The 124,290-nt window shown below is 41.6% G+C and overlaps 1 protein-coding gene across 3 annotated transcripts; it reads left to right on the plus strand.

The window, feature by feature from the left end:
- The first annotated feature begins 5,625 nt into the window (after window positions 1-5,625).
- Window positions 5,626-104,902, plus strand: LOC126272738 (solute carrier family 52, riboflavin transporter, member 3-B-like). Of its 3 annotated transcripts, none has more exons than XM_049975794.1 (3): window positions 5,626-5,729; window positions 95,868-97,152; window positions 104,549-104,902. In XM_049975794.1, the coding sequence occupies exons 1-3, from the start codon at window positions 5,674-5,676 to the stop codon at window positions 104,741-104,743; spliced, it is 1,536 nt and encodes a 511-aa protein (XP_049831751.1). In that variant the 5' UTR covers window positions 5,626-5,673; the 3' UTR covers window positions 104,744-104,902. The 3 variants fall into 3 exon arrangements, with proteins under 3 accessions (XP_049831751.1, XP_049831752.1, XP_049831753.1); XM_049975795.1 differs by lacking the exon at window positions 5,626-5,729 and adding an exon at window positions 94,523-94,605; XM_049975796.1 differs by lacking the exon at window positions 5,626-5,729 and adding an exon at window positions 94,636-94,722.
- The last annotated feature ends 19,388 nt before the right edge of the window (window positions 104,903-124,290 follow it).

The raw sequence follows: 124,290 nt of genomic DNA on the forward strand, positions 1-124,290 counted from the left end.
AAAAGCTTATCGCTTACTACATTTTCGATGATCATGCAGCCAAAGTTCAGCATCAGTAAGGACGTTCCACTTTAATGCTTCTTCACTGCTAACTCTATTCGCCACACATTTTGCAGACAGTATCCACATACATCTGCGTATACCGGCAAAATAATATTTTTGTACGACGCATAGTTTACGATACATGACGTCATAAACTTTGAAATCCAGAAAGACTAGATTTGCCTGTAACAGACCGAAAATTATCCAGATTACACTCAGTGTTTCATAATGAGAGCACTTAGTGACTTCTAGCAAACAATAAAAATAAAATCAGACCCTTTCTAACTTCCTGTCGCTTCCACGCTTAACATCAAATATCTAACACATTAAATTATTTGTAAAGTAATCAGACGTGTTAACACAACAGCTGATTCCTCAAACTGGGGGGCTATCAAGCAAGGGGTCCCACAGGGTTCGGTCTTAGGTCCTTTACTGTTCTTGATATACATTAATGACTTACCATTCCATATTGATGAAGATGCAAAGTTAGTTCTTCTTGCTGATGATACAAGTATAGTAATAACATCCAAAAACCAAGAACTAAGTGATGTAATTGTAAATGATGTTTTTCACAAAATTATTAAGTGGTTCTCAGCAAACGGACTCTCTTTAAATTTTGATAAAACACAGTATATACAGTTCCGTACAGTAAATGGCACAACTCCAGTAATAAATATAGACTTTGAACAGAAGTCTGTAGCTAAGGCAGAATTTTCAAAATTTTTAGGTGTGTCCATTGATGAGAGGTTAAACTGGAAGCAACACATTGATGGTCTGCTGAAACGTCTGAGTTCGGCTACGTATGCTATTAGGGTTATTGCAAATTTTGGTGATAAGAATCTCAGTAAATTAGCTTACTATGGCTACTTTCATTCACTGCTTTCGTATGGTATCATATTCTGGGGTAATTCATCGTTGAGTAGAAAAGTATTCATTGCTCAAAAACGTGTAATCAGAATAATTGCTGAAGCCCACCCACGGTCATCTTGCAAACATCTATTTAAGGATCTAGGGATCCTCACAGTAACCTCACAGTATATATATTCACTTATGAAATTTGTTGTTAATAATCCAGCCCAGTTCAAAAGTAATAACAGTGTGCATATCTATAACACCAGGAGAAACGATGATCTTCACTATTCAGGGTTAAATCTGACTTTGGCACAGAAGGCCACAAAAGTCTTTGGTCACCTACCAAACAGCATCAAAAGGCTGACAGATAGTCAACCAACATTTAAAAATAAATTAAAAGAATTTCTAGATGACAACTCCTACTCATTGGCTGAATTTTTAGATATAAATTAAGGGAGGGAAAAAAACTAACTTAACCATTAGTGTCATGCAATATTTTGTGTAATGTAATATCTTGTACAGACATCTTTCATTAACCTGACACGTTCCACATCATTACGAAGTGTCGTATTCATGATCTAAGGAACAAGTATTAATCTAATCTAATCTAATCTTTAAAACTGTTTCATCTATGAGTGTTCTATCCTTCAAGAATCGAGGTTGGAGGGTTTGCTGGTTTAAACTACGAGCCTGTTGAATTAGATATCGTTCTTAGAATTTATTGATGTGTGATGTGCACCCACAAGAAAACAATCGTCTAATATTTTTTTAGCGTTTCATTTGTAATCTAATTCCTTCAGCGTCACCTGACGCAATTCGACTACAAAAATGGCTCTAAGCCCTATGGGACTTAACATCTGAGGTCATCAGTCCCCTACAACTTAGAACTACTTAAACCTTACTAACCTAAGGACATCACGCGCATCCTTGCCCGAGGCAGGATTCGAACCTGCGACCGTAGCGGTCGCGCGGTTCCAGGCTGAAGCGTCTAGAACCGCTCGGCCACATCGGCTGGCAATTCGACTACATCCCATTACTCTTGTTCATCTTATAATCTCTTTTCAGGTCACTATACAGGGTACTTCATTATTCCTACTACAGGCTTCTTGACGTTGAAGAGAGTACTGAGTAAATAATGTTTTGATAAGGACCCATGACTGGAAATGTACCGTTTGTTTGGGTATAAATTAAGTTTTAAGACCGGATCACTTTCAATTCTCCCGCTTGTTGCTTCACTACTCCGAAGATGTTACTCATGTTGGCAGCTGTTCTCGATTCGAATTCCGAAATATTTACTTCGTCTTCTTTTGTGAATGCATTTCGGAAGGCTTTGTTTAGTAACTATACTTTGGCAGCGCTGTCTTCGATAGTATCTCCATTGCATTCATTTGATTCTTCAGTTTCTCCCGACGTATTTGTTGCTTGAACAGTCCACGGGTATACTGCTGGTTCATAGTGTCCGTTGGACACTATGAACCGGCAGTCTACCCGTGGAGTGTTCGACCAAGGCGTTGATTGTTTCTTGTCGCTAACATACTTTACATGAGACCAGAATCTCTTGGGATTTACTGCCAGGTTTCGAGACAAAGTGTCGTTGTGGAAACTGTTATAAGCATCTCGCACTGAAGTCCGCGCTAAAATATCGCCAATCTTGGGGATTTTGCGTCTGTTTAAATTTGTCATGTTTGTTTCCCAAGGAGGATCAGCTCCGTCGATTGTTAATTTATTTGGTATCAATCTCTCAATTGCGCCAATGCTATTTCCTTGAACTTAAGCCACATCTGGTCTACACTTCTATTATTGATTTGAAATGAGAGGAGATTTTCTCTCAGGAAGGCGTCAAGTGAATTTGTATCTGCTTTTTTTTTAATAGGTATATTTTTCGCTTATTTTTCGAGGATTTGGAGATTACAATATTCAGTCTCGCTACGACAACCCTGTGTTCACTAATCCCTATATCCGTTTTGATGCTCGTTATTAACTCAGGATTATTTGTTAGTAAGAGGTTAAGTGTGGTTTAACAACCGTTCACTATTCGCGTGGGCTCTTGAACTAACTGCTCGAAATAATTTTCAAACAATGCGTCTAGCACTATTTCGGATGATATTTTATGCGTACCTCCGTAATTAAACATTAAACATGTATTTTCGCCAACGTATCGAGGGTAAATTAAAATCACCTCTAACAAAATTCCAGTGTCACTGACAAACCTAAAAAGAATTTATGTCTTCTCGCTGATCAATTCCTTTTCCAAATTTCTCCTTACTTTCCTTAGTAATCGCTCTATGTACAGAATGTACAACACCGGGGATAGGCTACAACCCCGTCTCTCACTCTTCTCAATTACTGTATACCTTTGTCCTTCGAGTGTTAGAACTGCTGTCTGGACACTTTACAACTTGTAGATAACCTCCCGCTCCGTGGAAATAGGACTGGAAGGAAACAAGACACAAAAGCAACAAACAGTTCACCCGAAGGTTCCCTATTCCAAGAAATGACATACAAATTCAGTGCCTAGGCAGCTCTCCTCTCTCACACCAAGACTTAAATTTTACCACGGGAAAATCCGTTAATTCCCTCATAGCCCGTGCATCATATAGACATCTTTCTGACCTTGTGAGGGAGAAAAGGACAAAGATCACATTTTCTTTGGGTGCCTCAGACTACATAGAAGTAGTACAAACTTTTTACTCGATTTTGCAAAGCTTGGTCATCCATTATCAACCTGTATGAGGGCTTTGTTAGCTGCACAGGACCCTAGAGTTTCCACGCAATGTATAGATTCACTGTGGGCTGCAGGCATCCAGATCTAACGTATCATTCACAACAGACTGCACAAAAGTGTTCTATAACATTTTATTATACAAAGAATATACGGTATTACTCCATCTGTAACTATACAGAAAGGTCAGAAATAGTCTGAAAAGGTTATAAGGGCTTTGCAGAGTAGGTTGTGCGGAGAAATGACTACTAAGAAAAACATTCGATATGTTGCATCGTTTTCGGGTTAATTGGCAATGAAGTTAACCAATCAGGCTGTTGAGCACGTAATTCACTCGTTCTCATCGTGTAGATGACAGCGCACGAGACTGCTCAAACTCTGACTCGGGTTCGATCCTTACTACTGTTCCATACCCAGCTTGTGTATCGTCCTCTTGTTCGCTTTTAGGAAATCAAACGAAGGACACATTTAGCGACAGGATCTCTGGAGGGCCACTTGAATTTCCGCGCACAACTGCCTTACTGGCTAATTCCAGTGTTAATTAACTCGGAAACGGCGCAAGGTATTGAACTTTTTTCTTAACTGTCATTTCTCAGCACAGCCTTCCCTGCAACATCCTCAGAAGTTTTTCAGACTGTTTCTGATCACCCTGTCTATGTTCTCTCTGCATCGTGTGTGGGTGCGTGCAAACAAACAAACATTCTAACAGTAATCAACTATCAATACATGTATGTAAGTATGAGCCGGTATTCGGTTTAACCTAAAGGGCACTAAATTCAATCAATTCAGGTTTCCAAACAGGGTATTCCAGTCAACAATATCAAAAGATTCTTCTCAAAATCTGCAACTGCTGTAAACGTTGGTCCGCCTTTCTTCAGGATATCACCTTGGACAGGGATACTCAAACGTTTCCTTTGGCAGAACACTTTGAGAGTCCTGGTACTTTGACGGAACACTTTATTTTGAAGATTAAAAAATTTTAATAAATTGCAGTCACGTGTTTTATTCAGTGATTACTTCAATTTCAAATCAAAACTAGTAACATAAAAATTAATAAAAAAATTCTTAAAAAATAATTAGTATCGTAAAAATGCCGTGGAGAAAATGCCATGTTATTAATAGTGTTTCACGGAGCACTTATTCACTTCCTGCGGCATACAGTTTGGGAAACCCTGATCTAAGGCATGAATGCACAGACCGCGGCCCGTCACCTATCGTTCTTGTACTATTTTTTCTTTACTCATCTTTCACTTCTTCCCGCAAATGAAAGAGTGGGCCATTGTAGAATTTGGCTGTTATGAGCCCAGTTAAACTGGAATTGGGGTATGGGGATCCCAGCTCGGAATAACATCTAATCTCGCGGCATGTTATTTTTAAGCTTACCGCAGCTCTTGCATAGTCACAGTGAGAAATCAGAGGCTCGCAGTCCTACGAAGTCTGGACACCCCTGACCTATGGTAAGTCAAAGGGCCAGTACTGCATCGCATGTTCCTTCATTTCTCCTAAACCCTAAAAGATCTCTTGCTAAATTGATTTCTACCATTCATTCCATATTTGCGTAGATTGCGCGTTATTGTCGCTGTTATACCATTTCTCGGAAAGTTTGTACACAATTCCTCGAGTTTTAGAAGCTCTGACTGTAACATAGTGAACTGTAAAAGTCAGAGATCATGCGTCATTCTGAACCATTAGAATCTGAGATCACTTACCATTCTGGCATTGTAATACTTTCTTATCGTCAAGTACATAGTCTGCGAGATAAATGTGGATCACGGATTTTGGCATAACCCTACAAACCAATCCAACTCCTCCCTGAGCGCCTGCCTAGCGTCTCGATCAGTGCGCCACCTTGCTCGGTGAATATTCCCCTGTCAGCACGGGCCACACTTCTTGCGAAAGCCGGCAGAATGACCGTGCGGGCACGTGCTGGTGGCAGACTGCCGACTTGGGCGAATGGGGGAAGCGAAGTCGCGTGACCGAAGGAGGGGAGAGAAACTCACGCCAGTCTTTTTGCTCGCAGCGTCGGCGTGAATGTCTGGCAGCGGGGACCTTCTAGGATGAGCGGGCAGCCGCAGTCGCGTTGCGGCGGCCGTGACGACCACACGCATCAGAGGTGAGTACGCGCACGGCGCATGCGCGGGCTGTGGCGTGCTACGTCACCACCTCCCAGCTCAAGTTGCGTCATCGGCAGGGTAGCAGGCACCACGTGCTTCAGCCATTCAGTGCAATTTTCCCCTCTCGGCTGGCCACTACTGCACGCGAATAGCTCTGCCGGGTTGCGTCACGTTTGGCAACAAGTTCCTTTCCTTAACGCTGATTTACGAGTCCCACTACAGCTAGAATTTGGATGCTCTGTGAACAACAAGGTTAGTTTCAGACCGCGGAGCCCTTACTATGCACAACTTTGTATGTGGTGATATCTATGCCAAACCAAAATTACACAAGAAAAATTGTTTATCACAAAATAATACTTCCTTCCTGACAAAATACTCACATAATCCACAACTTTTTTTTCCTTTTAAGACGAAATGAAAATCATTGAACACGAAATAAAAATCGTTTGACACGAAAAATTTCACTTCACTTTCAGCACTCCCGAAGTCACAAAGATTTAGTGGTTTAGGCCTATCTCTCTTTCCGTTAAACCGAAGAGACTGAACAACGGCTGCCACTGTTGGTATACCTTCGCTTGCGTATGGGTAAAGGCATTGTCAAAAAACAGTTCATTCACTTTTCGAAATTGGTTATAGGTGTGTTATAATCGGTTAATCGTTCGTCAAAATCAGCGAATTTGTTATAAAAATCGTTTAGTGTTTGCATTTTTATATACAGCTACTATGAATCTGTTTTTATGTGCAATGGCTGAGAAACCAAAGAAGTTCTTACTTTATTAAACTGTCCTACAGTATCACTGTATTACTTCGTCGCAAACGGTGGTGGTTAAGTTGTAGCGTCGGTTAGGGCAGAAGACATTTCGAGATCGTTCAGAGGTCAGATCGCGTCGATATACTCGATGATAACGAATTTGACAATAAAATCAACACTATAGTCCCTCTTCCACTACCTTATAAATGCAGAACATGAGGAAAAAATGCACATCTATTTATATGATCATTCGAGTGGCGAACTGAATGAAACGATGGACGATGTCGAACAGTTTATTGAAATTTTAATGCTAAAGAAGACACTGAAAAAAAAAGCAGGTTTGCCCTAGAAACAACTGTATACTGCATCGAACTTTCAACGCACAGTGTGTGTTTTTCAGAAGGAAATCCAACTACTGAACTATAATCTAACGGTATCGAAAATACAGTGCTCAGTTATTTTTATTTTTCTTGCTTGCATTGTTTAAAACGAAATGAATGGCTCTGAACACTATGGGACTTAACATCTGAGGTCATCAGTCCCCTAGAACTTAGAACTACTTAAACCTAACTAACTTAAGAACATCACACACATCCATGCCCGAGGCAGGATTCGAACCTGCGACCGTAGCGGTCGCGCGGGGTCAGACTGAAGCGCCTAGAACCGCTTGGCCACACAGGCCGGCTGAAATAAATATTTGATCTCTTCAGTACAATGTTAAATGTTCCAATGTAGTTTAAAGTGCACCTCGAAAGACAGAACACGTTGCCACTCTATAAAGAAAATGTTAGCAGATGTGCAAGTCATGCCAAGTACGAGGCGTGTCTGGAAAACTAGCGCGGACTTTTTAAGCCCTTAGCGAACCGCGATTGTAGCTGACTGCTGTGTCATGCTCTGCCATTGGGCGCCACTATGGAGAAAATTGATTATTTTTTATGACATCCGTTCAAGTTCTTTGTTGACCCTTTCACTCAGTTTTTTTTATTACAGAGGCGAGCCAGCTCTCTGACCGAACACACTGAGCTACCGTGCCGACAGATTAGGACACTGCTATACGGGCCGTGAACTTCCGAAAGTGACACCTTATTTATTCGTCACAAGGTTGAGTGCACCGCGTTCTAGACGTCTCACTAACTAAAATTGTGACGGAAACAGACGCACTGACTTCTCACGCGCTTAAGTTCAGAACAAGATTTAGGTAGTTCCTCTTCGACATTTATTAACAAAAATACGATCATAGCGATTACCAAACGAAATTTGTTACTTGACTGAAGACTTCTTGCTAGAAAGGACGCAACATGTTGTCTTGGTTGACGAGTCATCAACAGGTGTCCAAGTAATTTCAGGAACGTCCCAGTTAAGTTTGTTGGGACCCTTGCTGTTGCATATTAATGACGTAATAGTAACCTCAAACTGCATATGATATAGTTATGTATAATAAAGTGCTGTGTCTGAAAAGCTGCACAAATATTCAGTCAAATGTTGATAAGATTTGACAGTGATGCAGAAATTACAACTTGGTGTAAATGTTCAGAAATGTAAAATTGTACACTTCACAAAACGAAAAAAAACTAATATCTTATGACTACAATGTCATCGAGTCACAGTAGAAATCAGTTAAATTGTACAAATACCTGGGTGTTACAGTGTGTAGGGATGTGAAATGGAATGATCACATAGGCTCAGTCATAAGTAAAACAGATGGCAAACATCGATTCATTGGTAAAATGGGGAACATGAAATAAGCATCCAAATTAACTTGGTCACAAAATTCTCATGCGGTCCAAAATTGTTAAGTTATATTGAAAAGTTGCACAATGCCTTTACTTAACAAGTGGTGTTGTATGAACTGTCAAAAATTTATGAATAAATACTGATGATGTGAAAAAACAATATTCCAGCGACTTCTACTGGAAGAAAAAAACCTTGGACCCGTTAATTGTAAAACGTAAACAGGAACCGACATCCTAGACAACGAGACAGCCGTAACAAAATACGAAACATTTATCTGCTAGTATAATGTTTCTGCCCTTACGAAATAAAACAAACGTTGACATCACTAAATAGTTAGTTCAAATTAGGATATTTACTTTCTGTACATCTACTAACATATTGATACTAAGGGTACGTAACATTATAGAAGGGAAGAAAGAAATCTTAATTCCTGGTGGTGCACGAAGTACCCTTACCATGCACTTCGCTGTAGTTTGCTTAGTGCGAGTGAAGCTGTAGGTGGAAGGTCGACGAGGAGGTCATTAGAGACAACACACGTTTTCACAGGACGTGTCATGGTGAAGGAATTTGGCTGTGTTCGTTTCACAGGGAAACTACACAGTATCTGAACCAGGATGAACTGCTCCCGTCTCGAAAGTGAGTCTATTGCCTTAAAGATCGCGCCACCTAGTTGTGGTGTCACCGCCAGACACCACACTTGCTAGGTGGTAGCCTTTAAATCGGCCGCGGTCCGGTAGTATACGTCGGACCCGCGTGTCGCCACTATCAGTGATTGCAGACCGAGCGCCGCCACACGGCAGGTCTAGAGAGACTTCCTAGCACTCGCCCCAGTTGTACAGCCGACTTTGCTTGCGATGGTTCACTGACAAAATACGCTCTCATTTGCCGAGACGATAGTTAGCATAGCCTTCAGCTACGTTATTTGTTTGCTACGACCTAGCAAGGCGTCATTATCAGTTTCTATTGATATTGTAAATCATGTACAGTCAAGACCGACGTTAATCATTAATGGATTAAAGTTAAGTATTCCACCAGCTACGTCCGTTTTTCTAAATTCTAATTTCCTTGTCCTGTTCCAGACTTCACGCCAGCCTGCGTGAGCTAAAACGCGTGCCTTTCGGCCTCCTCTAGTAACGCGGTGTTGGCTCTCCAGGCAACCACAACACTAGTCCGTTTAACAGGCGCATTAGTTAGGTAGAAAATTACTATACCACACATCGACTTTCTTCTCATTTTCTACTTTCTCACCATTAGTCTCCGAACTTTTTTGATAACGAGGAACAAGCTTTTTAAGCCGTCGGTACTGAATTGCATAGCCTGGTCTTTCCATGAAAATGATTCAAATTGCTCTGAGCACTATGGGACTTCTACATCTATGGTCATCAGTCCCTTAGAACTTAGAACTGCTTAAACCTAACTAACCTAAGGACATCACACACATCCATGCCCGAGGCAGGATTCGAACCTGCGACCATAGCAGTCGCGCGGCTCCGGACTGAGCGCATAAAAAAGCTAGACCACCGCGGCCGGCCGGTCTTTCCAGCACACCAGCGCTGTAATTTTCACGACTTCATCAGTATGCAATCACTGAAAAGCAGTTCATTTTTAAGACACGTGTAAAGGAGACAATCGTTGTGAACGAGCTCTTCGGTTCCCTTCTTTGTTCATTTACTGCTTTTACCACCCACGGACCCCATCTATTATATTTGGGCCGCAAATTTTGTTTTCCTTTCGGCTAGAAATGTTTTAACTTTGTTGTGGGCTATGTTTACATGGAATGCACTGCATCCTCTGATCCAACTGAACAGATCACTGACTGTAAATGTAAATGGTTATGTTCGGCTACTTGGAGACCATTTGCAGCCATTCGTGGACTTCATGTTCCTAAACAACGATGGAATTTTTATTATGACAGTGCACCATGGCACCGGTTCGAACAACGTTCTGGACAGTTAGAGAGCATGATCTGATGACTCAGATCTCCCGACATGAATGGCATCGACCACATATGGGACATAATAGAGAGGTCAGTTCGCGCACAAAATCCTAGCGCAGCTACACTTTCACAATTATGGACGGCTATAGAGGCAGTATGGCTCAGTATTTATGCAGGGGACTTCCAGGGACTTCAGTCCGTGCCATGTCGAGATGCTGCACTACGCCGAGCAAAAGGAGGCCTACTTTTCGAAAGAATCAGTCTTGGATTTGCATTTTCTACAACTAATAAATGTAATCTCTCCCGTTATTTTCATTGTGATACACTACTGGCCATTAAAATTTCTACACCACGAAGATGACGTGGTACAGACGCGAAATTTAACCGACAGGAAGGAGATGCTGTGATATGCAAATGATTAGCTTTTCAGAGCATTCACACGAGCTTGGCGCCGGTGGCCACGTGCTGACATGAGGAAAGTTTCCAACCGATTTCTCATACACAAACAGCAGTTGACCGGCGTTGCCTGGTGAAACGTTGCTGTGATGCCTCGTGTAAGGAGGAGAAATTCGTACCAACACGTTTCCGGCTTTGATACAGGTCGGATTGTAGCCTATCGCGATTGCGGTTTATCGTATCGCGACATTGCTGCCCATCGTTGGTCGAGATCCAATGACTGTTAGCAGAATATGGAATCGGTGGGTTCAGGACGGTAATACGGAACGCCGTGCTGGATCCCAACGGCCTCGTATCACTTGCAGTCGGGATGACAGGCATCTTATCCACATGGCTGTAACGGATCGTGCAGCCACGACTCGATTCCTGAGTCAACATATGGGGACGTTTGCAAGACAACAACCATCTGCACGAACAGTTCGACGACGTTTGCAGCAGGATGGAATATCAGCTCGGAGACCATGGCTGCGGTTACCATTGACGCTGCATCACAACAGACAGGAGCACCTGCGATGGTGTACTCAGCGACGCAAAATGTCATTTTTTCGGACGAATCCAGGTTCTGTTTACAGCATCATGATGGTCGCATCCGAGTTTGGCGACATCGCGGTGAACGCACATTGGAAGAGTGTATTCGTCATCGCCATACTGGCGTATCACCCGGCGTGATGGTATGGGGTGCCATCGGTTACACGTCTCGGTCACTTCTTGTTCGCATTGACGGCACTTCGAACAGTGGACGTTACATTTCAGATGTGTTACGACACGTGCATCTACCCTTCATTCGATCCCTGCGAAACCCTACATTTCCGCAGGATAATGCACGACCGCATGTTGTAGGTCCTGTACGGGCCTTTCTGCATACAGAAAAAGATCGACTGCTGCCCTGGCCAGCACATTCTCCAGATCTCTCACCAACTGAAAACGTCTGGTCAATGGTGGCCGAGCAACTGGCTCGTCACAATACGCCCGTCACTACTCTGGATGAACTGTGGTATCGTGTTGAAGCTGCATGGGCAGCTGTACCTGCACATGTCATCCAAGCTCTGTTTGACTCAATGCCCAGGCGTATCAAGGCCGTTATTAAGACCAGAGGTGGTTGTTCTGGTTACTGATTTCTCAGGATCTATGCACCCAAATTGCGTGAAAATGTAATCATATGTCAATTCTAGCATAATATATTTGTCCAATGAATACCCGTTTATCATCTGCATTTCTTCTTGGTGTAGCAATTTTAATGGCCAGTAGTGTAGGTATTCAAAATGTGTGTGGATTCCTAAGGGACCAAACTGCTCAGGTCATCGGTCCCTAGACTTACACACTACTTAAACTAACTTATGCTAAGAACAACACACACACACACTTCCGAGGGAGGATTCGAACCTCCGGCGGGAGGTTCGCGTCACGCAATCCGTGACATGGCGCCCAAGACCGCGCGGCCACTCCGCGCGGCTCAGATAGGTGTAGTTTGTCATTTCACTGATTTCTAGTTTAGGTCTTGGCGTTACAGACTGTTTGTACACTGCTTCCCTAACGCAAGGATCGATTTCTTTCATGGCTTTAACTCCACTTCGATTCATGATGGTGGTTTTATTCGGCCTCGAAAGTTTCTGTGCTTTTTCTAATATGCGATAAACAAGATAACCGCTTCTACTGATGAGGCTGTAGTGCTTCAGCAGTATCAGGATTTCTCCAGTGAACCTCAGTGAGGCGTGTGCTACCCCGCACCACTTTTGCGTGGACGTTCCACTTAATTTCGCTCCGGCAGTGTACTCATAGATATTTTACGCTTGTTACTGTTTCCTGTGATTTATCGCCAGCAGTGTAATCGAACATTATCTGGCCTTTCCGCTTGTTTATGCACAATGCACAGGAATGCAGGTCTTCCTGCACTTTGTTAGAGTTTTCAGGCGTTACAGCTTTCCTACATGCAGCAGCATCATCCGCGAATATCTTCACCAGGTCAGTCAAATCAGTTGAGGCACTGGGACTCATAAGGGCCCAAAGCACAAAGTTTTGGTAAAAATAGATATTTGTAACTGGCAAAAATAGCTATTTGTAATTGGAAAAATAGATATTTGTGAAGATCCATTTCGCAAGCAAACCACCAGTGTCACTGGTTTGACTTTGTCTCAACACCCTACATTTCCTATAAAAATCGTGTACCCACTCTGTGTTTCAAAGTTCTGATTATTATTAGAATTATTATTATTAATGTTGATCTACAAAATTTTCAAATATAGGCTTGTAGCAATAGCGCCTTTTTGACTATTGTATTGTTTGTAATTAATATTAAAGTAGAATTAGAACATGCAGAACAGATATTTAATTCACCACACATGCAATTATGACATATCCCAACACTTCAGCCCGCATCTCGTGGTCGTGCGGTAGTGTTCTCGCTTCCCACGCCCGGGTTCCCGGGTTCGATTCCCGGCGGGGTCAGGGATTTTCTCTGCCTCCTGATGGCTGGGTGTTGTGTGATGTCCTTAGGTTAGTTAGGTTTAAGTAGTTCTAAGTTCTAGGGAACTGATGACCGTAGATGTCAAGTCCCATAGTGCTCAGAGCCATTTGAACCATTTGAACCGACACTTCATGGTCCTCGCTACGACCATCTTCATTAAAACATTCTCTGGTTTGGGGTTCAGATAAAGTTGTCTGTTCACTTCAGGTGTCAAATCTAATAGTTTTGTTAAGTGTTTGTGTTTCATATTTGATCCAGTAGTATTTCAAGGTTGATATTTGGCTTCTGCCTACGTATTTGAGCACTAGATTTTGCAAACTGAAGAGAAATAACAAACTGTAATCTCCATCGGTGTGACCTGACGAAAATGGTCGTCTTCCACGACTCGATTGAAGAAAATGCAGGACGGAAAAGCTGAAAGTAGCACCTAAAGTGTAAAGGAAATGAGTGAAATGGGCTTATCATTTATTAACAATGAAAAATGCTGTGAAGTATTTTTCACAGCATTTGTAAAAGATGCTGAAAGTGACCCGTTGCAATATCAGTACACATCTGTGTATGTCTAAACACACTCAGATACACCTATTGTAAAGTTTAAGTATCTATGGCGGCAACTTCACGACTGATGTTGCCTTTTAGTTCGTGAATTGTGGGTGGATTTCTTTCATAGACCTTGCTCTTCAATTGTTCACACAGGAAGGAATCTTATGTTGTTAGACCCGACGAACGTGGTGGCCATAAATGTTAGCTGACAGTTCCACCCTCATTGAGGACATCATGGATTCGTTCCACGGTACCTTAGCCGCGCGAGATTAGCCTAGCGGTCTCAGGCGCTGCCGTCGTGGACTGTGCGGCTGGTCCCGGCGGAGGTTGGAGTCCTCCCTCGGGCATGAGTGTGTGTGTTTGTCCTTAGGATAATTTAGGTTAAGCAGTGTGTAAGCTTAGGGACTGATAATCTTAGCAGTAAAGTCCCATAAGATTTCACACGCAGTGAACATTTGAACAGTGTACCTTAGACGTGTGGCATCTCGCACCATCGTGCTGCAAGCAGCAATTGTCTTTCATATTCAGTAAGTTGAGCACAAAATGTATCAAAAGTCTTCATATATGCAACCGTGTTGAGGGAAGTATAAAAAATATCGGCCCAATGATGTATTTGTGATTTCCAGCTGCACAGCACTAAACGCCGATTTTTTCATTATAGAGTGTTGCTGACAACTTAGGATTCTCCGTTGTCCTGTACCTCGTGTTCTGTGAATTCACATGACCGGAATGATGAAACCATGCTTTATCACTCATGATATAATGGAAAGGGCCTAATAAACCATGGTTGATGTTATTCAAAAGCCGCGTGCAGTAATCTACACGCTCCTGACTGTAATTCTTCCGTAATTGCTCCACAAGGCTTCAAGTTAAGGCTTTTCAATATCCGCTGGCAGCTCCTACTTAATGCTCGTGTTGAGCCAGTTTACGTGTAGACGTCTTTGGGCTCTGAACAATTCTTCGGCGAAAGTCTGCAGTAACTTCTGGTGTGCGACCTGAAGGTTTTTTTTTTTTCGTTTTACTTTTTTCACAGATTGTTAAGTTCATCAATTTTTATACAGACTAAATTGCTCTCTTTGTTGGTAGATAGTGCTCTATCCGGATATTTGAACCCGAAAACTTCGCGAGTTTCCTTAATTGAACCTGTTTTCACATATGCTTCCACAACTGCAATTGTTTCTTCTATCGAGAAAGACATTTTACAGACCGCAAAGAGAAACGTCTAACTTCACTGATAAAATAAACTGAAATGCTGACAGAAAAGTGCTAGCAGTCGACTATTGCGTGAAATTGTCTATTGTTGTAGCTGTTTACTCTATTTCAGAAGTCGAAATGTTGCATTCGCATTCAAAGATAAGGCGGGCTACTTTTAACTTCTCCTCCCAGTAGTACGTTTAAACAGCAGTTGATGGCAATCTATTGAAAACTTCAGCATTGTAAAATTTCTAAAATGTACATTTTTCCAACAGACTTCAACTTTTGGTTTGATAGAGAGATCGGTAACACTCCTAAACGTTCTGAGATCTTGTCCATTTTAAAGACTGCAATCCTGAAATCATGGAACATGGGCTTATAATAAGGCTTGCCTTAAAGAGCTTCCATCAGAGAAACTAGTGAAACAGCTTTTCTTAAATATTGGTATATACAGTGTCGTAGTAGTACAGAACTTAGGTGAGCCAAGTTCAACAGATGTCAAGACCATGCATACATGTTACAGTCTCAAAATCGACGATGGTGTAGTTTAGTTCCTTACGGATCGCAGCACCTCATTTAAATATATCCTGAATAGTGTTGCTCCTATAACTCTGCCTTGGGGTAATCCGAAAGTTACCGTACTTTTATAACTGATGACGTCGCCCCAATAGGAACAACGTGCTTAGGTCTGTGTGATAGCGTTTTCTGAATACAGACAGTCCGATATTGCTTAAGTTTGTCTGTTTTTCCCTAAACGACTGTGTGAAACCGTACCGGACGCCTTCTGAACAACAACGAGCAATACATTAATATGTCGGTGTTTTCTACGAATAATCCTATGAGTCTCGTTGGCAAAATGTGCGAGCCGAGTTACCCGCAAAGCAGATTTTGCGTCTCACTGTATGCAAGCGTGAGAGATTGACGTTAGTGAATTATGTCTGTGGTTGTGTGCATATTTTTGGCATCTTTACGTGCTTTACTTGGGTGTACCCTAGTGTGTCTCTGAAAAGACATGGAGAGTGTCCCATACATATTGACCACCCCATATAACTTGTTGTTCAGAAGCAAAATAAAAACTGTAGCAAGTAAATGTTCTGCAGCTACCAGGACAGCATTAACCATGATCATGAATGTCTTTCTTGTAACTCTGTTTGTTAGGAAGATGTGAAAAGCAGCACGTCTTCGTTAAATAGAACATTACAAAATTTATTCGGTAATCCACTTTCTCTCCTCAATATCTTTTCAAAACCATATCACAGTTTACTAATCACGTAAACATGCCTTTATTAAACACTTAACACCAAACTGACTCTCCTGCTCTAGCACCCGAGGTAACTTGCGAGAGTTGACAGCAAGCATATGGAAACGTATGGAAAACGCACACTGGTAACTCAGTCAACCCTTCAGTTGAACGTTTATGTGAGTACATCAAAGAAGAACTTAAGCCATCAACTGAAAACAGTTGCCCGAATGACTGGTGCGCATTTTCCACATACACTCCTGGAAATGGAAAAAAGAACACATTGACACCGGTGTGTCAGACCCACCATACTTGCTCCGGACACTGCGAGAGGGCTGTACAAGCAATGATCACACGCACGGCACAGCGGACACACCAGGAACCGCGGTGTTGGCCGTCGAATGGCGCTAGCTGCGCAGCATTTGTGCACCGCCGCCGTCAGTGTCAGCCAGTTTGCTGTTGCATACGGAGGTCCATCGCAGTCTTTAACACTGGTAGCATGCCGCGACAGCGTGGACGTGAACCGTATGTGCACTTGACGGACTTTGAGCGAGGGCGTATAGTGGGCATGCGGGAGGCCGGGTGGACGTACCGCCGAATTGCTCAACACGTGGGGCGTGAGGTCTCCACAGTACATCGATGTTGTCGCCAGTGGTCGGCGGAAGGTGCACGTGCCCGTCGTTCTGGGACCGGACCGCAGCGACGCACGGATGCACGCCAAGACCGTAGGATCCTACGCAGTGCCGTAGGGGACCGCACAGCCACTTCCCAGCAAATTAGGGACACTGTTGCTCCTGGGGTATCGGCGAGGACCATTCGCAACCGTCTCCATGAAGCTGGGCTACGGTCCCGCACACCGTTAGGCCGTCTTCCGCTCACGCCCCAACATCGTTCAGCCCGCCTCCAGTGGTGTCGCGACAGGCGTGAATGGAGGGACGAATGGAGACGTGTCGTCTTTAGCGATGAGAGTCGCTTCTGCCTTGGTGCCAATGATGGTCGTATGAGTGTTTGGCGCCGTGCAGGTGAGCGCCACAATCAGGACTGCATACGACCGAGGCACACAGGGCCAACACCCGGCATCATGGTGTGGGGAGCGATCTCCTACACTGTCCGTACACCTCTGGTGATTGTCGAGGGGACACTGAATAGTGCATTGTACATCCAAACCCTCATCGAACCCATCGTTCTACCATTCCTAGACCGGCAAGGGAACTTGCTGTTCCAACAGGACAATGCACGTCCGCATGTATCCCGTGCCACCCAACGTGCTCTAGAAGGTGTAAGTCAACTACCCTGGCCAGCAAGATCTCCGGATCTGTCCCCCATTGAGCATGTTTGGGACTGGATGAAGCGTCGTCTCACGCGGTCTGCACGTCCAGCACGAACGCTGGTCCAACTGAGGAGCCAGGTGGAAATGGCATGGCAAGCCGTTCCACAGGACTACATCCAACATCTCTACGATCGTCTCCACGGGAGAATAGCAGCCTGCATTGCTGCCAAAGTGGATATACACTGTACTAATGCCGACATTGTGCATGCTCTGTTGCCTGTGTCTATGTGCCTGTGGTTCTGTCAGTGTGATCATGTGATGTATCTGACCCCAGGAATGTGTCAATAAAGTTTCCCCTTCCTGGGACAATGAATTCACGGTGTTCTTATTTCAATTTGCAGGAGTGTATTTGCATATGTTTACTTTCAACTTTAGCAAGTGGACGAGCTACGTTACTGTGGTTACATGGGCTGTGTGCTAGTGTAGGGGTATCAGTTTTGTGTTAGGAGTTCAACAACGGATATTGACGTGAATGGCACACTGTGATCATCTTTAACGATCGTTTCATTTATGCTCACGTTATATGATGTTTAGATGCTGTGAAGTGAAGCTTACACCCGTATTTTGGACGTCTAATCTACATCATAGCTTCACTGCACTTGCCAGTCATATAAGTTTCCAATCTTTTTATGTATCGTAGATATGTTCTCACACTTACTTACGAGACAACTGATTTATATAAGCCAATAGGTATTTTTTGATTTCTCTGCTATGCCCATCCCGCCTGGGTCTTCGCCCCTCCTACCTTTTACAAATTCCTTCAAATCCTAGAACACCATGCGCTCTGCCTCGCATATCGCATCTGCCTCCCCTCCCCCACACAGATCCTGTATGACCTCATTCCATTCCCGCACCTCCTCCATTTCCTCGAATAAATACGGATCCTCTACACCTCACACAAACTTGATCCCCCTCACCCACTTGTGTATCCCATCCTCTTCCATCCCCGTCCACTGCCACGCAGGTATTCCCAAGTCCCACCTGCTCTCCATCTCTCTACTCTCCATACCCTCGCCCAAGGTGGCTTCCGCCAACTTCCCCTCCCTGATGATGCCCTCATCCCCTCCATCTACCCCTCCTACCAACTTTGATCCTCCCCTTCCACCCCCTATATTTTTTCCCAAGGGCACCCTCTCTCCCTACCCTCCTGCCCCCTTCCTCCCTCCCTCCTCTCCCCTGGGTTTCCCCTTCCCCCTACCTTCTTTCCTACCCCTAACCTCTCGTCTGCCACTGTCATCTACACCCGCCCCTCTCCCTCCACCCCCACCTTTTCTCTTTGGCAGGTCCCTGGACTCGTACACGACCAGTGAACATTCACGCACTGGAGATCATTGTCATCGGTTTTTTGTGTGTCAACGTGTTAGTGCCTTAGTGTTTCACCGTCCGTGCACCTCTACTCCACGTTCACATGTGTCGTTTCTGTCATCTATGTTCGAGTATCAGTGCTGAACTTTTTTTTATTTCACTACGTCTGTGAACGGCTCCATGTGTTTTACTTTGTGTGTCTACTGTTTGTTATCCATCGTTTTCTTTTTGCTTTTCTATCTCTTCATCTGTACTAATTGTAATGTCTGTGGCCAAAGAGCGGTGTCGTTTTGCCCCTGCCGGCCTACCTTGTATAAGGTATAAAATGACAATAAAGGGAAAAAAATGACAATCAGTCGACCCTCTGTTAAGTTAATATGGCTAAGACTTCGGCTCCTCCCTCACCACGACCCCCACGTCCTCGAACGCAATGCACTCAGCCTAGCCTTTTGGGTCTGCTTACCTTCCCCCACCCGAATCCTCTGTCAGCATATAAAATTCCCCGCCCTACTGCTAGATCTTGACACTTGCGAGTATTCTGCGTTACCTGTAAGTTTGACATTGCCCACCCACTAGTTTTCACCAGCCCAGTGATTCTGATACCCAACTGAGCCCCTTCCACCACGCTTCTGCAGCACTAACCTTCACACTGTCCACATCCTCTCCAAACGAATTGCATTCTGATGTATACCCTTCCTACCAAATCTAAAGGAAACCACCCCATCTCCCCTGGTCCCTGCAAGCTTCCTCTCCACTCTTCTCTGCCCACATCCTGAGGCTTGGCCCGCAACTGCACCTTCTCAAATCCTTCCTCCAAACATTCAACCACATAAAAACCCTCCTACGCACTACCCTTGTTGCTATGTTCCCACAATACCCTTATCCCTGGCAGTTTACATCCACTCGTCACTTCACTCATCCATTTATCGATTTTCATCAGTCACCACATCGGCCTTTTACCTTTTAACTAACGCAACTGGCCATCTGTTTTTACCTATTCGCATGAAACACAACTCTTCCGTTCATCTGTATCTATATTTTAATTAGACAACGAATCAGACTTTTATACTTTCATTTATGCAGCTGATCATCTGACTTTTTATTGTGCAAAACCTTCATATTTGTCAATCACTATGTCCAATTTTTATCCTATGTTTTAAATTTTTTATTCTCACGTGGCTGAAGAGCGGCAAATTGTATCCACTGACAGCAACCCCCCCCCCCAGCCCATACTGGGGTACGAGGATAAAATAACAATAAAGAAAAAAATTTCGACAATGACTTGTGTTTCACACAAGGCAGACGATTTTTGACGTTGTAACACTTGAAAATGGCCTAAGGCCGAAATCTAGATAGAGAAATACACTCATTATACAAAGTCAAATCGTGGAAACATCTTTTTGTTAAACAACATTTACTTGATGCAATTTTTTGTTTTGCTTCTCAACAAAAGCTTATTTGGGGTGGTCAAGATAATTGGACATTGTGTGTAATTCGATTTGGTCCATTACAACCGGCCGCTGTGACCGAGCGGTTCTACACGCTTCAGTCCGGAACCGCGCTACTGCTACGGTCCCAGGTTCGAATCCTGCCTCGGGCATGGATATATGTGGGGTCCTTAGATTAGTTAGGTTTAAGTAGTTCTAAGTCTAAGGAACTGATGACCTCAGATGTTAAGTCCCATAGTGCTTAGATCCATTTTTTTCCATTACAAATGGTTTGTGAAAGCCTGCGTCTGTATAAACAGTAGGTTTGTTTATGAAATAACTTTTCTGCTACCAGTCAAGACTTTCCTTATAATTATATTTTGCACGACACGTTTGGGAAGTTATTCCCATTATCAAGTGAGTGTTCTGAGTGCTACGCCATTTACTCTCGATGTTTTTTTGGATGTGTGAGGTACTGCAGTGTTCTGCTGTCTTTACGATTATATATAAAATTGTGCACAATTTAATTAGTGATCGATCTTCGTATAGAGTTGGTGGTGAAATTTTAAAAGAACTTCTACTTGCGGTTTTCTTGTGCTGCACTTGTGCAGAAACTCAAACGTACTAAACTTCACACACAAATTTCTGTACACAATGCGCAATGAAAATAGCAGTAGCACATGAACAAAGAGCTACATAGATGTTTTTAAATGAAATCAACAGAGATAACTCTATAGGACTTCCAGAGAGTATTTATACTTTCGTACGGAGAGTATCTATCTTGATAATCGGGATCATCATGTGCTTCTATATATTGTCTTGCAATTGTATTTATTCCTGTGTTTCACTATTTTTATTTAACATGGTACAATTAGTAGAACAGTCATTACATGCAATGTCATAGTCAAGTATGATTATTTAGATACCTGTTAATCAAAAGCCGATTTACGTAGCTGAAACTTTATCTACATCTTTCTTTGACTCTTTGCTAAGAAATTGTATAGGTGCCTGTGCATCATATATCTTTTGTCGTTGACAAGGTTTCCGCCTTGATTTGGAGGGAGTTAGTATGCCGAAGATACCATTTCTTACAGTTTTGTCGTATTTTGCTGTCTTCGGTGGTAGCTAAAGAGAACCAGGTGAATGTCGTCTTCGACGCAGCAGTCACAATACGGAGATGGGACTATTCTGAGTCGATAAAAGTAATAGCGGAACCTCCAGCGATAAATGTAACCTGTGATATTGTCACTTGGAAGTTACTGTTGCACTCACTTTTGTCATAGCATGGATACTGCTGTAAAACCTTTTCCTCTACTTACGCAATATGCGTGTAGCTTTTCATTGCTCTGATTTTTAATTTGGGTGCTGACAGTACAGAGAACGTTATACTGTCCGTTATATTTCATTGATCCAGACTATACGGCTTTGTGAGCCGAGGCATTGACTTCTTCATTGCCCCTAATTCCACCGTGACCTTTTGGCCAGAATGTGATTATGGTTTTATTTTGGCTTGGAAGCTACTGTGCATCTTCTACGACGCCCTACGCAAGATAATTGTTTGTGGTGTTGTAGTTCTTTAACATCATCAGAGCCGATCATGAGTCTGATGACATCAATATTGTATCCTCCGAGAACCCTTTCGTTTAGCTGAGTACCTCTAGGATTGTTCTGAGTTCAGCTGTAAGGATGGATGCTACTGTCGGTATTGTAAATTTGTTTTCCCTGTGGCATCATACTGTAGAAGAGTACACTACCTACTCCACCGCAGTTTATGGAAGCGTTACTGTAAGTCGATCTAGCAGGCAGCACTGAGATAAGTTCTGGCCAGGATCTGTTCACTGATTTGGTCACAGGTGAAAGACAAAATGCACGAATGTTTGGTACAGCTGTGGTATTTGAATACAATGTATAGAAACAGTTGAGATTCTGGAAGGTGGCATAGGACTTCCTAACATAAATCTGCTAGAGATGGAAATTGTTTCTTCAACAATACCTGTAAACATGCCACTTAATCGTGTATTTGGGGTCTTAGCGAATAGTCCTGTATCTCCAGCATGATGGTGTTGGAATGAATCAGCAGGTTAAAATGGCTCTGAGCACTATGGGACTTAACTTCTAAGGTCATAAGTCCCCTAGAACTACTTAAACCTAACTAACCTAAGGACATCACACACATCCATGCCCGAGGCAGGATTCGAACCTGCGACCGTAGCGGTCGCGCGGTTCCAGACTGTAGCACCTAGAACCGCTCGGCCATCTCGGCCGGCTCTTTCTGATTACATTGACCATTATAAAAACCGTCTTAAGTTGCGCAGGAAGAACATTTATTTATCGATGACCAATTAGGACTGCTTGTCCATTATCATATCAGCCACAAATGTTAGTCTTACGTTGTAACAGTCACACAAGCGGAAAATTGAGCATGAAATCAATAAGTGAGTGGATAACGTGGCCTCCAGATGTACTCATTCACTCTGATAGCGATGAGCGCATGTGGAGGTCACGTTATCTACAATCACACTTATTAATTTATGACCAGTTTTCTGCTTATATGACTGGTGTGCCGCAAGATTTATACTTTTGGCTGATTTGATAATGGCTATGGAGTCCGAAACCGGACATCAATAAATTAATATTCTTCCAGTGCAGCTTAAGACGATTTTCGTTACTGTTTTCCAGTAGTCTGTTTTGTGTTCATTTGGTAAGTACTTTTCCCGTTCGGCTATTGTGAAAGATCGTTTCTGCGTGCTCTTCTGCTACAGTATTTCCCATCAAATCACAGTTTGACTGCGTGGTGATTCTGCTGTCGCCGGCTGCACTCGCAATGCCTGCAGTTGACTCATGACACGATGGTTGTCCAGAAAGTAAGTTCCGATCGTTTCCGAAATGGAAACCTCAGTGAAAACCAGAAACGTTTTATTTGCAACAGTTTGGTAACCTCCCACCTACTTCTCTACATAGCCGCCGCTCCAACTTCGAATTTTGTCGTAGTGTTGTATCAACTTTCCAATATCCTAGTCATAGAAAGCATCCTCCTGTGCTTTCGGCCAGTTATCTGCACTGGTCTGCAGCTCGTTGTCTGCGGAAAAATTTTGTCTTCATAGACAGCGGTTCTTGTGAACAGAGATGAGACTCAGGGTGAGCCTGTTACGGACTGCATTGTGGGTGATCAAACACTTCTAATCGAAAACGCTGCAGAAGCGTCTTCATTGTCCCTGCAACGTGCGGCCGAAATTTGGCATGAAGAAGGAACTGCTCGACAGTTGTGTTACATGGGGTGCATGACACAGGCGAAATCTCTAACCGGGCCCTCATACATGGCAGGAGACGCTATTCCCTATGCATCTTTACGTGCTCACTGTTCACTCAAAATTGAAAAGAGCGACGCGACACGATCGACGGGCCTACTAGAGACACTGCTCAACACATCTGTGCAAAGCTTTACCGGATTTACCCAGTGGTTTCCATTTCGCGACAGATCAGAACTTACTTTCTGGACAACCCCCGTATCCAGCGTCGACGACACTGGTGACACATGGTAATACTCACTAGGTTTTTTGAGTGTAAGGTACCGTGGTTGTGTGCATGCATGAATTGTGCCTGCCTTCATAGTTACCACTGTGCGTAACGACTCACTCCACTTCCTCTGCTGCTCTGAAATATTCCAGGCTATACCCCATACCGCCTGTGAGCTTCCTTGTGATGCGACTGTTCACTGAGGCGTCTCGGAGTGGACTGCGACTGCTGGGAATTTACCCGAGTCCTATGTGAGAATGGCCCTACGACTGCTGCGTGGCCAATGGTAAATATAAGCCCGAACACGCGTTTGTGACGTCAGCAATGTAGTGTTCGTCGCCAACGAGATATACGGCCTTGCAACGAAGTTGTGACGTCACATTAGTGGTCTTGTCCACCATATTTCGTGAACGCTCGGCTGCGTGCAGGGCCGAAGAGATATCAGTATGTAGTTGCGAATATACCCACTAAAGGTCTTAATTTTGTCCTGTGCTCTCGAGAACTTACATGCATTTAAACACGCAGGCCGGCCGGTGTGACCGAGAGGTTCTAGGCGCTACAATGTGGAACCGCGCGACCGCTACTGTCGCAGGTTTGAATCCTGCCTCGGGCATGGATGTGTGTGCTGTCCTTAGATTAGTTAGGTTTAAGTAGTTCTAAGTTCTAGGGGACTGATGACCACAGAAGTTAAGTCCCATGGTGCTCAGAGCCTTTGAGCCATTTTTAAACATGCAGTCAATAATTATTAAACTCGTCTGAAATATTTACTCGCTCAAACGCCGAAGACGGCTGCTGGCACTTATAAGACATGCAGAGTCACGTGCTGTGACGTACGCGCCGCGGCCTGTCTTTCTCGTAGACCTAGTGTGCTGTTCGCGGCCAATGATAAATACAGGCGGCCAATATGAATGTGTCGTGAGCGATGTAGATCTATGGTCAACGAGCATTTCCGAGGCAGAACTCTTGAGCTATTGAGAGCGTGTTCGAAGTTTGGTAGAAGTGTGATGCTTTTTGGAAGAAAAGATTTTAGCAGTCTATTGGTGACATTGGAAGTCATTGTTGCAAGAGCTCAAAGATCTTTTATCAAAGCCCTTTCGTCAAATATTTGACAGTGTGGTAGGGCAGCTTTTATCAAAGATCTTTGATAAAACTTACAGTGAGGCCCTAACTTTGATAAAAGTTCGCCATTGTATACATGACGCTTCGCTTGCTTTAGTACATTTAAGCTACAAAATGAAGAAATACAAGGTGTACATAAGGTCCGGGAACACTTCCAATTATTTGTTGCACAAGAACTAAACATTGTACAGATGTCATACATATTGCATTTTGAAGAGAACCTCTAAAAGTTTTTTTTTCTTTTTACAAACATTCGATATGCGAACCATAAGTGACCCGGGAGACGTCAATCCGATAATCGAATTTTTGCGGTACCCGTCCCAGCATGGCATCGTCGACTGGCAGTCGCTTCCAGTATTCTCTCCTGGAGCTCTCCTACACCACGTGGTAGAGGCGGTACACCAGATCTTTAATATATCCCCACGGGGAGGTCATTTCATGAAACAGCCGTCCCTTTCTGTAGCACGGCCGATCCATCGCCATGTTTGCGACTAGCGCTGACCATAGCCAAATTACGAAACTACGCTGTGGCGGTATGCATGGAAAAAGAAACTCTTCAAAATGACATATGTATGATATCTATATAGTGTTCGGTTCTTGTGCAATAAATAATTGAAAGACTGTATATTTGATGCGTGGTTAGCACTATACTGATTATTACAAAGTATGGAGAATTCATAATACAAAGCACGCCGACTACAAAAACCGTATTAAGCTGTTGGAATCTTATAAAGAAGTGACTGCAGCAATCAGCTTATTCGAAGTGGCTGCACTGTGGATGATGTTAAGCTTACATATGGAAAGAAAGTATGTGGAAGGAGATGGAGATGTGGAAAGCCTAGTGTGTTCAATGTGTACAAAAGCGAAACAAATGAATTTACTTCTACTCTGAATAACACAACTTAACATTTATATATTCTTCCTTATATATTGGCCCACAACTTAACATTTATATATTCTTCCTTATATATTGGCCCACAGGTTTCTGGAATAATATATAAAATGGTACAGTGTGGGAATCGAGTACTATATTGCAACCTGAAATAATTTTCATCTTTTGCTAAAAATCTTAACCTAAGTATGAGACAATCTGTAGCAGAAACAGCACTCAGCATTTAAATAATGGAACACAATAATTTTCATCTGTTACTAAAAATCTTAACCTAACTATGAGACAATCTTTAGCAGAAAGAGCATTCAGCATTTAAATAATAGAACACTGAACCGGATACGTATTTTTTCACGGTTTGTACAGTGCTTTGCGAGAATTCGTCATTGTTATCAACCACAAATATTTACGTATGTGTTTTATATGATGTTCCGGAAAATCTTACAAAAGAAATCTGTCCGATAGCAGTAAACCATAAGAATACAACTGCATGGCAAGAGAGGCAGAACAACATTCATACAAACACCACATTAAATACCTATGTAAATATTTCCGTTTGATAATGAGAATAACATCTCGAAACGCGTCATATTAAGCATGCAAAATATGTAACTAGGGCACTGGTTCATTATTTAAACCACAAATGACACAGTTGCAGCCTTTCAGAAACATCGACTATGATGAATGAAATTAAAAAATGTCATTTCTTAAATGAGTATCGTGTATGCAAATATGATGGATCACTTTCATGACGGCAAACTGAAATGTTTTTCCACCCATCCGCAAATAATTTTCGTTGTTCTTTATGTCCTTGCACTGTGCCTCACCAAGTAAATTCTGGTGAACACTTCGAGTTTCTATTCTCGCTATCGACGATTTCACCCACAGTTATTTCCATTTCTCTTTCCTCCCAAGCAATGTGCTCGCCGCCAACAAACGCTGTTGTACAGGCAATTAACTATCCAGCATCCACTCCCAAATAACTCTGACGAAAAATTTAGCTCCCGTGAAGCAGTTTAGTCAAAACAGTTCAACAATAAATATCTTTGTCAAAGTGTTTAACAATATAATACGGGCTTCAGACTTATGCGTTTGTTTCGACTGGCAGTAACACTACATTGCTGACGTCTCAGACTTGCGCTCAGGCCTGTATTGATAGTTGGCTACGGACTGCCTCAAAGTGGTGGCACAGATTCGACGGCAATTGCAGTTTCACGGTACGATTTCGACTATGACGTTTTGGTGCAAATGTATAAACGTATAAACTGTCACGTATATGATTACATTACGCTGTTGATGAACTGAGAAGGGAGGATAAAAAGAAACTATGAACAGCCATCAACAATACTACTTTAATCACAACTTACCTTCAAGGTGACTACTTGCTTCACTTTCAGCTTGTATGAAGTATGCAGTCTTGGATCTTAATGTAACGTCAAATACAAATTTTATATTACGTGGTACAGAAAAACAGACACCCAGTAGGAAAAATTATTAAGGAGAAGACACTTCACTACTTAGTTGCCTGTATTTATTTTGTAAATTTCGGTAGATTCCGTTTAATGATGTTTGATAGATGGTTGTTCCTTATTTAAATGCAGGAAAGACTAGAGTAAAAGGTCCCATAATTATTCTTGTTGATATAAGGGCTATTTAACTTGTGACTAGACGTTTCACAACTGCCACTCCCTTTAGAAAAAGTTCCCATATTTCTACTGAATATACCAGACTTCTCTATCTATTCTGGTGTTAGGATTCAGTCAATAGTACAGCTGTTTCCTAGATCGGCCCTGTGCCTTGTCCAGTTTATTGTGGAACTTAGAAATATTTAGGTGTTTTCTTCACATTCAGAGTAACGACGAAGAAATTTAGCACCCTGTCAACAATTTTACGAAATACAGCAACTTTGAAAAAACAAATGTTATGTTAATGCCACATCTTTTGTACTCGTATCTTACGCGACAGGAAGATTATCGCTGTTAAAATTGTTTTTTCTCAGTGTACTGAAAGCATTGCAAATACATGTCTTAACTACTGCTTTCTATCACCTGAGTATGGCCACAACGCCAAACTAGCGACATTGGTGACTGCTGATAAAATAGTTTCTTCTCACAGTGTTGAAAATATTGAGAATACATGTTTTAACTACTGACTGAGAATACATGTCTTAACTACTGCCCGCTACCACCTGAAGACGGTCAAAATACCAAACTAGTGTCATTGGTGTCCGCCGATAAAACTGTTTCGTTTCGGTGATTTAAAAGTGTTGAGAATACATGCCCTAACTACTGTTTTCTTTCACCTCAAGAAGGCAGTGAGAGTAACCCGTCGATGGAACATAGCAGGTAAGATATTTTACAGCCGACAGTCGATTTGTTCGTTGCTAGTTCGATAGTAAGTAATGGTTGTGAAGGAAGGCGTCTCATAGGCCTATTTGTAGATGGTAGAACTATCCTATGCGTATGAACATATTGTTCCTTCATAATCCAGAGGCACCCAAATTTGTACTTCCAGGAAAAAGATAAAGTCTGCATATACAATAACTTGTCATATCTAGCGGCGGGGGGAAGAGGAGGACTGAGTTTTGGCGGGAGTTGTTTAGAGCGGAGAAATCGGTAGAAGTAGATAGTTAGTCACTTGTTTCCGAGCAGTAACAACCTTAATAATGCCATTTTCAAAGGGTACTGCATTTAAGCTGGTTGAGGTTAACAGAAGGAACTAAGTTTTAAGGTACAGCGTCATTAAATGCGTAGCTCTAGCTAAGCTGGAGAACGATGAGAATTGAAAAAGACTGTGACCTCTCAAAGGAACAATTCCTTGTTTGCTTTTGACGTGATTTAAGAACCAATCAAAACATATATCGGGTGGCTGGCCCGCCAAACGTTTGCACTACGGTCCTCTCGATTACAAGACCGGTGTGTGAACCACGCCGCCAGCCTGCTCGGTGAATGTAGTTTGAGGAGATTTCTTTGTTTAATCGTTTGGTTCAAAGAAATATTTCTTGTTGATGCCACTTGAGCATTCTGCGCATCATTTGTTTTAACTGTAACGGTCTTCTACACTGATGAGCCAAAACATTATGATCGCCTTCTTGAAAGCGTGACGGCACACCTCTGGAACGCAGTTCAACAGTGATTCTGCGTGCCATGGATTCGACAAGTACTTCATTTGTTTCCAGAAGTTTGTGGCACCAGATGCCGGTGTGCAGGTGGTCACAGACTTACCGTAATTTACGAGCGGTTGGTTTGTGGGCGCGGGGGGCATTCGACAGCGTCCCAGTTAGGTTTCATCGTAAGATAAGCCGAATTTGATGGCTAAGACATCAACGTGAGTTCACTACCACGCTCCTCAAGCCATTACAGCACGACTTTGGCCTTCTGACACGGACAGTTATCCTGCAGGAAGATGCCACCGCTGTTGTCGAAGACATCGAGTATACGAGGGTACAAGGTGGTTGCCACTAACGTTCACGTAGTCACCAGCTGTCGTGGTGCGTTCGATTGTTACCGCAGGTCCCATGGAAGCCATGGTGAATGTCCCCTATAACGTAATACTGTTCCCATCGACCTGCGTCTGCGGCGGGCTGCTCATTCCGAGCAGCCGTTCCCCTGCATGACAACGGATTTGGACATGACCGTCGACCTGGCTTAACAATAAACGGGATTCATCCGTCCAGGTGACCCTATTCCACTGATCCGCTCTCCAGTCTCTATGATCACGATCCTCATAATTGGCGATGTTTTTTAGTCAACGCGGGGACGCGTAGGTGTCCTCTGCTGCGGAACACTGCGATAAACACCGTGCGCTGATAGGTGCACTCCAAAACACTCGTCCCTCCGCCAGCACTGTACCCTGTCGTCAGTTCTGCCACAGATAGCCGCCTGCCCTGCTTTAGAGAGCGGGCAAACCTCCTATTCCTATGTTCTGTGATGAGGTACGGACGTCCAACTTCTTGTCGTCTACTGGTGGTTTCAGAATTCTTCAACCACTTTCCACAGTCGCTCAAGACAGTATCACGCTAACTGCCGACCAGCTTCGTCGTTTCTGAGATGCTCGCTGCCAGGCACTGGGCCACAACGGTCTCGATTTTGTCAGATTCGCTTAAGTCAGCGGGTTTCCATATTTTCGCCACTTGTCGTCGCTAGAATGATTCACCATTCGTCTCTGCTCCGCCCAAATACTTTTCTTACTGCGTCACAGCGTCCGTGCCGCCAGCCAGCATACAACCTCGCGGTGGGCAGAGTCCCATCAGGGTATATGTGACTGTCAGGTATGACAGCATTATCGTTAAATTCTAAAACACTACGTGTGTGTTCTTTGATGCATAAGTCTGCTGTAATTTGATTCTTTTTTGGAGATGTTTATTATCAAACTAGTAAAACTGCATTGAATCGCCAGGTGCAGTTGTCACCGAAATCTGTGGCATGTTATAAGTCTGCACGAGAGTCCTAAAGGACGAGTCTGGGCACAGGAAGAAAAGTGGGACACCGGAGCTCTTGGAGATCCTCAGGGAGCGTTGATGTAAGCACCCACCACTGTTTTCGCCTTTGAGTCAGGCTGATAATGGACAGTGGAAGAAACAGAGATCAAAAAGATTTATTAGATAAGGGAACATTTGGTTTGCAGATATCGACTAATAGTCTGGAATGCTTTAGAACAGAAAATTCCTGGCAAGTAAAGGTTCTTAGAGTGAAAATTAAGGGCTTTTTGAAACAGCAATCGAAAGGCACTAACAAATAATTCAATTGGCGAATTGAAGAATCTCATGTTTCCAGTCAGATGTAAGTACTCTTATTGATAAATAAACTTCTGGCTGCCAAATCTGATATGAAGCACTTGTAGCATCTGCTGTGAGGTCCCTCAAGACTTTGGTTCCGAATGTAAGCGACGTCTGTGAACCACGTGATGTCAGGCAGTTGCACAGCCCAGTCCGCTCGCTGCATTCCCATTCACCACCTGGAAATGCTGCCGTCCACCTGGAAATGCTGTCATAACATTAACTCATGATCCTCGCATTATTTGCTAATGAAGTTCATTAATGTCAATTCTCTGTTTTTGTGAAGTAATGACCAACATTCAGAGAAGCTCTCCTGCGGTGATACTAATACAACAGAAAAAATTTTGTTTCCTTCTTAATATGAAAATATTAATTATTTCATAATAACTTTCGTAAATCAGTTTAGCTGTGATCTAGGATTAGATGCCACGCGGAGTGGCCGCGCGGTTTGAGGCGCCATGTCATGATTTGCACGACCGCTCCCGCCAGAGTCCTCCCTCGGGCATGGGTGTGTATGTTATCCTTAGCTTTAGCTTAGCTGATGTGTAAGTCTAGCGGCCGATGACCTCAGCAGTTTGGTCCCTTAGGAATACACATACACACACACATTAGAATTAGATAGTTTTTTTGTGGAAACAAAAGCAGCTTTAATTATATTTCTGCAACTGGCACACCTCCCTTTTTACGTATCCCTTTTTACGTATATTTTAAATGGTGCTCAGGTGTGGAATTATGTATAATTAATAACAGTTAATAGATAAGATTAATGTACACTCCTGGAAATTGAAATAAGAACACCGTGAATTCATTGTCCCAGGAAGGGGAAACTTTATTGACACATTCCTGGGGTCAGATACATCACATGATCACACTGACAGAACCACAGGCACATAGACACAGGCAACAGAGCATGCACAATGTCGGCACTAGTACAGCGTATATCCACCTTTCGCAGCAATGCAGGCTGCTATTCTCCCATGGAGACGACCGTAGAGATGCTGGATGTAGTCCTGAGGAACGGCTTGCCATGCCATTTCCACCTGGCACCTCAGTTGGACCAGCGTTCGTGCTGGACGTGCAGACCGCGTGAGACGACGCTTCATCCAGTCCCAAACATGCTCAATGGGGGACAGATCCGGAGATCTTGCTGGCCAGGGTAGTTGACTTACACCTTCTAGAGCACGTTGGGTGGCACGGGATACATGCGGACGTGCATTGTCCTGTTGGAACAGCAAGTTCCCTTGCCGGTCTAGGAATGGTAGAACGATGGGTTCGATGACGGTTTGGATGTACAATGCACTATTCAGTATCCCCCCGACGATCACCAGAGGTGTACGGCCAGTGTAGGAGATCGCTCCCCACACCATGATGCCGGGTGTTGGCCCTGTGTGCCTCGGTCGTATGCAGTCCTGATTGTGGCGCTCACCTGCACGGCGCCAAACACGCATACGACCATCATTGGCACCAAGGCCGAAGCGACTCTCATCGCTGAAGACGACACGTCTCCATTCGTCCCTCCATTCACGCCTGTCGCGACACCACTGGAGGCGGGCTGCACGATGTTGGGGCGTGAGCGGAAGACGGCCTAACGGTGTGCGGGACCGTAGCCCAGCTTCATGGAGACGGTTGCGAATGGTCCTCGCCGATACCCCAGGAGCAACAGTGTCCCTAATTTGCTGGGAAGTGGCGGTGCGGTCCCCTACGGCACTGCGTAAGATCCTACGGTCTTGGCGTGCATCCGTGCGTCGCTGCGGTCCGGTCCCAGGTCGACGAGCACGTGCACCTTCCGCCGACCACTGGCGACAACATCGATGTACTGTGGAGACCTCACGCCCCACGTGTTGAGCAATTCGGCGGTACGTCCACCCGGCCTCCCGCATGCCCACTATACGCCATCGCTCGAAGTCCGTCAACTGCACATACGGTTCACGTCCACGCTGTCGCGGCATGCTACCAGTGTTAAAGACTGCGATGGAGCTCCGTATGCCACGGCAAACTGGCTGACACTGACGGCGGCGGTGCACAAATGCTGCGCAGCTAGCGCCATTCGACGGCCAACACCGCGGTTCCTGGTGTGTCCGCTGTGCCGTGCGTGTGATCATTGCTTGTACAGCCCTCTTGCAGTGTCCGGAGCAAGTATGGTGGGTCTGACACACCGGTGTCAATGTGTTCTTTTTTCCATTTCCAGGAGTGTATATCTTCTTCCCAAACTGTATAGCAAATCAATTCATCACCATTTAATTAACTTCCAAAGCGCACTTAACAACAGCGTTTTTACAGGAAACCAATTAAAAAAACTTACTCTATGTTCAAATACATGCAACACCAAGACCACTATTCTGAACACTTAGCTTGATGGGCTGCTTCAATTCAAGTTATCGTATGGCTAGTACTTGCTGTCACGCAGAATTTCTGGAGCAGTTGGGGAAAAGAAATCTTTGGCCATTAATTTTCTTAGTTCTGCCTGGTAAACAGATAAACCAAGAAAAAGCACTCCCTGCTTTACCATAATAAAAGCATGGAGAGTTTAACAATGAAAAATTGGGGAAACCAGTAATCTAGCAAACGATATTAGTGAGAATATCCAAGGCACATGGGCAGTCGCCTTATCTGCAGTTCGTAGCAGTGGTGCGAGTAAGAAGTAACCCCGTGAAAAGTGCACGAAACTAGTAAATTCTTGTCAGTCCCATTGTACTGATAACGAATATCGCAAAGAAAACTGAAACTTAGCTCGTGCATTTTATTTTATAAGGGTTTCCTCAACAAAGGAAAAATAGAAGAATTTTATTGTCAACGCGTAAATAATTATTACACATGACAAGAATGATACTACATAATAATGATATTCAACGTTCGGATCCTAAGAGTTCAGCGTCTTGCTTCAGTTAGTTTTCTAGATCGTAGTGATTGTAATTTGTCCTTGTGTTTCGTAATAAAGAAATTTTTGTTACAACTCACGAACAGTTTCGTGAAGAAAACGAATCACGCAGGTGCGAACTAAAGCACTTGAGGGAAAAATTCCCATGTGTGAGTTAGGTAAAAGTCAAACATGGTATCTTGCATGGACCACTAATTTCAGAGCTTTTAAATGCAAGCAGTTTGTTGAAATGTTACATGGCAACGACCAAGCTGCCTGGGAAAGTCTGTGAAATGTTTGTTTCATTTTTTTAAGAAATAAGAGAGCGCAAATTCATAAGGAGACTCTGGATGAACTGTTGTCGTGTTACGAAAACTTTAGCAGTAATATATCCCAAAACATACTTCATTCATACCCACCTAAGCTTTTTACCTACAAATTGCAGTTTCTGCCAAACATACCGAGTCGTTTAATCAGGATATTGTAGTAGTTGAGAGGAAATTTGGAGGGCAGTGGCCATCTGTTGTTTTGGTAAACTACTCCTGCACAATTCCTAGGGATGCCCAAAATGTAACTTACAAGCGGTAAGCCAACTGGAAAGATTCAGACGATTTATAGTTTCTTCTAAAACTCTTCGAATCGTCCGGACAGAACACTGATGGTAGTTGGTTGGTTTCGCGTATAAAGGGACCAAACTACAAGGTCATCGGTACCTTGCTGATGGTAGTAAGAGTGCTTAAAGTACTGAATATTATGTACTCTATCAGTATCCACTATTTTTTCTTCATTTATTATAGATTAATGGATTGTTTGTGTATATTCGTCACTTTCTACAAGAAAATGTAAGCCGCGCGGAATTAGCCGAGCGGTTTAAAGCGCTGCAGTCATGGACTGTGCGGCTGGTCCCGGCGGAGGCTCGAGTCCTCCCTCGGGTATGGGTGTGTGTGTGTGTTTGTGTTTAGGATAATTTAGGTTAAGTAGTGTGTAAGCTTAGGGACTGATGACGTTAGCAGTTAAATCCCATAAGATTTCACACGCATTTGAACATTTTTGAAGAAAATGTAAAAACACGAAAAGTTCCTTAGTTTCTTTTGGTTTAAAAAAGTAAATTTTGTGACTTCTTCATTGAATTTTGTCACTGCGAGTGTTTTATATTATTTGAGTAATTATTCACTTCGGGGATTCGGAATTACTAACAAATTTCATATAATACAAATTTCTAAATGAAATACACTGCGTATGTACTGGTGTTATAAAAAAAAAGATTAGTGTTTCTGAAATTGGTAGTAAGTATTTCTTCCAATGGTTATTTTTCATGGTATCATATCTAAGTAAAAGTGCAAATTCTAAACGTAAGCAATTTACAATTTTTCAGTGAAAAACTGTTGCACAGTGTAATCGACAGTACCCGTGCTGTCAACGACGTTGTTATTCCAAAGTGACAGTACTAAATGTACGCAATGAAATGACCTTGACCGCCGCCTGTTAAAATACAATGGGCCCGTGAATACTCAATGACTTTCTGGTCGGAAACTGGCCCCGCTGGTGGACAAGCCTCGCTTTTCTGTGCTCATAGTGGCGGCGAATTCCAAACGAATGGCGAACTTAAAGGTGCACTGTATGGTGCAGAGTTTCTTCATTATCATCACGGATTTCAGCTGCGACGAACAGTAAATGAACCTACAGAGTGCAAAACCATTACCTAGGTTCTATTCTCTGTTGTTCTTCATTTGTCACAAGAATGTCCGACCACTTTTTGCCCAGAATGTAAGCGTCTCTTTAGCTGCACAAGTTCTTTGTTATTGTTGAACTACAGGTTTGACGATAACAGTACCTCTGAACTGTGGATTCGGACTGAAAGAACGTGACCACTATAATAATTCAGTAACACTTAAAAAGCCCGCCTGATATGATGGCTCAAAGTAAAGTACTTCGGAATGCAGCTCTGGAGAAGTTAGATGTAATATAATTTAATGCGTTCGTTTGTGTCGCCGTTATTGACTGGTGGCATAAATTCTGGCAGCTCTTTCATGGTGTTGCAATTATTTTACCTAACAACTATACTGTGTACTATTAGCGGAGGTTTTATGATGTTTACGTTCACTGTGATTACATGCAGATAACCTTCTTTATGAGGAGACCACGAAATTTAGCGATACTGTGGGCTACACGCTGGTGAAATTGCCACGCAGAAACCTTAACTGGCTATAAGTGCTAGTCTCTTTTAGGAAGGTAGTGTGGTCATAAAATTTGAGAAACAATTGCAATCATTCGCGTTACCTTCTCCCACAACTATTCCGTCTGATGACAAAAGTTTACTAACCGAGCTAACTCAGTCCACGCCACGTGGGGACCATCGGTACCGACCAACAACCATGTCATCCTCTCTAAATGGCGCCATTGGATATGATTTGAAGGGTCTCCCAGTCGTTGTCAGTTTTCGTGATATATAGGTAGCCGCTAGTATTCGGTAGAGCAGCTCATCTCGAGTCTGAGTGCACACCTTTCCAGTCGTCTCACTAAGGGAAAATCTCTGGCAGTACCGGAATCGAAGCCGGGTCCCTCCGCATGGCAGTCAGCTGCGCCGACCACTCAGCCACGGAGGCGGGTACTAATAGAAGTTTAACAGCTACGAATTGCATCCATGTATAGCATTATGTCACAGTGCCCACTCAACAAAGAAACGCGCCCGCGCACACACCCAGGCACACACCCACGCACATACACACACATATGACGTGATTTTTTACAGTTTATCGTACTCATTTTCCTTTTTGCTGCATTTAAACTTCTTTTGCAACACAGATTTTACCAGAGCTGATTCTTTGAGGTGTTTTCGAAACAGGAAGCATTGATCCTTAACCGTACACTTTTCCAGCCATTCGAAATGCGAAATCTTCTTTATCCTTTTGCGTACATTTTTCCAGCCACTCGAAAAGTGTTGTCTTCCTGTCCTTGTGTGTGTTCTTTTTTCTGTAACTGTATAGGAAGACCATTCACGTATTTCTAGCAATGCATCACACAAAATATTTGTCACCCATAGTGACTTTTTATCAACTTTTTGCATTTAGATACAAAACAAAATTTTTATCTTCACCATGTCGTCGTAATATTCTCAAGTCGTCTGTCTCAAATGGCTCTGAGCTCTATGGGACTTAACTTCTGAGGTCATCAGTCCCCTGTAACTTAGAACTAATTAAACCCAACTAACCTAAGGACATCACACACATCCATGCCCGAGGCAGGATTCGAACCTGCGACTGTAGCGCCTAGAACCGCTCGGCCACCCCGGCCGGCTCGTCTGTCTCATTTACTATTTTGCTATCGTTATTTTCATAATCGTATACAACCGGTGAGGTGTTTTTCTACCAGTTTTTACAGTTTGTCTCTCGGGGCAGTACACTTGAATTACACTGTGTAAACATAATCTTTTGTCTCTAAGAGTCCAGGATCAAAATAGTTTGAGAAATACAATGATATTTCGTCGGTGATGGTGCAGATCGCCAATAAGTGTAGCACAAAACTTGTTTTGTACAACTGACACTATTTCTAAATGTATCTGAAGCATACCATAAGAATCCTATCTGCGAAAGCAACACCCAGGGTTTGTAACTGATGAAGAAAATTATCTGGATTCACTTTTTACAATAACTTCAACGTTTGTCTAATTGTTCCCTGTTGTGCTCTCATAAACTGAATATACACTCCTGGAAATTGAAATAAGAACAGCGTGAATTCATTGTCCCAGGAAGGGGAAACTTTATTGACACATTCCTGGGGTCAGATACATCACATGATCACACTGACAGAACCACAGGCACATAGACACAGGCAACAGAGCATGCACAATGTCGGCACTAGTACAGTGTATATCCACCTTTCGCAGCAATGCAGGCTGCTTTCTCCCATGGAGACGATCGTAGAGATGCTGGATGTAGTCCTGTGGAACGGCTTGCCATGCCATTTCCACCTGGCGCCTCAGTTGGACCAGCGTTCGTGCAGACCGCGTGAGACGACGCTTCATCCAGTCCCAAACATGCTCAATGGGGGACAGATCCGGAGATCTTGCTGGCCAGGGTAGTTGACTTACACCTTCTAGAGCACCTTGGGTGGCACGGGATACATGCGGACGTGCATTCTGTTGGAACAGCAAGTTCCCTTGCCGGTCTAGGAATGGTAGAACGATGGGTTCGATGACGGTTTGGATGTACCGTGCACTATTCAGTGTCCCCTCGACGATCACCAGAGGTGTACGGCCAGTGTAGGAGATCGCTCCCCACACCATGATGCCGGGTGTTGGCCCTGTGTGCCTCGGTAGTATGCAGTCCTGATTGTGACGCTCACCTGCACGGCGCCAAACACGCATACGACCATCATTGGCACCAAGGCAGAAGCGACTCTCATCGCTGAAGACGACACGTCTCCATTCGTCCCTCCATTCACGCCTGTCGCGACACCACTGGAGGCGGGCTGCACGATGTTGGGGCGTGAGCGGAAGACGGCCTAACGGTGTGCGGGACCGTAGCCCAGCTTCATGGAGACGGTTGCGAATGGTCCTCGCCGATACCCCAGGAGCAACAGTGTCCCTAATTTGCTGGGAAGTGGCGGTGCGGTCCCCTACGGCACTGCGTAGGATCCTACGGTCTTGGCGTGCATCCGTGCGTCGCTGCGGTCCGGTCCCAGGTCGACGGGCACGTGCACCTTCCGCCGACCACTGGCGACAACATCGATGTACTGTGGAGACCTCACGCCCCACGTGTTGAGCAATGCGGCGGTACGTCCACCCGGCCTCCCGCATGCCCACTATACGCCCTCGCTCAAAGTCCGTCAACTGCACATACGGTTCACGTCCACGCTGTCGCGGCATGCTACCAGTGTTAAAGACTGCGATGGAGCTCCGTATGCCACGGCAAACTGGCTGACACTGACGGCGGCGGTGCACAAATGCTGCGCAGCTAGCGCCATTCGACGGCCAACACCGCGGTTCCTGGTGTGTCCACTGTGCCGTGCGTGTGATCATTGCTTGTACAGCCCTCTCGCAATGTCCGGAGCAAGTGTGGTGGGTCTGACACCCCGGTGTCAATGTGTTTTTTTTTCTATTTCCAGGAGTGTAGTTCTCAAAATCAGTCGGTTACATTACTCCACTGTTCAGTAGTGTGGCTCTGTCCATCACCTCGGGCGTCGTTCAGCATCGTCTACACTAACGTTCAGCTTATAAGGCGCTATTCGACCACTGTACCCCTTCTTTTTAATTCACTACGTACCTTGTACTATCGAGACTCCTGGTAGCAATTTGGCACTTACGAATGATTCTTTCCGCAGATTTCACACGATTTTTTACAATCACTTTTCGGAATTTTCGATGTTCCCTATCCTTCATTACATCAGTACATAAGCTCTGTCTGTTGGTTTAGCTGTGGTTGCTGATTCGAGTTTCCGTTTCACAGTCACACCACCAATAGTCGACTTGGGCAGTTTTAGGATTGGTTCAAATGGCTCTGAGCACTATGGGACTTAACATCTGAGGTCATCAGTCCCCTAGACTTAGAACTACTTAAACCTAACTAACCTAAGGTCATCACACACATCCATGCCCGAGACAGGATTCAAACCTGCGACCGTAGCAGCAGCGCGGTTCCCTACTGAAGCTCCTAGAACCTCTCGGCCACAGCGGCCGGCGCAGTTTTAGGAGGGTCGAAATATCCCTTACTCAGGTGATATCTAATGTCTAGTCCGCTTTCGAAGTTAATGAGCTTTCCTTACGAAGCCATTCTGCTGTTACTGCCTCTCTACTAACTGCACCATCCTCAGTAATCAATTTCGCTCTGCACAGGTACGTCCGGAGACTTTTGGTCAATTAGTGTAAATTAATACAGGAACTAGTGGGGAATGGTATGGAAGGCGATGTAGAGCGTAAAGCGTGCGAAGATTTCGAGGGGGAGTGGTGAAATTTCGGTGGAGGAGAAATCAAGGTATCGGTGAGCCGCGGTCGAGTAGTTATAGGCTGTTTATCGGAGGGCGTGATCATCTGGTTCACTTGTCTCTGGCTTTTCGTCAGAATCGCAAATTTTAAACTAATACCATCCTACAACGTCTAGAGAAGTGCAACAGGAGTTGTGGAACAACGATATTGACCTGTGCATTTATTTTCACGCGTTATTAGCAGTATCGTGACAACATGATGTAATGAATTCCAGTTCTATGGCACTCGAGACAGTTTGAAGCACTGGTCTCCCATTCAGGTTGACGGCGATCAAATCCCCGTCCAATTACCTGGATTTATGTTCTTCTGATATCCTTAAGACTCTTAAGAGGCAAATGGTGTGCTTTCGGGTATTCATCCAACTTGTTGATTCCAATTAATACACAGTATATTTCGATGTCAAACTAAGACGTTTTCTTGAAGTGCTGTAAGTTGTGTTGCTATGTGTATTCTACATTGGACTATAACCAGGCCTCTTCCATTCAACAGTTACGAAACGCCTTTAAAGAAATGTTCACTACCCAATCTCTTTTTTTTGTTTGAAAAAAAGCATGATTTTTAATAAGTTAACGTGCAGTCGTTATCGCCCTGCAAATTACTCGCCTGATTGCAAGTGAGTTTGATTGCAGTCGCTGCCACGCAGCAAAATACTCGTCAGTCTCGAACTACATTTTGTTGAGATCTGTTTTTCATATCTCTGTCGTACTATAAATATAAAGGGTGTACAGGTTACTTAGCCAAATCCTGTTCGCTGCAGTAGAGCGCGTATACTTAAGTAATTACGAGCATCGCTGTTAGGTGAGTCACAATGGCAGCGGTACATTCGTTGCTGTAATGATGACTTGGCAGAAGTAATTATCTCCGGTCACTTCTACCAACATTTACTGACAGTACAGTATCTTCTTCGTGACGTAATCTAAGGTTATCGTCTCAGAAATAGTAAGTAAACGTAGCAATCTTAGCTCCTGTCGAAGAAGTCCCTGTGATAAGCTTGTCGCCTTACGAGAAGATAGCGCAGTGCGTATGGTGAGGTCACAACGTTCAGATAAACAGTAGCGCCCTTGAAGCCAATGTAAGCGTTGCCAGGACGGAGACACATTACGAGACCCGTGGATGCAATATTGCTGTTTTACGAGGGTCTCCACACCACTCCTGTGAACTAGCAAACTGTACCAGATAGCGGGACCAAAGCTAATGCCATGTTTCTTGCTATCCAGCAAGATTATGAAAAGAGGTCATTTAAGTAAATAAAAAATGGTTTATAGTATATCACGCCAGGAATGTGACTGGTGCGATCCACTGGTGTCATTGATAGAATCCGCGGGCTAGGAAGCAAGCGAGGTGGTGCATTTGCAAAACAGTGTACTCGCATTCCGGACGATGGTGGCTCCAAGCCACGTCCGGCCATTCAGATTTAGATTTTTCGCGATAAATACAGATACAAGGTTCCTTTGAGAAGAACTCGGTCATTCCTTCCCCATCGCTCCCCAACCCGAACATTAATGACCTCATCGTCGAAGGTAAGAGGGTTATTCGGAAAGTAAAATACGATCGGGCGCTAAATGAAAACCACAGTGAAAATTTGATGAAGCCTGGCACGGAAGTGTTGGGCAATATCTCTAGTATACCCGTTGATCGCGTTACTTCGCTCCTTTCAGTTCTGAGCGCACAGTGAGGACGTAAAGATACTTAGAACAATAGTGTCTCCCGCCAGGTATGAGGGCCTGGTGAGAGATTTCACCTGATGTCACGAAGCCACATAACATAACTGTCCTCCCCCGGTAGGTGAGTGCTCAGCGTGACAGAATGTCAATCCTAAGGGCCCAGGTTCGATCCCGGCTGGGTCGGAGATTTTTTGGGCTCAGGGACTGGGTGTTGTGTTGTCCTAATCATTATAATTTCATCCCCAGCGACGCACAAGTCGCCGAAGTGGCGTCAAACCGAAAGACTTGCACGCGGCGAACGGTCTACCCGACGGGAGGCCCTAGTCACACGACATTTTATTTTCATAACATAACTGTTTTCCCTTCTTTGCTTAGAACTGGGTTTCCATCTGAGCTCTTCATGTTCATACAAGTGGTTCTCTTATCTCCAAAGGTCTCTTTAATTTTCCTGTAGGCAGTATCTATCTTACCCCTAGTGAGATAAGCCTCTACATCCTTACATTTGTCCTCTAGCCATGCCTGCTTAGCCATTTTACACTTCATGTCGATCTCATTTCTCAAGAAGAGAAATTTGTTAACGTCGAGTATATATTTAAGTGTCAGGGAGTCATTTCTGAAAGTATTTGTATGGAGAGTAGCCATGTATGGAAGCGAAACATGGACGATAAATAGTTTGGACAAGAAGAGAATAGAAGCTTTCGAAATGTGGTGCTACAGAAGAATGATGAAGATTAGATGGGTAGATCACATAACTAATGAGGAAGTACTGAATCGGATTGGGGAGAAGAGAAGTTTGTGGCACAACTTGACCAGAAGAAGGGATCGGTTGGTAGGACATGTTCTGAGGCATCAAGGGATGACAAATTTAGCATTGGAGGGCAGCGTGGAGGGTAAAAATCGTAGAGGGAGACCAAGAGATGACTACACTAAGCAGATTCAGAAGGATGTAGGTTGCAGTAGGTATTGGGAGATGAAGAAGCTTGCACAGGATAGAGTAGCATGGACAGCTGCATCAAACCAGTCTCAGGACTGAAGACCACAACAACAACAACATAACTGTCAAGCGTTTCATTCTTCAAGCCATTTCTCCGCCACTCTCTGCAGGGGCAATGAGAATGCTCCTACAGCGTTTTCCACGAGAAGTGTTTGATCACCCTCTGTACTGTCCGTAATTGACCTCTCCTGAATTTTATCTCTGATCACACGAACCGCCAGCTATGAAGTCAACCTTTGGCGCAGACAACGTGCTGTAGACCATCGTAAAGAACTGACGGAAAGCATACTCGGCCGCCTTCTGTGATTAGGATATTAGAAAGTTGGTACAACGCTACGACAAATGTCTAAGACGGAGCGGCGATTATGTGTTTTTTTTTTTTTTTTTTTTTTTTTTGCGATTAACGGCAGCTTACTTTAAACGTAAACGTAAGTTAATGCGATTGGGTAGGCGAAACATTACTGTATTGTTCGAATACAATGTCAATGATATGGTGCTTGACTGAGTCATGTCGGTTAAATATCTAGGTGTAACGTTGCGAAGCACATATTGAGAAGGTCAATGGTCGACTTTTTGGAAGAGTTGTAGAAAAGTGTGGCGCTCTTATAAAGGAGGCCACGTACCCAACACTTACACGATCCATTCTGTAGTACTGAGACCCCTGCCAGGATATCAAAGGAATTGAGATTCATCTGATAGACTTGTTAGAGATTTTTTCGATCAATATGAGAGTATTACGGAAGTGCTCCGTGGGCTAAGATAGAAATCTTACGTGAAATGGTACAGAGGAAGTGTAAAGAACCAGTATTTGTGAGAGACGATGTAACGGTTCTATTACCTCCAAGGACGATCCGATGTTAGAACGTTAAGGACAGTTGAAAGGCTATTAGGTTCCTACAGAGGCGCAGATCCATGGCCTGAGTAGAAACGATATACACAGTGCAGTGAAACGTGGGTGATAAACTGTTCAGAAAAGAAGGTTTTGAAATGTAATACTACAGAAGAATATTGGAGATTAAATAGGTGGATCGGATAACTAATTAAGAGGTATTGAATCGATAAAAGACGAAACTTTATGGCACAACTTGACTAATAAGGGATTATTAGTTTATACCACACATGCTGAGACATCAGGGTATCATCAGTTTGGTTATGGAAGGCAGTGTAGGAGGGAAAAGTGTGCAGAGAGAGACGAAGGCTTGAATATAGCAAGTAGTTTCAAATGGATGGAGGTTGCACTAGTTATGTGCAGATGAAAAGGCTAGCACAGAATAGACTAGCATGAAGATCTGCATCAAACCAGTCTTCGTACTGAACTCCACAACAGCAACGACAAAAGCATACAAGCATTGGTTTTTCCCTCGCTCCATTTGCGATTGACAACAGTGGTGCAATGTGCCCTACGCAGTTCATTGTCTAATGGATTACTGATAGAGTTCGTAGATGCAGATTAGGCAGAATACGATATGTTACTTGTCAATCTTCGTTGATGAAAGTAAGTGCTGAGTCGCCAACGAATGGAACGCACGCGTTATTCGACGGACAGCTACAGACGACAGTGGAATGTACGCATTATTCTAACAATTTTCTCTAGAAGCGTGCACTATGAACCAGTGAGCATTCTCGCAAACTAAGCTGAACCTTCGAAGAATACTTTGTGACCAGCATTATCACTGTACCGCCACCGGCGGTTAAGGCGTGACTCGGCTCTCACGGCAGAATGTTCACTGCTGCTGCCCACGCAGAGCGTGACTGTCACACAGTCAGCGCCGTGTCTACTGTTTCGTTTGAACGGAGCAACACTGACCACAATTTGTAAAAAATCAATGTTATTTAGCTTCCAGTTGCTTCATTGGTTGTCTGTGTGATAGTAAGATTTCAAGAACCGTATTTATAAGCGAATTCAGCTCCCAGTGCCTTTACTCCCTTTGATATTCCATACAGTCAGAGCCGGAAATCAGAACCTCATCAGCTTGAGATCGTCTTAACTGATTACAGGTACTAGATTCTCGTAACATCATTATAATCATGAAATGATATATGACAACGCCAGTATCATGATGCAGCTTCCAGGTTTCTGTGATAGCTTAAGCTAACGATTCTGCCGAAATAAGGCTACTAAACAGAGGTGCGATATCGCCAATACCGTAACAGGAACATCTCCACCCCTGTTCTTCAAAGAATCAAACTCCCATGTACAAAACAGCTTCCAACGCCTGGTTACTTTCTCACCCGTCTCGATGTTTATGACGTCATTTCTCCTGGACTATGTGTCGTACAATTATTTTGTAAGCACGTTAACTGATTTACGTGAATACCGTCTGCAAATTGGATTGGGAATAGGACTGCCAGTAAAGAAGTAATCAATTAAAATGTCATGTCTGGTGGCTGAAGTTTTACTGGATGAACAACAAATGGTTCAAATGGCTCTAAGCACTATCGGACTTAACATCTGAGGTCACGTCACCTAGACTTAGAACTACTTAAACCTTACCAACCTAAGGACATCACACACATCCATGCTCGAGGCAGGATTCGAACCTACGACCGTTGCATAAGCGCCGCTCCGGACTGGAGCTCCTAGAACGGTTCGGCCACAGCGGTCGGCGATGAACAACAAAAAAGTAGTAAGCAATAAACTTTTTCCCTTTCATTATTTTGTCGGTGTGTCAGGAAGAAAAGTTTCGAAAAGATTTGAAATTATTTGTAAAGTCTGTTGGAAGTCGCATAGTGCTCTTATTCTGAAATACGTACTGAGTAATAAATATTTGCGCGCCTTTAGTTACGCGTCCTGAAGACATATAAACAGTTTCGAAGTTTTTATTTAACTTACTGTATTAAACCTTTAGCATAAGATTATTCCTCTTAATGAACAGCTATGACAACATTTTAAATTTTTAAATTCGGTCAATAATTGTATGAAAAATACTGAAAGTTAAGCTTTTGTTTCCCTTTGAAGCCCGTAGATAGGCAGTCTGCAACTGAGGTGCAGTGAGAGTACGTCACAAAACTATTTGCTTACATGCTCGGTCACGTGACGCCCGCTAATGGATAAAGGTTTCTCCCCAGAATTATCTGTGTTTTATGATTCTCAACTGTAGGCATCCGTGTTACTCCTGAATGAGTCCTAGTGTCGTTTATCCATTTTCCGTCAGGACTTCGTCTGTGTCTTTTCTTATTTCTTGCAGTCCAACAAAGAACTCTTTGGTCAGTCTTGGCTAAATGTCCCTCCTATCCCAATTTCGTTTTATTACGACTATAATCACACTTTCCACTATAGTCTGTTTCTGATCCACATGCCTCAGGCAATGTTTCGAGTTCTAGTAGACCAGTTTTTTTTCTACGTGACGAAAGACGTCCTCTTCAAAGTCGAAAGTGCTGCGCATCCGTGGATCACCACAGCCAACCATCTTAGTTGCGAATGTAGCAGTTTATCCTAGCCGATCTTGCAGCCGGACGACAATGGTATGTATTGTCATAATTACAACGGGAACTGACGACGTCGCCACCTTGTCTGTTTGTGTGCCTACCGCGAGCCGGGAGATTTAAAAGTGACCCCATCTTCAAACTTGTTTTACATCTAAACGGACATGGGAATCTTGTCAGTTTATATACTCCATAATGTCCTTCGTCAGTATCAACGTTTCTCTTTTCTCAAACCAGCACGAAGATAACACTAGGACCAAAACAACAGCGTCAAAGACTTCAAGGTGATATCATTAGCACAGAAAGGAGTAAGATACATGGGCACACTTGTATGTAACAACCTATCGACGCACATTGAATGTCACGTAAATAATGTGGTATAGTTTAAGACAATGAAAGAACTTTCTGTCCTGCAACTCCTTCTACTCCACTGAAGAGTATCTTGACAGGAAAACTTAAATTTATGGTTCACTATATTACGAGTATAATTTGCAACTTAATAAATAGTCGCTAGTATTGTTTATTAATTTCATTTATTGCGATTAAATCAATTTAAATTTACTTCGTTGACTTCTTCTCACGTCCCAGACACCACTGACCGCGGGCCCCATGGATTATGACCCACGGATCCGTCTCTAATGACCTCGTTCTCGATGTTAAACGCCGATGTCCTCCACCTCCGTGACCATTGTAGTACTCGGCTGCTCGAAAGTCGACAAACTGACTCACAAACGGTTAATGCAGACAGCCCAGAGAGAAGCACGCGCAGCTTATCAAAAGCTGGCTCAGGAAAGCCGAAAAGCGCTGCACCATCGTTCCCTTCACACGCCTCCGCTGCGGAGAGCCCCCTACCTTTCCCAGAAGTCAAGCAGATAAAGCTAGGGGCCAGGAAAGCAGTACTTGCAAGATAGCGGTTGTCTCTCTACAGACGCTTGCAACGAAATACACGCAACCTAGCATTACGTAACGCAATTCTGCTGGCAAATATCACTTCATGCTTGGTTCCTGGAGAAGATGTTACCGAAACCAGTGTCTGTAGGTGGCTGCTGTTTTTTTTTTTTTTCTCCAAAAACGTGAACCTGTTGCTGAATGGGAACGAATGCTAACGACGTTCCACAATTGTGGGACCACTAGTATGGTTGCTATATACTATGTAAATAAATTACCATCTTACGCAGACGTAACAGAAATAGCCCAACAGAGCGACAACAACAGAACGAACAATAAATGAAATAGTCAAATGTATTGTTAATTCGTTCTCAGTACATGGTCTGTCACTGAACTTAGGAAAAGCACAGTTCATTAGTTCTGTTAAATACAAGATGTACCATAGTCAATAACAGTATAGCTCAGTCTGATTGTTCAACATTCTTGGTTGTGTATACTGATCAGAGCTTTAATTGGAAATCACATATTATAGATCTCTCAAAGGCGCTTACTTTGTAAAATTTCATTCATTCACGTCATATGAAAAAATTTTCTGCGGTAATCCGAGAGATACACTCAAAGAATTTATTCAGTGTATGGAAATATGCTATCAGAATATCATATGGAGCCTACCTTCGAAGATCATGTAAGTAGTTAACGGTTTAAAAAAAGTGGGCATTCTAATAAGAGCATCACAACAGTTCACTCTCTTGTTAAGATTGTTATGAAAAATCAAGAATCATTTGAAATTAATAAGACCATTCACAAATGAGATACTAGAAACAAAGATAGCCTGGACCATCACAACATAATATGATATTCGATTGTTTTTTGGATATTATCTTAAACGGTTAAATATATCATTTTATGATCCTAACATGCTCCTTTTCCTCTTGAATTGCGGTATTCTAAAAAAAAAACAGAAATGGTAGTCAAATAATTTGAAAGCCCGCTAAAACACTCAATTCGAGTCATATGATGCCTGTGACGTCACTGACTAACTCGCTGGTTCTACTGTCATAATGCTAATCCACAGCGATGTCTTGTTTTGGAATCTACGTTTCGGAAGATGGGTTAAAAATGGTGTGTAGAAACATGCTGTACAAATACATCTATAAAAGCTCCTGAAAAGTAGTTTTTGGGTGTTCCAGAGAATGAGAAGATGCGTAAAATGTGGTTGCACTGTACTGGGAAATTGCCACCACGTCGACGCACAAATTCACTTTCTTAAATAAAAATGTGTTGCACTGTGAAGTTAACATTAACTTAAAGAGAAATCAACGAAATTAAACTCCTAGTGAAAATTGTCGTTTTACTCACTTATGCCTCAAGTTATTAGATAGTTCGGTTGCTAGAGCGGTCGACTGTCGAAATTTATAACATGATGTCCACAGATCGCTCTTTCGAGTGTAACACGAAACAACATTTTAACTTATTCGTAAAACGACTCGACGGTCCTCTCATATGGAATCCTAATCACAACTACAAAAATTAACCACACCGATCAGAAACAGAATATTATTGTGTTTTCCTTGCTGTTTACATGCGATTACATTCGCAGTCGCTGTTCACACAAATCACGTTCACAAAGATATTTTCTAGTTAATGTGACCACCCACTCTTTACTTTATTAGAAACAATGTTTATCTTCATAGTGTCCAACTAGGACCTTATTGTTTAAACTTCTGCCGTTTCATCATCTTACATGAAGACGAAGTAAATTTGCTCCAGACGCCAACGTTAGCTTATGCTCACAAACATCACAGCCCTTATGTCTGTGTTACCTGTATGACGTGCACGCTTTATATCTCTCCGTATAATCTCATCGTCCTACCTCCTGTTAGGGCTGGCGATATCGTCACTACTAGCAATGCTTTCCAAAAAACTGAATTGTTTGTTCGCAATGTAAATGCATTTATCCACTGTTGTCCATTTCTCAAAGCCTAATGTGAAGCTATATATAATACATCGAAACACAGCTACAATCAGTTCTTTCTAATACTGTTTTCGTTTTCCGCGTAAAACTTTTAAAAATATAAGACTATTCCAGGACTCGAACATGTGACCCTGTCAGCTGCAATCGAACGTACTATCCATTGTTCCACCGAAGCCTGGTCTTGGTAGATATAACAGGTCATATGGACGCATTTACAAAAGTTCTACAATTCCATAGTTTTGAGCGAGTTTAATGCTGTTGCAAGGAGCAGGGAAAAAGAATGTCTGTCGTATAACATATCGCCGCTCTAAATGGGTGAAGCATAAACGCATCAACTTTCGCAAGACTGCTACTATCAGCGTTCACAAAATTCGTTTCTATTGTTATTTAAAAGCTGTAATTGCGTTTTCCATAAGTAAGTAATTAAAATGTTTGCAGTAAAAACGTAAAAACCTTCAACTTCGGCTAACGCACCTGTAACATACGTATACCTTGATCTTACTCCTAGTCTGTGACGTCAACAGAGCGTCAGCTAATAACAGAGCGTTTTCGATAACGTGACCAGACGTTGATATTCAACTATTTTTAAGCTTTAATTACATGAAAATAGCAGATATTTTGTGAGAATATTGACCATAAATAGCCGTCCGGTGTGGCCGAGCGGTTCTAGGCGCTTCAGTCTGGAGCCGCGCGACCGCTACGGTTGCAGGTTCGAATCCTGCCTCGGGCATGGATGTGTGTGGTGTCCTTAGGTTAGTTAGGTTTAAGTAGTTCTAAGTTCTAGGGGACTGATGACCTCAAATGTTAATTCCCATAGTGCTCAGAGCCATTTGAACCATTTGACCATAAATGCTTTTTAAGTGTTTTATAACCTATCAGAATAACGACAATCCGAACCATATTTTTAACGTAGGAAAGGAGCCTATTGTGTTCTTACATAGAAGGATCGAATATTTGACCACTTCCCTTCTGAATTCAAGATGTTGAAAGATAATGAAAACTTTTCAAACAAATTGAACTCATTTCTACTAGGCAAGTCCTATTTTACAGAGGAATTTCTGAGCAGATAATAAGCACATGGTTGGGTTACATTTATCAGCTTTTGTTATATATTACGCCATGTTTTGTGAAACAAAATTTATCTGATTTGGAAAGCTACAGAGACGTTTCGCATCATTCCAGTTTGTCACCAATACGATACAAGCAGCATGCAAAAAACTAAACTATTCGAAATGTATTACTCTGTATAATCTTTTTTTTTTTTTTTTGGATTGGTGTGTTTCGAAGATTTTAGATGCCGTCATGAGATTTTGGCAATTCATAAGCGATATAACAACCTTTTTTGTTTTTGAAGTACCCGATATCATTTAGCACGATTTTTCTTGGACTTGAAGCCTATTTTCGCTCTTACAGTAATCAGCAGGTATGAAATTTAGTTGATTTACTTACTCTTTCCTGAAGTCATTCTCGAAATCACATTCATCTCTCTTTGTCTGTCCTAAGCGCCCACTAGTCGTGTAAACAGATCAAATCTCACTTACGCTGCATCGTTTTATAAGTTTGTTCCACATATCTTACTATTTTTGGCAAAGATTATACCTTATTGTAGCTGTGCAACCTTTAGACACTTCATTTGTCATAACTTCCGTTGAAATATTTGAAAAGCATCTAAAATATCATCGATTAATTATAACAATTTTATTTAGTAGTTTGTAATCTTTTCTCTGGAAATACTATAAACAGTTAATTATTCATATACATCCATTTTTCAACCTTTGACGGTTCTTGTTGTACTTCCATTTATATTTTCATTACAATTACGTTTATCCTCACATTGTTGTCCTAGTCTGGAATATGTTCATTGCATTTCTAGTAGAATTGCCACATTATTTGGCATTCGTACCGTACAGGTCAGTTAATAAATGCGATTTCTACAGATTGTGAGAAACTGGCTTTCCATGAATTTTTTGTTTTACCTCATACTGCCGGAATATGATACTTATTTTTGTGCATCTACATGACTGCTCTGCAATTGACACTTAAGTGTCTGGCAGACGGTTCTCTACCATTCCGTGTATTGTATCGAGTAATGGTTTAACGCTCTACAACAACAACAACAACAACAACAACAACAAAGAAAAAAAGGCTGCGCACACGAACAAGGAATAATCCGAATAGAACGGAAATCTAGAGATGTTATCTACGCGTACAAACAAACAAATAATTACAATTTCAGAGCAGTTTGATGATTTATTCAAGAAAAGAGCTTCACAAATTGAGCGTGTCCGTAACGCGTTGGTCCATCTCTGGCCCTTACGCAAGCAGTTATTCGGCTTGGCATTGATTAACAGAGTTTTTGGATGTCATCTGAGGGACATCGTGCAAAATTCTGCCCAATTGCAGGCCCTGCCCATAATACTCGGAACGTTCTCAATTGGGGAGCGATCCGGTGACGTTTCTGGCCAATGTAGGGTTTGGCAAACACGAAGACAAGCCGTGTGCGGGCGGGCATTATCTTGCTGAAATGTAACCTCAGGATGGCTGGCCAAGACGGGCAACAAAACGGGGCGTAGAATGTCGTCGACGTACCGCTGTGCTGTACGGGTGCCGCAGATGACGACCAAAGTGGTCGTGCTATGAAAAGAATGGCATCCCACACCGTCTCTCTTGGTTGTCGGGTCGTATGGCGGGTGACAGGCTGGTATCCCACCACTGTCTAGAGCGACTACAGACACGTCTTCGGCGGCCTGAAACCTCTCTGACTGGAGTAAAATTGTCTTCAGTGATGAGTCCCACTTCGAAATGTATCCCGATGACAGGGGAACATTTATCTAGAGACGCTCAAAACAGCCGTGGGATACCAACCTGAGTATTTCTGGAGTGTCATTTCTTTTCATAGCAGGAGCCCTTTAGTTTTCATCTGCGACATCCTTCAGGGCAGCGGTACGTCGGTGATATTTCGCGCCCCGTTTTGTTGTCCTTCGTGGCAACCCACCCTGGGGTTACATTTCAGCAAGATAATGCCAGCCCGCACACGGCGATAGTTTCTAGTACTTGTCTTAGTGTTCGTCAAACCCTATCTCTACCAGCAAGGTCTGGAGCTTTATGCCCAGTGCCTTCCAACCACTCGGGATTTTGACGTTCTAATGCGCCAGTTGGACAGAATTTGGCACGATATCCCTCTAGAAGACATCCAACTGCTCTACCAAAAAATGTCAAACCGAATAACTGCATAATTGCTTGCATAAGGGCCAGAGGTGGACCAACACATAATTGACCTGCCCAATATGTGAAGCTCTTTTGCTTGGATAAATCGTCCATTTGGCCTCAAATTGAAACCATTTGTTTGTCTGTACGCGTACATAACGTCTACCAATTTCCATCCCATCCGGATAATTCATTTGTGGTACATATTATAGCCCTAATTATAACCGTTACTTTGTTTTCCTCTGTTTTCATCAATGGCATTTTGAACATCCTGCGGCCTAATGTTCTCTGCACTAGGACAACGTTCTCTAGCAGTTTGTCACAAAGCGAATGTTGTCTGTGGTAAGTGGTATAAGGCCTCTGGCACTAACCTTGTCATGTACAGGGTGATTTTTCTAAATGGGGACAAACTGCAGGAAAGATCCATGATATGATAAGGAGCAAAAGAGCTCATATGGACATATAGCAGGATATGCGTTTCACGGGAGGTACACCCACTTGAAGGTGGAGATAAAATACCTTTGACTGTTTAGGTTTCAATGAATGAAAGCACACGCGAGAACACCACAGGTAAGTGGGAATTTTCTGTCTGTACTGGTGTTTTAGTGGTATGGTGGCAGTGAAACGTCAGCACCGGTTCAGCCTCAGTGCGTGGGCAGGGATTATTTGCGACTGCATCGTTGGTCCAGTCATCTTCCCACAACACCTCACAGGCGAGGCATCTCTGTACTACTACTCGCGCAAGCTGAGTTGACACGTGGCACTGTGGCTGATGGCGGCGACTATAGACTGGAAATGCCTTTACAGTCGCTCCCATCAGCCACCACACCGAGTGTCAACTTAGTTTGCGCGAGTGCACTCCCTGCAGGCTACCGTGCCTCCCCTGCTGGTAAACGTGCCTTTGCGATACGAACGATAATGTGCTGCTACATCATGGTGCTTCCGATTACTTCCGCATTTACGTGCGGAGGCGTCTCGACAACACCTATCATAAAACACTAGAACGGGAGAACGCTCCTACTTGTCTGGTGTGTTCTTACGTGTGTCTTCAGTAATTAAAACTTAGACTGCCAAAGATGGTGGTAGAACACATTTCCGGCCATATGTCCATATGAGATTTTTTGCTTCTTATGCTTTCAGGGATCGCCTCCTGTAGTGCATCCTCTTTAGCAAAATCATCCAGTATATGTCATGTCTGAAGCGTGTATGAATATCGTGAGATTAATAAAATAGAAGCAGTAACCGCAGAATAAATAATGAAAATAATGTTGTGTGGTTGCGAGTATAGTTGCAACATGTATAGTAAATTATTTGCTTTATCGAGACACACCCGTGGTTCTAACACCTCCCATCCAGGTACATCCATGTAGTTTTGATTATAGAAAGAGAAAGGATAGAAAATAAATGAAACCACAGACAAAATCGTCATTGTACAGGGTGATTCTTATTAAAGTTTTAAAAAATCCGAAGCGACGAAAATGACGCTGAGACAAGTAATTTAATGTGAGTGGGGTCGCAAATGTCGCGAAATACCCCGGAAACGGATGAGAAATGCTGAACACGTGACATCACCAGATGACGTGCCCACCCGCACGTTGAGCAGCTGGGCTCCGTCGTGAAGGGATGATTGAGCGGTCTAATACACGAGCAAACGGTGCAAATTTCGAGCACATTTTGTAAATATGATCTATCGTAAACTTGAAAGTTATAAAATTATTGACCAAAATGTAACCAAGTAAGAGCTAGTCTTATTTTCTGTTTCTTTTCTTTTGTCCCTTCGTTTTTTTGTTTACAGGCATTATTTAGTAGAGAAAAGGTAGGTCATTTACTGTTAATGATGCAATTCTGAAGCTTATATTCATTTATTTGATTTATTTGTGATGCAAAACGGTAAATTTTCGTTGTACTGTGCTTTGCAATAAACGGGAGGAAACCGAGATACCTGTAAATAAAATAACAAATTTGCGTTTTATATCCTCTCTGTTTCGACGGTCATCAGTCATTTTGTATCCCAAATAACAAATAACTACTTTCAGTGCCTCATTTTCTAATCTAGTTCCCTCAGCATCAACTGATTCAATTCTGCTACATTGTTTTGATTTTCTTGAATAATATTACACGACGCGACCCATGGTGGGAGGCCGCCAACGCAACATTTTCTTAAAGGGCCCAGTACGCCGACCACGATAACAGCCCATTGTTTTAAAAAGATTGGTTTGGTAACTGATTGCCAATGAATTTCAAATATTAATTCTGTATTTAAGTAACCGGCCAGTTCTTTTCTTTTATATTTTAGTGTCCTTCCGCAATCGAAATAGCTAGAGATGTGGCACTGGTGTGAGAGAAGGAATTACCTTTTGTCCTTTTGAAGAACCGTTTAATTCAGCATGAGTAGACGTAGATTTGAACAGGGCGCATCCACGAAATGAGTCCGATATCCTAATCGTTGTCATAAATAGTATGATGCAAGCAACAAGTTCCTGAAATACGTGTGCCATCTGGCTGCACTAGCATCCGTAACTACAGTATTGATACTGATGGCAACGCTGTCAGCTGTCCGTGGTGTCAGCCTTCCACTGCAGCTACAAAAGGAGCCTGTCGTCACTATCGATCCAGGAAATAAAAACCGCTTCCAGGAACCTACAAACTCGTTACTTCTACTGCAACTGATGTTGGATCTGTCTACAGCGAAGGGAAAGGGAAGTTGGTATTCCAAGAACTCACATGTAATGGACGAAGTTAGGTCACTTATCAGCGAGAGTACACCGTAAATAAAACGGTAAAAAGTTTTAGAAAGAATACAGGGTGTTCCAGACCTTCTGGTTAGAATTATATAGGACGGCGACTTTTACTGGAGAGTTTACAGCTAAATGCGCTTCAGCTGATTTCACTGGCTTTGTTTCCGGCCATTATATTTGGTGAAGAGAGGAATGAATGCAGATGTTTATGAAAGACTGTAGACAATGATAGGCTTTCCACAATGTTAACAACTGGTTATGGACCCCTCCTGTATTAGACGTGACAATGCATTTATCTATAAAGTAAGGATCTTTTTATAACAGTTCGAGGGAAATCACATGTAGAAATTAGATATCGTCACTATAATAGCAACAGCGGTCCAGAAAAGTTGAAAGGTATAATTGTTCCAGTCTTTGTTCGCAGAAATACAATACAATTGCCAGTTTCAATCAATAATGATCATCTTCAGTTTGTGTAAAATAGGGAAATATATACAAGAGTATTACTGATACCAGCCATACAAACTACTCAAAAGCGGTTCTGCACCGTCTCGAATCTCAAGAATAACACAGGCCAACGAATTTTTTTTATTTTGTTTTTTACTTTGATAGCTGATCTTCATACATTTTTATTAGCTGAATCCAAATCTAGCCTTAGTGTTTTTGTATCACGCATAGTTTTCGAGCAATGTGCTTTTTACCATATAGTATAAAAATCCTCTGCTATAAGGTAAATGGGGAAATTAATGAAACTATGTTAAAACATGAGCATGGTTTGTATTTACAGTAAGCTACTTAAAACAATGATATGTGTTAATAGAGGGTTCACTTGCCAGCTGCAATTGATTTTTATTTTCTTTCTCTTTTATCTTTGAAGCTTTTTGTGTAGCTTCTTCTGCGATGAATCGCTTGCTGAACTTCTCGGTGAAGTGACCAACAGTAGTCCCCCACCAAGTTGGTGTTCCAGCGGCTTTGGTAGCGTTTTTCCATCACTTTAATGTCCTGGTGAAAACGCTCTCCTTGTTCCTCACTAACATCTCCCATATCGTCCGGGAAGTAATCAAGGTGACTGTTCAAAAAGTGAACTTTCAGGCTCATTAAACATCTTAAAGTTTTAAACTTTTTTAACATTGTAGCTATAATAGAAACATATTATGGGTCTTTTTCATGCCCTAAGAACTTTGTAACGTCTTGCTTGAATGATAATCATGCTTCTTTCTCATTTAAGGTCATTGTGGATTCAAAGTTAACATCAAACATCAATTTTCTAATGTCAGTTCCGGCAAAGACGCCTTCTTTTAGTTTAGCTTCTGAAGGGTGCGGAAACTTTTGGCAGAGTTTAAACAAAACCTTTACAAACTGTTCCATTGGGCCTACCTTTATATGTAGAGGTGGTAGGAGTACGTTTTTTTTGGATCTGCAAGGTTTTTGCGTAGAATGTTCTTCTCACCAGGTTTTAAAGCCTCCTTCACAGGCCAGTTCTTTCTGCACGAGTGTTGATCCCTAGCCCTACTGTACCATTCACACAAGAAACGTGGGAATTTGGAAACGCCACCTTACTGACCAAGGAGCAAGCATGTTACTTTTAGATCGCCACATATCATCCAACCATGAGCAGAATAGCCTATTTTATTTACCACTATTTCTAGGTTTTCATAGCTTTCTTTCATATGTACAGAATGTCCAACAGGTATAGAGGCATGCATGTTACCACTGTGTAATAAAACAGACTTTAAACTGGTTTTGGAAGAATCAATAAACAGCTTCCAGTCTTCCTTTTTGTATTCAATAGCAAACTCATTCATCAGATTGGGAATGTCTGAGCAATACACTAAATCACCTTATTGTTGAAAAACCTTGGAAAATTGGTGTTCCCTCTTTTTATACGTGTATATGCTGGTTCCAACTGACAATAAGTTATTTTCTTTTGATCTAGAGCCAAGCAATTCAGCTTTTTCTTTCTTTAAGCCCAGACCTGTAACCAAATCGTTAAGCTCGGTCTGGGTAAACAATTTGGGCTCAGGACTTTCTGTACTACAGTGGAATTCATCATCATCTGCTTCATCCAAATCACATTGTACATCAGAAAAAACTTTTGTTGGAATAGAACTTAAATCATCTGGTGGCTCAGGAACCTGCAAGTCTACACCATGCCCTACTCGTCGGATGGCGGACGGAAGATTAGGGTAGCTTATTACCTTCTTGTTTTTCGAATTATGACCAATAATATCAACACTGCAAAAGTAACAATCATCGGAATGATTTCTTGGCTAGGAACAGCAAATCTAAAGGCTTTATTCTCCTTTTTGGACCACTTTCTCAGATGTTCAGCACACACATAACATACCTTATGCGGGGCCCAAGATTTATCTTGAGCAACAAGTTTAGATCCAAAGTATGATAGATAAACCTTTTTCACAAAGTCTGTGATGTTTATTTGGTGTTTTTTAATCACAAATTCACCACAAATATAACAAAAACTGTCAGCAGAGTTTTTACTACCACGGTTAAATATTGTACTGAGCACATGTACAGGAAATAGAAAGTGAACACAAAAATATAATTGACCTTTTTTGTCAGCAAATGCTTTTCAGCAGTGCTACCAACGTCATCTACATTCATTACACTTCCTTTTTAAATTATTTTAACTATATAAAGGCTGTTAAATTCTTTTAAAAATCGCTTAATTTAATCAATTTGACTGTAAAATGTGAAGAAATGGTGGGTGACACAGTTTTTTAAGTATCATATTTGGATTTCCCACCCTAAAAAACATAATAATAAGGTATTTTCAGCAAAACGTTTTTTTTTTCATCGTTGGCCTGTGTAATCCTTATGAAACTAATAAAAATAGCCTAATCGTCAAATAAGAACAATAACCAAAATTAACGCACTCTGTGCGGAAGTCGTCCGTGGCATACTGTCCGCAAGGAGGTTTAGACGTTGGTGTCAGAGCCCGTCCCTTTCTTCGTATGCGGCCTTCCTGAGAACGTCCAGTGTGTAAGCAGAATTCCTGTGAGGACACACTATAAGTTGTAATTGGTCCCAAGCACAAGCAAACGGTTCGTGTCAGCTGATATCGCAGGAAACTGCATTCAGTTGATTCCTGCCTCCTTGAGGAAGGTGCAGCGAGATCCAGTGCGCTTGTACATCATCATTTGAAAGGCGAACCCATCGTCGTAATTTTGACTGTAGGGCTGTACAGTAGGTTGGAGGATGCTGTCCAAATACTGCACAGGCTCAAATCAACTTCAATAGCTATGAGAGGTGTCCAGAATATGACTGGGCAGGTGGGACTACATGCCTGAGACGTGCATTGGTACCTGTTGCCTCCAGTCTTCTGCGATGATAATCAGGCGTCGGAGAAATCCTGCACTTATCGGTGAAGAGAACCCAAAGCAACTGAGCCACGGTCCATTTGCTGCCAAACTGATCGTATGGAGATCGTTGCGTACACTCTGGTCAACGTTCCCATCCCTATTGCCTACAGACAAACACTGTCTCGTTGTCCCGGGGTAAGTACGAGTCGTAATTTGTCGGTAGCGATTATCTTCCACCGCTTGCTATCACTTCAAGGCAGATCTTCAATATTTTGCGTCTCATGATACCAGCTGAATGTTCGAATGACGTCGCCGTAGTGTACGTCAGTTCGCGAGTAATGTCTCGAACTGAGAACACTTCTTAGACTAGACTAGATATACTTTTTCTCCATTGATCTATAGTGAGGAGATCTTGAATGATGTAGAATATGCTGTAAAACATAGCTACATAATGCATATTCACAAAAAGAAGAAATATGCTAAAATCCCTTTCTTAGAGTGGAGAGACTGCAAGGAAAAGTATTGGTAAGTGCGATAGGACCCCGTCAGATCCAACCAAGCTCTTATGTTTCAGTCTTACTAATATGTTGGCAGTGCCAATATGCAGCATCAAACTGTGCAATCGCCGCCACATTACGATTCTAAAGGAGCGAATCTTGTTGTTGGGAGTTTGTAGATATGCGCATAAAATTTCTGTCTTCTTAGTCTGATGCCTGTCAGGATGTTCTATACTCTTTAGGTTGCTTTTAGGGACTGTAATCTGTATCCATCTTCTGTTATTTTTGGGCCGAGTGAATATCGCATTCTCCTTTTAGGATATCTTCCAGGTCACCATTTTTTGCGGAGTGTAAACGTGTCGCTCGCGTACAAGACTTCAGCGTTGTAGTGCCCGAATTTCATATTAATGACTCTATATTTTTTGTTTTAGATGTTTGAAGTTTTACCGTAAGCTCACCTTAGTTTTCTCCATGCTAACTTCCTGTACCATTTCCCCTACCCCTGTAGCTTCAAGCATTTCGCTTAAATAATTGAAATGAATTTCTTTCGGTGTGTCCACATTTTCTGATCATTTTTCGAGCTGGATGATTTGAGCAAATGTACTTGGTTTTTTGGAAGGACATTTGGAGGGCAATTCTTTCAGCCTATTTACTGATAGTTTCTGTCTGTTCGATGGCCGTCGTCTCGTCGTCTGCTAGTATGCCAAATCGTCTGCAGAAACTAGGCAAGATATTTGGGCGTCATTCTTAGGTTTTCCAACTCTAATGGGTTTCCAAAAGTTTTGATTTGTAGGCCGGCGGCTGTGGCCGACCGGTTCTAGGCGCTTCAGTCCGGAACCGCGCTGCTGCCACGGTCGCAGGTTCGGATCCTGCCTCGGGCATGGATGTGTGTGATGTCCTTAGGTTGGTTAGGTTTAAGTAGTTCTAAGTCTAGGGGACTGATGACCTACGATGTTAAGTCCCATAGTGCTTAGACCCATATGAACCATTTTTCCCACTCTCAGATGATTTTATCCAAAACCGGATTACAGAGAATAGGAGACAGAATAGCTCTACCGAACACGGGTTTTCATCAAAAATGGTTGTGACACATCAACCATGAACTTTACCTTGGAGGTCGTGCTGGTGAGAGTTTATTTGATCAAGTGTAGGGTGTTTGGATCGAATCCTTGTTCTTCGACGATGAGAAAGAGAGACTGGCGATTGATTGAATCACATCTACTCGAAGGCAACAAAGGAGCATATGAATGGCTGTCCCTGAGCGCATTGTATTTTAGCGTTGTTTTTAAATCGAATATTTGTTCCCTACAATTGCAGTCACTAGGCAAGAACGCTTGGTGATCGACAGTTTTTTGATCGAGTGGCTCCTGAAGGACGAGGAGGCGTGCAGGCTTGCTGACAGAATTTTGTTTATAACTTAAAGAATCGAGATTCTTCTACAGTTATTTAATTCCGTTTGATTGGCTTTCTTTGTGCGTTCAGTGAATGAGGGTGCATTTCCAGTCGTTCGGTAGTTTTTCCGTTTTTCCGTCTGCCATATCACTGTCATGATTTGCGTGAGTTCTTAGAGGGAATTTGATCCAAGATTTTTCAGCACTTCTGCAGTGATACCATCTTTTTAAAAGACTGAAGACATGCCTGCCAATCTCTCCTTGTGAGGGTGACAGGGATTCGGTGTGGGTTAAGTGCAGATTTCGTTTGGGAATCTTGAGCAGGAGGGGATGGTAGTGGAACTGGCTGCCTAGCAGTTAACGAGTTCAGAAAAATGTCGTGATATTCCCATACAGTTTTCTTGACTGGTCAAAGATAGCCTTCCACCTGATTCTCTGAAACACAATTTCTTAGAGGTATATCCTGCCGAATCCTACAGAAACCTGTGGTGTTTTAGATGCGAAAGCTGCTGGAAAAAGTATAAAAATATGAAATGTGTGTTCATTTAAGAAGTAATAGCAAAACTTGTCAGAAATATTTAAATATATATACACTGAGACGAATAAGATAACTCTGAGGCTATTGCAGCCATGCATCATCAAACAGATAGCAGTTTACGACACTTGTTTGCATTGATCACATTACTGTGTAGTACCTGCCGTAGAGTGACAATGCAAGCACGATCTCAACCTTAAATGATCCCTGGTGTCGTGGTTAAAAGCTTAGTGTACGAGTATACACGCAGAGTTGTCACTTTCTCCAGTGTGGACATTGTGAGTTGCTAAACTGAACGGAGAATGCAGGTTTACTTACGCCTCCAACACCAAATTGTCTGCACGTAGCGATTTTCTACGGTGAAAATAGTATCACGAAAGAGGTTTCCGACATAAAAAATACGAACTATGTTGGTAATAAGGACAGTAAAAAATGCTTTGTAAGCAGCTTGTAACCACCCAACACGGAATTTTTTCGAGGTTGTCACAGTAATCAGTAAGTACAGAAATGCAGTGCGAAACTGAAGGATAGTGATTCACAGTTCGATTAAGTAAACTCTCGGCCGAAAAGGGGCACGTGAATAAAAATTACCTGCCAAGTAGTAGAGCCTCTTAGCGAATGGAATAGTTGGTATGTCATGAATGTCCTTAGAGTTGGGCCATTAAAGCACTTTTAAGGTGGATTTACCTATGCTCCCCGAAGACGGAGATTTCTGGAACCAAAAGAGATCTTACCAAAGATCCTCGCATTTTCAAAACACAAGAAGAAGAAAGTTGTTCACCAATGTCAGAAACTGGCGGTGAATCTGAATATTGTTGTGGTACCACACATAGAGCAGGGAGAGAATCCCACAGATTTCTTTTCTCAGTCTACTGCTTTCTTTTACGTATAAATAATTTGCCACTCAACGCACGAGGTGATTTAAAAATATTTTATAATATCCAGGATATGAATATAAATGGGGGGAATGATGTTTCTTTCCGCCTGTGTTCCGGGTAATCTGTTCGGAACTGTTTTCTTAGTGGAGGGTATTTCTCTTTTTCCACCTCTGGACTCACGAACCGAGTCTGGTTTGTTGTTGACAGCAGGTGCGGTCAACCTATGAATGGTCACCAACTGCAACGAGTTCTGCTGCCGGTCAAGCTGCAAGTCCAGACACAAAGGCTAGGTCTCAGGCAAACAACTGGAAAGTATCTTGCGTAAAACACAGCTTCTAAAAATTCTGGAATGCTTTGTCTTTTTCGTGGTATAACGCTTTTAATAACATGTGCTTTTGGGGGATAGTCATCAACCCCCCTCCTCTTGGATTCGTGGCTGTGCAGTTTCCCGCTCCCTGCTAGTCCATTTCTATTGTTTATTGCCTTTGATCACGTGGACATTATCCTTCTTTCCTTCCTTCCTCTGCAATCACACCAAGTCGGTCTACGGCTAGTGAATAAAACTAAGAACTCCGAATGCCTTTGGTGCTTCAAGGCGGCAAGCAAACGGATAGGCCGCGTCCCTGTTAAGGCCATACGAAACCAGCCATTTCAGAACAGGAAACCACAATACTGTCCGCGTAAAATTCGCTTATCACTGGCGTCTGCTGACCCTGAAAAAGCAAAGAACAATGGAGACTGAAGTTGCGCTGCGTAGTCAGACAGAAAAGCATCAGCCTAGCATGAGCAGTAATGTGCCCTGAACACCGTTCCTGGACGCTCGTTACGCCCGCTATAGATGTGGCTGACAGCGGAAGACCAGTATGCCACTCTACGTCAGTCTCCATTCACTGTAGTCATACTCTCCCTACAGAGCGTTCTGTGTAGCTTTTACGATGGCCCAAGCACATTCTTAGAAACATGTGAAGTTGGCCAGTTGGACAGGAAGTTGAGACCGCCTCTAGACTTCGCTATTAATTACTGCTTTCAGCAACATCTACATCTATGCTCCCAGCTTGATTATGTTGAGTGGTGGTGGGTACTTTTTGCGACAGTGGTATTTCCCCTCTTTCCTGCGCCAGTCTCAAATGGTTCCCAGATAGAAAGCCTCCATGTGAGCTTGAATATCTTCAATTTTTATCGACTTTTCGCGAGTTATAATTAAGAGTAATCAATGTATTTGATGAATGTTCTAAGAAAGCACGCTCAGTAAACCACACCGTGATGGACCTGTTTTGCAGCCGAATGGTTAACATGGCTGCCTTCAGTGGGGAACATTCCAGTTTCGATTCCCGGTACCTTCTAGAATTTTTATGAGGTAGGGAGCTCTCGAACGACATCCAAAATTAGCCTCGTAAGTCCAGATGAGTAACTGATTGAATAAAGCAGTGGCATCATCAGGGTCCACTTCTGGAAATATCAGCTGGAAAGATATGCGGAAAGCCTATCAAATGTCCTAGGATCACAGGTCGCTTCTCGCATTGCATTGTACGCAGCAGTCAGAATAGGCCTAAGACCTTAGGCGGGTGTGGTATTTACATTACATTAGCACATTGTGAGTGACCAACCGGTGCGTGCAAAGTACGATGTTGATCTGTTTTTTTTTTTTTTGTTTTTTTTTTTTTTGACATCAAATGGATTATACACTCTGAAATTGTCCCTGAAAACCAGACAGTAAACCAACAATTCTATTTGGAGGTTATGAAACGGCTTCGCAGAAGTTTGTCGCGAAAACGTCCGGCTTTGTGGGATTCTGGCGTGTAGTTCCTGCATCACGACAACGCTCCCTCGCACACGGCTCTCAGCGTTTGCCAGTTTTTGGCCTCAACGAAGACGACAACCTTGACCCACGCACCCTATTCCCCGGATTTAGCACCCTCGGACTTCTTCCTATTCCCGAGGATGAAAAGAGACTTGAGAGGAAAGCGTTTTGCCGATGTAGAAAACGTAATACGTAATGTCATGAAAGTGCTAGCAGGTATCAAAGAGGACGAATTTAAAAGGTGCTTCGGACACTGGAATGACCGTTTGGACAAGTGTATTATTGCTAATGGAGAGTACTTCGAAGGGAATTAAGGTTGTATTTGAAAACAATCAAGTATATGCTTTCTAGAAAGAAATTCCGGTTATTTTTGGGCCCCCCTCGTACGTGTACGCGTCTCAAAATGCGTTGGATCCGCGCGACACGTGCTCGTCGCGCTGTAGTGCCGGATTGCGTCACACGTGCCATACGCGTCTCAATTTGCGCTTAGCCTAGAAATGCCTTATAACAGGAGCCTGTTCTGCCGATAACTCCAGATGAAATTCAGCGTTCAGAATTGTTTCTCTGGGATCGCTTTACGGCGTGTAGCAGAGCTCGAAGTCAACATTCTGAACACTTGGTACTACAGCTGTGATAACAAACACACGAACAGTAACTGAGGCACGTGCTTGTTTATACATTGCGTGTAGTGGGGCAGACGTTTGTGGAACCTGTTCTGACGGCGAGACAGTGGTTTTCAGCGCTGTTATCTTGATACGAGATCGCTGTCGTGATGCACCGACTATGAACGATAAAAATCATCGCGAACGTCAGAACGTCAGGAAATTAGCCTCGTTTCCCGCTATAACTTGGAGAAAACCGCACCTTGGTATATTTATTGATTAGCTGCATCACCCTGAGTTCCGCAAGCCACTATACAGTGCACGGCGGATGGTACATGGCACCAACATCATAATTTTCTTTGCTGTTCCATTCGCGTTTTGAGCGAGGGAGGAATGACTGTTTAAATGTCTCTGTTAGGACCTTAATCTTTCTTGTCTGTTTCTAATGATCCCTACGCGGCATATAGGAAGGTGGCAGCATAGCGGTCGCTCCGTCTTCTTTGAATACAGATCCTCTAAATTTGTGCAACACTGTTTCACGGGAACTACGTCGTCATTGTTCCACGGATACCCACTTGGTGTGCTATTTAGCGTACCAAAAGCACTATAGGCTGGTTTATGCCTCCTGTTTATTTCTTCTCCAGGCCATTCAGTCGTTGTCCTTGAAGCCTAAATATGAAATCCTGCTGAATTTTCTCCATTTCATTTTGAAGTTTATTTATACTAGAAAGCAACACCACATTGTCAACATCAAAATATGTACCGTATTCCCTGCTTTATGTTCCCCGTTTAGAGAACTGATAACTTCCTAAAGGACTGCTGAGAATAGTTTTGATAATAATCTCCTTGCCTGGCGCCTATTTCAGATCTACATTTCTCGCTAACTTGATGATATCCTAGTGCAAGCTGTAACATATTCTTCGAAATACTGACAGGCTGAGTCGATCCGTTGTTTCTGAAGGACGTTTAACGCAGATTTTGCCGAAAGTAAGATAAAAGCTCTCTCATAATCCAAGAATCTCAGAGAAAATAGTAAATAATGTTAACTGTTCCGTCCTACAATCTCGTTCACGTCGTGAAAAGGGTCCATTAACTGCACCCACTTCTGAAGTCATCCTGTTGATTCGCCTGATAAAAATGCAATCTGCACTACTGCTTACAAAAAATGAAACACCAAGACTGAGAGATGTGATCACAGTGAAATTTATTCCTTCGATGAGGGACAAGAGACGACACAAATGATTAGATTTACAACTAGTTCATGCTCTGTGATCATGGAAATTCAGTACGGTCTAGCAGCACAACGCGCTACAGTCAGAGCCGGACGTGGTGGCCGAGCGGTTCTAGGCGCTTCAGTCTGGAACCGCTCGTCCGCTACGGCCGCAGGTTCGAATCCTGCCTTGGGCATGGATGTGTGTGATGTTCTTAGGTTAGTTAGGTTTAAGTAGTTCTAGGTTCTAGGCGACTAATGACAGATGTTAAGTCCCATACTGCTCCGAGCCATTTGAACCATTTTGCTACAGTCAGAGCTTCTAGACGTAGTGGCATGGAACCAAAGAGCACCTGAATATGTTGCTGGGGAATACTTTGCCACGTGGTTTGTAAGCGCATCCATACGGCATCAGCTGGGGCTGCGGAAAGACGTGAACGAACAAGTAGCCGATCGACCATCACATAGACAACATTGATGGGCGACGTCTCAGGTGAACAGGCTGGTAATGGAAGCAGTGGTAACCATCGTTTTTCGAAGACGACTTGCATATTTCTCGTCACGTGCGGCCGGGTGTTGTCCTGCTGAAATACGGCATATGGAACGGCCTGCTGATGGGGCTCTGCAGATTGCCCTCAAGACGTAGCAGGCGACATTGCGTATTGTAAGCAAATATGCCTTAATAACAATGACATGTATACCCCTAGCTGCATACAGGCCGTTGACATAAGTCAACGGGGACAGTTGAAAATGTGTGCCCCGACCGGGACTCGAACCTCCTAGTTATATGGTAGACGCTCTATCCATCTGAGCCACCGAGGACACAGAGGATAGTGCGACTGCGGGGACTTATCTCTGGCATGCCTCCCGTGAGACCCACATTCGCAACTTATCGTCCCGCCCATTATACTCATGAAGATGGTCAAATGGCCGATGAGCCTTATATATATATATATATATATATATATATATATATATATATATATATATATATATATACCGGGTAATCAAAAACTCGATACAAATTTGAAAACTGAATAAATCACGGAATAATGTAGATAGACAGGAACAAATTGACACACTTGCTTGGAATGACATGGGGTTTTATTAAAACCAAAAAAAATACAAAAGTTCAAAAAATGTCCGACAGATAGTGCTTCATCTGATTAGAATAGCAATAATTGGCATAACAAAGTAAGACAAGGCACAGATGATGTTCTTTACAGGAAATGCTTAATATTCCACCATCATTCCTCAACAGTAGCTGTCGTCGAGGAATAATGTTGTGAACTGCACTGTAAGACAGTCCGTAGTTATGGTGAGGCATTGGCGTCGGATGTTGTCTTTCAGCATCCCTAGAGATGTCGGTCGATCACGATACACTTTCGACTTCAGATAACCCCAAAGCCAATAATCGCACTGACTGAGGTCTGGGGACCTGGGAGGCCTAGCATGACGAAAGTGGCGGCTGAACACACGATCATCACCAAACGACGCGCGCAAGAGATCTTTCACGCGTCTAGCAATATGGGGCGGTTCTAATAAAACTCCATGTCATTCCAAGCATGTGTCTCAATTATTACCTCTCTATCTACGTTATTCGGTGGTTTATTACGTTTTCAAATTTATACTGACGTTTTGATCACCCGGTATATATGAAGATGCCTTAAGCCATAATACTTGGCGTTTGTCCGCTGTGCCGCTCAACAATACAGTCTGCCCGATTGCGATCACCACGGCGGCGTCGAACGTGTATGTGGCCATCACAGCAGGACAAGTTGAAACGATACTCGTCCGAAAGCACTACATTTTGCCACTCTCAGGACGCGTCCAAAACCGTTGCAGTGCTCTAACGCCGCGTCAGCGCTGTGGACGAATCTGTTTGCCCCTTACGGCAAAGCGGACGAGATAGTGGTCATCTCGCGCTGTGGTCACGTTGTTTCGTCCAGTACTGTGCTTGGTTGGTTTAAAAGAGGGGGAAAGGGACAAAACTAGAAGGTGATCGGTCCCTGCCCAGTACTCCGTCGGCGATGTGTACGGCCCTCTCCTCTCCACTATTTCCACACACACCTCTCTGTTGAAGGAGCGCGCCCTGTGCGAGCCATAATATCACGGAACGACAGACCTGTACCCTCTAGTTCAATCGTTTTGAGCTCCTTAAATGCACTCATGTGGCGATGTACAACCCTGTGATATCGGCGAGGCATAGCAGCATTTGGCCCACGCTTCCAATTCGTGTCACAGCTCCGCACCGACTGGGCGTATAATGCACTGATACCCCAAGACCAACTGCCTTTCCTTTTTAGTCGCGATGTGCACATTCTCAATGATAATTGTTCAGGATTTGTGTAAATCAGCCTCCGGCATTTTGTTGAATCCCATAAGAGTTGGAGCGTGTTATGCATCCGCATTCAGAGGATTATAGGCCGTCCTCTCCTAAATTATATGTGTGGTGTCTGTTCTTATAGCGAAATGCGGCGGGTTCAAATGGTTCAAATGGCTTTGAGCACTATGGGACTTGACGTCTGAGGTCATCAATCCCCTAGAACTTAGAACTAATTAAACCTAACTAACCTAAGGACATCACACACATCCATGCCCGAGGCAGGATTCGAACCTGCGACCGTAGCGGTCGCGCGGTTCCACACTGAAGCGCCTAGAACCGCTCGGCCACTCCTGAGGTTCTAGGATCCAAGCTTAAATGAATCTAGTGTTTGCGATAGGGAACAGGGTGATTTTATATCAACTTAGAACTTAGAAATGCCTTTAATAGAACAGACTGTCTTCATATTCATCGGATCCCCTACGAGCGTTCAACCTACATATCATGTTCCACAAGTTTTTGACTACCAAGCTCCCAGTAAACTTGAGCTGAAACAATAAACGAGGAGGGACACCTGAAGTAATTCAGGTCTGTGGCAGTTGCATGGTAAATGGAGCTCTATTATCGCCAGGAAGAAGGGTATCTTGAAACTACTATCTACCATGGATACCTTGGTTCATTACAGAGAAGCAACAGTCAAGATTTGAGTCCAACTGAAGCACCTAATGGTGGTGATAGCATAATGATAATTATGTCGACGGGAATAATGAATTATCTATGTCAATACATACTCCTTTCTGACTTTAAAACTATTTTTTCCATGAGCCGCAATTACAAGATGTTTACGGCATGACTTGATTAAAAGAAGAGATCGGTCGATAGGTACATCGTGAGACTTTAAGCAATAGTTAATTTGATAATGGAATAAAGTATGAGTGGCTAAAAATTGTATGCGGATATGAATACATCAGTACAGTAAGAAGATTCTAATTGACGTAGAGTGTAGTACTTATGCAGTGATGAAGAGGCTTGGAAAGGATAGACTAGCTTAAAGCTGCAGTAAACGATGTACTGAACCTACCGACACCATACATGATGATGTGGCGTGTAATGTCGTACTTGCACCAACAGAAATACAAAGGAACACTGAAAATTAATTATTTCGCCTCCATTTCATTTTTTGGAATGTAGGTTGGGGTGACAGACGGATCTACAGCATAACCTAGGTCCAAGCTAGTTTGAAAGGTGACCATCAGGTTATCAGTTGGCCAAGCCAACGGATGGGAATAACTTCAATTTTTCTTATGGCACGTACTTTGCGCCTATTGGATTTCGATAGGTATTTTGTATCTTCCATTTTGATGATGTCATAGGTCAAAGAAGACCAATGGTGTCGTCAGGTTCAGTATTTCCGAATCAGACCAGTCTTCAGAGTAAAGAACCAAAATAAATAATACGATCCAGTTCTTATCATTTACTGTATTGTGTTATACATCTGATACAGGCTTAAAATATATAATTTTGTCTTTACACACATGGCAACTCTTTTTCTTTGGGTCTCAAACTGAGAAACATTTAGTTATCACGCACCCAGATTCTATAGCACTGCCAGTGTAATGAGTGGCTTATGCCAACGTAGTTTTGAACACTCCATTTCGTACTGCCGCAATATACGCGTCATGTCTTTAAAACGTTGAAGAGCTCATACTTTCCTGTAAGAACGCGAAACAATGCAACGCTGTAGTTATGGATAGCCGAAGCTCGCTATCTAACAAACTCGTACGACTGCCAGGCTGTTTATGTCCAGCACACGGCGCTTACTTGTTAGCAGTGCAGTTCGCTTTTCTTCCTGTTAGAAACAGACGAGGTCATTCGGTAGTGTACACGTGTCTAGCTATGTTCAAAATTCAACGCGAAACATTACAAATGACTGCACATTTAGAATATAAGCCATAAAACGGAGTTAGGAAGAAGAGGAATGTACTGTAAGACTGCAATGGACACCAGTCGATACGTTCGTGGAACACTAAAAAAATTACAGGGCAGTCGTGATTCTTGCAACCTCTGGCCAAAGTTCACGGAGATTGGCCCAAGACGCGCATATCTAGCTTGATGATGTACTGGATACGCTCACTGGAGTAGAGATCAAGGTGATCCCGAATGCCGCACAAATTCCACGTGGTCCACAAACTATCCTCACAAAATTCCGGAACGATGGGACGGTGCAATGACCAGCTGAAGGTGCAGATCGTCTTCTGTGGCCGAGCGGTTCTAAGCGCTTCAGTCCGGAACCGCGCTGCTGCTACGGTCGCAGGTTCGAATCCTCCCTCGGGCATGGATGTGTGTGATGTCCTTCGTTAGGTTTGAGTAGTTCTAAGTCTAGGGGACTGATAACTTCAGATGTTAAGTCCCATAGTGATTAGAGCCATTTGAACCCAGATAAAAATAAGCATTGGCTACTTTAAGTGTCTCACTTTTTAACTTAATTCACTCAGCATCGCTGATTAATTCATTACCCTTGTTGTACTTTTGTTGATTTTCATCTTACAGCGTCTTTTCAAGACACTTCATGTTACAAGTCTTTTACCATTCTTTGATAGAATAACAGTGTCATTAGTAAACTACGAAGTCCTTATTTCTTGTATCTGAACTTCCCTTTCCAAATTTCTCTTTGATTTTCTTTATGAATTTCTCAACGCGCAGACTGATTAATATGTGCAACCAATCATAGAGCACTGTTGTAGCGTTTGTAGTCATCGTCAGGTTGGCATGGAAACATACATTGAATTTAGAGACACGCTGGTAGTGTCGTAATAGCTAATTATAAGCTATACGGAAGTCTGGGATGCTAAAGGAACTTAAAATGGAATGCTTGGAAGAAAGACGATATTTTCATCGCGATGACAGTTGTAACGTGGAAGAAACAAGCCTCACAACAAGGTATCACTCCACTGTTCAGATCTGGAGAATCACAAACGGTGAGCTACCATCACAATCAGAACAACCTCTAACAATGAGGCACAGAAGCATTTGTCTCAGTGCAACTCATCACGACGCCCAAAAGTAGACTTCGGACGGCGGTCGGCGAAATTAAAATCAGTTTGTTTTCTTCGGTCGAAGAGATCAACGTTTCCATACGCAGAATGCGGATCGTAAGAAACTTTTACATTTAGTACAAGAAATAAGGCGTTTGTTGTGTCCTGAGAATGAGAAGTAAAAAAGGGTATCTTTGTTCTGAAACTGCTACTGTATTGGAAATCATAAGTTTAGAAAAACTTAAAAATTGAATAATAATTAATTGAGAGTTAACTTGTATTACAGTATACACATTATGGGCTGTCTAGCTATTTCAGCCTCACATTTGCGCTTAAAAAGCAGCATGTCGTCTGCAGCACAGGCACAATCAGTATCGAAAATTTTATGTCTACCGTATAACTTCATAAAATTGTGTGTCCAGGTGAGAAAGGTGGTGTACGCCAACTCTGAGGCTTAAAGTTAGTGAAATGGATCTTTTTTCTGGTGACCGATGGGAGGTGGCGAAGAGGTTAGCTCACTGATATCACATTCTGGAGGACGATGGTTGAAATCTGCGTCCAACCATCCACATTTAAGCTTTACGTGATTGCCCTAAATCGCCTCGGGCATGTTTCTAATGACCTTGTTGTCGACGAGGCACTAAACACTAATCTTCCTTCCATTCTTTTTTAGTTGTCCTACACGGGCCTTAGATGTCTACGAATTATTGTTACTGCTCACTGGTTACTGGTGTTTTCCTGCCACTTGGGTGGTGAACCTGTTACACGGGGTGGTTTACAGCTGTGGTGTATGTGTTTCGATTTGTCAATGCATCAGGTGTGAATGGTACCTCATTCTAAAATTTATATTTGTCTTTCCACATACGCTGAATGACAGTCGTTGAAGGTTAATTAACACATTTCTGTTATTCTGAATTTATTTGAAACATTGAAGTGTGTTTGTAATCTTGCTTTTCAAAGTCGCCTCGAATCATCTAGAGTATGTAACAGAATGTTTCTCCCTTTAGGTCACATATTGGTAAAACTTGTCTGGATATTCCATTGACTGAGGAAAGAGTGTATGATACTCACCACATAAGAACTAATTCCAACTGCCTCGAGAGAATCTCCTTGTTCCCGCCAAAAACTGGCGAAAGAGCTCGGACGCACTGTGATTAAGTGGTCAGCCGATGTTATCGGGCGACCTCTGGTGCCGGTTGTCGTTGCCGCTGTGACGTACTCTTATTCTGCAGAAAAGACAGAATGAAGCTCTCGAAACGTGGTGTCACAGAACAATGCTGACGATTAGATGAGTAGATCCGATAATTAATGCAGAGGTACTTACCGAATTGGGTGAAAAAATAATGGCGCAGCATCACTAAAACTAGAGATCCAATTCATCAAGTAATAGCCAGTTTGATAATGGAGTGTGGGTATAAAAATTGTACTGTGAGAACAAGTCTTGACTACAACACAGGTTCAAGTTTTCTGTGGGGTAAAGAAATGAAGAGCCTTGCACAGGATAAACTTGCAAGACGGCTGCAACGAACCAGTCTCCGGTCTGAAGACGGTAACAACAACAACAAATAGACCGTTTTATACATGGTTTCGTATTCGGGTGAACAGCACCTTCAATCGGAGCGGCCATTCATTACGCCACATCCTACTGCATTCTGTTACGATGATCCAACATGACACTTTTTCTTTGGACAACAGCATTGCCAGCTTGGGTATTATAGTGAAAACATTATCTTTCCTATTACGCTTGACTGGGGCACATCCGATGTTACTTTCGTTTCTGTTGAATGTCCGCCGTCCAATAAAACGTACTTGGTTCTGTTAGTTTAAAAATCTTCAAGCTTGTCGCATTTCATTCGTTGTCTGTCGAAAATGTGGTACAGAGTTTCGTAAGACGACACTGTTCGCTGCGCGAGACATTATTGTTAATTATGGATTAGAAAAGGGGTTAAGTATAATGGGAACCCTGTCAGCATTTGTTGCCTTTTTCGCAATGAGTAGCCTTACCTGCTCTTCGATGATAGGGTTGCTTAAAAAGTAAGTCTCATTTGTGAGTGCACACTTTGCTCAAACTATTATGGTAGCAGCCTCAAGTATGAACAAATTATTTAATATGAAATTTAGTAGTTCGGCTTTCTGTCTTTTGGCTTTAGTTTTAAGAACGTTCTGACACACGAGAGATTGGGTGGAAGATTTGATCCCATTCACTGACTGCGCAGACCAGATCTTTCTTTTTCCGATAGATCTTATCCAATAAATTATTGTAGGCTTCATGCATAGCCAGAGATGTTAATAATATAACGTACATGCGAAACACAACTCAGCTGCTGTTAAAAAATGCTCTAAATTCCTTAATACACTACTGGCCATTAAAATAGCTACACCAAGAAGAAATGCAGATGATAAACGGTTATTCATTGGACAAATGGTTCAAATGGCTCTGAGCACTATGGGACTTAACATCTGTGGTCATCAGTCCCCTAGAACTTAGAACTACGTAAACGTAACTAACCTAAGGACTGCACACACATCCATGCCCGAGGCAGGATTCGAACCCGCAACCGTAGCGGTCGCTCGGTTCCAGACTGTAGCGCCTAGAACCGCACGGCCACTCCGACCGGCTGTAAACAGAGCCTAGATTCATCCGAAAAAATGAGGTTTTGCCATTCGTGCACCCAGGTTCGTCGTTGAGTACACCATCGCAGGCGCTCCTGTCTGTGATGCTGCGGCAAGGGTAACTGCAGCCATGGTCTCCGAGCCGATACTCCATGCTGCTGCAAACGTTACAGCCATGCGGATAAGATGCCTGTCATCTCGACTGCTAGTGATACGAGGCCGTTGGGATCCAGCCCGGCGTTCCGTATTGCCATCCTGAAGCCACCGATTCCATATTCTGCTAACAATCATCGGATCTCGACCAACGCGGGCAGCAATGTCGCGATTCGATAAACCGCAATCGCCATAGGCTACAATTCGACCTTTATAAAAGTCGGAAACGTGATGGTATGCATTTCTCCTCCTTACACGAGGTATCACAACAACGTTTCACCAGGCAACGCCGGTCAACTGCTGTTTGTGTATGAGAAATCGGTTGGAAACTTTCCTCATGTCAGTACGTTGTAGGTGACGCCACCGGCGCCAACCTTGTGTGAATGCTCTGAAAAGCTAATCATTTGCATGTTGTTGTTGTTGTGGTCTTCAGTCCGGAGACTGGTTTGATGCAGCTCTCCATGCTACTCTATCCTGTGCAAGCTTCTTCATCTCCCAGTACCTACTGCAACCTACATCCTTCTGAATTGGCGTAGTGTAGTCATCTCTTGGTCTCCCTCTACGATTTTATCCCTCCACGCTGCCCTCCAATACTAAATTGGTGATCCCTTGATGCCTCAGAATATGTCCTACCAACCGATCCCTTCTTCTAGTCAAGTTGTGCCACAAACTTCTCTTCTCCCCAATCCTATTCAATACTTCCTCATTAGTTATGTGATCTACCCATCTAATCTTCAGCATTATTCTGTAGCACCACATTTCGAAAGCTTCTATTCTCTTCTTGTCCAAACTATTTATCGTTCATGTTTCACTTCCATACATGGCTACACTCCATACAAATACTTTCAGAAATGACTCCCTGACACTTAAACCTACACTCGATGTTAACAAATTTCTCTTCTTCAAAAACGCTTTCCTTGCCATTGCCAGTCTACACTTTATATCCTCTCTACTTCGAGCATCATCAGTTATTTTGCTCCCCAAATAGCAAAACTCCTTTACTACTTTAAGTGTCTCATTTCCTAATCTAATTTCCTCAGCATCACCCGACTTAATTCGACTACATTCCATTATCCTCGTTTTGCTTTTGTTGATGTTCATCTTATATCCTCCTTTCAAGACACTATCCATTCTATTCAACTGCTCTTCCAAGTCCTTTGCTGTCTCTGACAGAATTACGATGTCATCGGCGAACCTCAAAGTTTTTATTTCTTCTCCAACCGAGCGAGGTGGCGCAGTGGTTAGCACACTGGACTCGCATTCGGGAGGACGACGGTTCAATCCCGTCTCCGGCCATCCTGATTTAGGTTTTCCGTGATTTCCCTAAATCGCTTCAGGCAAATGCCGGGATGCATCCTTTGAAAGGGCACGGCCGATTTCCTTCCCCATCCTTCCCTAACCCGAACTTGCGCCCCGTCTCGAATGACCTCGTTGTCGACGGGACGTTAAACACTAAATCTCCTCCTCCTCTATTTCTTCTCCATGGATTTTAATACCTACTACAAATTTTTCTTTTGTTTCCTTCACTGCTTGCTCAATACTCAGATTGAATAACATCGGAGAGAGACTACAACACTGTCTCACTCCCTGACCAACCACTGCTTCCCTTTCATGTCCCTCGACTCTTATAACTGCCATCTGGTTTCTGTACAAATTGTAGATAGCCTTTCGCTCCCTGTATTTTACCCCTGCCACCTTCAGAATTTGAAAGAGAGTATTCCAGTCAACATTGTCAAAAGCTTTCTCTAAGTCTACAAATGCTAGAATCGTAGGTTTGCCATTCCTTAATCTTTCTTCTAAGATAAGTCGTAAGGTCAGTATTGCCTCACGTGTTCCAACATTTCTACGGAATCCAAACTGATCCTCCCCTAGGTCCGCATCTACCAGTTTTTCCATTCGTCTGTAAAGAATTCGTGTTAGTATTTTGCAGCTGTGACTTATTAAACTGATAGTTCGGTAATTTTCACATCTGTCAACACCTGCTTTCTTTGGGATTGGGATTATTATATTCTTCTTGAAGTCTGAGGGTATTTCACCTGTCTCATACATCTTGCTCACCAGATGGTAGAGTTTTGTCAGGACTGCCTGTCCCAAGGCCGTCAGTAGTTCCAATGGAATGTTGTCTACTCCGGGTGTCTTGTTTTGACTCAGGTCTTTCAGTGCTCTGTCAAACTCTTCACGCAGTATCATATCTCCCATTTCATCTTCATTTACATCCTCTTCCATTTCCATAATATTGCCCTCAAGTACATAGCCCTTGTATAGACCCTCTATATACTCCTTCCACCTTTCTGCTTTCCCTTCTTTGCTTAGAACTGGGTTTCCATCTGAGCTCTTGATGTTCATACAAGTGGTTCTCTTATCTCAAAAGGTCTCTTTAATTTTCCTGTAGGCAGTATCTATCTTACCCCTAGTGAGATAAGCCTCTACATCCTTACATTTGTCCTGTAACCATCCCTGCTTAGCCATTTTGCACTCCCTATCGATCTCATTTTTGAGACGTCTGTATTCCTTTTTGTCTGCTTCATTTACTGCATTTTAATATTTTCTCCTTTCATCAATTAAATTCAATATTTCTTCTGTTTCCCAAGGATTTCTACTAGGCCTCGTCTTTTTACCTACTTGATCCTCTGCTGCCTTCACTACTTCATCCCTCAAAGCTACCCATTCTTCTTCTACTGTATTTCTTTCCCCCATTCCTGTCAATTGCTCCTTTATGCTCTCCCTGAAACTATGTACAACCTCTGGTTCTTTATGTTTATCCAGGTCCCGTCTCCTGAAATTCCCACCTTTTTGCAGTTTCTTCAGTTTTAATGTACAAATCATAAGCAATAGATTGTGGTCAGAGTCCACATCTGCCCCTGGAAATGTCTTACAATTTAAAACCTGGTCCCTAAATCTCTGTCTTACCATTATATAATCTATCTGAAACCTGTCAGTATCTCCAGGCTTCTTCCATGTATACGGCCTTCTTTTATGATTCTTGAACCAAGTGTTAGCTATGATAAAGTTGTGCTCTGTGCAAAATTCTACCAGGCGGCTTCCTCTTTCATTTCTTTGCCCCAGTCCATATTCACCTACTACGTTTCCTTCTCTCCCTTTTCCTACTACCGAATTCCAGTCACCCATGACTATTAAATTTTCGTCACCCTTCACTATCTGAATAATTTCTTTTATTTGATCATACATTTCTTCAATTTCTTCGTCATCTGCAGAGCTAGTTGGCATATAAACTTCTACTACTGTAGTAGGTGTGGGCTTCGTATCTATCTTGGCCACAATAATGCGTTCACTATGCTGTTTGTAGTAGCTTACCCGCATTCCTATTATCCTATTCATTATTAATCCTACTCCTGCATTACCCCTATTTGATTTTGTGTTTATAACCCTGTAGTCACCTGACCAGAGGTCTTGTTCCTCCTGCCACCGAACTTCATTAATTCCCACTATACCTAACTTTAAACTATCCATTTCCCTTTTTAAATTTTCTAACCTACCTGCCCGATTAAGGGATCTAACATTCCACGCTCCGATCCGTAGAACGCCAGTTTTCTTTCTCCTGATAACGACATCCTCTTGACTAGTCCCCGCCCGGAGATCCGAATGGGGGACTATTTTACCTCCGGAATATTTTACCCAAGAGGACGCCATCATCATTTAATCATACAGTAAAGCTGCGTGCCCTCGGGAAAAATTACGGCTGGTCCATGGTTCATGGGGGGGAATCATTTGCTTATCACAGCATCTTCTTCCTGTCGGTTAAATTTCGCGTCTGTAGCACGTCATCTTCGTTGTGTAGCAATTTTAATGGCCAGTAGTGTATTTATCTAGAACGAGATTTGTGGTATTTCATGCTTTGTCCATAGCTCATCTACATTTGTTCGATTGTAACTGAAAGTTCTAATTTCGTCTTGTGAGTACGGGAAAACGTTGCCAGTTGAAGCAGGGACTTCTTGAAGGAGACACTACCACGTCTGAGCAGCTCCAACTGCTACGGTATGCGGGGCACCTGACTTGTTCAAACATGGCTCTGCTTTGCGTCATCTCAGGCAAACAAAATGAAAGCCGAGCCGTCAATACAAACTTCACTTGTTGCGTTCGCTGTAAGCTGCTAATCAGCGTTTCTTCTACTTTCCGAACATCTGGCCACAGCTGTTAGTTAGTGCGTCAGTCTAGCACAAAAGGCGATTTCGAGGAACTGGCCACTATTGTTCACTGCACAGCTTTCGCAATTACGGTCATCTTTATTTACTGTACTACCAGATCTAGAACTACAACAAAACAAAAATAAACTGAAGGTCTTTATCCACTTCTGCGCTGAACATTTTCCGCTGTGCTTAGCTGCATTAAATGTTTTGAACAAAGCACGGCTTGCAAAGTAACGATCCAGTATCTAATACACTCCCAAACAGCTGAATTCAGCTGCTGAACAATACCTATTATGCAGTTTCGTTACGCCCATGCAAGAACACGTCAGAAACAGCATGTGTGGAAGAATATTTTCTGTAACCGTTTCGCACTATTTCCAGTGTTACGTTACAAATAACATAAACCACACAAGCTGAAATTTCAGACAGGCGGGGCCATACTGAATTCTGAAGACTTCAGGAGAAGTCTTGTATGCAGCTCTGAGAAACAATTACGCTCTCACTTTACTCTGCGCACCACTCTCTATATTGGCGTATTGGGCTAGATGCACATCAAACGTAGCCCAAAGTGGAAACATTCCGCTATTTATTTCAAATGGCGCCTGTCACACCAACAATAAACTGTACAGAACGGTATCGAATGTCAGTGTCAAGAATTCTCCGGAAGAAAGTTTTGACGGTGGCGTTGTCTCCTTACTTGTTTTGTGGTAGTGGATTTTGTGCTTTACCTCTTCTTAAATTTTATTCTATTGCTTTCTTTATTTTTGTAACACATTGCGAAGGTCATCTGAGATTTGATATTTTTCGAAAGGACATTATCCCAACATCTGAAAACGAAACAAATAATTAGATTTTACTGTACATAGACAGAGAAAAAGCCTACATTGTATGTCAATAAGAACAAAAACTAAATTCCATGTGAGTATTTTGTTAATAAAACAGGTGCAACGGTGAAACAAGCAGTCCTGCTGAGGAAAAACCACAGCTTTTTTGCTCTGTTTGACAGTTAGAGGAAAAACTAGGCAACGATAAAAAAGAGGTGACATATGCTATCTTCTATGTGTTGTTTTCCTGTTTGTATGTATATAGTATTATCTTCTAAACCAAATTAATATTTGTGTTTTCAGTAGTTTAAGGTTCATACTATCAATTCTGTATCAGTTTGGAAAGAAAAGGACAGTGCATACAAACGGACCAATAGCAAGTGTGCCCTGATCCATTTGTGGCGAAATATCAAATCTGTCTCTGTTCTCCTAGCAACTGTAAATTCCAGATGGCTCTGGTTTACTAGAAGCTTCCGGTAGCGTTACGCCTTCAGTCTGCGATGTTTCTGTCATATTAGTAACCAACGTTAAAAACTTCTAAAATTATGAATGCAGAAAATATTCGTATCTGAAGTTTACCTCCCTGACAAAAAAAAAAAAAAAAAAAAAAAAAAAAAAAAAAAACAGTATGTACAAAACTCATACAAATTACGCTCTAAGTTAATTATATTGTACACAGTAGGTACTTGTCATAAAGTAGTGGCATTAGTACGAGTGCGTGCTGAAAACCGTTTTTTTTTTTTTTTATTCTGTTCTCTCCCATATTACTCGGTCGACTTCTGAAATGGAATGTCCCATGCATTCCGATTTCAAAGTCAGTCTATTCTTTTGTGGGGCCATAATCACATCGGAAACCTTTTCACATAATCACCTGAGTGTAAATGACAGCTTCCTCAATGCACTGCTCTTTTACACCTTTTTAGGCGATACTACCGCTATATGTATAAGTGCAGCTCGCTATCCCAAGACTTTTATCACCTCAGTGTGTACATCAGGGACTGTTACGCAAGTAGCTGACTGTGTGTGGGATTCACAAAAAGGTTTTTCAATTAGGCTACTATGCATCCCGTGTAGATAATGATAGCTGTAGGGAGTCAGGAAGCATAGAAGTAAAGTCCAAAGATCTTTGGCGAGAGTATTAAAATCCTAGTGATTAGTTACCGAGGCATTCAAAACGAAGTGCCTGTTTTTGAAGCGCTCCTAAAAATCTGTGGGTCTCACGTAATAGTGTAGTAAGTACCGAAAACATGTTAAAACACAAAACTGATAGCAATGAGATATTTGGGGAAAATATAAGCATACATCAAAAGGTTAGGCTGATTGTAAACAGAGGTCACTTATTTGTCGCAGTATAAAATAAACTCACATCCATTGAGATAGGAATTTGCATAGTAGATTGTCTAGGCAAAACTCAGCATCAAGGATGGCTATAAACGTCTGGTATCGACCACTGCACTCCTGAACACTCCTGAAAGAGATGGGGACCGAAATTGAAGATAGTTAAGCAAAAGTAGAAACACTAATCTTCGTTTTCGAACATTCATTTACAAACGAAAATCCAGGGGTATTGGCCCAATTTAATTTTTGCACATCTGCAAAGATGAGAGCTGTAGATATTAGTGTCAGTGCTGTCGAGAAACAGTCGAAATTGCTAAAACTGAACAAAGCTCCAGCTGCTGATGGCATCCCTATTAGATTTTATACCAATACCAAATTTATGGCTTAATTAGCCCCTCTTTCTATCACAATCTACCGTAGATCATACGAACATGGAACCGTGTCCAATACTTGGGTAAAGCACTCGTCACGTCTACAGAGAGGGTAGGAGAAGCAATCCACAAACCTGCTGTCCAATATCCTTTACATCCTTCTGTTGTAGAAACTTGGAACATTCTTCAAGCTCAGACGTAATGAGGTATTTTGAACAGAATGATCTCCACCATGCTAACCAGCACGGATTCCGAAAACGTCAATCACGTGAAACCCAACTCGCTCTTTTCTCACATTTCAGCCTAAAAACCATGGATCAGGACAGTCAGATAGACGCCGTGTTTCTCGATTCCAAAAATCATCTGACTCGGTATCACACATGGGCTTATTATCAAAAGTACGCCGCGCGTGATTAGTACAGCGGTCTGGGGCGCTGCAGTCATGGACTGTGCGGCTGGTCCCGGCGGAGGTTCTAGTCCTCCCTCGGGCATGGCTGAGCGTGTTTGTCCTTAAGATAATTTAGGTTAAGTAATGTGTAAGCTTAGGGACTAATGGCCTTAACAGTTGAGTCCAACACGATATCACACACATCTGAACATTTGAACACATCAAAAGTACGATCGTATGGAATATCAAGCGAAATTTGTGTCTGGATTTAGAAACTACGCAGCCTCTTGCCTTGGATGGAGCGTCATTAACAGGGGTAGAAGTTAGCTTTGGTTGTGCCCCAGGAGAGTGTGTTGAGACCCATGATGTTCATGTTGTGTATTAATGACCTTGCAGAAAATATTAATAGTGATATTAGTGTAGAGACCTAGGGTGGGTGACCTCTACGTAGGGTTGAGGTAAAGCAGCGGGTTGTTTTGAGGACAATCACCTATCATTGCTCGAGGGAATATCATTAATAGTCATACGTTTTATTAGAGAACAAAATACAACACTCGTAATGATGCTCTGCTGTGGCAACACCCACCTATGTGCGTGCTGAAGACAGAGAGTGTGGAGGCGCTGATGCAAGCATGCGGTCAGTGGCCTGCTGTGATGCCAATGGCTGAGTTGGAATGCTTACATGTGGAGTCTCTAGCAGCACATCTACCATATGGGCACAGCTCTGTAGCTCAAGGCAGGACGTGCCAGAAGGTGCAAAAACCTTCTGTGATTCTTGTGAACAAAGACAGCCCACAGCAGTTGTGTCCATCCTTGTAAGCCGTGGCATATAACGTCAGAATATCCACCCAGGCATAGCTGGTTCAGTAGCTGCACTGCCCTGGGCTCGAAACGCTGCGCCCCAGGGAAAAAGGCTGGTTGCAGCTGAAGTGAGCTCAGAAGTGCGCCACCGGCTGGAAGGCACTAAGTCGTCAGCTGTGGACCTACAGCCAGTGGTAGGTCCGCAGTTGTGGAGGCCTAATCTCGTGGTGGCTCCTTGCAGAACCATGTCGCGCCTTCGACAGGAATAGACTTTTTTTCATAGATGGTGGCAGACAGACTGACATCCCTTAAAAAAAACTGGTATTTATACTGTTTCAGTGCCTACTTGTTTTGGTGAAGCACTGCTTCCAACCACGTACACCAAAATAAGTCCACAGTTTGGAAGTGTGGAAACCGGCCTAACGATGCCACAACCGCCGTGCCTTTCTGTTGTGCCATCGTTATTGTGGTGTTCGCCCCTGGGTCTGACGTTAACATTATTGGTCAGTTCCGAGCTCATCCACGCTCATGGCCTTTTGCAACAGACGTGGCAGCGTCGCTGTTTTATTCAGCAGCGTTGTAAAATAGTGGCAGTGCTACAAACCTTTCCTACTTGTAGATCTTGTCTCACATCCTCAAACCGAGAATTGTGTACACTACGTTTAAAAGAGAAGGTTCATTAACTGCATATTTAACCTGAGGTATTAGCCCACTGGTTTTGCACATTTCTCCATGACGAATAACAGCTTTAAATGTCCACTTATAAACTAGCGATGTAATTACCCAGTTCGTCACTCTTTTTATCATCCCTTACTAACTCCATAACAATAAACCGATCAAGAAGGTTTTTTTCACCTGTAGAGGATATTCCTTATTGACCTAGTTGACTCTTCACGTAGTAAAATAAAAATGATACCAGAAATATCTCCCTCTCTTAATTATCCTTAACAATCCATCATTAACAGTAAGTGTTCTGTCTCCACAGATCTTTCATGCTTGGCATCCCTTTTCGTCTATCTTGTGGTTTCTTCACCTGTTGTTTTGGCAAGTCATTCAGAACGTTGCCCCAGCGACAAAAGTTTCTCTTGTGTGTTACCAGATAACATCCTCCTAAAACTATGCTCATACATAAACCATATACAGTAGTGCCACACACAATATGTTGACAGTTACTTCAGTTTATTTCCCTCACTGTAAAGCTAATCACATATTGAATCCTTCTTGCCATGTTATGTTTCCTAGCGGTTTGGAATACCACGTCACACAGATTGAATCTTAGTGATGTTGACCACAGTTTAACTGGTTTTTCCCTCATGATAGACGAACCTTGTGACAGTATTTCACTGGCAACCTCTTCCCTCAGCTGGAACGTTGTCTCCCTGAATCCCACCATACATCACTGAAGGTCAGTTTTTCCATAGAAACACCCCTTCCCCCTCCCCCACCTCCCCCCTCCCCCTCCCTCCCCCCGCTTAGCTCCACAATGTATTACACAGCAAGTTCGTGAACCTCTCGACTCTCAGACACATTCTTGAGAGGATTTAGCCTCGTCTATCCCCCAGGAGTCCCGCAAACATTTTTCCTCTTTCTTCTCCTATCACCTCCGTGTTCCTCAGCAGGCGATGACGCCAAAGGTGACGACAGATCTGCGTTCTTCGGAAATAAACGCGTCTGTACCACTTCACAACTCACCACATCTGCGAGACAGTCAACATTATCCATAACTCCCTGTCCATCATCCACAGTATTTTCAGTAAAATTGCTGCCTGCAGTTCCACTCTGAACAACACAATAATCATCTGCACATGCACTTCCCTGTACATTGGGCCCTTTGCCTCTAAACAGCACACATTATCACCCAGTGGGATACACACTACTGCACTTAAACCACCCACATTGCTATCCACACACTCATTTACTCCAGTGCAGCACACACGTACTTCATCTGGCACTCCAGCTACTTTAGACTCCAGTCTCACAAGATAGTTCTACATTATCCTCTTAACTTTTGGAATATTACTACTCCACACATCAACCAAACTGACACATTTCTTTCACCTTATTTTCTGCACCCTTCTTCCAAGCTTCTACAGAATCCTCACATTCCTCACTACCAAAGAATAGTCCTCGTTCTTAGACACTCATTCTTAAAATGCTTTCTGTCTCTTCTCCACACACACTGAAGTAACTCTTCTGCGTAAAGCTCTTTACTTGCTTCAGTATAAGCGCATTGTTCTACAGATCGAGCTGATTCAACTGCCAAAGTCTGCTGTGCTTCCTCGATGGCAGCCCCCTGTGGTATTGAAACGCCTCTAAGCACTATGGAACTTAACATCTGAGGTCATCAGTCCCCTAGACTTAGAACTACTTAAACCTAACTAACCTAAGGACATCACACACATCCATACCCCAGGCAGGATTCGAACCTGCGACCATAGCAGCCGCGTGGTTCCGTACTGAAGCGCCTAGAACCGCTCGGCACAGCGGCCGGCTGTGCTATTGACAACGAAATGATTAAACCATTACCAATTATACAAACAAAAACAAATAACGAGCACAAAACAGAATGACGACAAGTACACTTAAACATAATACGATCTTAATACTTCTCGACAATATTCAGCTTCACCTCCTGAACCGCTGCACAAGGTTAACACTCGATACACTTCTTGATAACGAGCCACAACCCTTTCTCGTTAGACACATTGCCCATATTAACTAGGCAAAAACCAACATCTATATTTACACTTTCCCAGACACTGTCTGAAGTCACTTGTCACATACTTAATACACAAATACAATTAAACATCTGGCCAAAGATCAACTGACTTGCCATGCTATTTGCAGTGAAACAAAACCACAAAAAACTGCACTCACCGCAATGCATGTTGACGCTACACATTGCGGCTGGAGACAAGTTTCCTGGTCCAGCTACAGATGTCGATCCTGTACCTGACATTAAAATACATAGGCTCAAGGCGGATGACCTATAAAGTGACAGGGTTGAGTTGGGGCGGTGGCTTGTTGTCAGGAAGATGATCATCGGTTTCTCAAGAAAATATCATTATTAGTCATAAATTTTATTGGAGAACACTCTGCCCGACGTGTGTGGCCAAGCGGTTCTAGGCGCTTCAGTCTGGAACCGTGCGCCACCGCTACGGTCGGACGTTCGAATCCTGCCTTGGGCTTGGATGTATGCGATGTCCTTAGGTTAGTTACCTTTACGTAGTTCTAAGTTATAGAGGACTGATGACCTCAGATGTTAAGTCCCATAGTGCTCAGAGCCATTTGAACCTTTTTTGGAGAACACACTACAACACTACTAACGTCGCTCTGTGGTGGCACTATGCGTGCGCTCTGAAGACAGCGAATGTGGAGGCCCTGATGCAAGCAGGCGGCCAGTGGCCTCCTGTGATGCCAGGAGCAGGGCAGCACTTGTACCATACTTGTGACGTTCTGCAGCACACGGCAGGGTGCGTCGGAAGGTGCGGAAAACCACTGTGATTCTCATGGTGGGAGACAGCCTTCAGCAGTGATGTCCACCTTGAGAGCGAAGGTGTACAGCATCAGTATGGCCGCACAAACTTAAATGGCTGAACGGCTGCTCTTCTGCCCCCCCCCCCCCCTTTCCCAGGACAGAAAGCTGACTGCGGCTGGAGTGAGCCTGGAGATGATCCACCGACTGGAAGGCTCTCATCTTCAGTGGATGGAGGCCCAGACTCATTATGGTTGCTTATAGAAACATGTTGCCCCATCGACCAGCGTAGAACCCTACTCAAAGATTGTGGCTGCCACACTGAGATTCCTTTGACTAAAAATGTCGAGAATCTATATTGGTTTGTTGCTGACTTGTTTTTCCATAGCGCCGCTTCCAACTGGAGTCAGAGTTAGGAAGTTAGAAGTTTAGGTTCACTTAATTCAACTGCCCCTGCTCAACATTCAAATATCTGTTCAGTGCAGTGCTGTGATAAGTCTATTAACTCAAATGGAATACTACTGTTTCTTATGTACATAGTCACTCCTCCACCCTGCAAGGAAATTCTTGAAAAACAGCCAGCTAATCTGTATCCTGGTAAAGGAAGCCACTGAATTGTCAAATTACTTAAGTGGTGCTCCGATATACCAGTAATTTCAGAGTCAACATCTATAAGCAGTTCACTAAGTTTATCTTTAATACCTCTTATATTTTTTGACATATGCAAATTCCTTCTCTACTTGGAAACATGACTTCCACTGAATGTAAGCCTTTAGTTACAGGGACTTCCTTTAAGGAGGTGCACCTATCAGCTGACTTCAATCTAAAAATGTCGCAGCGCTAACACCAACTATTACAGGAATTGCAGATGTTAATGCTTTGTGGACATGGCCTGTTCGAGAACGTTTTTCCACACAAGTGACGTATCATGTTGTTTGTCCTCCCCGCCCCCCACCCACTCCCCCCTTACCCCCCCTCCCCAACTACCCCCCTTACCCCCCCCCCCCCCCCGCCCCTTCCCTCAGACTTGCCTTTCCCTGAGATTTCACTCATTTTGCTCGTGTCATAAATATAACAATCCCCTCCCTAGCATAAAGGTTATAAAGGTTCAATTACTGGTGACAGCACTAATTTAGACTGACACGCCAATGTGTCAGATGAAAATATGTACTGCAAGTTGTGAGTTGCAGGAACAGGCTTCATTTGGCGCTTACCTTACACATCATGCACAGTTGGCAGAGGCAGTCCTGTCACAGTAACTCAGATTAGCCTGTTTGTACATGGGTTGCCGAAGCTAGTAGATATAGCTTTCTCTGGCTTCTACTCAGATCCGACTTAAACTGGAATGATCACGTGCGTAAATCTGCAGAAATGGCCGCAGTTACAAGATGCATAGGGGCTACTTAAAAGCACATTGGAATTTTACTGTGGCAGATAGGTTCAAGAAAGGTGACTCGTTTCGAAATATGACAGGCTAGAAATATGATTAACTTGTGGCTGTAATCAATAAAGGACTTCTCCATACTGTCGGCGACGTGTAACTGCACTGTTTGTCTGATACTGTACACTCTGGCGATCACCGTCTATATTCAATGTCGTGGTATTTGTCTGGAAAAAACTATTTCATTCAGAGGTAATGCCAAATGTAGATTTATACAGCCAGTACAGATTTTAACATGGATACTTGTACGCACCTGTAGAACCAAGACTGCTTGTGATGATAATATGGTTTGTGTTTTTTAACATCAGGCGGTTTGTAAGACGATTACGCCTCTCTTTCTAAGACACAGTGATACCACTCACACGAAAACTTATGAGACACGTCCATCCATCGTTGATTTTCGGTCAGTATTAATTCGTATCACCAGCAAACAGTTATTGACGAAGTATTATACTTAGTAGTATGGGATGTGTGATAGGTTCACCTTGAGCATCAGACTTATAAAGTATGTGCTTGTGTTCCTATATGTGAAAAGGAAATTACTATGTCCAGTCGTAAGCAAGGTATGGATTTGACGTGGAATACTGTGATAGCAAAGGGAAGAGTATGTCAAGTCATAAGAATGATACAGATATTTCTATTTCCTGAGCCGCAGCCATAAGCAGGTTGTAATTCCGATACTTTGCTCATTGTCGAATGTCGTTCAACTAAGAGCACAATCGTAGCATTTAATTGTAAGTATAGCGATCAAATATGTATGTGGCCGATTTCGTAGGGCGATTCTGTCTGCGCTTGGTTGGCGCGGTGGCCTGTGGCGGGAATGATTCACGTTTCCCACTAACGGCAGGAGCCGTCCCAATTGGTGAGGCCTTTTGGGATGCAGGAATGTAGTTGACTTAACCATGTCGTGCTCTAGAAAGCCGAATAGCGTACTAATACTTAGTATGTGTTGTAAGCTTTCGTGATCACGTGGAAATTTGAGGAGAGTCAATATGGACATGGGTTCACACTGCACCATTATTTCCTCCCATGAAAATTGTCTGAATGCCTCTTTCTTCACATTTCCCGTCATTATTTGGTTGAGAGAAGATCAATTGTGGTATGTGTCGAGTGCATCTATCAGGTGACAGACAGGTGGAGGACGTGTTTGCTCCTTCTCTAAACATGAGAAACATCTTAGTTGACTTTGTAAATTATAAGGATGATTTGGAATCTGCTATATCGCCGACATCGATATTCACGAGTGGAAATATCAGTTTCCTCTATTTTTTTCTAGTTTTCACGTAAAGGTCTTAGCAGGCAGGATAAGTTTCTAGTTACTCAATGGCTCACAATGATTTTTTATCAGTAAACACTTCCGGGCTAAATTGCCGTGGTCGATCTGTAGAACTTGTTCTCCCTGACAGTGTTGGAACAAGGCCACTATATCAGTAGGGAACATATCGGCTATATGAGAGAGAGCTTCATCAACTGGAACCATAGTGAACAAAGACACTATATCAAAACTGATAAGGATGTCATTAGGACCGACAGTAATTTCCTCAATTTCTCAATGAAGTGTAGAGAGTTTTTAATATGACTCTCAGTTTTGCCTTTGTAAGGTTGTAACAAAGAGGCAAGGTGTCTGGCTAGTTCTTGGGTAGGAGCCTGTCAGTTTTGATATAGTGTCTTTGTTCACTATGGTTCCAGTTGATGACGCTCTCTCTCTCATATAGCCAATATGTTCCCTACTGATATAGTGGCCTTGTTCCAACACTGTCTATCTTTGATCTATTTTCAGTACAATGGTGAATTTTATGAACAGATTGATGGGGTAGCCAAAGGAAGCCCCCTAAGCCCCGCAATTGCGAATTTATTCATTGAATATTTTGAACATCAATCACTGCAGTCGGTCACAAAAAAACCTCGAAGTGGTATCGGTATGTGGATGATACCTTTGTAATATGGACTCATGAGGAAGAGGACTTGAATGATTTCCTGGTGCACTTAAATAGCATCAACCCAAAGACCAAATTTACCACGGAAAAAGAGAATAATGGAAAACTTAACTTTTTGGATGTATCAGTTATCAAACGGGCGGATGGGACCTTAGGCCATAAGGTCTACATGAAAGATACACATACTGATCGCTACCTCCATAAGAACTCAAACCACCACCCTAGGCAAAAGAGGGGGGGTCTGAAAACACTAGTGGATAGGGCCAATATTTGTGAACCAGGCTACTTACAAGAAGAACTAAATCATTTACGAATGGCTCTTGCGAAAAATGGTTATACGAAAAACGAGATTAACCGAGCACTTCACCCAAGTAGAAAAATGCCTAAAAATAGGAGACAGCAAAAACCATCAGCTGGAAAAGTATTTCTTCCGTTCATCCATAACATCACGGATCGCATTGGCAAAGTACTACGAGTAGCCACGTTTTAGGTGGAGACTATTTTCAGACCTACTAAGAAAATTAGTGAATGCCTAAGATCAACAAAAGATGCTCGTCACTCCGTAGCCACCCCAGGGGTATATAAAATTCCGTGTAGTTGTGGCAGGGTTTACCTAGGAACTACAAAACGAAGCATCAATACACGTTTGACGGAGCACAAAAGAAACTGTCGCTTGGGGTATATTGACAAATCGGCAGTAGCGGAACATGTTTTTAAGGATGGAGATCACGAAATAAAATTTGATGAGACAAGCGTGCTAGCGAGGACGTCGCATTATTATACACGTATGTATAGAGAGGCAATTGAAATCCACAAACATCAATACAATTTTAATCGTAAAGAAGAAGGATTAAAACTGGACAAGATATGGCGGTCAACGTTGCATCAATCACGTGACAATCGATTGTCTGCAAATCGAGAGAACAGACGATAGCCAGAGATAGCTACACATCGACGTCACGTGAAGTGCGGTGGCGCCCTCTACGATCTCCATGTAAGCGGCGGCCCCAGTTCCTAGTAGCCAGTCGTCGACTCGCCTCGGAAGATGTTCTCTGTAGCTGAGAACGAAACGTCAGGAAGAAGAAGTTCTACAGATCGACCACGGCAATTTAGCCCGGAAGTCTTTACTGATAAAGACGCCGGCCGTGAAAGCCTACATGGGATGACTGATTTTTTAGTCAGGCTAAAACTGTTTGATCTGGGTGGTGGAATCTATGGATGGAATGCACTGACACAAACCCCAACCTGGCAGTCTGAAAATATATATAAAGACGCCACTGTGTATTGGCTGGACTTAGAAGTATCAGAAATACCAAAATATTTCGTGGAAGTGTAAAATCGATACACCGAAAAGAGTCTAGGGCTTTTCTAATTTTAATTACATCCTTTATTCATCGACAAATATGTAATGGTGGGAGGCCTTTCTGCAGTGTGTAAACGACAACCAGCTGGGGCAAGTGTGGACGTATCATAATTTTTTAGTTATATTCACCTATAATTAATAGTCAGAAATGTTATGCTGCTGCTTGAACGTAAAGGTACCGTGGTTTATATTCTGAAATATGTTTATGGGAAGTAATCAGACTGCTATTCACGTAAAAACAAAATAATTACATATGTCTAGTCGTAAAGGAAGAATAGTTTGGCCATTGTGAATTGCGGTTTCAACACACTGTGGAGTATATCCGAACGTAAGTGGTGATAGATTCATTTTGTAAACAGCTGCACAATATAGCAATGCATGTGTTCAACTGCATCTGCTATAGTGTACAAAAAGGACGGGCAGTACGGCTGTAACATAAACCCCTCATCGGCACCACAAAACGTACTCTTGCATTTTCCTTGTTGTTCTATCGATAGTGGTGTTGATTACAGTACACCAACCAATGTCGGTGATGTCTTTCCAAGCATTACGTTCACTGGTGCGGTATTCATTATCACATAGTGCCAGACGCTTGTGCTTCGAACACTTGTTTGAGAGAATCCTGGCAGTATACAGCACTTTCCAGAAGCACTGATTCCAAGACTTTGTCATGTAATTTCCTAGGACTGACGAGCATCGAGACGTATAGCCGGTGTGAGTGTAGGTATACCACAACTTTTTCGGGTGCTGTACAGATATAAAAGTTAACTGCAGTTTTTGTGTAAAATGTGTATATATTGCAGTGTAATGTTATTGTGGCTTGTGTTGTGGCATGACCAGAGAAAATGAGTGTGCATAATTTTTTTATACCAGTGCGGTGTTAGTGGTACAATATTAAAGGGGAAGGTGTGTGTGGGTGGGTGACATAGAGCAAAACAGCAGGTTAAGTGCAGAACACTATGTTAATTTGAACAATTTTTATGTAAAATGCACTACAATAATTTAAGGGCGTGGGTGACAAAGAAGAATGTCCCAGAAATGACGTTCAAAAGCATTCGGAATACGAAAAGTGTACCAGAAAATGGTGGGAGGACATTACTAATTTGGTATCAAAGGCAGTACAATAATTTAAAGAAATGGGGGTGACATGACAAACCACTTAACAGAATAATAGGTTAAGTTCTGACACAGGGCCAAAGATTACGTTAAGACACCTAGAGTACATTGCTGAACATTGGGTTATGCAACATGTTTGCCCCAGAGTTGTTTGCATCTCTGCACATCAGTGTACTACATTATTTACGAGTAGTTTTCAGGTCTGTAGACTATTTACTACGACCTCAAGCACATCAGGGTGAGTGTTTTATGTCAGTGTAATAAATATACTGCCTCAAATCTGTCCCTAAATAAGTTTTTCCGAAATAAATAAATTACACTCCTTTCTCTCTCCAGCAGCCCAGAAAGGCTGAGTCATTCCCCCCCCCCCCCCCCCCACTCCAGGCCGCCATCTTCGATTAAGTCACAGGAGGTACGACAGTGCCCTCTGGTGGCAGTACTGTGTACTAGGTCAGTTGGACTCCAGACCTCATAGTGGGCACACTAAGTTGAGGTACTGCCTCAAATTGTTTAAATAAAGACCGTTCAAATAAAGATATATGTCCATCCTATCCACCACAGACTGTCCTTTTCCCGCCAGTTCCTAGGAAGAGGTGAAAGTCAGATGATTTACGTTAGAGTAGATAGCCCAAGTGCCCCTTTTCCCTCCATTTTCTGAGGATAGTAGAGGTAGCCATGGTGTGTTGCATTGTCCTGATGAAATTTGAACTTCCCGCCATTTTTGGGGAAGGGGAGGGAAGTTAATTAATTGATCGATTTAATTAAGTAGTCAATCAAATTGATAAAAGTGAGAGGGGCGATTCCAATAATTCAGACCTGAAAGTGTACCTGTAGCAGTGAGAGGGGGAGATTTCCTGAAGGATGGGGAGGGGGGAGGGAGAGGGGGCTGGGAAAGAACAGGTTAAGTGCCTGTCAATGAAAAGGAAGGATCCTTTTAGCAGAAAAATAGGTTAAGTACCTGTCAATCAAATGAGAACAATAGGTTTGCCCCCGAGTGCATACCTGCAGCGATGTAGGCAACCTGCACTAACAAATTGGACTTGCGCCGGATTTTGTCCACTACTATCTTTGAGTAAGGAATTTGTATTCAACTACGACCAGTGGGGATTGGAAGAGAAAATTCATATGAAAGGAACCCTGGAAATTAGAGGTGCCAAGAGAGTTGTATCAAGATCAACTAACATCAGTGCCTTAAGATATTTTTGTACAATTATGTCGACTGTTAATCTTGATAGTAAATAGGCTGGAATTTGGAGGTGCTCTGCTCCCTACAGTTCTTTCTCGTGAGCGTAATCTTGCAAGGACAGTAGGAAATACTTAGGTGGCAGCAATCAAGAGTGGGATAATGGCCATAAGAGAACTACAACTATGGTGTAAGCACTGCTTTTGAGCAATATCTGATCAACAAAACTTGCTTTTGCTTGATTCTTGGTCTGCATAAAAATTATCCTGCTTTAGAGCAAAGTATCCCTTCCGAAAAATGTGTGACATTGCAGTTCATACCACCTGAAACCACTGGACAAATTCAGCCTCTGGATGTTTTTTTTTCCGTGCCTATAAAACCTATTATTGCGATATCTGTAGCTAAGCATTAAAAGATAATCAGTTTCACGATAAACCACGACAAATTGTTTCAGACGTGGTTGCATACCATCACATTCCATCGGTTCTCAGCACACCATTACACGAGTATGATTCTATTATTTTTAAAGGTGGATACCTAGCACAACTTCCTGCACGGTTTGTAGCTCCCAAGGAGTCCGCCTTCGATCTTGATAGTGTGAAACTTAGTGATCACTGTGGCGCGCCATTTTTCATTCGGTGTTCATAGTGCAAGTTCATGGTTTCTTTTAAATATTTCTTGAATGCCGACAACGTCCGTTTCGTGAAGTGTAATACATTACACCCCGTAGTAGGTTGATATTATACACGCCGGACACTCATTTTCTGTTGCCCTCCTGACGCACATGGTGAGTCGTTAGCAGCTAATATTTGTCCTGTCATAATTGTTAACACAACACTTTCAAATGAGCCTTACAAAAAATTGAACTTGCGATCTTGCAGTCAAGGGGTTCCTTGCTAGAATGTTGCGCAAGTGTGGGATATCTTCACCAGATAGGACTAATAAGGGATACTGAATGCATCCAAAGAAAGGCAGCACGAATAGTAGTACGTTTGTTTGATCCACGGGATGGCGTAACGGAGATGCTGGAAAAACTGAATTGGCAGATGCCTGAAGATAGATGCCAACCTTCCTGAGGAAGCCAACTTAACAGTTTTCGAGAAGCAGTGTTAAGCGACGAATCTAGTAGAATCCCGTATGTAACGCTTCCGTAGAGATCGCGAAAACAGTTTAACGGTTTACAGCACGCAGAGTAGCATTTAAAGAGTCCTTCCCGCTCTCCATACATGAATGGAACGGAAATACTCTCTAATATGTGGTTCAAAGGGAAGTACCTTACGACATGCACCTTACAGTGTTTCCAGGTATAGATGTAGATTATCTGAATCACCAAACCATTTACCTCATTTTTAGGTACTAACGATATGACAGCTTAGCATTAGCACCTACGAAGAGAGAATGAGTATAAGCAATTAATGTTTTCGTTTTCCTAAAGATGAACGAAGATCAGACATTTAGTACCTTTATGGAATACGAGTAGGTCACAGTTAGTTCCTCTCGTACTTCAAGAAGAGGCAGCAAAATATTCTCCACAGTAATGGCAAGGCCATGATGTGCCGTCTGACTGGAGTACGATTAAGTGGGGCGTGGAAGGGAGGTGCCCCATACGTCAGTGCTGGGATCACTACCGTTTCTTACGTATATATAATTTTAATCATAGCTATAATTTTCTCAGCGCCTATGGTATATATTTCAGAGTAAAAGTCGTCAGCTGTACAGTTCCTCATTCATGGCTCACTCCTATTCTGTCAGGAAGTTCCTGGAAAACATTTAAGCATAAGCCCGTGTTACATTGTTGATTATGATAATATAATCAGCAGCTAGTCGTCAGCAAAGAATTCGAATGCATCTTATTTTATTTATTATTAAATTCTCTGTTGAAATTTCATGTACTGATTCGTTCCATGACCGTCAAGGTTGAGTTCTCAGTATGGTCCTACAAAACTAGACGTGTAATTAAGTAAATAAATAAATAGATAAATAAAGAAGAACTCGAAGAATTTTGTCCTTAAAAATATTAGAAGAAAATGATAAATCAATAATTTGATGCTTTCCACAGCTCCAAATTTGATGTTTTCCGGAATACTTTTACTGTGGATAACTAGGAAGCAATTTTGCAATACTGTTGCTGCTGCTGCAGCGTAACTGATTAAAGCAGAATCCCGGGAAGACGATCAAGTACAGAAAAAAACTTAAAGATTGTCGTTGTCTATCTCTGTTTTCCGATAACGAAAGAAAAAATTGCGACTAAGTGTTGCTTTTTCCTGCAAGTTGTTCGAGATTGGAACGCCAAAGAAACAGTCTGATGTTGGTTCAAAGAATTCTCTGCAAACCACTTGTAAGAACTACAGAGTAATCACGTAGATGTTCATCTGAGTTGTGACATGCAAACAAGTAAAATGTCCTTGCACACGTCTCTTTAAAGGCTTTTGGGCCAAGTTAATTCCAGACACTGGATGCAAATTATTAGGATTTAAAAGTGGTGCATTGACTGGAAACTTAAGATAAGTTTTTCACTTCACAAAACGGGAACATAGCATCCTGTAACTGTAATATCAGTGAGTCAACACCGGAGTCAGTTCACTAATACCTACCGCTAGGGGTTGTGTGTAACAATTTTATAGATATTAAACAGAATGATCAAACAGGCTCCATCATTGGTAACGAACTCGGCGAACATCAGTTTAGATGTAGGATGCTGGAAAAATGCAGTCAATCTACAAACGAGATGGCTTACAAAACATTCGTGCGAGCCATCCTAAAATATTGCTGAGGTGCGTGGGACCCTTATCAGTCTTACAAGGCATGGACACATATACAGAAGGGTGACATGAATGTCATAAGTTGGTTGAACCAAGGACGTATGTCATAAAAGTACTGAAAGAATTTGAAGTAGCAAACGCTTGAGGATAAACTATAACTATCTCTCGAAATCCTACGTACAAATCTTAAATAATCAATGTTATGCGAACCAGCCACGAATACACAGCTGCCTCGTACATATCGCGAAGACAAGTTTTAGACTTATTTCCTCCCATTGGGACCCATTTAAGCAGTTATTCTTGCCGCGCTCCGTGCGTGAATGGAATGGATAGAAACCCTGTGTGTTGATGGAAGTACCCTCCGCCATGCACTTTATACTTGTTCACAGAATGTATGTACATGTATACCTTAATGCGCTTTATGGTTCTCTGTCGGTCCCCCAGGCAAGCCAAAGACTACGAAATCAAACCGAATTACTACTACTTCCACTACTGCTACTACAAGTATGTTGACGTATTCGTTCTGCTGGAGTAAAAGTTAATGACAAAAGTTGCCGAAAACCTAAAAAAAAAACTTTTTCTTATTGCAGGATCATTAACTTATTGTAACTTTTATCCGCACCGAATAATTCTGTTTAAATACAGGCTTACGTTTTTACCCAATACCGGTGCTGACCACTCTCACTATCGTGTAATTCATATATTTCATAGACATCCCTTCACCTAACTGGCGGCACTAATAATTCTGTAGCCTAATTTAGTAACACCAAATTGTTTAAGCAACTGTTATGCAATGCTGTCGTATCGTGATCATAACGGCGAACTTGGCACGATCAATGTAGTTAACCTTCACCATACTAGTGACGTCACTCTCAGCTGATATCAGCAGGATAGCAGCAAACGATGGAAGACGCGCCCAGATGTTGAACCTAGGCTACGCCTTTCTGTTTGCGTAGCGTACGTAAACTCAGGTCATGCCGTATAAGAAGCCAGTATTAATATTCCCATCCATGACGAATTTCAATGGCAGAACGAAAGCAGTTGCAATTCTGCCACGTCGGGTATCGGTCAAACGTAAGCTAGTGATGCGCCTTTTTGAATAGATTAAATTCCTGTTACACATGTCAAGTTACAGATATATTTTCGTTGATTAACAAGCAATTGTACTATTAACCACTGGGCCCTATTTCATAAGTTATGATAATACTGATATGGGATCGACATGTTATGCCGAAGTGTCCTATTTAACGAAGTTGTGCCGAAGTAACACATTTTTTTAAATATCAGTACTGAAATTCAGTTCATTGACGTAATTGACAAAATTTTCAAAGTAAACCCTTAAGATCGTGAACTGTCAATAACCTTAATAGAATATCTGCATGCATTTCAGTCTCCGTCATGTTTAACTTGGAAGGACTTTTCAAGGTTTTCAGATGTTGCGAGAAATTAATGTATTCTTATGACTTACGGTGGCAGGTTTCGGTATAGAATGTGGGCACTGAAAATTCGGGTTATGTATTATGAACATTTTGTTTCTACATGTTAAAAAATCTTCGGTATAGAATTAACAGTTTTAACTGTAACACATTATTCAGTTTGTGCACATTGCTTTTGCCACACCAACATTAGAAGCATTGTAATTAGTTATTGCCACAAATATTTGTGTGAAGCACTACTTCTTGATTTTCCGGTTATAAATGTTTGCAAAATTTTTGCCTCAAATGTTGCTACCAGTACATAAATTCATTTGTTGAGGTTTAAGGAAATCAAGCATGTTACAGTGTGTTCATTTTAATGTAAGCAACAGAAGTGTATTTCTGCACCATTCAGCTTAGCAGAAGTTAATACATTCACAGGGAGGTAAAGCACACAGACATAAAATCTGTTGAATTTCACACCTTTCTTCATTCCAAATTATAACACTTTACACAGTGCCATTGTGCAAGATATCTCAGACAGACAACTCATTTATTAAATTACTGGTATGTTATCCCATCGTAATGAATCCACTGCATTATTATTTCCAAACAAAAGACACTCCCTCAGTGTTAATTTACTTCATATGATTCATTGCTTGAACAAGTGTTATGTATTGTCTGATTTAAGATATAATATAACCCCCATATTATTTATTTGCATGAGTGTTTAAGTTTTGCAAACCATGTATTATTGTGCAACATTTGAACTAATTTAAATGTATGCTCTTTTTTAACCCACAGATACAACGTATGTGGAAAGAGACTACCACTTCTACCATCCAGCCCTAATACAGACTTGCAGAAACCCAACATGAAGTTCTGTGCAAGACAACTTTCTGAGCGGAAGATATTGGTGGATATTTTAGCCATTCTTTTTGGCATTGGAACCTGGATTGCAGTAAATGGACTGTTTGTCCAGCTGCCTTTGCTTGTGCAGACACAACCTGAAGGATGGAATCTCCCTTCATACATATGTATTATTATACAAATTGCAAACATTGGACCCTTATTGTATGCAATTCTGCAGAAAACCTTTCCAGGAGTATTAAGGGATAGTATCATAATATATGCAATACTCTTAATTGGAACTGTTGCTCTTTTGTTACTGCCATTCCTCTACAAAGAGACTACCTACATTGATGGTGAAGAGCACAGCACAGCACTGCTTGCACTTTCATTTTTTATTGCTTTAGTGGGCTGTACCAGTTCAGTACTCTTTATGCCTTTTATGAGAAACTATAAAGAAATGTATTTGATTTCTTATTTTGTTGGAGAAGGACTTAGTGGGTTTCTACCAAGCATTGTGGCTCTAGTACAAGGGGTAGGAGGAAATCCTATTTGCGTGAATCAGACTCTCACAAATTCAAGTAATCAAAATGGAAATTCAGAGGTTACTCTTGTTCCATACACGCCACCACCAAATTTTTCAACAACAGCTTTTCTTTTCTTCCTTTTTGGAACTCTTTTCATCAGTACTATTTCTTTCGCATTACTGAATAATCTACAGACGTGCAAAGATGAGAAAGTTCCTTCTCCAGATAAAAACACCTCACGACAGAGAGAGAAAGCATCAGATACACAAGAAGAGTCAGGTCTTAATGATGGGCTATTAAGTGAACAAAGTACATGTGAAGAATTGAAAGATCTCTGTGCAACACCTACAACAGAAGTGTTCCAGCAACCAAGAGAGATGATGTCAGTAACAGCAACATTATCACCCTGTAGTTATTATTGTTTGATGTTCTTGATGGCATGGGTTTGTGCTTTTGGAAATGGAATATTCCCAAGCATTCAGTCATATTCTTGCTTACCGTATGGCAACGTAGCATACCATCTGTCTGTCACATTGTCAAGCATGGCTAATCCAGTGGCATGCTTTCTCGGATTTTTCCTGCCATACTCATCAATCAGGGCAATATCATTCCTAACAGCATTCAGTACTGTTTTTGCAATATACATAGGTATTACTGCAGTCACGAGCCCTACACCCCCGCTAGTTGGATATCCGAGTGGAGAATTCCTTGTGGTAAGTAACCTAATTTTATGTTTTTATCCCTTCTTTGCATACATGTAATTAAACTTCTTTAATTCTTTAAAGAATGTTTGAATAAATTTCTTTTCTGGCAATAAACTGATGTTATAAACATTTATGCTTAGTGTACTACTTCTCTAGTCACAGTGTGTTGTCAAAACATTGTCCAAGAATGGTAACAACTACTCTGCTTAATATCTGGAAGTATACCCTTAAACAGCATCCATCCTGCACTCAACAATCTGCCCTATCCGAACACATGTCTGCATTTATTCTTGAAGCAGCTTATTTTCATAATAGATTACTTGATGTAAATGTGCAAATAAGAATTGGAGGTGCCACAGTTTGAAAATTTAGCAACTATTTACATTGATATCTTCAAAACACTGATCCTACTGTGTTGCGTATAATGATATGTTCTCTAATACAGGACTATCAATGAGGCAGAGAAGAAGCAATATTAACAACTTACACATTTGTAGCAATGAAAATAAAGGAGAAAACAGACTGGTAAAAGAACCACACTAAACACTTCCTGACAAATTAAATGTAAAGACAAGATAACATTGGCTGTATCAAGTGCAACTTGAAAAAAAATTAATAAAGCATTCAGTGGACAAGATCATCTACACAAAACCTATAAAATTTGATTCTCATGTCCTAATGAATGTGCCCTCAGACTGTGAGAAAGTAACTTCCACATGAACAAGAACATACTTTTCCAAATGGGTCACATGTAATATTTACCACCACCATGCGAACAGTCCCTGAAGGCCCACAATGGTACTGAATGGCCACCATGTTATTCTTAACCTTTAGGCATCACCAGATGCAGATACAGAGGGGCTGGTGGTCAGCACACCACTCTCCTGGTCATTGTCAGTTTTCGTGGCTGCTGCTGCAACTTCTCAATCAAGTAGCTCCTCAATTGACCTTGAGAGGGCAGAGTGCACCTCGCTTGGCAACACCACTCGGGATACCGAGACAGTGGCCTGTCAAAGTGCTAGCCAAGCCAAACAGTGCTTAACTTCCGTGACCTGAAGGGAACTGGTGTTACCACTGCAGTGAGGCTGTTGGCCAATGTGGTATGTAAAGATTTTCTAAAATATATAAGCTTTTTATACATGTGGAAAGTGTCATATCACATACCAAAGTAATAATGGAGCATATGTTCCATCACCAATACATTTGCCATGTGCTTCTCAGGTGATACGATTCGTTATTTACATAAAAAAAAGAACCCTATGGCCATTTTGTGGCACTTGCCACTTATGATGCATGTACCTGTGATCTGTACATACTGCACCAACTTTTGTAGGTGTTATGGAACTGTTCATACTTCGATTAGCTTGACACCACGTTTCTGCTTGGTTTTAATTTTCATACTTAGTCATGTACAAAGTACAAAAACTAGAGTCAAGAAATGTCAATCATTATGAGTACATCTCTATTGTGGAAGACTTGTCAAGTGCAACCGCACCCTTTGCTATCAATAGACAAGTATTGGTTGCATCAGATTCAGCTTTGTACATGATCACACTGGAAGGAAACTGCTAATTTTTAATGTTATAAGTTGTGGGACACACTGTTTATTATTAGCCACTTATCTATCTCACTTTTCATACGAGATAGCTACCACATTTTTTTCACTTCTGAAAGTTTTACTGTAAGAATTTGTAGAGAAAGATTCCAAGACTTACCAAGCGGGAAAGTGTCAGTAGACAGGCACAATAAAATAACACACAAATACACACACACAAAATTTCTAGCTTTCGCAACCAACGGTTGCTTCTTCAGGAAAGAGGGAAGGAGAGGGAAAGACGAAAGGATGTGGTTTTTAAGGGAGAGGGTAAGGAGTCATTCCAACAATCCCGGGAGCGGAAAGACTTACCTTAGGGGGAAAAAAGGATAGGTATATACTCGTGCGCCCACACACACACACACACACACACACACGTCCATCCATACATATACAGACACAAGCAGACATCAAATAATTTTGAACCAAACGACTCCATAGTTCAATGATCATCTCCAGAAAATAAATGTAACAATTATTTAATTTATTCATTGCCTACATCTACAGGATTATTCTGCAACTCTCAATTAACTGCCCAGTAGAGGGGTCCTCGAACTATGGACTATCTTCAAGCTATTTCTGTACTGTTCCACTCTTGAATGGCCTGTGGGAAAATTGAACACTTACATCTTTCCAAGCGATCTCCGAATTCTCATATTTTATTATGACGATTCCTTTCTAAGTAGGCAGCTACCAACAAAATATTTTCACACTCTGAGGAAAAAGTCCTGCTGCAGTGACAAACTCCTTTGTTTTAACTATTGCCAACACAATTCATGTGCCATATCCATTGCACACACTCCCCTCTTTTGTGCTAGTACAAAATGAGCTGCCCATCTTTGAACTTTTTAGATGCCCTCAATCAATCCTACCTGATGCAGATCCCACATCGCACAGCAATCCTCCAGAAGTGTGGGGGACACGTGTAGTGTAAACAGTCTCTATAGTAGTTCTGTTGGATTTTTTAAGTGTTCTGCCGATGAATCGGTCTTTAGTTTGCTTTACCCACAACATGATCTATTTGAGTGCTCCAATTGAGGTTATTCATAATTGTAATCCGTAAGTACCTAGCTGAATTTACAGCCTTTAGATCTGAGAGATTCATTGTGTAACCAAAATTTAGCAGATTCCTTTTAATATTCAGGTGGATGACTTCACACTTTTCATTATTTAGAGTCAATTGTCACTTTCACACCATACAAATATCTTATCTAAATTGTTTTGTAATTTGTTTTGAGCATATGATGACTTTTTAAGGTGGTAAATAACATCACCTACAAACAATCGAAGAGGGCTACACAGATTGTCTCCTAAATCATTTATGTAGATTAGGAACAGCAGTAGCCAATGACCTTGCCACAGTGGATACACCGGTTCCCATCAGATCACTGAACTTAGGTGCTGTCGGGCATGGCCTGCACTTGGATGGGTAACCAACCGGGCTGCCATGAGCTGTTGCCATTTTCTGGGGTGCAGACAGTCTCGTCATGTCAATTGAGGAGCTACTCGACCGAATAGTAGTGGCTCCGGTCAATGAAAACCATCATAATGATTGGGAGAATGGTGTGGTGACCATACGCGCCTCCTATCCACCTCAGCAAAGGGTAACACGGCGGTCGGGTGGTCCCGATGGGCCACTTGTGGCCTGAAAATGAAGTGCAGGAACAGAAGCAGGCCTATACACTTCATTGGGGCCAGATATTACTATACTTTCATTTTACTTCATCACTTTCTGCTAGTTACTTTTTGACACGATATCATGAATCCAATCTCACCACTGAGAAGATACTCCACAGACAAGCAATTTAACTAGAAATTGCTTCTGAGGACCAGTGTCAAAGAACTTCTGGAAATCAAAAACATATGGAATCAATTTGATATTCCCTGTCACCAGCACCCCTTACTTCATAAGAATAGAGAGCTAGTTGTGTTCAACAAGAATGATAATTTCTGAATGTGTTTGCTGTTTGTCAATAAATCTTTTTCTTTGAGAATTCATAATGTTTGAATGCAGTATATGTTCCAAAACACACTGCAAATCAGCTTCAGTAATATAGGTCTGTAATTCGGCAGATCACTCCTACATTCTTTCTGTCACTAATTAATTGGTGATTGTATCAGATTTATCAATCATTATTGTCTCCATCATGAAACTATGTTCTATTTTTTTATTTCCACTTGATGTCACAGCATTTGGATTTGTCTTGCACTTTACTATGTGTAGAGCTATATGTGATTGTCAACAAACTAGCCTAGACAAGAACGAATAACTGATTGAAAGAATAAGTATCTCATCTGTTTATAGTCTCCAATGGTATTACAAACCATAAAAATGTATCCAGCAAATAATACTGGTACAGGACATAGTAACACTCTTGTTTACAGCAATAAGGCAAATTTATATTCTGATGGGTACCTTGAGCTGTAGGAATCCAAAGCGATGAAGAAACCAACGCATTGGTGATATACAGGGTGAATCGGAACTGCACAGACAGAATTCTGGAGCATGTTCAGTGATACAAGCATTATATTTTGGGTGACCTGTGGTCTCTGGTACGTTCATTAGAGAATAATAAAATAATAATGATTTATTTATATTTGCTACCAGAATTATCACTGTTTCTGCAAAAATACTTCCACAGCAGTGAAAACATGAGTAATATGGAATCGCCAAAACTCAGTAACACACAAGTATCTGGTTATTCGTGGGCAACAACGTACACATGAAAAACCACTGTGGTGTGGCTGCCATCACTGCAGGTGCAAGTGCAGCTGAGAGTAGTGTCATTGTGCTCCTTTCCCAATCCACTGAGTGACTCCATAGGTGAGATGCACATTGGCGTCAGTATAATTACCATAATACACTGTATCACTGTACACATACAACATTGCATCCACAAAAACAAAGTTGAGACAGTACTGAATGCAAGATTGAGCACCAAGAGTAAAGTAGGTCTTACTTTTCTCGACAGCAAGCATCATGAGTGAACAGAACAAATTGGTTTACAAACAAAACACAGCACACACTGTTGGCATTTGCACTTTGTGCAGATATTTTAAATGAAATATCAATACAAGGGATAATAAATCAAACAACATTGATTTGCTCTGTAATGAGCAACCAGAAACCAAAGCCCCTTAAACCAAAGTATTTCATAAATATCCCTAAACAACATCTGAAATTTTATAGGCTTAGTTCTGGTCCACAGTGTGTATGTATTTCGGCCTGGTGAGCTAGTCCCAGTTAAATACAATCCCATCGTTGAAGATGAAAGAAATTTATCAACAGTGTCTGAAAGTACATTATAACAAGTTAAGATTGAAAATCAATTTTCAGGCATTAGAGGATGACATGTCAGCATATTAAAAGACAAGATGTACATTTAACAAGGTTAAAGACAGGGCGCTGCCCTGTAATCCAAATTTAACTCCTCTGGAGAGATGATAAATCAGTTAACAGAAACTACAGTATACCAATCTTAGTGCAACTCATTTTAACTTCTTGTGCTTGATAGGTAAACAAAAGGATACCTTTGCATTTGGAAACTTACCCTCATGTTTGGGTGATGTATGAATGAGTGGAGTGAAAATTTTGTAATTCTCACTCTCTCTTCCTCTACATCTGTGTACATACTCTGCTAACCACTGTAAAGTGCATGGCAGATGGTACTCAGCATGGTACGACATGTTTGTGTTCTTCCCATTCACTTCACATATGGAGTGAGGAAAGAATGACTGGTTAAATACCCCTGTGCATGCTGTAATTAGTCTAATTTTGACTTCAGTGGTTATGAGAGCAATATATAGAAAGCTGAAGAATGTCTGTAGCTTCTGCACTTGATACTGGATTTGAAATTTTGTAAGTAGGATTTTGCGGGATAACTTTCACTGATCTGATCATGTCTGCCAATTCCGGTTTTCATTTCTGTGATGCTGTCCCATGAGGCAAAAAGAATCTATGGTCATTAATGACACCCATCCTTTTCTGTGTTCAATATGCCCTGTTAGTCCTGTTTGGTATGGGTCACACACACTTTAACAATATTTTAGGACGGGATATACAAGTGATTTGACATTCTCCTTTGCAGACAATGGATTTTTCCAGTATCCTGCCAATGAACTTACATCTGCCACCTGCCTCAGTTATGTCTCTGCCTATGTCATGATCCTCTTTTAAATCCCTGCAAATTGTTACACACTAGTATTTGTATGAGTAGACTGATGGGACTCGAATTGTGAATCATTGATTCTGCAGTCATTGGAAACTATGATTTTCTTTGTAAGGTGCATAATCTTATATTTATGAATATTTAAGGCAAGTTACTAATCTTTGCACCATTTTGAAATCTGATAATATTTCAACAGTTTTTGAGGCAGTACTTCAATATAAATAACAACATAATCTGTGAAAGTCTGACGTTACTATTAATATTGTCTGGTACATCATTAATACACAACATGAACTGTAAGGGTCTCAACACACACTCTTGGTTCATATCTGGACTTACGTCTATCGATGACCCTCCATCGACGATAATGTTTCACATTCTCCCTTCAAGAAACGCTTAATGCAGTCACAAATTTCACTTCAGACCCATTGTGTTCATGCTTTCTATAATAAGCAGAAGAGTGATACTGAGTCAAATGCTTTATAGAGGTCAAGAAATACTATTTACCTGGTTGCCATGACCTATGACATTTACGTCGTCATGCTCAAGCTCAAGTTGGGATTCAAATGATAGTTGTTTCCCGAATTCCTGCTGGTTGGTATGGATGTCATTATGTTTGAATCAGCATATGTTGCAAGATTCTAAGATGAATCGACATTGAGGGTATTGGATGGTAGTTTTATTGGTCTGATTTGTGCTTCCTTCTAGCCACTGGGCACGATTCTTTGTGTCTGTAGTATATTATGACAGACATCTACCTTTGTAAATTGTAGTTTTAACACATTTCTAAGCAAATTTCTCTTTGCCGTTAACAGATGTCTCCCAGTAGAAACTGAAATAATAGTGCCACTGGCGTATGAAAGGAACCCTAAGTAAAAAAAATGCATTGAAACACCAACCAGTTCAGAGTGCGAATGATACAAAACGGCCAAGATAAACAAATATATGCAACTAATTTAACATTGTAGAAAGTAATGACCAGGTAGTCCATGGACACATCAAGCAATATAATTATGACCTACTCTGCCTTATAATTATAAAAACTAATTATATTTATATTGTCATAGTTAATGAATTAATCACTAATTCCAGGCTCTGTTATTGTTCACATTATTTTAAAATTTTATTATAACTATTTTACATATCTTTGACAACAGTTGTAAAGGAATAAGTACTTTCACATTCAGCATTTACAAAGATTCATTCAGATTTGGAACTATGAACTATCAGTATATGATTGAACCATTCTGCCCATGCAAAACTACTGTTTTTCTAGTTCTTTCTTTTCTCAGACAAAAGTAATTCTTTCCAGAAAATACTGATTTGTGGCAAACAAAACCACAGTGGGAAATTAAGCTATTAAGTACAACAATAATTTAAAGTGGTCAACAATACAAACAGAATGAAACAATGAGACTGCTGACGTGTCATTTTCAGTACTACACAAATGCTCTGCACTTTCTGTGTATGAACCTAAATTAAAAAAAAAAAAAATGCTTAGTGTCAGACAAGTTTGCAGTGCATAAATTTTTACTGATTCACACAGCACTCAGATAGCAACACTTTAATATGGAAGTTACATATCTGTATCGAGTTAGTAATATAAGTAAAAGCCTGATCTTTTTCCTCTCGTTTCTTTCAGGTTACTTCATGGATCCTTTTCACGGGAGGCATTTCCTATATCAAGATGTCAATAGCATCTCTGTTTCGCCGAGAGGAAGGTCGAGCTTTGGTCTGGTGTGGTGCAGCACAACAAATGGGTTCTGCTGTTGGATCTGTTGTTATTTTCATCTTAGTTAATTATTCAGACATTTTTCACTCTTACAGCCCATGCTGACACCAAGTTGAAATTGTGTCTCAGGTTTTAAGCTCCTGTACAAAGATCAGTATTATACATTTGCCTGTATGAGTATTATGACTGGTTACGTGATGACTTTTGTAGTGTGTTGTATATGAATTTTTTTTACATGTAAAATAAATTATTCTTTTTTAGGAACTTTGTTGTTAATGATTTACAAGGAGATAGAACTCTGAAACAATAACATGTACCATTTCAAATGATATTTCTTTGTAATAAACCACACTAGTGAGACAATCCAGCAAATACTGAAAAATTGGAAAAAAAAACATGTTTTGAAATCTGCCCAAACTCATCCACATCAACTTTTTTTCGATATCCAAAAAATGAATTATTTCATTCCATGACTTAATTTCATTCAAATCAGAATATTAGCCACACACAATGAGGTATTTCATTGTATCAGATCTATTAAACTATACGTGAGACTAATATTTATTATATATTGGCATTATTTAACAAACTATTTTTGCATTCCTCTTTTTTACCTCCATTTTTAGCTCATTTCTACTCTCTCAACCTATTTGCTTATTTAAATCATTGGGAAACTACTAAACTATGTATAACTAACTTTTAGAAAAACACTTCTTGTATAGCATAAAAATTTATCAAATTGAAAGACATAACCCAATAAAAAGTTCTCTGTAAACATGCCACATATAATTCGGTTAAAATCCCAAGCTTTTGAGACTACCCCCATCATTGTCAGAGGTTAAGTAAAGGACTTAGACCCATGTTTTACTCAAGCAGGAAAATTAAAGAAATCCCGCGAGCTGTTAAATACAATCTCAGCATAGGAGAGCCACGGATTTATAATATTCCTTGATAGTGTGGTAGCAGTTACATGGGCTATCGCCAATTGATGTGTTGAAAATCACTGTCTCCTAAGTACAGAAATACTCAAAAATTAGTGGTGGCTGAGCACAGCTTTTTAAATGGACACAAGATTATGTTTGAACATATGAGGATTCTGGTCCATGCTTCGAACTATTTAGGCTATGATTATACACAATGAAAATTAGACTCTGTAATAAAAAATTCAGTAGACACAGCAGTTATGCACTTAGCAATGCATGGAAGCATGCATCTTTGGACACAGTGGGCACCACCTCAGTACCCCTTATTTCTGTTACGTCATCATGATGTACTCCACCTAATCAGATGCCTTTGTTTGAGCACAGAAGTGCAAGCCTTGCCATTTCATGACAGTCAGATTTAGCCCCCATCGATGATGAAGGAGGTAGTCACTGAAAGCTTGGCATTTTATCTGAATTTGATGCAGCAAGGTTACTGAATACTTTTTATCCAAGTACTCCATTTGCAAAGGACTTCATAGCCATAACCTAATAAAGATTGGAAAATTAAGATACTACTCATCTGTCATCGTCAGTACTAACAAGTGATATAAATCACAAATTAAGATCAGATTTTTTTTCCAAAAGATTTACAAATGGCAATAGATAGTAAAACTACTGAAGACCCACTCATAAGGAGAAGCAATAGAATGAAAATTTAAAAAAAGCTACAGATAATATACAAGGTCTAGGTAACACATGTATCACATAATTTATGAGTAAACAAACCATTGACCGAATAGTAGAGGTATGGAATTGTTGACATGCACACAAAAAAGAAAAAGCTTTGCTAGCTTTCAGAAGAATCTTTGAGTTCCAGTAAACATATATATGAGCACACAGCCCTGTCATTGTGTGTCCAGGTGGCCCGCTGTGACTGTACAGATGTACGTAGGTGAGCCTGTGTACATGCATACTAGCATATGTATGTGTGTTCTAGCCTAAAAATAATTTGTCCAAAAGTTAACGAAGTTTTATTCTTTTTTTTTACATGCCTGTCGTCAACTCGTCACCTCTGCCAGAACTTCCCATACGCCATGCATATGTAGCAGAGATATACTGCAGTAAAGTCAAAGACACAGGAAACACTGGGAAAATAGGACTTATAGAAACATAGTTTAACAAGATACAAAGTTGTAAAGGTAAAAATGCAGAAATGATGGTGTGGTGAGAGGAGGAAAAGAATGTCCAAGACAACAAAAGGAAAAGACAGGTGAAAGAAATAGATGAGAGAAAAGTCGAAGAGGAAGAGCAGAGATAAAAAAAATGGCAAAACAGTGCCAAAAAAAGTGGTATAAGAGAGGAAAAGATGGTGAAGAGGAAAGAAAAGACATAAAGGCTGCAAGAAGAAAATATAGCTACATTCCTTTCAGTGAAACTCTGAGAGCTTATTACTGCAAAGTAGTGTGTGAACTTTCAGTGTAGTGAAAAAGATGTCAAGATTATGAGTAACTTGCTGCAATGAGGTATTTACTTTTGAACACAAACTTCACATCTGTACCCATACATTTTTAGTCAGCAGCTTTGTCATCCTCCAGCAACCGTCCTAAAAAGTGGACGGTAGCTTGTGTAAGACATTGTGTGTTGTACTCTAATTAATGTTGTGAGAACTGTGTGTCAGAGAAATAGCTTGAGGAGCATAGGATATCATCAGGATGTTCTGATAGTTGAAGAAGCTGTATGGAAATATCTGTGTGGTGTGGACAAAATCTTGTGTACACTGGATATCATGTGGGAGCATAAGTGACTGACAGACTAGGCTCATGTAATGAGACCTGTATTTACTGGAATGTTCTTCCTGGCAGTACCTGACAAGATTCACTGCAGTGCAGGCCAAAAACTTCATCCAAGATGTCATGTAATTTACATTGAGGATATATTGGTTACCAAATACTATTCTAGTCACTCCTCCTCAGAATTGTTATTGGAATGTTGAATCATGGTATTTGATACTATGGATGTTTATATATGCATGTACTTTATATCCACAACTTTTTACTTCATGAAATGTCTTGTCATAGCAATACTTTTATTATCAGTGCCTGTGGAACAATATTAACAAATATGTTAGCAACAGTTGGTACACACAACTTGCTGTACAGCACACTTTAGCACCAGTCAGGAGGGATGCGTTTATACACCATGTGCTTCAAACATGCCAGAGCAACTTTTTCCAGCTAACGGCAGCTGTTTCTAAAAGTGTATACAAGTCGTTGAATGAGCCATCAACTAACTGATACATAGTAAAATAAGAAATTATTAGAACACATTTACAGAAATGTACTTCCACTTCCTCATTCAATCAAAAGGAATTTGGATCTCTATAGCAAATGATTTAATTATTAAATTCTGGCTGGGAAAGGCATTAACCTGTTTGGCATTCAAATTCACTACACCATGCTTCCAAAAAATCCACACAGTTAGCAATTATGATGAAGATTTGTGTGCTGACAAACAGCAAAATAAAAAGCAGTCAACAATACAAAAGGAAAGATCCTTGCTGGCTGTTGAAAGACTCAGCATTGCCACTAAATGGCAAATGACACCTTTCAATTTTCAAATGTGTTAGTTGCAATGAAAGTCTCAAATGCATGCAAAATCTAGCCAAGCTCACAGAAAAGAGAAACAAAGCTTCACTTCTATGGGCCCAGACAGGTCAATTGGACCTGACCAATTGCAATCTCATCCTCAGCCAATGGCATCATTTGCATGCGGCATGAAGGAGTGTGGGGTTAGCACACTAATCTGCCAACCCTTGTCAGCTTTACAGACCTCACAATGACTACTTCTCATTCAAGCAGCTCCTCATTGTCATCATGAGGCTGAGTGGGTCTCATTCCATTTATCCCACCAAGGAAAAATCGCTGGCAGTACCAAGACATGAACCTGGGTCCTCCACTTGGCAGTCACTTACATTGACTGCTTGGCTACAGGGACAGACAAAAATCACACAATAAAACTCAAACTATTTTAATAGACTAGCTGTTTGTCCCAGATCTTTCTACGGAGAAATTTTTCTGTTTGTTGGACTTCACTGAATGTAAAATTGATCATAAATTACATCTGCTTAGCTGTAACTTCTGCAACAATGAAAAGACCGCCATATGACGTAACACAAAAAAAGTAAAGCACTGCAACTTTACCTAGTAAGTGCTAGTTATACAACATAATCAACTGCAAAGGTATCAAAAATGAACTTTTGCAGTACTCAAGAACAAAAGTTTTTCTATAATAAAGTAATTCACATATGATACTTATGAAAGATCTAAAATAAAATTCTGCCAATGCAACTTATTCGTAATAAAGATCTTGTACTGAACAGCTCAAAACACAAATTCTGACTAAAAATCAGTAATATTTCCACCTATTCTTTTGTTTATTCCTTTACTTTATTATGAGCAGAGTTAATCAGACAAAATTTGAGAAATCAGTACTTATCATATGGCTTCAATTGACACACAATTTAAGACTGTGCTGTCACTAACAGCTTACTTACTTTGAACTACACAAATTAATTCTGTTAGCAACATTAAGTTTTAATAATTTTTGTCATGTAATATTAGTATTTAAATTAATGATGATGTAAATAAAACAGAAAGAAACTTCCACATGGGAAAAATATATTAAAAACAAAGATGCCAAGACTTACCAAGCGGGAAAGCGCCGGCAGACAGGCACATGAACAAAACACACAAACACACACACACAGAATTACGAGCTTTCGCAACTGGCAGTTGAGAAATCAGTACTTATCATATGGCTTCAATTGACACACAATTTAAGACTGTGCTGTCACTAACAGCTTACTTACTTTGAACTACACAAATTAATTCTGTTAGCAACAGTAAGTTTTAATAATTTTTGTCTGCTTGTGTCTGTGTATGTGTGTGTGTGTGTGTGTGTGTGTGTGTGTGTGTGTGTGTGAGTGTACACCTGTCCTTTTTTTCCCCTAAGGGAAGTCTTTCCGCTCCCGGGATTGGAATGACTCCTTACCCTCTCCCTTAAAACCCACATCCTTTCATTTTTCCCTCTCCTTCCCTCTTTCCTGACGAAGCAACTGCCAGTTGCGAAAGCTCGTAATTCTGTGTGTGTGTTTGTGTGTTTTGTTCATGTGCCTGTCTGCCGGCGCTTTCCCGCTTGGTAAGTCTTGGAATCTTTGTTTTTAATATTAGTATTTAAGTACACACACAATGTACTTCCTTAATACACTGAAGTCTGACTTCAAACAGCCGCCAGGAGACAGGATGCGGAATACCAATTTTAGCACATTTCTGAAAAACCATACACTGATGGCTCAAACCATTATGACCATCTGCTTATAGTGATTTGGTTCATCTTCAGAATACAATACACCAGCAGTTCTGCATGGTATCGATTGGTAAGTTTCCAGGCATATGCAGCAGCTGATGTCTTTGCACAGGTCATGTAATTCCCATAAATTGGGGGGGGGGGGGGGGCAATGGTTTGTGACATGCAGCTGGAATCTGATAGCACCCTAAATGTGTTCTATCGGGTTCAGATCAGGTGAATTTCTTGGTCAAGCTACCAATGTGAATTCATTACTATGCTCCTCACACCACTGTAGTACAAATCTGACCTCATGACACATAATTATCCTGCTTAAAGGTGCCATCACATTAGGGAAGATGTCAACGATGAAGGACACAGGAGATCCACATACTGTTAACATAGTCCGAAGCTATCAAAGTGCCCTTGATTACTGCCGCAGGTCTCACAGAAACATGTTTCAAGCAGCTATTCATCTGATGTCAGTGTATCTGGACACAAACGTTGACCTGGTGTACATAAAACCTGATTCACCTGACCAGGCGATACATTTCCATTGATCCAACTCAGATCTTAATAATACCATTCCAACAACAATCATAACTGACACCACTGAGTAACCATGGGAACACACAGGGGTAATTACTGTGGACCCCCATATTCAGCACTGTAGGCTGAACAGTGTGGTTTGAAACACTTGTGGCCTTGCTAGGATTGTAATCTGTCATTAGATCTGCCACTGATCTGGGCAACACAGGCTTTGTAGAGCGAGCAGCCCTCCAACATCCACTTTCTATGATGTGGTGTAGATGTCCAGTACTTTGTTGCATACTCATGGTTTCACCATCCTTCAACCACATCCCACAGATACTCTCAACTATAGCAAGCAAACAGCAGACCATCATTTCCATTGCAGATATGCTCATTCTCAGGTGCAGGGCGAGAACAATCAGCTCTTAGTCGAAGTTTGTATGTCAGTGGATTTCCCCATGTGCAATCCCTTTCACCAGTAAAACAATTATCCACACATCTCTGCTTCACTCTTATACTTTCCATACCACATCATATATAGGGGTATTATGTCAAACCGTCAGACTGTGAGCAGGAGAAGCACCACAGGACATTTTAATTTCCGTTGTCCTGATACAGTTTGATGGCATCCATTACAAAATATACACATTTGAGTTCCACAATGTGAAGTACAGTGACATTTGGTAGTAGAATGCTGTGTGAAGAGGAGTGGCACTGCACTTTGGCACACTTAAGACCAAATAACACTTCTTACATTTCCTCAAAGTTTTATGCATCAGACTCTTTGGAAAGATGTGCGCTACAAAATGAACATATTTTTGAAAAGTTGTTTTTTTAAATTTTTTACGTCCTATCTCAAATGCTCGAGAGGGGAGGGGGGGGGGGGCGGCATCATCTAGTATTGCCCCGGTTCGAAATATTGTAGATCTGGGGCTGATGCTCAGAGCAGTCCAAGTTACAGTGGGGGGGGGTGTTTACATTTAGTGATTTTGCTGTTGCCTCTTCGTTTATAGCTCTCACATCAAACGAAAAAAAAAAGTGATTTCTGTGGCTGGGAGCTATCAAATGAATTAAAATACATTCACATGATTATGGAAGGCTACAATACGTTGTTAGTTCCAGATCTTATTTTATTTCCACCTTTCTGACAGTCAAGCATTAATCACCTTGCAAAGAAAAAGTAAGTCAGGTCCAATGCAGTGCCAGGTATCAGCATGGTGTCACATGTCACTTGACAATGAGTACACAGACGGTACCAGGATGGTGGCAACCACAGGATGGGATGGGAACACAGCAGCAGTACATTATATCCTTCCTAAGAACACTCAGTTCACATCTAGATCAAAATAAGGGAACAAAAAGTTTCTGAAGTAACAGCCAGCATAGAGCTAGGGGAGGACAGGAAATGGTGTTCAGGGAAGGGAATCTATACATTGTGCAAAGCCAATAACAGGCTAGAAACACATTATATGGACACACTCTCCACCTCTACTCAGCCTATGGAAAGTGACTAACGACGAGTACAAAGTATGGCCAATAAGAAGGCCACACACCTTCAGCATACATCATGTCAGAAACAGATTGGGATGAAGGCGAAAGGCTGAACAAAACTAGGGAGCATGGCGATCTTTGAGAGAGTGCAAGAGAAATAGAAAATTAGGGTCAGAGCTGCCAGAAACTCCAGTACGGTCTAGAACTGAGGAATTCTGTTAGTCATAAGAGAGGGTACACTATGAGTTAAAAGTGATATTCAGTACAGATGGAATGGTGCCATCAAATCACTGTCTCTATACACAGTTTTGGTCTCTCTGTGGGTATGAAGCTCAAAAAGTGAGTAGCAAAAGAGAATCCATTTTAGGAAATACACTAGGAATTGTAACACACTTCTTGTTGAGATCATTTCAAGCTATGTTCCAATCCTTGTGCTATTTTGCAAGGAGGAATAGTGACATCAAGACTCCCTCTCACATAGGCCAACTGGCTAATTCACTATTAATAAGCCCCTGTCACTCAATCTCTAAAAACACACACATATGGGACACGACAGAAATAAGATTTTTCCCAGTGCCTAAATGTGGGGTTATGCAGAAAGGGTTTTGGGAGGCATCCTGGGTGATTTTTTTTATGGTGATTGTTGAATGTAGTGTGAAGTTGCGACTCACAGCTTGTAGCCGGATAGAAATCATGTCCCATAACAACAGTTTGAATGGGTCCCGTTTCAAGGTCCCAGTGGGCAGACGCCATCAGGAGCAGGAGTGGCACCCAGGGCAGTGACAGGCACTACAGTCTAGCAGAGCCACAGCTGACATGAAGCACACAGCAGGCACAAGGACGTGCCTGACCAGCCGGAAATCCAGATACAAGGCCTAGGGTACGGTCTCGATAGCAGCAGCAGCAACCACCACCACTGCCACCGCCACCACCACCACTGGTATGAGCAACAATGTCAGCGTACTGCAGCCAACCAGTCCAGCAGCATCAAGAGAAGTGGTACATACCAAAAGCCAATTTTAATAGTCATAACTGTAAGCTGTTATCAGTAAGGCATTAAAAGAGGAAGGAAAGGTATCATGAGAAGGTGCCAAGGAAATGGTTATCACTAAACAGAAAATTATACAAGGGGTTTGAAGAAGTTTGCACAAAGTATGGAGATATATTCTGTTGCCATGTGACAAATTGTCCCATACATCCACAATAACTCATTGAATACCAATAGTACTTTTGTATGCAGGAAAGGGTGTGAATGCTGGACCATTCAGAATACCCGAAGCACAGAAGGAGGTTTCAAAGGAACTGACAGACCAGACACTGCAAGATGACATAATTGTCAAAAGTAAAAGTGGGTGGAATGCATCTTTATTGTGTGTTTAAAAGAAAGGAGATACTGTGGTGACTTGTAGTGGACCACAGACAGTTAAATAACATTATGGTGGGAGATGCATTTCCATTACCAAATATCCCTAATACGTTAGATTCAAATGGCTCTGAGCACTATGGGACTTAACACCTAATACGTTAGAACAACTAGGGCCAGCAAAGTACTTCTTGATGGTTGACCTTGCAAGCAGAAACTGTAAAATATTGACAGATGAGAACAACAGAGATAAGTGATGTTCAACTGTAGCTATCAACATTACAAGTATAAATGTATGCCATTGGAACTTGGGAGAACCCAGTTGTTTTCAGTAACTAATGAACACAACTTTCGCATGTTTGCTGAAGATCAAATGTTTTATTTATTTACATGATATAGTATGTTATAGAAGATACTTGCAGGGGCATAATGAGAAGCTCCATCTAGCTTTTGATAGGTTGTAGGAGCAACAGCTAAAGCTGCAACTGGTCAAGTTTGAGTTCTTACAAAAAAAAAGTAATTATCTTGGGTCATAGTACTATGGACAAGGAGATTGCTCTGAATGTGGTGAAAATGGAGGAGGTGAAGTTCTTTCCACAGCCAAGAACCACAAAAGACTTAAAAGGATTTTTAAGTGTTATATGGATACTATGGATTGCAAAGCTTAGTAAAATCCCAAAGCCACTCCACAAATTACCAAAGAAGGGAACAGCATATGAGTGGGGTTAAAGACAAACCAACATTTTTGAGGAACTGAAGGAGGAACTAGTGAATCCATTATTACTTCAGTACCCAGATTTCGCAAAGCTGTTCATAGTAACAATGGACACTAGGAATGTAACTCTAGGAACAGTTCTGTACCAAGAAAAGAAAGTAGACAAAGATCTACCAGTTGCCTATGCTTCCAGATCGTTAAACCCAGTGGAAATGAGCTACAGTACTACAGAGAAAGAATTGTGTGCTATAGCATATACAGTAAAACAAACTCACCATATTTGTATGACTTACAGTGGTGACAGACCACAAACTATGACATGGATATTCAGCGTAAAGGATCCTAGTTTGATACTCGTGGAGATTGAAGACTGAGGAATACGATTATCAAGTCATCTATAAGCCAAGTAGGCTAAACAGGTATGCTGAAGTCAGCAAGAAAGTCAATAGTACAAAACAAAAAGACTAACAAAGAACAATTGGATAAACAGCAAAATCCCAAAGAATTCAAGGTGGGTCATCAGGTAATGTTATACGGCGAGACAGTACGGTGTGGTAGATCTATGAAGCTGAAATCACAATGGCGAGGGCCATATAAAGTAACAAAAGTCGATACTCTGAATGTAATAATAAAATTGAACAGAAACAAAGAAATGAAGGTACATGCAGAGATATTAAAACAGAATTTTTAAATATCAGCTCAGACAGGCAAGTACTGGAAATGTTAAATTGTCGCATGATTCTCGTAAAAGAACAGTGAAAAATAATGTTACTATATTGCATCGGAATATCACAGGAGATTAGGAAACTAAGTAGATGAGCTGCTTGTTTGTTCAGAAGGTTTAGGAACCGAAGGTGGAACAGATGTACTACACCTATCTGAACATCATACAGTCACAGATGCAGAAAAGGTAAATATAGGTGGAGGTAAGCTTTCAACACATGTAAGTACAGACACTACGGAGAGAGGAGTTGCCATATATGTTAAAATTCAACATAATAATAATAATAAGAAGAAGAAGAAGAAGAAGAAGAAGAAGAAGAAGAAGAGCACTCTGTCTTGGAGGACGTGGATAGGAGGGGCGTGGGGTCAGCAGAGTGAAAAATTTAGAAACTAAAAAAATTTTGTTTAGAGCAACTTACAGAAGCATGTGCCTGTAAGCTTAAACTAAAAAATGACACTTTTATAATTGTAGCTGTTTATAGGTCCGCACTGAGAAATTTTCAGTTATTTCTGAAAAACTTGGATTCTTTGTTCTGCTATTTGTCGCATAGAGGGAAGCAAATTATTATTTGTCGGGATTTTAATGAGTATTTTTTGAAATAGCCCGATAGAATTATCTGGAAGTATTACTTGGTTATTTCAATTTAACATCACTTACTGATTTTCCAACTCAGATAGTACAGAAAAGCAGCACACTGGTAATGTTTTTACAGACCAGAATAAATTTAATCAAATAAAAACGTTTTCTGTTAAAAATGGTCTTTCTGATCATGATGCACAGCTAGTTACAGTGTATGACATAGCTCCACAAACTGTTCAGTTAATAATTCAACAACTGCAAATTTTAGGGAAAGCTTGCAGCAGTCAAACTTGGATGAGGTGTACAGGGAACCTGATGCCAATTTAAAATTTAACCTATTTTATGATACCTTAGTGAGTATATTTGAAAACTGTTTCCCTAAGAAAAAAGTGAAACCATAATTGTACAAAACCACCTAAACTGCAGTATCTTACTAAAAGGATAAAAATATTTTGTGAACAAAAAGGGAGATGTGCCATAGCTAGAAGGAGTAATGATCCAGAAACAAACAAAAAAATAAATAAATAATAAAAAGTACTGCAAGTGCTAAGAAATATTATTAAATGGTTCAGAAGTATGGGCATTATGTCTGAGATTAGCACCTCTGATGATAAAATTGGTACAATTTGGAATATTGTTAAAAGGGAAGCAGGACAACCAAGAGCACAGGAAGCCTGTATTTCTATCAAACTCAATGAAAAGTCTGTTAACAAAAAGTCAGAAGCAGAAAATATTTTTAATAATCATTTTTTAGGTGTTGTAGAGAAAAGTAGAACCCAGTTGCCCATTAGAACATGCAAGGCTGTATGTGGAAGGGGCAATACCTTTTCAATATGATAAAACTGAAATTCAGCCTGCCTCTTCTACTAAAATTAGGAAAATAATAAATTCATTAAAAAGCAGTAGCTCCCAAGGTTGATTGCATTTCCAACAGAGTACTAAAAGCTTGTTCCCAAGAGATAAATAGATTCTCAACTGCATATGTTGTAGCTCACAGAAACAGGGCATTTTTCTGGGTAGACTGAAATATGCATTCGTTAAACCATTGCATAAAAGAGGGGGGAGGGGGGAAACTGAAAAGCTGTTTGAATATAAAAGCAGTAGAACTGACGCACTAGTCACGAAAGTAGAGTTACATCGAAAGGCCTGCACTGGGCTAGGTGTCACAAGGTTCATTTTCTAGCAGCAAAACTTTTAGTAATTATATTTTTCAGGTTAGAGAGCACGATTGATTGATTGATTGATCTACTTTACTTTCACTATGGGTTGTATTCTTTGCAAGATCCTGGCTGATTCTATGGGATTTAGGTTTTGAAGGTATGGTGGCAGCAGAAAAGGAACTATTTTCTTGCATTTTGTCAGTGCACAGAACAAGAGAAGGTCAGTTCTTAACAGACGCCAGATTTCAGCTTTCCTAGTCCATACATAAGTCAAGTGAGCCAAAACTAAACTCTGCATTCACAACAATGAATCAATGCCTGGTACTGTTGTTTGACAATACTCTTTGCACACTGTCACTTTGCAACATTTATTCACATTGTAGTGTATATGAATCCACAGTTTACCAAGATAAATCACTGGCTGATGTGTCATTTTTAGTAATAAATTTAATTCAGTATGCTCATTTGGCAAGCATGTTCTCTTGCCTGATATAAGGACTCATGGTACCTTTTAAAATCAAATACCTTAGATGGAACAGCTTTTCAGATTTTTTTAGTCTGGAAGTCCAGTGTTGTGCAACAAAAGCTGCAAAGGTTTTTTATTATTATTTTTTTTATTTAAGAATGGTGGCATTTTCTTCTGTTGTTCATAATATAGGGTGATCAGTCATAAATGCAACCACTTTCATAGCGTGCCCATGGTGCGGTGACAGGAGGCCCACAGAAAATATAGTACGGTTTGTCGTGTAACGTATTTCTCACATACAAAACAAACACTTAAAAATAAAAGTAAATTAGTCACTTACATCAAGGAAGGAGACACCAGAAGTGCCTTCTCTCATTGTTCAATCATTTCTGACACCTGCTTAGGAAATTGCTCGTTACACTCTGCAGTTCCCTCAGAGAAATGACAGCAATTCCTTGACATATGTTAGTTGTAAGTTCATCTGAAGTGTGAAGGTTCAATTTTTATGCTCTCTCTTTTAATGTGCCCCACACCCCCAAGAAATAAAAACTGCACATAGTTAAATCAGGAAAAAAAGGGGGGGCAGCTGATATGTTGTTAGCAATAACTATCTTGAAACACTTCTTGAATTTTCTGTAATGAGAAGTTCACTGTATCTGCCATCCCAGAATCTTGTTGAAAGGTCATCATGGAAGCACATTATCTCCCAGCTAAGACAAAAATTGAAAAGCTGCAAAATATTTATCACATATCATTCAATGTTAATTGTTTCCTCAGAAAAATAGGACCTATTATTCTTTCACTGCTAATAGTACACCTCACTCCCAGTTTTTGATCATTCAGGAATGCCTTGTGTATTATGTTAGGCTTTTCGGAACTCCAGTAATAGTTATTTTGTGAATTAATGTATCTACTTAGGTGGAACTATGATTTGTCCAAAAGGAAGTTAGATGGGGGTCGATTTTTCCGCCCGACTGCCAGTGGGGAAAAAAATCGCCACCAGGCAGTTGCATTCAGGCTCAATCACAGAAATTGCAGTTTAATATGAATGACATCTTTCTCACCCTCACTGTAAGCTGAATTAGTTACTTTTACAGCAAGCTGTCAGGGCTCCACGTGCAAGTATTTTAACTTTTTGTGCTCTCACTGTAATGTGGTGTGCAGTTTTTTAACTGGAGCATGACTATTTAGTAATGTGACTACATTGGTTCCCACAACAACCAGGTTTCTCCTGGGTTTGTATTCTTCATTTTCCTCGCTACCAAACAGGTGGATTTTTAATGCCATTTAAGTCCTATCACCAAAAATGAACACCACGAGTTTTATTAATATAAAATAGAAATATCTAAAAAGAATTTAGATCACAGGAAGACTTGCTCCTCACTTTAGGCAAAACACCGCTATTTAGTAATACAAATGACAGTACATTATTCAGAATTAAGTTCATAAGTAAATTAGAATAGTGGGCACTAATTTAAGTCACTGTGAATTTAGCCAACACATTTCCTCAGCAAAGAGGCAACAGCCTACATTGTTCTGTTTACACAAATTTGCACATCTCTGCTGCTTCACTTTTTATTTGCATCCAAGTAAGTATGGATTTTTTCACTAATTTGTTAAGTATGGCAAACATGCTAGGAAAGTGACTTGTCTGACAATTCCCTTCGAACCTAAACACAATGGACAATGTAAATTTTGAAATGGTAGAGTGCTAATTTACAAAGCTGCACAAGAATTACAGCTTACAGTGCTTTGCAGTTTTACAGCTTCAGCTTTCCTACAACTTGCATCTAGAATTCAACCATGAAGAGAAGACTTACCAAGCATCTTCTGCATATACCACAAATGTCACTAGTGAAAAAACATGTAAAGTTACGCTTAGAAGTCACTCTGAACACCTGAAATAACTGAAGTCCATCAGATAAACACGCTGCAAGGAATAAAAGTGCTACAATCAAGTACAGTTCATTCGCATGTATGCTTACTTATCTTGTGGTTTGTAGTGAACCCTCATACTACAAAGGCATCGTAAGAGTTTTTCAATAATGCATTTCCAATTTCTTATGATCTTACATTATGTCATAAGAGAAACAAGACATCAGAGAATACTCCAAAAGGGCCGGAATTTTTTGAACCATACTGAAATGAATAATTCACGTTAAATTGCACATTCAGATGTCCAGATTCACAGCGAAGTAGGCTTCGATCGAATACTAAGCTTTTCAGTATGATTTTCGGGATGTAAATTTTCTTGGAGTACCAGTACTGTATTCTCATGTTTGCCTCTTTATTATGGCATAATGCCATATGTGCTAGAAGATGAAAACGTGCAGTTGAAATTCAGTGAATAGTTGAAACTAACCAATAGTGTGGAATTAAATACTTCATTTGAAACAAACTGGCTGCCTCAGCGGAAAAGATAAATAAAAAGCGAATTTCTTTAGCAAAGCGACAAAAATAACCTCATTGTTCTAAAAGGTGATTAATGCTTGACTGTCAGAAAGGTGGAAATAAAATAAGATCTGGAACTAACAACGTATTGTAGCCTTCCATAATCATGTGAATGTATTTTAATTCATTTGATAGCTCCCAGCCACAGAAATCACTTTTTTTTTTCGTTTGATGTGAGAGCTATAAACGAAGAGGCAACAGCAAAATCACTAAATGTAAACACCCCCCCACTGTAACTTGGACTGCTCTGAGCATCAGCCCCAGATCTACAATATTTCGAACCGGGGCAATACTAGATGATGCCGGCCCCCCTCACGAGCATTTGAGATAGGACGTAAAAAATTAAAAAAAACGACTTTTCAAAAATATGTTCATTTTGTAGCGCACATCTTTCCAAAGAGTCTGATGCATAAAACTTTGAGGAAATGTAAGAAGTGTTATTTGGTCTTAAGTGTGCCAAAGTGCAGTGCCACTCCTCTTCACACAGCATTCTACTACCAAATGTCACTGTACTTCACATTGTGGAACTCAAATGTGTATATTTTGTAATGGATGCCATCAAACTATATCAGGACAACGGAAATTAAAATGTCCTGTGGTGCTTCTCCTGCTCACAGTCTGACTGTTTGACATAATACCCCCCCCCTCCTTTTTTTTTTTTTAAAGAAAAGAAACCCTCGCAGTTAATACTGGATGGGATTATTTGTAACAGGAAGAAATTTGGACTATTGCCTATTAGGTAATAACTTACTGTTCTGTGTAGCATAAAATGAAATACAGGGTTGGGTTGTTTTGGGGGAGGAGTCCAAACTGCGAGGTCATCGGTCTCATCGGATTAGGGAAGGATGGGTAAGGAAGTCGACCAAGCCCTTTTCAAAGGGAGCATCCCGGAATTTGTCTGAAGAGATTTAGGGAAATAACGGAAAACCTAAATGTGGATGACCGGACGTGGGATTACACTGTCATCCTCCCAAATGCGAGTCCAGTGTGCGCACCACTGCGCCACCTCGCTCTGTGAAATACAGGATACTTAAAACCAGGTACGACAAGAGACAAGCAAGACAGTACACATTTCTTCAATCCTTAAGTCTTAGGGTTTTTCTTTCTCTCTGTAATCTTGGTACAGCTTTACATGATGTGCTTTCCTTTCTGCAAAAGAATCTATTACCTCATCAAAGTTCGTCAAATGTTTTGCTACATGAAAATTCTAAATGTCGTTGTCTAATACTGAAAAAGCTGTTAATGCAAATAGTACCCAAGACTGGTGTGGTTTCTCGATCTGATTACGTCTCTTTTGTCACTGTCTGCTAGACAAAAGAAAACATGTCTTTCTAATATTGCAGCAACTGTAAGACACACCAAACAAGCGAGACTGTTTAGGAAATAATTGTCATTTTTATAATATGACAGAATCTAATTCGCGAAGTACCAATATGAAATGCCTATTTGGCCTACTACAAGCAAAAAGCTTTATTTTAGGAAATAGTTTCACATTTCATTCATACGCTCCAGTTTTTGAAGCACAAGATCGAAGAGTAGTAGTATGAAATTTTTGTATAAATTTGGAATCGTCATGTTATTCCATAATCTGTGTGATGTCCCCGTTTCTTCTCCTTCTTCATTCTAACAACCTATCTTCTCATCACTAATTCTGTAACTATTCCTAGCATTGTCAAAGCTCATTCATTCATTCTCCGGTTAACTCTACTAACCCTGCCAGAATCACAGGTTTAGTTATCCAGCGATTATTCTCCGGTTAGGCATTATTACGTGTTTTGCACTTCTCCCAGAATAGAACTTAAGCGGCTGCTAGCCAGGAAATGTACAACTTGCCCTTTCTACTGTAGCGATCTGGTCAAAAATTTTCTGTCAAAATTTCATTTTCTTGGATACACCAAGAAGATAACGTAATCTTCCTTACCTGTTATTCCTGTTAGCCGTTTATTTCCACTCTGGTAGTCTGAATCTATGGACTTCGCTAGTAATTGTAATAACGCTAATCATTCGCATACCCAATCAATCACATAAACAAACGGCTTTCACCCATTCAGCTTTATTCCACTCAGCTTTAGTAACCCAATCCCCTTTTGTCTGCAGGGAAGCTTATTTCTATATGAGACGAGGATTCCCCTGGCATGGACATCACGTACACTATGCACGCATTCAAAAATCAACTTATGATTCATTCAGAAATCAAGTTAGAATTTGTTCAAAAAGCAACAGGGATGCATTTCAAAATCATTTGAATAATCTAGAAAGAAACTTCCACATGGGAAAAATATATTAAAAACAAAGATTCCAAGACTTACCAAGCGGGAAAGCGCCGGCAGACAGGCACATGAACAAAACACACAAACACACACACAGAATTACTAGCTTTCGCAACCGATGGTTGCTTCTTCAGGAAGGAGAGGGAAAGACGAAAGGATGTGGGTTTTAAGGGAGAGGGTAAGGAGTCATTCCAATCCCAGGAGCGGAAAGACTTCCCTTAGGGGAAAAAAAGGACAGGTGTACACTCGCGCGCGCGCACACACACACACACACACACACACACACACACACACACACACACACACACACACACACACACACATATCCATCCGCACATCCACAGACACAAGCAGACATGTCTGCTTACCAGTCAAAATTACAAAAAATTAACTGAAAACTAAAACAATGAAAAATTCCCAGGTTTTTCCCGGTTTTCTCCCGGATGAAAAAATTCCCGGGTATTTCCCGGATCTCCCGGTTGTCCCGCGTCGTATACACCCTGAATAAAGATAAAGCCCATTGTTTTATTGATAAGGGTGGGAGAGTTGACTTTATGGTGTTAAAAGAGCAGGGTCAAACACACATTAAGTAACTTAGGTAAACCGTTGGCAGACTAAACCAGGATGACAAATGGGGGATTGAAACACACTCTTCCCAGATTTGAATCCAGTGTCTCAAACTGTCCAACTTCACTTGCTGAAATGTTTGAAGTTCATTTGACTCAATTCCACAACATATGGATACTGCTCTGGCCTCATTTTGTGGCAGCTTCAACGAACATTCATGCAGTTTAACATTTTATTGTTAGTTTATTTAAATGCTCTTTTTTGGATCAAAATGTGATGTATGACATAAATTTTAGCCAATTTATGCAAGAAGAGAGCAGAATGTAATGTTAACATTTCGACCAATAGAAACAGAGTGCTTGCTAAGATGAACAAGTACTGTATTTTGGAAGAAATCTGAAATAGTTTTATTGAGGAACCATCCCAGTAATGACCTAAAGTACTTTAGAGAAAAATGGAACTTCAATTATAAGTGCAGTGTCTTAACTTCTGCCCAATACTTTCATTGGGACAACATGCATGTGCAAGTTGACAACTATCCAACGTTTGACTATAAATACATGAAGGTATCATTCAGACTCCATACAGCCCTGAACTTATACCACATACTTTCTCTTCTTTTACTTGTAAACAGTCGTGGCTAGTGTTCTGAATAATCAGAAACATCTCTAATGTTTAGACAGTTTCAAACAGGGTAAAACTTGATCAATCAGAATGTGTATAATTCGGAAATCAGCCTAAACTGTAAAAGTAATTCAGTTCCAACGTATTCAGTACAATTTCATATGCAATATTATTGTATAAAGCAGAATGTGCCTAACACAGAAGCAGAATGTAAATCTCAAGACTTTATTAATAAAAATTCATTGCACGATACAGAAAAGAGCTTATACAGTCATACTTTATTACAGTATACATTAGTTATTCTCAATTTTACAAGGTTGGTACAGCCCTGACAACACTGTTAATTAGCACAAAATCAAGATAACAGGTTCGGCGCAGCATGGTGCTGTGGGCGTGGACACCAAACCATGCCACTCTTGCAACAACGAAAAAGTTAAAGCAGTTTCGGCATACCAATGGAAATGGCTCATTGGTTAGCGCTCTGTTTGTTGGTGTTCCTAGTTTTCTGTTATTACTGAGGCATGTGGGTCCCCAACAGAACATTTTTCTGCATCTACGAACACGCTGTTGAAATCTGCACAGTGAATGAGTTGGATCATGTCCCATTTACAATGGTTTCACATGGCAAAGTCAAGCATTCCTAGAAAATGTACTATCTGCATTATTTTTAGTCAGTTTCAGTTGACTAGTAGCACTTTAAGAGATAACATTATGTTGAACAAAAAGTATGAGTCGCTAGCACTTAACGAAATGATAAGATATGAGATGAATAGATAAAAGGCAACAGGCAAATGAAGAAAAAAAAAAAAGACTATGAAGATGAGAAATCAAGAAATTAACGAGATAGTGTGGGAATGGTTCAAAAGTGCACGGGCAAAAAACTTACCTTTTTCTGGACCTATGTTGCAGAGCGAGCTCTGAAAGTCACTAACTTGCTTGGAAATGTATTTTAAGGTATCCTCAGGATGGTTGGACAGTTTCAAAGCTAGGCACATCACCATGTGGAATGAAGTATGTGCAGGAAGTATAGCAACAGAATGAAAGATAATAGTATACAACCTAATTGTGAATTACGATGCAGAAGGCGTGTTCAATGCCGATGAAATGAGACTGTTTTATTGTGCACTGTCTTCAAAATCTCTAGCAGTTTGAGATAAAAAGTCCACTAGTGGAAAGATGCCCAAGAACTCAACGGCTGTGTGGAAACACATTAGGTAAAATGTAGAAGATGATGGTGGAGAGGCGGCAAAAAAGCATTGTTTCAAAAAGAAAGACATCAGTAAGCTTTCAGTAACATGGTGAAGCATTAAAATGGCATGGATAATGAGTAGTCTCGTGGAACAATGGCTGGGCTCTTTCAGCGCAAACCCTAGCCTTATACAACCCGTGTGCCAACAGTTAGTTACATATTCAAGTCTCGTTATTGGCGATTATTCATGCAGTG

Source organism: Schistocerca gregaria, chromosome 5, assembly GCF_023897955.1.
Source record: "Schistocerca gregaria isolate iqSchGreg1 chromosome 5, iqSchGreg1.2, whole genome shotgun sequence".
Classification (NCBI taxonomy): domain Eukaryota; kingdom Metazoa; phylum Arthropoda; class Insecta; order Orthoptera; family Acrididae; genus Schistocerca; species Schistocerca gregaria.

What these genes read in the sequence shown, in the direction of transcription:
- LOC126272738 (XM_049975794.1), top strand. Translation starts at nt 5,674, where the DNA reads ATGAGCGGGCAGCCGCAGTCGCGTTGCGGCGGCCGTGACGACCACACG. An exon ending in GACGACCACACGCATCAGAG is followed by an intron (nt 5,730 to 95,867) that starts GTGAGTACGCGC and finishes TTTAACCCACAG; the next exon opens with ATACAACGTATGTGGAAAGA. An exon ending in CGAGTGGAGAATTCCTTGTG is followed by an intron (nt 97,153 to 104,548) that starts GTAAGTAACCTA and finishes CGTTTCTTTCAG; the next exon opens with GTTACTTCATGGATCCTTTT.